The sequence below is a fragment of the Setaria viridis genome, chromosome 9, assembly GCF_005286985.2.
Source record: "Setaria viridis chromosome 9, Setaria_viridis_v4.0, whole genome shotgun sequence".
NCBI classification, from domain to species: Eukaryota; Viridiplantae; Streptophyta; class Magnoliopsida; order Poales; family Poaceae; genus Setaria; species Setaria viridis.
The window spans coordinates 37,291,497-37,431,941 of NC_048271.2; the positions used below are offsets into that span (position 1 = coordinate 37,291,497).

The 140,445-nt window shown below is 46.2% G+C and overlaps 17 protein-coding genes, 3 long non-coding RNA genes and 1 other non-coding gene across 23 annotated transcripts in view; 15 read left to right on the top strand and 6 right to left on the bottom strand.

The window, feature by feature from the left end:
• The window catches only part of LOC117838856 (uncharacterized), a 4,483-nt gene extending 4,004 nt beyond the window's left edge, over window positions 1–479 (bottom strand). Inside the window, exon 1 of one of the 2 annotated variants that reach the window (XM_034719038.2) lies at window positions 1–479. This exon is cut by the window's left edge and continues 765 nt beyond it. The gene's annotated coding sequence lies outside the window, so the exon portion shown is untranslated. The other variant, XM_034719039.2, reaches the window with a different exon arrangement.
• A 20,190-nt stretch (window positions 480–20,669) lies between these two features.
• On the top strand, window positions 20,670–21,746 carry LOC117838435 (uncharacterized). Its single transcript, XR_004636625.2, has 2 exons — window positions 20,670–21,310; window positions 21,395–21,746. It is a non-coding gene; the product is annotated as an uncharacterized lncRNA (long non-coding RNA).
• A 4,281-nt stretch (window positions 21,747–26,027) lies between these two features.
• Window positions 26,028–29,482, top strand: LOC117838436 (flavin-containing monooxygenase FMO GS-OX-like 3). The gene is made up of 7 exons (XM_034718466.2): window positions 26,028–26,628; window positions 27,966–28,036; window positions 28,116–28,268; window positions 28,373–28,455; window positions 28,570–28,705; window positions 28,815–28,988; window positions 29,129–29,482. Exons 1-7 carry the CDS (start codon window positions 26,103–26,105, stop codon window positions 29,306–29,308), a joined length of 1,323 nt encoding a protein of 440 aa, XP_034574357.1. The 5' UTR covers window positions 26,028–26,102; the 3' UTR covers window positions 29,309–29,482.
• Window positions 29,483–29,566: 84 nt separating this feature from the next.
• Window positions 29,567–29,637, bottom strand: TRNAG-GCC (transfer RNA glycine (anticodon GCC)). Its single transcript has one exon. It is a non-coding gene; the product is annotated as a tRNA-Gly (tRNA).
• A 322-nt stretch (window positions 29,638–29,959) lies between these two features.
• Window positions 29,960–31,626, bottom strand: LOC117838437 (probable xyloglucan galactosyltransferase GT19). The gene has a single exon (XM_034718467.2). It carries the CDS (start codon window positions 31,484–31,486, stop codon window positions 30,122–30,124), a length of 1,365 nt encoding a protein of 454 aa, XP_034574358.1. The 5' UTR covers window positions 31,487–31,626; the 3' UTR covers window positions 29,960–30,121.
• A 7,584-nt stretch (window positions 31,627–39,210) lies between these two features.
• On the top strand, window positions 39,211–43,537 carry LOC117838618 (probable trehalose-phosphate phosphatase 2). Of its 2 annotated transcripts, XM_034718715.2 has the most exons (12): window positions 39,211–39,371; window positions 40,625–40,728; window positions 40,806–41,301; window positions 41,384–41,524; window positions 41,627–41,698; window positions 41,804–41,929; window positions 42,018–42,074; window positions 42,151–42,252; window positions 42,355–42,432; window positions 42,528–42,668; window positions 42,759–42,851; window positions 42,987–43,537. In XM_034718715.2, the coding sequence occupies exons 3-12, from the start codon at window positions 41,017–41,019 to the stop codon at window positions 43,035–43,037; spliced, it is 1,146 nt and encodes a 381-aa protein (XP_034574606.1). In that variant the 5' UTR covers window positions 39,211–39,371; window positions 40,625–40,728; window positions 40,806–41,016; the 3' UTR covers window positions 43,038–43,537. The 2 variants fall into 2 exon arrangements, with proteins under 2 accessions (XP_034574606.1, XP_034574607.1); XM_034718716.2 differs by lacking the exon at window positions 40,625–40,728 and having other exon boundaries at window positions 39,218–39,371.
• A 489-nt stretch (window positions 43,538–44,026) lies between these two features.
• On the bottom strand, window positions 44,027–47,063 carry LOC117838621 (uncharacterized). Its single transcript, XR_011897085.1, has 4 exons — window positions 46,771–47,063; window positions 44,938–46,503; window positions 44,495–44,690; window positions 44,027–44,300 (listed from the first exon to the last, which is right to left on the bottom strand). It is a non-coding gene; the product is annotated as an uncharacterized lncRNA (long non-coding RNA).
• A 274-nt stretch (window positions 47,064–47,337) lies between these two features.
• LOC117838617 (small ribosomal subunit protein mS47) lies at window positions 47,338–51,911 on the top strand. The gene is made up of 14 exons (XM_034718713.2): window positions 47,338–47,523; window positions 47,619–47,699; window positions 48,314–48,382; window positions 48,455–48,518; window positions 48,862–48,941; window positions 49,038–49,121; window positions 49,275–49,359; window positions 49,478–49,563; window positions 49,657–49,778; window positions 50,151–50,211; window positions 50,548–50,646; window positions 50,722–50,823; window positions 51,394–51,435; window positions 51,543–51,911. The coding sequence occupies exons 1-14, from the start codon at window positions 47,401–47,403 to the stop codon at window positions 51,660–51,662; spliced, it is 1,218 nt and encodes a 405-aa protein (XP_034574604.1). The 5' UTR covers window positions 47,338–47,400; the 3' UTR covers window positions 51,663–51,911.
• Window positions 51,912–52,570: 659 nt separating this feature from the next.
• Window positions 52,571–54,512, top strand: LOC117840227 (14 kDa proline-rich protein DC2.15). The gene is made up of 2 exons (XM_072290912.1): window positions 52,571–52,796; window positions 53,831–54,512. Exons 1-2 carry the CDS (start codon window positions 52,591–52,593, stop codon window positions 54,018–54,020), a joined length of 396 nt encoding a protein of 131 aa, XP_072147013.1. The 5' UTR covers window positions 52,571–52,590; the 3' UTR covers window positions 54,021–54,512.
• Window positions 54,513–59,425: 4,913 nt separating this feature from the next.
• LOC117841090 (cortical cell-delineating protein) lies at window positions 59,426–60,195 on the top strand. The gene has a single exon (XM_034721664.2). It carries the CDS (start codon window positions 59,520–59,522, stop codon window positions 59,907–59,909), a length of 390 nt encoding a protein of 129 aa, XP_034577555.1. The 5' UTR covers window positions 59,426–59,519; the 3' UTR covers window positions 59,910–60,195.
• A 5,923-nt stretch (window positions 60,196–66,118) lies between these two features.
• LOC117841092 (cortical cell-delineating protein) lies at window positions 66,119–66,848 on the top strand. Its single transcript, XM_034721666.2, has one exon. The coding sequence runs from the start codon at window positions 66,214–66,216 to the stop codon at window positions 66,583–66,585; it is 372 nt and encodes a 123-aa protein (XP_034577557.1). The 5' UTR covers window positions 66,119–66,213; the 3' UTR covers window positions 66,586–66,848.
• Window positions 66,849–71,667: 4,819 nt separating this feature from the next.
• LOC117841091 (cortical cell-delineating protein) lies at window positions 71,668–72,350 on the top strand. Its single transcript, XM_034721665.2, has one exon. It carries the CDS (start codon window positions 71,747–71,749, stop codon window positions 72,116–72,118), a length of 372 nt encoding a protein of 123 aa, XP_034577556.1. The 5' UTR covers window positions 71,668–71,746; the 3' UTR covers window positions 72,119–72,350.
• A 10,753-nt stretch (window positions 72,351–83,103) lies between these two features.
• On the top strand, window positions 83,104–83,559 carry LOC117836919 (cortical cell-delineating protein). Its single transcript, XM_034716449.2, has one exon. It carries the CDS (start codon window positions 83,104–83,106, stop codon window positions 83,557–83,559), a length of 456 nt encoding a protein of 151 aa, XP_034572340.1.
• Window positions 83,560–87,939: 4,380 nt separating this feature from the next.
• On the top strand, window positions 87,940–88,484 carry LOC140221446 (uncharacterized). Its single transcript, XR_011897226.1, has 3 exons — window positions 87,940–88,102; window positions 88,185–88,358; window positions 88,411–88,484. It is a non-coding gene; the product is annotated as an uncharacterized lncRNA (long non-coding RNA).
• Window positions 88,485–90,005: 1,521 nt separating this feature from the next.
• LOC117836928 (cortical cell-delineating protein) lies at window positions 90,006–90,461 on the top strand. The gene has a single exon (XM_034716456.2). It carries the CDS (start codon window positions 90,006–90,008, stop codon window positions 90,459–90,461), a length of 456 nt encoding a protein of 151 aa, XP_034572347.1.
• A 2,984-nt stretch (window positions 90,462–93,445) lies between these two features.
• On the top strand, window positions 93,446–93,952 carry LOC117839735 (cortical cell-delineating protein). Its single transcript, XM_034720141.2, has one exon. It carries the CDS (start codon window positions 93,446–93,448, stop codon window positions 93,950–93,952), a length of 507 nt encoding a protein of 168 aa, XP_034576032.1.
• A 14,484-nt stretch (window positions 93,953–108,436) lies between these two features.
• On the top strand, window positions 108,437–109,190 carry LOC117836635 (cortical cell-delineating protein). The gene has a single exon (XM_034716104.2). The coding sequence runs from the start codon at window positions 108,473–108,475 to the stop codon at window positions 108,917–108,919; it is 447 nt and encodes a 148-aa protein (XP_034571995.1). The 5' UTR covers window positions 108,437–108,472; the 3' UTR covers window positions 108,920–109,190.
• A 2,647-nt stretch (window positions 109,191–111,837) lies between these two features.
• Window positions 111,838–112,897, top strand: LOC117836634 (putative lipid-binding protein AIR1). The gene has a single exon (XM_034716103.2). The coding sequence runs from the start codon at window positions 111,938–111,940 to the stop codon at window positions 112,430–112,432; it is 495 nt and encodes a 164-aa protein (XP_034571994.1). The 5' UTR covers window positions 111,838–111,937; the 3' UTR covers window positions 112,433–112,897.
• Window positions 112,898–129,119: 16,222 nt separating this feature from the next.
• Window positions 129,120–130,564, bottom strand: LOC140221452 (uncharacterized). Its single transcript, XM_072291077.1, has one exon. The coding sequence runs from the start codon at window positions 129,918–129,920 to the stop codon at window positions 129,246–129,248; it is 675 nt and encodes a 224-aa protein (XP_072147178.1). The 5' UTR covers window positions 129,921–130,564; the 3' UTR covers window positions 129,120–129,245.
• A 1,728-nt stretch (window positions 130,565–132,292) lies between these two features.
• On the bottom strand, window positions 132,293–134,993 carry LOC117835906 (NADH dehydrogenase [ubiquinone] 1 beta subcomplex subunit 8, mitochondrial). Its single transcript, XM_034715232.2, has 4 exons — window positions 134,809–134,993; window positions 134,604–134,690; window positions 134,396–134,491; window positions 132,293–132,530 (listed from the first exon to the last, which is right to left on the bottom strand). Exons 1-4 carry the CDS (start codon window positions 134,938–134,940, stop codon window positions 132,474–132,476), a joined length of 372 nt encoding a protein of 123 aa, XP_034571123.1. The 5' UTR covers window positions 134,941–134,993; the 3' UTR covers window positions 132,293–132,473.
• A 4,241-nt stretch (window positions 134,994–139,234) lies between these two features.
• Window positions 139,235–140,445, top strand: part of LOC117838421 (scarecrow-like protein 6) — a 2,743-nt gene continuing 1,532 nt past the window's right edge. The window contains exon 1 of the mRNA XM_034718445.2: window positions 139,235–140,445. This exon is cut by the window's right edge and continues 1,532 nt beyond it. Coding sequence (XP_034574336.1) covers window positions 139,704–140,445 — 742 coding nt within the window. The 5' untranslated portion in view covers window positions 139,235–139,703.

Genomic DNA, 140,445 nt, shown 5'->3' on the forward strand with positions numbered 1-140,445 from the left:
AGCTAGCTCACAAAGAGCCAACTCAGCGTTTTACCTACGTGGAGGAGAGGGAAGAAGCTATCTCTTTCCACCCTTAGCTCGGACGGAATACGAGGTGCTCGTTGGGCCCACTGACGCGTCCTCTCTCCCTCCTGTCTCTCGTTTCTTCTTTTCTATTCGGCTTCGCGGAAGAGCCCAGCGCCGGCAGCAGAAGCTCACCGGATGCGAGTGGCGGCGGCCCCTGCGACCACCGCGGTGACGAGTGGTCGAATGGCATCCCGCGTTCGCCGGAGACCTCAGCTCAACGGCGTCTGGCGGTGCAGCTCTGGCTCCAGCGGCCATGAGCGGCTTCCAGCATGGGGGAGGAGAAGCCGGCCGCCGACGCCGGCGGAAGAAGAAGCCTCCGGAGGTGAGGAGGCGGCGGGTCCTGCGCTCGCCATGGGCACGCGTGGCCGGACAGCCTTGCCAACACCGGCGGCTTCCGCTGTATGATGGAACTGGGCTGCGCAGCGCGTCGGTGCTTCAACGCCGGCGATGGCGACCGCCGCACGGAGCGGTCCCGAGGCGCGAGCGACAGAGCTGGACGAGACCGGCGCTTCCCGGGACGACAAGCGACGCGGCAGCGCGGGGGACGGCGGCCTGGAACGAGCGAAGCGGCAGCGGCGAGTTCGTCCCTATGGCTGCGGTGTCCGCGGGCCGCGGGAGAGGCCAAGACACGGCGGACACCCGCCGGCGGCGGCGAAGAGCAAGAAAACAACATTGCGGGATTGATTTTGGACTAAAGAAATGCTTTCACGTGGGCCCCACAGAAATCTCGAGGCGCTTGCAAGAGCTAGACTGATGGGTGGACGTGCTTTTTTTGATGGCTCGTGGTGACGTGGAAACGCCACGTCTTGCTATGAGCTAGCAAGCCGGCTTAACCTTCGAAGGAGGCCTATCTTAGTATTACGATACTACTATTCATCATTGTACGAGTTTTGATTGCATACAACTCATAATATTTTTTTTCTATGCATAAATTAAGAAAATAAGATTATTGTAGGACAACATAAAAAGACAACTCATTGCACATATTGTTTAACACTACATGTTGTTCGTTAAGTCATTTCAAAATTACGTATCAATGTATGAGACCGCCTATTAACAATACTAATGTACTTGCCCTAAATCTGTTGCCACGGATAAACCTTTGTCTAATCTGCCTTAAATCTGTTGCCACGAATAAACCTTTGTCTAATCTGCCTATGTTAGAGTAAGTATATCAGTGCTGTCTCATATGACACGTAATCTTGAGACGATTTATCGAACAACCACTACAATGATTTGTGTTTTTAGTTGTCTCGTAGTAATCTAAAATTCCTTAATTTGCGCACAACTCGTACAATAGTAGAGTAGTGGTTTCATAGACCTAAAATTTAGTCTCTCTCCCTACTCTATTTTCCACATCAGCAAAAATACTACATAGTACCGAATGAGACAACCTATAAGAGCTACCACTTACAAAGTCATCTTGAATACAGTTGAGAATCTTTGCCACGAACGAGCGCTCCGAAAAAATCACCGAGATTTTATTTTGCTTCCTTGGATTTGCATCTTCAACACTGATAGTGATGGGTGACGGTGTGGTCCACTGGCCACTGCAGCAAATACGTGGTACGTACAGAAGAAAAGGAGCGGAAATAATCAAGTGGTGCAGGACAGGAAAAGGCTGTCATGGGGGGATACCGGAATGGTACCATCAGAACAAGTGTATGGGGCCATGGGGCAGGATGCTTGCCCAAAAAGCCCCTCGTGTTTTGACTCGTTAGCCCCCTGTTGCTTGACAAATTAAACGATCCACGAATTTCCAGGTCCATCTCACTGTTTGTTCTTTTTTGGGTAAAGGGAAAAAGCTATGCCGTGTCACATGAAACGATTGCCCAAGTTTTCTATCTTTTGTCGATTCAGACGGACCGCTTGAATCGGATAGCTCACAATCCATGCTAGTACAAACTTTCACATTTTCCGTGGAGTATAATATCCCGATCTTCTCAGTTCTTCGCTGTGGTTCACGCCTTAGATGATCCATTTATATATTTATTTATTATATTATATATAGTATCAACTTGCTTAGCAGGTAACCGTTGTTTAATTGGCTCTCCCATCTACTAACAACACAGCTCAGCCGGAACGTTCATTCCAAAATGTGCCGTGGGCCCCACAACTAATCTCCTCGTCAGGACCAGGATCCACGCGACATGTGTTGTTATCTTCGTAGTGCCGAGTGCGTTCTCTTCCATCTCTGATGAAAGGTAGGTCAAGTGTTGTAGCACTGACAGCTACGAAAAGCATATGGGAAAAGGGAAAGGATTAAAAGCAACGAAGAAATATGGTGACTCAGGTTTCTTGGTTATGCAAGTACGCCAAACGAAAAGCATTTTTTTTAAACCGGTACGTTAATTTTGCTTAGTTTCAAGCTTGACAATTGTACAAAGCTCTTGGTCTTGGATCTCAATTTCAATTGTACAAAACTTGACTCTTCTAACAACTGACATTCTAGCTACTCGGGACCCACATGGAACAGAACATACGTGGAGAGCAATCATGCTCCACCTGGAACCCACCTGCCAGTGACCGGCCGACTGCGGCTACTGAAAAGGTTCAGGATATGGTAAAAAGGGCATATGCACGTGACAGCAACCAACAATCCGGTCATCGGAGTACAGATGAACCGGCCCGACCTAACCTGAGCACGGTTTGACCCGACCTCTATGGTGCGGCTCGGATAATGATCGTGCCGTGCTGGTCCGCGTGTTGAAAAAGCGACCCAGCCACGGCACGCTGGTCCGGCGGGCCTTAACAGCCTCGCCGTGCTCGTGCCAGCCCGTTTAATTGTAACAAGTCACGACTCCACCAGTGCTGCAGCAACCTTATCTCCTCCTCTCTTCTCTCCCCCCTCCTCTCTCTCCCTTATCTCCTTCTTCTCTCATCTCTCCTCTCTACCGGGTGGGCAGGCGCGTGGAGGCCGGGCCGTGGGCACTTGGGCACGCCACGGCGCGCAAAGGTCAGGGCACGGCCGCTAGGCGTGGCGTGGAGCTCGAGGCTCCGGCGGAGAAGGCCGGCGACCTCTTCCTCGATCGGCTGGCGAGCGGCGCAGCCATAGCTCGGGGCCCCGGCGGAGAAGGTCGGCGTGGAGCTCGGGGCTCCGGCGGAGTAGCCACCCCACCCGCAGGATTCGAGCAGCGCCGAGCACGTCGCGAGGTGCGGTGGCGGAGGCGTCAGGAGGAGCTCGGCCGGGGCCACTGCGCTAGGGGCGGGGGCCGCGGAGGCGGAGTGGGCAAAGCTGAGCGGGCAGCGGTCTTGCGGATCCGCATGGCAGGGAGCGGCAGGGATCTAGCGGCCCCAGGGTGCCAGCCGCTAGGGTTCTAGGATTTTTGGTGGAGGCGGTCTAGGACTGGTGAGGGCGGTCGGTGTACTATGTATATGCCGAGCGTGGCAGGCCAAACGGGCCTTAATAGGCTGGGCCACCCACTTAATTGTAACGGGCCAAATGGGTCGTGCCGTGCTAGGCCAGCACACGAGCTGAGGGAGCAGCCTAGGCACAACCCGCGGTATGGGCCGGGCCAGCACAGGCACGACGGCTGCCGTGCCTGGACCGGGCCAAAATCCCGTGCCGTGGGCCGACCCACGTGCCATGGGCCATATGGCCAACTATACATGGGGGGGGCTTCTAATTAATTAGTGCATGGAGGGTTTGAAAGCACTGGTTTGCATCTACTAGTACTTCTAGCAGCAGAAGTGTGACGATCCTGGTGAAATCAGCCGAGTTAATCCTAATCCGAGTCCCTAATCCCTCTGTCTCAGCTCTTCCCGAGCAGGAGTGCTCCACTCCGGTTCCCGGTCCTGACCCCTGAAGAACCCGACTAGAACCACCGGTTCCCTCTAAGTCTCAACAACAGCGTCCCTTTTCAATCTTGGAGCTGTGGAACAACAGAGACTGGCTGGTGGACCCGCAAATCTTTTGCCCGGACCTCCCGAGGTAGACGCACTCGAGCAGCATGCGCCGCTTCAGAGCTTCTCGGCCGCGTGGCTTGAGCTCTCCGACGCCCGCCGCTTCGCCCAGTCGCCGGCCGCGACAGGATGGATTCCCGCGCCCTCCTCCCCAATCGCAGCGGAAGCCCCTCTGCAACCCTTTCTGCAGCGCCTCGTCGGCCACGCCTCGGTGCCCGTCGCCGCCGTGGCAGAGCTTTGCTGCTTGCTGCGTCAAACCACCTCGCGGCTCGCGCCCATCATCACCTCGCCGGATCTCCGGCTGCAAGCCCCGAGGACCTCCGGCTTTTCCGCCTCTCCACAGTCGCGCCGCCCACGAACTCGCTACGCGAGGATTCCTCCATCGCCAACCCCGACTCCGGCCGCGACAGCTCTTTTTCGCCTTGCCAGAACTGTGCCCCGGCAAACCGCTGTTTCGCGCTCGCCCGCGCAGCCGCAGCTCGCCTGTCTTTTCACCTGTTGCAACCTCGTTTGTAGCGCCGTTCTCCCTGTCACACCAATCAAATCCGCCGCTCGACGACGCCCGCCTCTGCCAAATCTCAACCCCGGCAAAACCGCGCCTGCGCCGCCTTGTCTCCAGTGCCCAATGGCCGAAGACTCTATCTCCAAGGTTCTGTTCCGCCGCCCATCGCCGCTCAATCGCCGCCATGGCAGCACACTCCATCCTTTTCCTCCAGTCTTCGTGCTGCCCGAAATCTCTCTCTTCCGCGCCGCTATAAAAAGTGAATGCCAGAGTTCCACTGGAGTTCCTTCGCCTTTGCTGTGTCACCGCCCCTACTCTGAGCACACTTGAGCAATCCCACTGAAACTCTTGAGAAGTTCCCTTCTCTGCTCAAACCCGCTTCTCCCCAATCCACCCAGCCGCCTGCTCCTCCACGCTGTGCTAGAGCTTCCTTGTTTCCCACAAGAAGCTCCGCCGCCGCCGGAGCACCGCCGGACATCGCCGCCGCCCAAACCTTAGTGCTTAAGACCTTCCTCCCAGTTCTGCTCCTTCTCGACCCCAAAGTTTCACCTATAAACCGAAGGTAAGCTGCCGACCCCTTTCCGGTTCGCCCGACCCCTTTTCCGTCTCACCCGACCCTGTCTGTCCGCCGACCCTTTTTCCGCCTCGCTCTAGGACTTGGCTGTATCCTTTTCCTTGACCCGAGGGTATCTGTGTAAAAGATTGGGATTCTCTACGTTAAGTCTGAGGGCCTCCAGCACAGCTATTCCTCTAGTTCAAGGGTCAGATCATAAGTTTCTTCGCATCCGACCCGTTTATCTTGCTCTCCACCAACTAAAGCAAACTTCCCCACCTTTTCTGTAGCCTTGCTACAAGTGTCCGAGCTTAACGGCAAGTGTTGTGAAATAACCGTCTAAACACTAACTCCTGCATTGCATTCGTGTAGAGTTTCATCTTGCTGACGGCGTCTACGAGCTACACCCGGCGCTAGAAGACGGAGCTGTAGCTGAGCTACCAGTTCCAGAAGCCGAAGCCGCCCTAGCTGAAGACCAGCTTCCCTCCCCTCCACTTGAAGGCAAGCCCCAGAGCATGAACCCAGCTTTCTAAACTTACACATGCCTTCCTTCTCATGTTTGTGCATTTACGTGTAGGAGTTGTTTGCAACCTTAGATGCATGACATAGTTCCCTTGATCTGAACACTAGTCTTTTGGGTCGAGTAGTTGCACTGCTTAAGTAGGTATCAGTAAAAATCGAGTGATTTCCTGTCACTCGCGAGTTATAGGAATTGGTTTGTTTCCTTCTGTTACAACTATAAGGATGATGGGCGGGGCAGGGTTTTGGTTAACTCTTTTGGTGGTCGGTTGATCGCCCCATCTGTCTATGGAATCTGTTAAGGCCCGACAGTGTTGGTGTTCGTGATCAAGTGTTTGAAAGTACTAATCTTATACCTAGTATGGGATGGGGAAGGCTAGTACCTGATTGAACTAGGGCGTGGCTTATACCCCTGCTGTCCCTGGAACGAGGTTCCCATGGTGCATCATGTGGGTGCAAGTGCGGTCATAGTACGGTAGAGGCTGGGACTGTGGAGCATTGCATGCCAAGGGAAGTTTGGACCTGACACGTGCCTGGGAATTGATGGGGATGGCTGACACAGGAAGCGACCCTTGTGGTGCGCGGATGTCGTGAGATTAGGTTCGCCATGCATGGTTAAGAAACTCGAATCGATTCGTCTGCCTCTCACAGTTTGAGACTGCTTGATCGCTATGCTACACTGAGTAATGAAAGAGTCTGATGATGACATGGTCTTGATGATGAGCTTATATACATAAAGATGGATCTATGTTTGCTTAGAGTAAGTTGCAAATGTAGACTGGTTAATGAACTTAGAATTTGAGCTAAAACTTGAAAGTAAGGACCCAACTTAGTCGTTTTTGGCAAACAAACCCTCAGCCAAAGAGCCTTGCATGTCTAGACGTTGGTGGAGTAGTTCTCCACTAGTCGGTTAAGTCTTGTTGAGCTTAGAAGCTCAGCCTTGTTGTGGCTTCTCTTTTCAGGTGAAGTCGCAGCTTCTGAGTTTGCTCCTGTTGGCACTTGGCCGCCCCAGCTTCCTCCTGGGTGGACGGTCGAGTGGGATCCCTCCTCGGACGGCGAGGAAAGGGATCACTGATGTCCTGATTGGCCTCATCAAGTACGTCCGACCCCGACGAATAGCTCCCGCTTGTTTTATCTTCTGTTGTTTGCTTCAGAACTTGTAAAACTCTGACTTTCGAATTGATGTTGAACCAATTTGTCAAACTTGTTTAACTCGGTGGATCTGCTGTATTCTCTGGAACCACTCACCTTCGTGTGGGTCATGCTAACTCGGTCCTGTTAAGTGGTTAAATCGGATGAAATCCGACGGCACCTTGAGTTAACGCGATTAAGGCATGAGTGTCGCGTCTTAAGCGACTTAACTGTGCTTTAGTTGAGTTAATCCGAGGTGGTTGCCACAAGAAGAAGATTTGTTTTTCTTTTATTTATTTTTGAAATACTATTTTTATTTTATTGATATGGTTAAAACATGGGTATCTATCGTTCTGGGTACCATGCACCTGCATCTCAATTCTCAAGTCAAACATATTTTGCGAAATGTTCAAAAAGTTACATTGTGGAAGAAGAAAAGGTGAGAAAAAAAATAAGAGCATTACATTGGACCTGCTGACCAATCCCAGCCATGCTCCCAGCTCTCGCATAGGTAGTGATTGGTAGGGTGCATAGGTTGGAACCTGGCTAGGAGTAGCCCATGGCCAACCCGAGCCTAGCTAGGCCTACCATTTTGGCCCATGTTTGGTAGGGTGCACAAGGAGTTTTGACCTGTGCAAGCATGTGATTGGTCGGGTGCATAAGTTGTTGGGCTGCATAAAATTGGCCTATCTCGTGGTGTTTGGTAGGGTGCATATCTTAGATGGGCTTACCACTTGCACAGCCCGGGTAAGGATACCCCTTCATCTGAGGGCACCGTATATACCCAGCCATCCTAACCCTAACGGTCACTCGCCGTCATTTTCACCGCCCCCATTTTCTCTCACACTCTCCTCTGTCTCTCGTGATTCAGGCGCTCCGATGATTCATTGCCCGCGAAGGCCGGTGGAGAGGATGGCGGTCGGAGGTTGAAGGGGTGTGCCCGCGGTAGTCGTAGCCCTTCGCAGTCCGATGAGGTGAGCTCCCCGCCAGTGGCCACCCACTTCGTCTATGAGGCCGGCCGTCCCTGTGAGGCTTGCCTTCAGTACCATGTCCACAAGGAGAAGTTGAAGGAGCGGGAGGAGAAGAAGGCTGCGGTGGCCAGCGATGGAAGCGGCGGGCCAGGTGGAAGTGGCCGAAGCGGTGGATCTTCCTCCCCTAGGGATTCCAAGAAGTCATCATCTGAGCCCAACACCAACTCATTCGCCAGTGGCGGATCTCAGGTTTGTCCATCTCTGCAACATTATTAGCAACAGGGTTAGGTCGATTAGGGATCTAGGGTTTCACTAGGTGGATTGGGGATGTGTGTTGTGCAGTGGGGATTTAGAGGTAGATTGACTAAATTTTACGCATATGTCCTTTGTAGAGTGTTTCTGTTAGTGAATTCAATGAAGGAATGGAGACAAAGGAGAGGAGAGGTCTTGACACTGAAACTGAGTTGAGATGCCGCCATAGGAAGTGTCCTAGGTGCATGTTGTGCTGGGATGGAAAGAACACCGGGTGCCGTTACCTCGCTTGTCCACTAAGAGTAAGATTTGATGAGTCATTGTGATAGGTTGTTCCCTATAAGATGTTCTGATTGATTGTATGATAGATTGATCTCTTTGCTTGTGGTTGCAGGGGAAGGAGAACAAGTGTGACTTCGTTGAGTGGATAGATTACAAGTGGCTACCAATGTTTCAGAAAGTGGCTGCATCCATTTGGGAAGTCATTGGCAAGTTTAAGAAGCAAGCTGATGAGGCCCAGGTTGATCTGTTAGCAGCTATTCAACTTAGGAATGATGTTTATGAAGAGAAAGAAGCACTGTTGGTGGAGAAGGTTGAATGGACCAGGGAGAAGGAGAGCCTCATCAAGGAGAAGGAGAGCCTGGAGAGGGAAATGGCAATGAGGACTAGGCTTGCAAGGACAACATGCTCTACTCTGGAGAATAGGATCATGAGTGATGGTAACGACAAGAAGATGTTGTACGGTTTGATCCTATCTTTGTTTGGTGTGATCATTGCAGTTCTGCTAGCAGTTGTGTTCAAGAACAAGTGACTGATGACTAGGAGGCCACACTCTTGACAGTTTGGTTCTTTTAGGGTTCTGTTTGGTAGTGTGACTGATGAACTGTGTGGCTTGGGTCTACTGACCATTTATCAAAGTCTCCTAGGCTTTTGTTTTGTGAAAATGTAGTAATGATGAATCTTGGTACTTTGCCTTGGCTTGGGTTCTAGTTGGGTTGTGTCCAAGAACTGGTGACTGATGTTTAAGTATGATGCATGCCATATGAACTTGTTATTTGGTGAACTGCTTGTTTGGTGGATGATGAATGGCATATGACATGTGTGAATAATAACATGGCCTGAATCTCTTTACTGATACAATACATTCATGAATCTCATTACCAATACAATAAATCATGATCATTGGTAGTGTTGACAGCAGTTAGTACGTTAATTTATGAACCACAAGTGTACGGATCAGTTATAGCTCTTCCCTTAGAGTATCCCCCAAGGTTTATCAATCTGTGGAACAAGTGGATTTGCACGCTTAACTAAGCACTAATCTATGTAACCGAAGGTTCTTTATATATGATAAAATTGATCTAACGAAAAAACTACTGACTTAGATTAAACCGAACAGAGAGTATGGATGTAAATAAGATAAATAAAATGCTTGTCCTAGGGATGTAGGATCACTTGTAGATGTAATCGTCATGTATGAAAGAACTAGATCTAAGTGTTATCGTGAGTGGATGTGAACTATGCCTAACACTTTCCCTCTGGCACATTGTCACGATACGAGGGTACTCAAATATTGCATGATAAGAACACAGCTTGATGATCATTTTAGGTAAGAAAATAAGCAAGATCTAAGTGTTATCATTAGTGGATGTGAACTATGCCTAACACTTTCCCTCTCGCACGTTGTCATGACACGAGGGTACTCAAATATTGAATGATAAGAACACGGCTTGATGATCATTTTAGGTAAGCAAATAAGCAACCCAAAGTAGCATTGGCCAGTCATTACATGAAGGAGCACCATCAAGATATGATAAATAACAAACAGATCTTAAAAAAGAGGTTCAGCGATTACAAATCAATATCTCCATACAACCCCGAGGACAAACAAAGACTTTACCCTATGATCTTACACATGTTGATAGAATTTTGGGTAAAGATTGCCCTGTAGATCAACTGGACCGAAGGGGACGACGAACGGGGGCAGAAAAGCCCCAGGCCAATCGGCCTGGGAGGTTCCTTTCTCCTCACGTGCTTCGCTTTGCGTGACTTTTTGTAGATCCAATCTTCTCTCCGTTTTTTCTCCTTGTGGCGGCGGTGGATGGTGTTTGCATGGTGTTTTCTTCTCTCTATCCAACTCTTCCTCCTTGTAGTCCATGAGGGGGTATTTATAGTCTCCCATAGTCGGCGGCTCTGGGTCAATGTTGGTGAAAAAAATCCTTGAGATCATCGTAGACTTCACGCTGAAGAAATGGGAGGTCGACCGGGCCCTAGAATGGGCCAGGCCGATTGGCCCCAAGGGTCCCAGGCCGATCGGCCTGAGCCCTTCCTGGCCCTTATGGTCCTCTCCTTCCTCGTGCTGGCTTCCCTCGATGACTCATATCCAAATATCCATTAAGATTTTTATGCAACCCCCTTGATTATGTTGTATTTCCTGCCATAATGCAATATACTCAAAAATACAACATATATGCAATAACGGGGTTATTTCAGGTGTCACGTGGTGGGTTAGTATAAGATTAAGCATGAAAACACTAGTTAAATGGCACTAAAAAATGTGTCAATAACGAGCGTCAATAGGTAGCAGCAGGATCATGACAAATTACATGGAATACAACTTAACACAAATTGACAACAGTAGGATCATGATCATTGCTAGTAGAGCCGTATTGATGAAGGACATTAGGATCCTCTCTTGGTAACATGCGGCGCCGTATTGCTAGGCGCCTCTTCAACTCCCATTCTATTGCCATTGTATGCCATCATTGGCTCTTCCCTTGACTTGAAACTCTAGTAGCTAGCATGGCTAAACCTAGAAACTTGAGCTTGGCAAATGTTCCAATCATCGTATACACCGGGTTTCCTTTCCTTAAACATCATGTATCACTTCATCTCTACATGTTAACATTGCATTAGTTAGTGAGACAAGAGGACATTGAAAGTAAATAAAGGTGAAGCACATTAAATAATAAGAGCACAAAGCAACATCACAGCACAACAAATGCTTCAAATTTTAAACCACCACATCACAACATACCAATTGTTTGAGTTTGCAACCAGGAATGCTATCCTAGGCATACCATCTAGTATGCATTATTTACAACCAGATAATCCTAATTTATAGAAGATGCAACTGTTTCAGTGTTCAAGGCTATGGTGGAACCGCCCAAATTAAACCGGCTTAAGTGTGCTAACCATCATCTTAATGGTTAATCCGGTCATACACACTTAAAACGGTGTAAACCAACAGTCCGTTGGGTCAAGCCCGATTAAACCAATGAATATCTCGATCGAAACAACATGCAACAAGTCTCACACGAAGGTAAGTGCAGATGATACAACATGGTATTTCAGATTACAAACATAGAGTTCATAATTAATTTACAAATTGAGTTCGAATTCTTAAAAGATTACAAGCCGGAGTTCTTGAAATAAAATACAACGGAAGTCTAAACGATAAAGCGAGAATAAAGATACATGACGACATGAGTAACCCACCACATGTCATCCAACACAAGACCACCTCAAGGCGAGGCCGGAGACCACTCAACCAACCACCCTTCAGGTAAAGAATAGCCATCCCAAGGTTGACCGGCAACTAACTCTAACATTTCATCACTAGTACCTGAAAGTAACAACAAAGCAATGCTGAGAATACTGATACTCAGCAAAACTTACCTGACTATGGTATATACTTAGCCGACTCCTAGCATGAAATGTTTGTGGCTGAGGGGTTTGTTTTCCAAAAAGCAACTAAGAGTGGATCCTTATTTTCAAGTTTTAGCATCCAATTTAAGGTTGAGCTAACCATTCTAAGTGAGCAACATTTTCAAAACTTTTCAGTGTGGAAAAACAATTGTTAGATAATAACATCAACATTATTTCACATTTATTTTCATTCCACTTCTTACTACGATGTGACATGGTGATCAAGGTTATCTTAACTGAGAGTGGCAGCGAATCGATTCGATTTATAACTTTGCAAGGCGGACCTATACACACGACATATGCATGCCCCGTCTAGCCGACATGACAAACGGTCCCCTTAGAGAACAATGACAGTGCGAACTCCTACGACCCTCGAGTGCTAATCCCCACCAGTACCTCCCCGGGCCTATCGTGAGTTACTGACTAGCACACGAATAGGAAATAGGACCAACTCAATCTGCAATCGCGCCCTAAGGTACTAGGTTTTATTAGTTTCAACTACCTCTTACTTCCAGCATGTGTATAGTAATGTTCAAACTCGATCAGCAAAGCCACAACGAACGGACCTTAATCGACACAAGCGGAGCGCAAACACAATACTAACTTCAACTTTATTTTCTGTCTCCACCCGATCTCCAACTTTTCTTTCATCAGTGATTCATTCTCAAGTAACTTGCCATAAATATTGAAAGGTCCTATGTCTCGCGAGCAACCGGCCATCACTCGACTTCTACCGTTCTTAATTAAGCATGGCATTTCTATTAACCTACACATACTAGTATTTTAAACTTGGGAGTCCTAGGGATCATGCAACTAAGGTTTCATTCAACTCCTTGGAACTTAATGCATAAAAGTAAACACGTATTTAAAATAATTGCATAGTTTGAAATTATGGGTTATGCTCCGGGGCTTGCCTTCCAAACTAGCCTTGGGCTCTTCTAAACTTTGGTTAAGGTCTTGAGATGCTTCAACTAGAGAGGCTTCACGCTGCTCACTCTCGGACGTGGCGATCAATTCATAAAGACCGTCGACTAGCAGGTTATCTACATGAAAGTGCATATGTATGAGTTGATTGAAAGGTGATGACACATGCATGAAGTCAAGTTTAGAGAGTGCAGCAATTCAATCAAACAACATTTAAAGATCAAGAAGAGTATACAAGTATATCACTATCTACACAAGGAAACACTAGAGTTTTCATATAAGACATAACATTAGCCAATAATATTTCAGTAACTTTGGTTGCAACATGGCATGAATACCAGAGCCTAAATAAGTGATTTAGCATGTCATAATGGTAACAAGATCTAGGTAAAACATGCTTATGAGCAAACTATAGCATTAACATACTAGAGGTCAAATAAGTGACACATACAAGCAACCATATAGATTCTGTTAGCAAATTTTCCAGGGATGAACATGCTACTGATAAAGAGCGTACAAATAATTTATGAGCTCCCAATTTCAATAGCAATTATTTTCAATAATTTAAACTATCTTATAACAAGAATAATTATTTAGGCAGCATTCTATGTTATACGAACATAAATCATTTACAAGAGCTTACTAAACACGCAAAAACATTACTGTAAAAGTTCGGCATGATTGAACTTCCACAGAGTTTATTAAAAATCAAACATTGCAAAATTGCAGATATGAAGAATAATTTATATCTCAAGTTATATAAACAATTTGGTTCTACAAACTTCCCAGAACACTTTTCAACATAGGAACATATTAATGTGAATTTATCAGAATTTTATGAGCACGAGAACTATTTATTCCACAATGAGAAGATTAAACAACATGCATTATGGATAAGCAAAAAAAACACATATTCCACAAGAACAAGTATTTTTACTAGGTAGATATGAGCATCAAAAAGCTAACAAAATTTATTTGGTATTTTTACCATTTTCCTATGATTTTATACGGATTTCCCAATTTCAGCCATTTCAACTAAAGTTAAACCCGAAAAAGGAAAAATGCTTTTGCAAGAAAGCCCTCCGAAACAACTTCTCCCAACATATCCACCCTTCCTTTTACGAACCAGTACCTGACTCTTACACTTAATCCCCTTGACAAACTTCCACCTCACACTTAAACCTAGAACTTTTACTCATAATCCCCTAGACTTTCTATCTGTTCGCAACTCAGCCCCCGGCCTTGTTCTACGTCAGGACAGAACTCGGCTGGCAGCGGCGGCGCATTGGCGCCGGCGCGGTGGCGCAGTTTTCCACCCCCATGACTCCCCTGGAGCCTTGCCCAAGACCTGGTGCACGTTTCCCCCCTCTTTTCTCCCTGAAACTCTAACCCTACCCTAGACCTTGCCTAGCGTCGGCACATGGCTGGCGGCAGCTCGAAATCGAGCGCAGAAACTAGCCTATCCCCTCTAGAACGCGGGAGCATCACGACCATGAGCTCACCACAGGTCGATTTTGGTTGTTGGTTGGAAGAGAAGGGGCCAGGAAGGGGGCGTCGATGGTGGGGGTGGAGCTCGGGCAGGTGGCGGCAATGGCGGCACTGAAGCTTTAGTTCCCGGCGAGTTAGGCCATGGCGCAGGGCAACAAGTGGTGGAGGAGAGAGCTAGGAAGGTTGCTAGGTGGAGGAGGTGGCGGTGTGGAAAATGGTGGAGTGGAGTGGTCGAACTTGGCCGGCGCAGGCGGGCATGTTCCGTTTGTGCTTGCTCGGGTGGTTCTGGCACTTGGCCGCGGTGTGGGAGTGAAAGGGTGGGTGAGAGCAAGACCTGCAGCTTGAGGGGAAAGATAAGGCCGTGAGCGTCGTCAGTGGTCTTTGGTTCCCTGGCAAGCAGTGGCGCATCGCAGTTGAGCAGAAGGGAGCCAGGCGCGGCAGTGGCGACAGGCGAGCGCAGGCAACGGCGTGGCATGGCGTGGCGTCAGCTGCATGGTGCGGCAGAGTGGTTGGCAACGGGATGACGACGTACGGTGTGCGCACGAGTGCTAACGAGTGCACGTGTGTTGACCGAGGCTGGGTGATGGAACAAGCGGCGACATGGTGAGGTGGGGGCTCGTCCCTGCCATTTGTGGTAGAGAAATGGTATGGGAGGAGGGAGAAGAAGGTGACTAGTGGGCCCGGGCTATTTTTCTGGAAATAAATTTCCCCCTTCAAAAGAGCAAGGTACAACTGGCCAAAAGTTCCCCAAAAATATCCATTGGAAAGATAAAATCACCAAGAATGCAAAGGAGCTATAACCAACTGCAAAGCTAAAAAAGATTGCTCAAAATTTGAAAAGTAAAATAGTTAAAATTGAAACTTTATAGAATTATTAACACTAGCAAATATCATCCAAAAATTATGGAAAATTCTGTAAATTCATCATTTTGCATCTAGTATTTAATTAAAATAAAAGGAGCCACAATTATATTGCAGAAACTTATGTTACTTTATATTGTTGCATTTGAACAATAAACAATAATAGAACGGTTTTAAGCGATTGCAATGCCATGATGCTCACATTTATGGAGATGATTAAGTCTAACTACACCAACATCAGTTACAAAGCAGCCAAATGGCTCAAATAGTTAGGTTGTTAGATGTTATCCAAAAAGTTGTTAACTGTTGGAACTCTTAGATCAGGTTGGCATGCCGTGCTTGCTCAAGTGACAAGCTAGCCAGAGGTCCCTCTCTTCGTTGTCCATGTCGATGAAGCCTAGGGCAGACCACTTGTGCTCCATTAGGTGATCCAAACAGAACATTAGCTGCACCTTGCAGAAGTTAGAGCACCCCATGTTGGCCTTCATGATCCCAGGTGTTCCTTCTACATGAATGGAAGAGGTGACAGCTCCAGCAAAGCCCCAAATAGCATCAGTTAAGCCTTACATTGACACTCCTTCTTCTGCGGTGACCCTCTTCCTCTTGCCCAAAGTTTGTCCATCACTCTTGCCCTTACAGTCAGAACCTTCCGCGGTGGCTTTAGTAGGAACATGAGCATTTGCATCAACATCGATTGTCTCTACATCAGCAGGGTCCCCTGAAGGTTCATTGGACCCTATGGCAACCTCCGAGTAGCCACTCCACCACTAAAAATGGCCTGCATCTGAGGGTAGTTCACCAGAGGTATGTTCAGGAACTCATCATCTTTGGGGTGGTCCTGCTGTAATCAGCGCAGGTGTGTTCGTACCCCCTCGAGTGGTCGTCGAGCGAGCGTAGATTCAATATGTTGATTTTTTATGTTTACATTCTCAAAAGAAAGGTAAGCGACAAAGCTTTTTCAACTATTTGAAATTCACGATTTAATCATGAAATGTGCTACTTATAATGCCAGGATTGCTAAAAGGAAAATTTGGGAAATGGAACCCATTGTATGGGAAATACTTTAAGAAGTTATGCGGGGACATCCTGTATTGTTCAACAGAGCACCTACCCTGCATAGATTAGGCAGGTACATGATAATCAAGAATCAGAACTAGTAAACTATAAACATGATGACCATAGCAGAAGGCAGTAAACTGAGAAACAGTACATCAAGAAACAATACCTTAACATGGCCTGAGTAGTGTTCTGGTGCAAGGGTAATCATGAAAAGTTCTTCATCCTAGTTAGCACCACTCAGATCCTTAAGCCTGCAGATCTTGACCCATCTGGCATGCCACTTATAGAGGTGATTGTACACCTGAGAGCCACTGACCTCCATGCCCGCCCACTCCGACAGTTCCGGGCAACTCGGTTCATATGCAAATCCTTGAACCCCCTTATCAGTCTTAACCCCTTCCCCAACAAGTTTTGTGAACCGTCGTAGCACAAAACTAGACATGACACTTGTCCAGTTTAGTCTGACATGTGCACCATTGGCAGGAGCTTGATTAACCTAGTTAGGACCCTGAACCCCTTGCACTTCATCACCCATTTCAGCCATTGCCTACTAACACATTGCATAACATATTCAACAAAATGATAATAGAGCATTGCATTCATCAAACATCATTCTAGTAGTAAGTAGAATATCATTGCATTCAGTACCAAATAGAAATCATGAACACAAACATCATTCTAGTAGTAAGTAGAATATCATTGCATTCAGTACCAAATAGAAATCATGATAGGGTTCAGATTCATACAAGAAATAACAACATAAGAGTACTAATTATTCAACAGCACATAACAACACAATCTACATGAAATGAGAACACACAACAACACTCTAAATTCTAGTTCCTAGCACCTTGCCTATTTTGCCACATTTGTTCTGCCCAGGTGTCCCTCTTAGCTGCCCAGGTTCCATTATCCATGGCAACGTCATTGGGTACTGTCTCAGCAGATGGATTTGCATTCCATTGTTGTTCAGTTGGAACTAGGTAGTCATGTCCATGTCTAAGTATCCAGTTGTGGAGGATACAGTAGGTAAGAACAAGCTTCACTTGGATCCTGTATGGGTGGAAAGGCTTGTTGTACAGTATCCTGAATATATTTTTAAGTTCTCCAAAAGCTCTCTCCACTGTCACCCTTAGGGATGAATGCCTTAAGTTGAATAGCTCCCTTGCATTCTGTGGCCTTCTACTCCCATACTCCCTAAGGTGGTATCTTGTGCCTTTGTATGATGGAAGGAAGCCTGGTCTCACTGCATACCCAGCATCTACTAGGTAAAACTTGCCTAAGATGATACAATGGATAGAATCAGTATACATGAACAGGCTGCATGTCCTAAGGTTTTGTGGTTAGGCTATTACCTTGTGGAACTTTCAAACACATTTGGAGGGCATCAGATAGAATTAATGCATCATGAGCTGATCCCTCCCATCCAGCTAGGACATAGGTAAACTTGAGGTTAAAGTCCACAACTGCCACCACATTCTGGGTGGTGGTGTGCTTCCTTCCTAAGAATGCAGCTCTATCTTTGGTAGGCGCTCTAGCTAGCACATGGGTTCCATCAATTGCTCACACACAGTCCTACAACATCATCCAGAGGATATAGTTACTAGTCATTCTAAGATGTTAGGCTTGTGAATGATGGACACAAATTATTGCCAAACCTTGAAGTAGGGATTCCATCTGCAACTATTTTGGATTTTGGCTGGGACTACTGAAGATGGAGGAATGATCATCTCTCCTCTAGGCTCCCCCACTGACTATAGGACTTCTTGTAAATACCTACTGATGGTTTTAACAGACCTTAAGAATGGAACTTGGATGCACCTAAACCTTTGGTTGTGACCTACAACATGAAGGAACATTGCAACCTGCTCCTCAATGTTAATGTGGATGCTATCCTTGAGCAAACCCCTAGTGCAGAACAGATCACACAACTTGAAAAATGGGGCTCCTTTCATCCGAAGTTGGTTCACACATTGGGTATCAGTGGAGTTGTATATGTAGGCAAGATTCTTTTGTCTTTGTTCATCTCTCTCTAGCATAGGAACAAAGGGGATATCAAGCCTGGCAAGTGCACGGTGATGAAACCTAGTCATGAACCATACACTGATGATAGAAACTAGTGCTACACCCCTAACAATCAGCTGGCGGTGCCTAGTAGCAAGTTCATCATCCATGTCTATAACAAGAGGACAAGATTAATTAATACCAGTGCAAAACTAAACATTTTGATCGACCAACCTAATATCTTGTCGCAAACAACATCGACAACACAAGATACGAGAGCATAACATACAGATCTAGTTGCAAACATCAACACCAACAAAGATTATTCGATGAATCCGACTACATCCTATCGCAAACATCAATGTCTATTCAAGCTTTTTGCGAAATCAACCCGGATGTGGCCGCAAACAACTCATACAACAAGAAAACACCAGATCCTGGTCCTCTACTCTACCAAAAAGAATCCTAGAACCAAGAACATGCGAGACAATGAACAAAAGAGGGGGGACGGGAGCGGAGCATAGAGGTTTGGGGGCCAATCAACACGATTGGATACTTGCGGATGTCGAGAGGGAGCCGAAGGCCTCCTCTGATGGTCTTCCAACAACGATAATGGTGCGGAGCGAGAAAGAGAGCGGGAGCAGGAGGGCGAGCGAGGGAAAGAAGCAACAGGCGGCAACGCGAATGGGACTGTGCAGCGGTAACCCTAGCGGGGGCTCCTGGTTTTGTTCGTTGCGCAAGCTAGGTCGGCGGGTGGCCGAACCGGGCCCACGAAGGTGGCGCTGCAAGCCTGCATAGTTAGGAACGTGGGTGGACTTCGTGTCCTCAAATGCATGCCGCACCTAGCGTTTTGCACAGCCCAAACCTACATAAGACCCCTATGAACCCTACCAAACACTGGTGGGCTGCATTCCACAAGTCTGGGTAGGGGCTATGCCGCCTACCAATCACAGCCATACAATATGCCTCCTGTTGCTGTTGGATGGTTGGATGCTCAGAGCCTCGGAGGGACGCTACGGGCTGCGGCTGGGGATATGGTAGGGCCCACGTGTCTAGCGAGATAGCAAGACAGTCATCAGTGCGTGCACCCTTTTGGGGGGTACGACGGATTCGCTCGCCTTGCTACGCGGGCCCCTTCCACGTGGGCCAGCTACGCGGCGTTCCCTGCCGTGCACACAACGCGGCATCATGTGTGCTTCTTCTTTTGCTTCTGCATGCCGTATAGGTACTCCGGTGTTGTACAGCCGCACCATCGATCTGCGGATACCGAGGCCAGATACGAATACGAGGTGGAGTACCGAGGCAACGAGGCGGAGAGAAATGCGTCGAATTGACGAGGGGGAATCCGTAGAAATTCGCTGTGGCCGCAAGTATATCAAGCTTGTTGCGTGCCAGATCCAATTCCTAGATTATTTTCTATCATTTTCAACAAAAAAATGCGGGTTAGTAATAACGGGTGTGAAATTTTTGCATGGAGCATGTGTGCGGTCAAGGGTATGGAAATATACGATGAATAAAAAATTCCAGTCTCCAATCGTGTCTTTTATCTCCTCTTTTATTTTTAGTTTTTAAATGCATCCTCCTTTTCTTTTTTTTCTGCTCGCATAAAATTTTGTCCGTCCTCAAACTTTGCATGACCATACATCATTGCACTATCTATATTTTTGGTTGAATTTTTCGTGCACTGATTGATGTGTTTCTTGATGGTGGAGTACCGAGAGCACCTCAAGGTGCTGGAGCACACCTGAAACGTTCTCGCCAAGACCGCGGGAATAGGAGCGCTTAAGCCCACGCCGAGCCACCGATCGCACCCGTTCCGACCTGTAGCAGCAGTAGGAGAGCCCCGCGCCATCGCCAAGCCACCCACCACAGCTGAGCACCGAAATGCTTGCCTGCCGTTGTCCTTCCTCTCCCTCCCTTGCTAGATTGGAATCACGAAATTCACGATCCTCGACACAATTTGATCGATTCATGGATAAACTGATAAAGGATGCGAGGAGGCGGTTAAGAAGCTCAAGCCACTAGGAGCTCATGATGGAAGAGAAACTGCAGGTGTGGCCTTGTATTTAGGACTCGATGGATCGGACGAACAACGTTGTTACTCTCCTCTTTGGTACTCTCTACGTTCCAATCTGTAGGTCATTTTAGCTTTTCTAGGTTCATAAGTGTTTGTGTGCATTTAGATATACACTATGTCTAGATGCATACAAACACATATGAATCTAGTAACATGCTTGACAAAGGAACCAAGAGAGGTTTCAATTCACTTGTAGGAGCCTGGATAATATGGAAGGAAAGGAATGATATTGTGTTTAATGGTGCCTCGCCCAGGATGGAGTGGGTGCTTCTCCTTGCATAGGAAGAAGCCGTTCTCTGGAGGCTAGCAGGCACCAAAGGCACTAGTGATCTAGTCGCTGCTCGACCTGGGGGTTAGCAGTGTCCGTTGGTGAGGGGTGGTCGACCTTTAAATTTTTAGCGGACGCTTATGTAACCTAGCACCTATGATGTTTGTAGTGTTGGTGTGTGTGGTGTTGTATGGCTATATAAGCCTCTTATCTCCTTTCTTAATGCAATGATACGCAGCTCTCCTGCGTATTCCAGAAAAAAAACATATGAATCTAGAAAAGTCAAAACCACCTACAATTTGGGATGGAGGGAGTGGATGACAACTGATACTTGGGGAAATTAAATCAAAGAAAGAAAAATGAAAAAGTACAAGATACTCCTAGCGTGTCCCACTTATCATAGGAAAATACCACTTATCATAGAAAATTAGGGGCTTAGAATTGGAGATTATTGCTGGAGTTGGAAGTACTTAAAAAAAAGTAAGGTCCTTAGAAAACAGAGGCAATCCTCATTTAGCATTTGGAAGGTTATTGCTGAAGTTGCTTAGGTCCAATGGAGCCCAATTAACCAAGGAGTTTTGCTATTTATCTGTCAACATATTTTCAACAAAATCTGTCAAATTTTGGTGCATTGGATGTTCTTTAAGATCCGTGCAGTCACAGCCTGGTTTCATCTCCCTCCCGGCGGGTGCGTTAAGCCGTTTAGGGGTCTCAATCCGCACTCTGGCACCCGTGAGACGAACGAATTTTTCGGATGGCACGCCGTTTCCGCTTCTGGTCATTTCATCACCCCGTTAATCTTTCCTTTCGAATTGCACGTCATTTCTTCATTTTCTCTCCCCGTTTTTCTCCTTTTTATTTATGTCTCACAAAATATCCAGTTCAGTCCCCAATCAGCACAGGCATGTTCGAGTTTCTCGCCGGTCAATGGCGCTTGCGCTTTCGTGTTCCCCTCCGGCCGCGACATTTGTGTACCCCACCGGCCGTGGGCGCCGCTCCTCTCCCCGTCTCTGTCCAATGAGAGGTTAAATTGACAGTTGATTTGTACGATTTTCCCAGGATTTTTTGGTTTGTTTTGATCTTTTCTTCTTTATTTTGTTGTCTGCAGTTCGTTCTTGCGATTTGGGGTTAGTCCGGCTATGGAATCCGGCGAGGACGGCGACTGTAGCGGCGGGCAGTGACGCTTGATTTGTATCTAGGTACATCAGATGTCGATTTCACTTCACGACGTATTCGATCTGTCCGGGGCGGCCAGGGAACCTTGGAGCAAGGAGGCAATGGCTATGCGCCCACACACTTCTGCTGCTATCTTTCTGCCCAGTTTGTAGTCGCCGCGTCCTTCTCGTGCTCTTGGATGTGTTGTTTCCTGCAGGAGCCTCTTGCTTGGTGCATTGCGTTTATGTTGCACGAATTTTTGTGTCTGCTTAATAATATAAGTACTACTTCACAGTTGTTATGTAGCCTAGCTCTCTTGATCTACTTGCTTGAGATGATTTTTCCCCCTCGAAATGCATGCCATATCTTGTTCAGTTGCATTTAGGTGGTGGTCGCATGGTTGCTTAGTCTCTGTAGTTCTGTTTGTATCTTGCTGAAACGAAAATCCTAAAATGGATGATGCCTCGTTTTTTTAATCTAAATTTGCATGCCCTGTTTTTTTACAATTCCAACTAAACTTCTTTAAGGATAAACCATGCGAGCCTATCAATTTGCTCTACTACTATTGATAAATCCTGAGCTAGCTAGAACTCTTAATCTTTGGCATTAAGTAAATGTTGTTTCTCCCAAGATGCATGCCGGGCCTGTTCAATGTATGAGGTTGCAGTGAACATTTTATCCTAAACTATATGCTCTTTTTTAATCTAATTGCATGTCTGTTCATTCCATTCCAGTTAACAATATGAAAAGTTTGCCATGTGTTTTTTGGCATGTCAATCATACAAGCAAGTCTTGCATCTCTTCAACTAATCCTATGTTTGTCTCTCTACCTTTTGGTGCTTTGTTGCTTTATTTGGCGATTGGCGTGTCCTTCCTACTCTCATCAATGAATTGAGTTAAGCTGTTGAATGAACAAACATTCAATATGTGTGTCCTTCCACGGTCTGATTTAAATGTGAACTGTGGTGTGGATGCATGGTGATATTTGTTTTGAGCGCAGTTCTGTGTTGATTATGCAAACCCTCCTCTATTTGGTCGAGTTGGAGGTGGGGTGGGGTGGGGGGGGGGGGGTCAGTAACTGTGTGCTTCCACCGTCCTCGATATGCTAAATGAACCATTCATCATTATTCTTGATTTGTTTGCAACCAAAATGGAACCCCTAATTTTTTGTTTATTATCTTCCATTTAGCTATGTCAATTTTGATTTGTTGTCAATTAGTCTTCCATTTTTCTGATTTTTTTGTGTTCATTATGTCATCTGTCAGCATTTGACTCAGCTCTTTCTATGTGCTGAATGTTTGATCCATGCCTACCTGCTGTAGAGAATGTTTAGCCTATGTTGCGGCCGTGATTTATTTTTGATCTCTTCCATTCAGTTTCAACAGCAAGCCGACAGCTGCTGCAGCTCTTATCATCGTTCTTTTATTTGCAAGTCGACAGTAGTAGCAGCAGCTTTTGCGTCCTTCAAGTTGACTTATCAGGTTCTCGGTTTGCCAATTTCGTTTTTAATTTGTGTAGTGTACCTATCATGCTAGTGTACATAATCTTGTCATGTAATATGTTCATTATTTTTTTATTTGAATATCTGTGGAGAACTTTCAGACCATTCTCTTAATTTTCAGATTACAAGGTGGCTATAGTGATTGTTTACCTTCGATAAATGCCTAATACCATTTCTTCTATTTGTATATTTCAGAAAAATCTATTTTTTGTCACAATTCACTTTGCAAACTCCTACCATTGTCTTAAAGATATGCATTCGTATATGATTTGTTTGGTCTTTTTAAATACTTATATCTTATATAGTTGCATATATTTAGTGTTGATTCCGTGGTTATTTTAATCCTACCACAAGTCGCTTTACTGTTATTTGTGTCTATTTTGTGAATTTCATGACTGTATGATTAAGCATATTAGGTTGTTCTTTTTTGCTTGAACTTTTGTGGGTATTCTGAAATAATAAAAGTTTTGACCTACAATTTGTTTGTGCTATCCATTTGCTTGAATATATTCTTTCAGTTTTTATTATCATGAGTGCCATGGGAATTATATAATCAAAGTATCAGTTCTGAACTTCTGATAAGTGTTCCATTTGTGTGAAATTCTATAAATTCTTATTTGAAGGTTGTATTATAATATCCTTTGAAATTGTATTATGTTTGAGATGGTAGTTGACTTGTGTGCCTTTATTTTGAGCTATCCTTCTAGTTATATTTTAATTATGTTCTAGTTATATAACAATTTGAAAAATCATTCCTAGCTTTTTGGTGTGATCTATTTTATATGTAACTCAATCCCATTTGTCAAATCATTCTAGATGATCCTGCTATTGGATGTTTGTATCCCATTTTTTTATATTGTTTAGTTGCATCCGATCCTATTCTTGTTCCTTAGTTCTGAGTGCTAGGGTCATTAGATGTGATTATTCCTCCATTTGTCCTGAGACTTCTGTGTTGCAAACTCGAATTCCAAGTGGTTTTCCTACTATTTGTGTGTCCTGCTATTAGGAGGAAGTTGTGTTGCAAAGCAAAATGAAGTATTTTTTTAGAGCAAAATGAAGTAAATTTTGGTTGAGCTGTTTGCATGCATAATTGTTACTCTATTGTTGACTTGTTCATTTGTTGTTTAATTAGTACAGTTTGTGAAATTTCATATTAGTTCATTGGATCAACTAATAGAAAACACACGTATGTTTTGTGGCTGCCTTTTGGAATATTGTGTAGACTTGTTGTGGTTTTCTCCATCGGTTTTCATTGTATTTGAGTGACTATGGATGTACGTTGTTGGTGGTAGCTTTTTGTTAGGCAAAAGAGTTCAATATGTGATGTTACTAATTTACTATAACACCTAAATCACAATTTTCTTTCAGTGGTACCACAAATTTATCTAGTGTTGTTAGAAGGCTTGTGAAATTGTTGATTGGTGCTTGTGGCATGTATGTTGATAGTTGTGCATCGTTTGCATGCCATATGCTGTCTTGTCTCATCATTTTGCCAAAGCAATTGACTACAGCTCATTTGTGGAATGTTGAATGCTGTTTCTTGCATGTCTTCTGTTTTCATTTGAAATCTTGCATCTGTAGATAAGTACATGTTCACTGTATCCTCCAGTCGATCATGTCATGGCTGTTGTTGTTTTCCGGCTTATTTGGCCTAACTTGTATCTTTTATCTTGTCTTGTTGCAGCCGAATGATGTGATTTTCTCCTGCAATTATATTTGGAGTATAATTAAGATTTGTAATGCAGCTCAACTTTTGTATGCTTCATGGTTTATATAGGTCTAGTAGTCCAAGTTTGGCTCAGATTTTGTCTAAGCTTAAATCTGATGAGACTTCAGAAAGGAGAATTGGCATAATCGAAAGGCTATAGTTAGAGAACTGCACTGCAATTTGTGTTGGTGCCAAAACACTATTATCTGATTTGGGTTATTATTGGACCCGTTAAGTAATAATTAGCCTGTTAGTATAAACCTGACAGATTTGTGCTACCGAATCTGTCACTTTTTTATTTGCTGATGTGTCAAATTGTCGTTTGCCAAAAAGCTGACAGATTTGGATACAGCAAATCTGTCAACAGACAGCTAGATAGTTCCTTAACCAAGAGCTATCAGTTTAGCCGCGTCTTCTCTGTTTTGCTCCCCGCCATCAGTTTTTTCGATGCGATACCACTCCTAATTCCTAACCCATGGTGTGTGTGTTTTTCGAAACACATGGCGTTTTTTATCCGAGAAAACGTAGTGTCTAGTTTTTTTCAAGGCAAAGTTGGCGTTTTGTTCACAGGAGTAGCACATTGTTTTTCGGAATTCCTAAACATCACATTTTTATATATTTTTTGAGGGGGTATAACCCTTTATTCATCAACAGAGTTATTCCAGTCGATTTTTATATGTTAAATCCTTTTTCTCCTCCTAGGCATAGGCCCCATTTGTATCCGCTTATAAGCGGCTTATCGATGGAAATAAGCGAGAATCCCGCCAAACGTTTTACTTATTTCCACCGATTCTTATTTATGTGGTAAGCCGCTTCAACGATTTGAACTACGAGAAGCGAAAAGCGAGAAGCAAGAAAATCTTCGCTTAGATTAATCCAAGCGTGGCTAGGAAAAGTACATACAAATAGGGCTATAAGCCCATGCAACCTGACGGCCCAATGAGCTGAACACGAAAGAGAGGAGGGCTCTGGTGGAGGAGAGAGAGCATGCGACGACGCCATATTGACGCTATATTGGTTCCGTTTGTTTCCGCTTATAAGTGGCTTATCAGTGAAAATAAGTGAGAATCTCGTCAAACGTTTTGTTTATTTTCACCGATTCTCGCTTATGTAGTAAGCCGCTTCAGATACTTAACTTTAAGAAGCGAAAAGTGACGTAGAAGCGAAAAGTGAGAAGTGAGAAAAATTCACTTAGATTGGCTGGAAAAAGCCTATCCAAACAGCACCGTTGGTCTCGTGGCCGCCGCTCTGGTAGAGGAGAGAATGCAAGCAACATGGCGTGACCGCGTGAGGCGTGACGTCCACGAGCGTAGAACCAAACGCAGCACCTGTTTCACAAAAAAAAAAACGCAGCTCCTCCACCAAAAAAGGAGAAAGAAACAGAGAGCCCGAAATCGTTCGAACTCTCCCAGCTCCACACGCCTCCGCCCGCACTCCCCGTCGCCGCCTCCCATGCAGTCGGCTCCCCTCCGCCTCGCCGTCATCGGCGCTGGCGCGGCCGGACTAGCCGCCGCCCGCGAGCTCCGCCGCGAGGGCCACGCGCCCGTCGTCTTCGAGCGCGCAGCCGCCGTGGGGGGCACCTGGCTCTACGCGCCCCCGGCCACGTCCTCCGACCCGCTCGGCGCCGCCGCGACGCACTCCAGCCTCTACGCCTCGCTCCGCACCAACCTGCCCCGCGAGAGCATGGGCTTCCTCGACTTCCCCTTCTCCGCGGCGGCGCCCGGCTCCGCGGACCCCCGCAGGTTCCCCGGGCACGAGGAAGTGCTCCGGTACCTGGAGGCGTTCGCGCGGCGGTTCGATCTGCTCCGGCTCGTCCGGTTCGAGACGGAGGTGCTCAGGGTGCGGAGGGAGGGCCGCGGGAAGTGGGAGGTGACGTCGAGGAAGCTCGGGGACAAGGGGAGCGGCCAGGAGGAGGTGTACGACGCCGTCGTGGTCTGCAACGGGCACTACACGGAGCCGCGCATCGCCGTCATTCCAGGTAATTTCGTTGCTTCACAACTTGCGATCCTGTAACTAAAACTACTAATATGGGTTCTGGAATAAACTGCATTAGAAATATAGCGCACCTTTGGCGTGCCTTTAGGACCCATGACTTTTGGTCTGCGTTATGAATTTGGATTTGTATCTTGTTGTACAAAACAAAAAACTTCAGTGAAATTGTAATATTCAGCACAATGAAGATTTGAATATATTGTCATTCGGGTGAAGTCCCATATATTTTGTTCAGACAATTCAAATATCATTTATGAAGAATAGATTGTATGATATGAAAGATGCTTCAAAGCTTAAACACGTAAGGCGTACAACTCCACAACAGATTCAATAAGATGATTCTCATCTCTCGAACTGAAGTAAAAAATCATATACAATTACATCACCTTTCGTATTGGTAACTTATACAGTGTACATGATTTGAGGGAGCACATGCGGCAATAGCAGTAGCAAGACCTATGGTGAACACACACAGCATTTTGTGGTCAATTGGAGAGGCATTACACACGTTGGAGAAAAAAAAATCAGAAATGAGAGACAATTCAGAAGTTTAGATAGCAGGAACTAAATTGTGTTTGTTGGCTTTATCATGGAAAGGCTAATAGCCTAATAGGTCCAACTGTGGTTCAACTGTTCAACCGCGGAAGTGAATTAGATAGAACATAATTTAAAGTATGCTGAATTGTAGGTCTGAAGAAGACTGGGAAGGCAGTAACTGTCCCCCATATTTATTTTCATTATCTTATAAGCCTTACGTAGATTGACTGATCATAGCAAATTGACAATTTGCATTAGCCAACAGCACACCTGTAAATAGAAACTTTTTAACTGTAGTGCCTGTGCTGAGTTCAATGACTAGAAATCTCGATACATTAGAGAACACTTATCCCCATACCAATTGTGAGTTGTGACACCTGTCAAAAAATATTTTACATATAAATGCTTCAAAAGCAGACTACCTATTTTAACTTGATTTGCTAAGTTATCTCTGTTCCTCTACGACTGAGTGCAATTGATATAGCAAATTTGGTTCCGGATAATCACAGGAGATACATGCCAATTTACCAGCTAGTGCTGATTTGATAATTTTTGGTATCAAATCTCTAGTAACATCCACAAGGATTGAGATACCCTCTGAGCCCTAGCATCCTGAAAGCATTTCATATTTTTCATGTTTGATAACGTGAAGGCTGCCCTGCTGGACAATAAATTAACAGCTGGATCATCCATGTTGATAGAAATCTGTAACAATTTACAACCATTGCAAATTTCAGATGGTTATTGCCTTCAGTAACCAATTCATACAGTTTTGAACTTTGGCAGGTGTAGATGCTTGGCCAGGGAAGCAGATGCATAGCCACAATTACCGTGTGCCGGAGCCATTCCTCGATCAAGTGTGTGTTTTCCTCTTGGTGATATATACTCCTCGCATGCATTTCCATGTTTAACGAAGACTATATGTTGCAATGACAGGTAGTGATCATAATTGGGGCTGCAGCAAGTGCAGATGACATTTCAAGAGACATTGCAAGCACTGCAAAAGAGGTTCATATTGCCGATAGATCAGCACCAGTTTGCACCTGTGTGAAGCAGCCTGGCTACGATAATCTGTGGCTTCATTCCATGGTAAACAGCCTTTTCTCCTGGTGAGTCAAGCAAGATATGGTAGCTTTTATCTGTTGGAGGAGCTGCCACAGTTAGTATCGTTAAAACCAATGCTCGAACTGCAGATTGACCGTGCAGAGGAGGATGGTAGTGTGGTGTTCCAGGATGGCAGTTCAATCAAAGCTGATGTCATCATGCACTGCACCGGGTATAGAGACTTTCAAGGGCCCTTCAATCCATTTCTTATGTTACAAATGTAAGCCATCATGTGCTACTTTGCCTGAAGCTGATTATGTGCTTCCTTCATTTATATGCTGGCTAGCTACTTGTATGACTTCCCATTCCTTGGAGATGATAGCACTATCACTGTGGATGACAACTGTGTCGATCCTCTATACAAGCATGTTTTCCCACCAGAAGTGGCTCCTCAACTGTCCTTCATTGGATTACCCTGGAAGGTCAGCTTTGCTGCAAATTGCTACTCGTCAGTTCAGATGCACTTGTAAGTTGCAGCTTTGCCTTGCTATGCTCTAAGATCTGAAACCTTCCAACCTCTGTTCCATCCAGGTTATTCCTTTTCCGCTGTTTGAACTCCAAAGTAAGTGGGTCGCAGGAGTTCTATCAGGACGGATAGTGCTTCCATCTAAAGAAGAAATGATGGAAGATGTGAAAGCTTTCTACTCAAAACTAGAAGCACGTGGATGGCCTAAGAGATACACTCATAACTTTTCAAACTACCAGGTATCCTAGAGATGCATGTCAATAGAAAACTCTGGACAACTCCCCGGGGTATTCAAGAAAAAAAAATTGTGACTTGGCTGCTGTACTGCTCTTCTGTTGATACATTTGAATTTTCGTTGATATCTTTGCTTTGCATGCAGTTTGAGTATGATGATTGGCTTGCTGAGCAATGCAGCCATCCACCAATTGAAGAATGGAGGAAGCAGATGTACGCTATTAACGGGATAAACAAGGCAATTCGTCCTGAGAGTTATCGCGATGAGTGGGATGATGACCATCTAGTGGCCGAAGCAAATGAAGATTTCAAGAAATATTTGTAGAATCTTTTTCATTCGATGTGCTTGAGACCGATCTGCACTGCAATAAGCATGATCAATATTTACCTGGTGTGCATATATTGGCCACACATCCGGGTTAGCATTTCATTGATCATTCGATGTATATTTCATTGATTCTTCATTGCAATAAGAATAACAGAGAAAACGATTTTGCAAGTGGAAGTGTGGTGTGGACATATGTGATATTACTAGTATTGCATAGCTATGATGAGCAAAATAATATATACTAAAAAAAGTAGATGCACCAGCCGGGAATCGAACCCGGGTCTGTACCGTGGCAGGGTACTATTCTACCACTAGACCACTGGTGCTTTTGTGTTCTTACACTTTAATTAACAGAGTTCTAAAAATTATGGAAATAATCAAAATTGCAGCTACACAGCTTCCTTTGTCCTATGAACACGGGCAGTCGGGCATTATGTCAATGTCGTTTCCTGTCATCTACTCATCTCCGCTTATACGCACCACCAAAAGCTGCCTTCTTCATTCTGTAAAGGCCCTATGTTTTCCTTGGTGCTGCATGGTTTCATTTCGTGGCTCCTAACTGGGAGAATCGAGGTGCGAACTGTTGCAAGGACGGTGCTACGGACTTGAAAATGCCACTCATCAATCCAGCACAAAACTGCAATTACATTGAACACAAGATCAAATTTCTTGACTCCAATAGCACATATAGTCATATACAGTATACACACGCTCTTCAGCCCTCAAATGTTGAAACGTGAAATGAATCAGATGTTGCGCTTGGACCGACAAAAATGTCCTGACGCAACCAAAGAAGATGTTCCGCTGATCCTACATCTCGACGCTGTCGTCCTCCATCGCGTAAATCCTCTCCGGCCGTCCCTCATCCTGCGCGCACGTCCGCCTCCGAATCCTCCGCAGCACGCCGTCCACGGCGAGGTCGACGGCGTCCTTCCCGGCCCCCCTCAGCTCGGCCGTGCTCCCGTGCCGCCGGTACAGCACCCTCGGCGCCATCTCCAGCACGCGCTTCCGCATCCTCCGCACCTCGGCCTCCGGCACGGCCTCGAGCGTCTCGGCGATCCTGACGCCGCCGAACACCACGGTCTCCTTGGGAATGTGCACCGAGAACTCGTCGTACCGCGCGGGGGGCAGGTGCCAACCGTACTGCCTCCGCGCCGCGAGGTCCTCGAAGAAGACGGGCACGCAGCCGGCGAGGATGGCGTCGAACGTGGACCGCCGCGTCGGCGTGTCCCCCGGCGGCTCCAGGCAGAACTTGGCCCCCAGCATGGCGCGCATGTACCGGCCGGGGTCGTGCGAGCACTTGCCGCCGGAGCAATCCACGACGGCGCACGCGTCGGTGCGGTTCGCGCACTCGGCGAGGATGGAGCCCCGGATGTTGGGCCGGGACGGGCGCGAGACGCCGCCGGCGAAGAGCATCAGCGTGCCGCGGCGGGACCGGCGCGCACGGGCGAGCCAGGCGCGCAGATGCGGGAGCGTCGCCGGGTGGAAGGACGTCGGGTGCGGGATCGCGTGCTCCTGCCACGGCCACATGCGGGACTCCACCGTCAGGAACGTGAAGTTGGCGAGCTCCGGCCGCCGCAGAAGCGACGTCGTGCCCCACAGCCTCGGCCCCTCGCCGGGGGACTGCGCGTAGTCCCACGCGGACCCCGATACCACCAGGAAATGGTCGTGCCCCTGGCGGCGCGACAGGATCCGCGGCTGGTCCCGCGCGAGGAACCCGGCGAGCTCCTCGCCGTGCCGGGCCGAGGCGTCGAGGAGCGCCGGGTCGAGCACGTACGGCAGCGCGTCGAGCGCCGCGTAGTAGGGCACGAACACGGCGTCGGCGCGGGCCGGGTCGTCGGCGAGGCAGTCCCGCTCCAGGATGCGGCGGTGGAAGAAGGGCTCCAGGAGCCGCGCGTCGGTGCGGTACCAGGAGCGGCTGCGCGGGTGCGTGCGCGGGCCGAGGCCGTGGTTGGCGAGCGACTCGCAGGGCGGGGCCGAGGTGGCCGCCGCGGACGCGTCGGCGAGCGGGAAGGCGTCAGCGCCGCAGTGGCGGAGGAGGTCGGCGTTGAAGCGAGGGGGAAGGTGGCGGATGTAGATCCGGCGGCCCGCACAGGGGTCCGCCCCGTCGGCGCCGGCGCGGGGGGCGGCGGCGACGTTGAGGAAGAGGAGGAAGAGGAAGAGGGGATTGGCCATTTTGGGGAGTGGCCGACCGAGGGAGGGAGTGGGAAGGTGGTCGTGTAACTGAAACGACCGGTTTGTGGATGGGTGGTGCAGATTTCACCGCTGCTGTTAAAAGCAGTTAATTTTTGTACATGTGAAAAAAAGATCCTATAGCCCCCCTCAATCCAATCCAATCAGCCCACGGCCCACTTCGCACAAGCTCCGTTTTTGCGCCACCTTCTTCGACCTCGGGACGCCTGTTTCTTCCTCGCAAGTCAACATTTTACACCGCGATCTTTCTAGCCTATGAAATCGGCTTTGATGGCCAAGTGATCGACGGCGGCATCGGCTGTGGCGCTGGCTACGGTTATCGGACGGGGGAGACGGCGCAAAGGGAGCTTGGACGAGAGAGGCGAGGTAGAAGAAATCGCATCCATTCAGCCGGGGCTGGCTGTGCACGAATCTTAAGCCTTCGAGCCTTTCGCTGATGGGCCCGCACCCACGCACGAGTGAGTAGTTCAGTGATCTAGCCCAACTCACTCAATCCCACCCAAACGACGGACGATGAGCCCAGTAACTACTTTTAGGCCCAAATATAGATGTGGGCGGGCACTCAAATTATAGCCCGATAAATATGGCAGCCCATATTTAAGTCGTTTACCAGAGCAGTTCAGGGCTCAAGTTCAGGAAACAACAGGAAATGTTAACATTGAAAATTTGACCTGATTTTTTTATGTGCGATTTAAATAGACATACATTTTCACAAATAAATTGTCCAAGGTGAATTATTGCCGATGTCTCTTCCCACTAGTCGTGATGGAGAAAATGCCAATTCAAATGGAATAGCTCCAACATGATGTTACTGTCGAAAGTCGAAATTCCTTTATTTTCGTCTGTTAAAGAGTATTCTTCGGTCTTCCGGCATCCGTGCCAATAGCTTAGCCATCACAGCTGGTGCGGCGGGTAGGATGGTCTCGGCTTCGATTGCTGCTGGGACATGCTGGCCGCCTGGCTCCGGCCGTATCGTAGCTGCAGACTGCAGATTGCGCCATGGTCCAGTGATCATATGCGGAAGCGTGTAGCAGCGATGTAGCATGCGAGCCGTTGATCTGGCTACACGTCGGATTTTATGACTGGGATCTGGGAATAGGACTCGTCCAGTACTGAGCACATGATCGATACAAAGCTCTGCTACCGATCCAACGCTGCGCTGATGATCCTGTCCAATCCAACCTCCGCCGTTGCGCGGCGCAATTGGCTAATCAAACCACTACCGGAAGACATGAATTCCACGCAGCGGCCCGTTTGGCACGTTACTGAAGGCATTTTAAATGGACGCATATTTGGTGTTGAGTGGCGCCAATGTATAAGCTCAGCCTTTTGTAATTTTTATGTGTTCCTTATCACACACTTCCAACGGGAGCTAGAATTTCTTATTAAGAGCAGCTGATGCGTGTTTGTGGATATAGCGCAAACAATGGAAACTATAAAAACTTCACATGGAACTACCATGGCAATAACACCATGTGACGTGCATGCAGGAAAACTAGTCGTGCATACATGCATGAACAGATTTACATATGTAAATGTAGTTTTCATAATAATCAACTAATAATGGCTGTATTATCCATCCATATAGAACTAGATATTGTTGTGGTACAGTCAAGATTATAATTCTTGAGCTTATAACAGACCTGTATGATTTTTTTTCAGTTTATGACCGGAGGAAACAGATAGGATTATAGGAAGATGGGCCGTAAACTAGGCGGCCTACTAAACAACCATACACACATGCATGCATCCTCCTACCGTCGTGTGAGGCCCAACGTGCAAAATATGCTATGTAGTGGTCAAAAATTAAAGGTGCTGGATGGCAAGCTCAACATCAATTTTCTCCATATTCATGGAACTTCGATATTCACGTGCATCGTAGTTTTCTTTAAATTCAGACATACTCCCTGGCTAGCCTGTGGGGCCGTTTGGATTCAAGTGCTAATGGGAGAAAAAGTTAAAATTTAGCACCATCCAAATTGGAGGGCTAATTTTTAGCCCACCCTCAAAAAGTGTAAAAAGTATTAGATGGTGGGAAGTAGTTAATGGGTGCTAATGGCTTGTGAAAAGAACTAAAAGGGAGAGAGAAAAGGGGAGCTGAGAAGATAAAAGGGACAAAAATGATTTTTCATTTTTTATCCATTAGCCATATCTTCGAACGGAAGTACTAATGCATAGGAAATGTTAAACTTTAGATGGATTAAACTTTAGCAAAACTCTAACCATAGCAGATCCAAACAAGTCATACATCCACGGTATACATCCACGGTAGGTTGGTCTTGCGTTCGTATGCTGCGACTGCGACCGCTAGCAGCAACAACTGCGCTTGCAAAAGCTGCATCCCCCTTCTCGGCGCGCCGATACATGTTACGTACGCAACAGGACGAGGAGTCCAGTCACGTCCAGCTCGACATGCCTGCAACTCAAGCCTGCAATCATGCGGGGACGTGCAGCTAGCAGCACGCGAGCACGACGGCGATCTGGCGGCACGTCAGACCTGGCGGCTATGAACAGTACGTACCAGATGCTGCTGCTCGATCGATCGGTCGGGCACTGTGGCAGCTCCCGTGCACAGTGCACCGCCCGGCGCCCATGGCCAACTCTATACCCACGATCGGTGGACGGTGGCTGTACATACAGATACAGCTAGCCAAGCCGGAGCTTGCTTCGCAGTTTACAATCAGCTGACGCACCGTACCGTAGCAAGGATCCTTTCCAGCGCACGCGTGACGACGCAAGGCGACGACTGACCTTGATGGAACCATTAGCTTCGGACGGCACGAATTCCACGGGGATTTGTTTTTGGCGCGGAGGTGACGTCGGCTGTATCCCACATAATCTCCGTAAAATTCATGCGTTCCTTGTCCTTGCACGCCTCAAACGATCGAGCTCGTTTCTTTAAGAATACTCGCGGTGCGTGACGCCGGCGACCGATGCAACAACTACCGCCGCGGCATCGCGGCGCAACGTGCGGGAAATAAAAACCACCAGCTAGTCACACGTCCGTTGGCTCATTGCAGAGAGGGGGATGTCAAATCGGTGGCGCGGTGCGTGCCGCACGTTACTGGCAATTTTATGGCTCCCGCCCCGTCACCGCACCGTCGGACGGACGGTGGGTTCGTTCGGCCGCATCGCGGTACGCTTCGTTGCTTATAATAGGGGCAGCCAGCGCACGCATGCGTGTGAGGTGATGAGGTCGGAGGGCTGCAGTTGGTCGAGAAAGGTAAGGAAAGACCGGCCGCGCCGCGCGCCGGCCGGGACCGGCGGCCAATCATCGGGGAGTGGCGGCTGCTGCCGCGCCGGGAGTGGGAGGGCAGTCGGCATCACCGGCACCGCCCGGGGTGGACGGTCGACTGCAACACTTGCTACACGAACCGACGAAAACAAGTACCACTGGCTAGCGCTAGTGGTTGACCCCGCGAGGAAAATGGGTTGTGCGATCTACGCGACCACGTCCGCTCGTGTGCCCTAAACAAGCGGCGGTGAGCTGGAGCCTACACACAATGCAAGCAAGAATGTCCTCCGATGGTCGTGAGGCCTTTTGTCCAAGACATGCTAACCGATCGATGACACACACACACGGTGATAAAGTTAGGTGAAGGTCTCAACTCTCAAGGTTTGGCTAGTGCGGCGGATCGAGGTTCTGGACGGCATCATCAGTCGGCGATGCGTGCTACCGTGTCTGCGTGTGTGCCAGCGGCGTTCTGAATTGCTGCGGGCCGCGTGAGCCGCCGCCCACGAGGCTAGCTAGCTATATCAGGCGAGCGGCAGCGCGATCAGCGGCGTGCACGCATGTCAGCTCCTCCTAATTCGCCGGGAGAGGAAGACCGGTAGCTAGGTGCTTGATTAAGCTGATGGAGCGCGCCCCGGGCCACGCTTCGTGGCATGTGCGCCGGGCCCCTCTTTCCCTATTCTGAAACGATCTCCGCCCGGTGGCGGTCGGTACTGGCGACCGGCCGTCCGGCCAGTAGGCGCTGCGAGTGGCCTGGCCGGCACGCGCGCAAGTTGGAGCCGCAGCAGCACGGGCGCCGTGGCCAAGGCCAAGAAATGCCTTTTGGGGCACTAGTTGCGCGTTTAATAATAAAAGCTTCAACTTTGACGCCGTCGGTGAGATCGATCATTGGCCGTTGCGTGGTTCTTCAGTAGCTCAGGGTGTCAGAAGTTCTGCATGTGACGCCTGTTACTCCAGCTAGCTGGAGACTGCAAGAACAGTAGTTTCGGCAGACAGTTTTTTTTTTAAAAAAAAAGAGAGAGCTGTCCTGTCTTTCTTGGAGGTCAAGGCATGCAGCTAGCCGCCGCCGCCGCTTCCATGGGATCGATCTGTCAAGTACCGGACATGCATAAACAAACAAACAAACAAACAGGAAGTAGTTAATCAAAGCAGCAAGTGGTCAAACACGCCACCGGCAACCGGCATGGTACTCCAGCTACCTCCCGCCGTATGTATTCCCGCAAAGGCGACAAATAATTAAAACAAATCGACGGCGGGTTCTTATCAGTTGTCAGAGACTCCGAGTCATGCATGCTTCGTGTTCGTGACAGACGCCGTCGTACGATCCACGACGCCGGCTGGATTCGGCGGCTGAAACTTCCGCACAATTTCTCGATCGCGCATTGACTTGTTGATGATGCTTACTAGTTGCCTACGACAGAGAAGCCTTCCTTGATTTCGTCGTCCCCCTTGTCCGCACATGATTCACCTGGACCTGGCTCCGAATATTCTGGCGGGCTCCCACGTAGTTCATACGTGTCACGGTGCCGTAACCGCCAGCTGCCGCCGGTGACTTGACTTGGGCGCCGGCGCGGCCGCCGACCGCCGGATCCGTGGGTAGCTGAAGAAGCTTTCACCGTCAGCGCCACGTACGCGCGCTGGCCGTCCGGGGCGGTGCGTGCGTGTACGTGCGTACCGCCACCGACAAAACCGTACAGCTCGAGCGAAGACGGCGACGTGCCGGGCGCGTAGTGTTGACGTGCGATCTCATGAGCCTGCATGCCGAGAGCCCGGCCGTCAGCGACAGGCAGGCGAGTTCGCTGGCGTCGTGCGTGCACCTGGCGGTGGAGCGCGCTTGGGCTGCCAATATAATAAACTCATCCTACGCCGCAGGGATTTGCGGCGAAATCGTGCGGTATCTTCCGAACTTCTCGCCCTTGACCATTGCCAGTTTGCCATGGAACCACGAGGCATCACTGGGACAAGAGATCTTCAAAGCCACAGTTGAGCGGATCTGCAACTTCAGACCTCCTCCAATGTTACGAGTTAGTATCTAGTTCTGATCACTCTGAGAGACAACACTTCTAATAATTTAATTTTTAGCACATAGCTTATAATATGAATGATCCTGCGTGCATATTATCGTAATCTTGAAGCGTGTACGAGACTAGCTCCGTTCCTACTCTGTCGTCCCAACATGCCTCTGCACAGCACAGGAGTGCTCGAGTGGATGCTTTTCACAAGGATCGGAGCACACACTTGCGCTGGTTGCTGCTAATTGTAAATTGTTGGTGGTCCGGGGGTAATTGCTCTCTCTGCATTGCATGCGCGCGGCCGATTGGCTGGGTTTGTTGGGTTAATAAATACTCAAAACGGCAAAGAAACATGGGGACCCGTGTCCAACAGTTGGATCGCGACAGGATCCGAAGCACCCCCTACCGTTTTTGTCTGCAGCCGCAAAACACTGCGTTGCCGCCGATCGCCATGCCCTATATAGTTTTTGCTCTGCCCCTTGGCGGCCCTGTACGGCCGAGCAAAAATCAGCGTCAGAAAAACGGCAACCGCCGACCACCCGTTTATACAAACGGGGCTACCGGTTCTCGAGGTGGTAAGCGGAGCGGCCCGAGCCTGCTCCTGCTTGCGGTGAACTCAAACCGAGGAGCATCTCGATCAAACGGACGAAGCGAGACACTGACATGATGTGTCGCCTTTACGCCCGCGCAGCTGCCTGGCGCCTCGCTATGGGCCTAGTACTCCGTATGGTAGGATGGATCCACGTCAGTGCCAGCTCCGGCTAGGCCCCGCCCTTTCGTCCTGCTGAATTCTCAAACAACGACGCGGAGCTGTTTCACGTGCCGGCTAAACATCGCTTATTGTCACGATCGCACATCGCAGCATGTTATGCTGCAAAAAGGTTAGCATTTGATGTTGACCACCGATCATCGTTGTCGTCACACCTCACAACGCTGTTTTTTTGCGAGAAAAATTATCTACCATAGTAGAGATGTGAGGAGCCACCCACCGCATCAAATTCTGAACCCCACAGTTTACACAAACTCTAGCGATTTTAGTAGTTTTGTCGACAATATGGAATATGGCTGTATCCGAAGTAGTTTACCCGAGAGATACAGGGGCTGTTTGGTTTACACCCACGTCAAATCTAGAGCTAACCATTCTTTTTTTTGGCGAGAGATTCGCTCGCCTTGATTTCACCCTCGCGTTGGCAGCAAAATGAACTAACGCCGGCGCAGGCGTGCGGCCGCACCAATCGTTGGCTTCCGTCCAAACGCGCTCCAGCGATGCAGTCAGTGACCAATATTTTGATCGGGCGAGCTACGGTCAGAAACCAAACGGCCCGGCAAGTACATTGCTACACCTCAGCAGTCTTATAAGTCGTCTTATGCAATGCCACGTAGGATTTTTGCTGATGTGGAGGAGAGAGAGTGATGAGGGAGAAAGAGGTCGTTGTTTCGCGAAACAACCGCCTTATAGGCTAGATTTTAGGACTACGAGATGACTACTCTACCATTGTACGAGTTATGGTTGCATGCAACTCATAATATTTCCTTTTTTCTATGCAAAAATTAAGGGAGTAGAATTACTATGAGACAACTTAAAAAGACAACTTATTGTATAAGTTGTTTGTTAAGTTGTCTCATGATTACGTGTCAATGCATAAGACCGTCTATTAAACAACACCAATGTACTTGCCCTAAGCACTTAACATGAGCGAATTTGCGGGTTTATGAGGTGACGTGTGATTTATGCGTAACAGTTGCAACTAAAATAATTATGGCAAAACATTACAGTAAAAAAATGGCAACATGTCTGTCTTTTTTTTTTAACAAGCAACGTGCCTCTTTTGTTGATTGGAAAAAGCTTTGGACAAAACTAAAAAAAAGCAGAGACAGGAAGGCCCGTACTCCGGAGGAGACGAGCCCGCTGCACGCAGCCACGCCCCACGTACGCGGGACGAGGCCCGCGGATCCGGCGGTCGCCCACGTGGCGCCACCCGTCGTCAGCGTCCGCTCACGTGGAGATCCGGTGGACCCTCTCCCCCGCCCACGCGGCACCACGTGTCGGCGCGTCGGTGGGGACGGGCCCCCGCCCCGGCCGGGGGCGGTCAAGGATTCCGAAGCCGCTCGCTCCTGTCTCGTGGCTGGCTGCTTGCCTCTTCTCCGCCACAGATCCCGGGCCCACACCTCCCCTCCCCCCCCCCCCCACCGCAGTTACCCCGCGCACGTGTGGGGCCCGGACCGGCCGACCCCTCGCGATCGCCGTCGCTTCCCGCTACGTGGCGCGCCGTCGCCCGCCCGCGTCAGCAAAAGCTCGCGCCGGCGGGCCCGTCGCTGCGGTCGCTTTGGGGGGTTAATCCCGTGACCAGCGAAAACGAAGCGAAACGCCCATGACCGAGACAACCGGTAACTGCCTTTTGCGCCTCCGCTTCTGGTAGAGAGAGAGAGAGAAAACATAGAGAGAGAAGCCGCGGGTCGCCGCCTATTAATACGCGCCCTCCTCCACCTTCTCTCCTCTCCCTTCCCCTGTTCGGCTCCCAAAATCCCCTCCTCCGTCGCCGCCTCCCGTCCGGTCGTTTCCGAGCCTCGTTGGGTGGCACGCCGGCGCCGGCATTGGGGATAGCCTCGCCGCCTCTGTCCGGTAAGGTTCCTCCTCCCTGGATCGGGTCCTCATGTTTTCTTGGAAACTATGTCACGGGGTTCCTCCCTCAAGTATTCGTTCATAGATCTCGCGCCGAATTGCTTTTCGGGCTCGTGTAAAATTTTGTTTTCTGAGGGAGTAAACCTCGCCGTCTCCGTATTCCCGTGCGAAGGCGATGGCCGCCGTCCCCACCGGTAATCAGTTCCGTTCCATGTATGGAACTGTATCGGAAGCGCCCAAAGAAAACGCGATTTTTTTAATCAAACCACCCAAACACGGCCATGAATGAGCAGGTGGGATGCGGAGGGGAGAGGCGGAGGAGGGGTTGATAGCGCCGGTCGTTGGCGGTGTGGGATTCTTCCTCGCGGGGGTCCCTGCGGCCAGGGCGGGGTCCGTCCAACTGGCCGTACCTTTTTCTTGCCCTTTTCCCCGATTCTTTTTGGATGTATCGCGAGGTGGAGGGAAATAAAAATCCCGGCTTTGATGATTGCCGCAGTGCACCGGTCCGGGCCTTGTCTTCGGCCGCCCCCACGTATTTTGTTCTTGTTGGTTGGGGTTGATGGGAGCTGTGCCTTTCACTGCCGCCGTTGCGAGCGGCATGTTGCATCGCCGAGGCTTTCTTGCGAGCCTGGCCGCCAGGCGCCATCTGTTGTACATGCCTATTGATTGGCTGATTGATGCGCTGGTTGTCCAGTCGATTACTCCTGTCATGATACGTGATGATTACTGACCTAATCCACAATTATGTGTTTGCTTTTTTGTTTCTGAGCGCCACCGCTAAAAAATTCCATGTGCACTTGTCCTGAATTGCTCTTGGGACTTCCTTGTACTTTTCTGTATGCGTTTTCATGGGCACCTTAACCACGGTGGTGACTTGTACCGATGATGGCAACCACCACTTCGTGCATCTACCACTAGTACACATGGGTCACACCAAATCATCTATGCTGATGTCATTTGTTGTAATTTGGCCTTTTAAGTTGCTGATGATGGATGGATCAAACGTCGTTTTCCAACTATGCGGTGGTACATAGAAGGAATCATGGCTCACCAGCTGTTGTCTTTGTCATTTTCCCTTGTTACTCTTGAATTGTGGACAGAAAGGCATCCCAGTCTGTTTCCTTTTTTAACTTGCAAGACACAAACAGTAACTATGCTGTTCGGTGTGGTCAGCTGTTCTTGCATTAGGTGGTGTGGTGTTTCATTAGACCATTACATGACAAGGTTTTTTTTTGTCTTTTTAATTATTGCAGTGTTGGCTGTGATTGTGCGCAATTAATGTCCTTGGAGCTGATTGATCTCTTGGATGAATGAGCGTTTCTTTTAAATGATCTGTGTTGACCATGGCGATGAACCAGTATGCGTCTGAACAACCTGCAGTCTTTATTTTTCAGCGGTCGCTATTTCCCAGTCTAATTTTTTTTTCTAATGCAGAATGCAGGGTCTTCGCATTTAATGGGCTTGACGCGGTACATGCATGTTTGCAGTGACAAGAAGACATTGAAACGCTGGTTTTTCATTGACAAGAGGGTTGGTTAAGTGCTCAGTTCTGTGGAAAATTCTGCATTCTTGTGCACTGACTTTGTGTAGCTTCTAACTGCTCTTACAACGAGACTTGAGGGGGAGGGAGAGTTGTGTCTTGTTGATGGATTTGAAGACAGGCCTCAACTCACCTGTTCTTGCTGATCATCTCCCTACAGCCTTGCCTGCTGCTGTAATGACTTTCACAACTCCTACTAGCTTCCCCTCTCCGGGGCTTTGCTTGAATACTACCAAGAAGATACCTCTGCCTGGTAAGGTCGAAGAAGTTCGTGCCACTGGATGGCTCGACCTCATGATGGCCTCATCACCTACCCGCAAAAGACAGATCAAGGATGTCGTCAATGACACTCAAGCTGATGATCTCGATTTGCAATATCGTAACTGGATGGTATGTACTTGCAGCTTAGTGTTTGCGACTATTAAAGAAGTTTGACAACATGTCAGTGATTTGCTTTGTTTTATCATTGTAGGTGGACTATCCTTCTGCTTTGACCTCATTTGAGACAATTACTGATCTTGCTGGGAGTAAAAGACTGGCATTGTTTCTTGACTATGATGGAACTCTTTCGCCAATTGTGGACAATCCTGCAAATGCATTAATGTCAGATGAGGTATATCTTCCTTAACTCCTGCAATTCATGTAAGTTTGGAGCACAATTCCTATATTTTCAGGTTCAATTTTCTGTCCACTTTCTAAAGATTGTATTTCACAGATGCGTGCTGCTGTTAGGCATGTGGCATCACTTTTCCCAACTGCAATCATTAGTGGAAGGTCTCGTGATAAGGTATGCTAAGTTATTGATAATCACGACTAATACTCTTTGTATCAACAATTTTGCATTTTCCCTCACCTGTTGGTTCTTTTCTCTGATTTGACCTTTTCCTTTTAGGTTTTTGACTTTGTCAAGCTTAATGAACTGTACTACGCCGGAAGTCATGGGATGGACATAATGGGCCCTGTTAGGAAGGCTGCTGACTCCAATGGTGTGGAATGTATTCGGTCCACTGATTCGCAGGTGAAACAACTTCTAGATCCTGCATCCACTTTTTACATTTGTTATTACTCGCTTTAGTAATGTGAATTTCTTTTTTTTCCCCTCACAGGGTAAAGAGGTCAATCTGTTCCAACCTGCAAGTGAGTTTTTACCCATGATCACTGAGGTATGTATCTACTTCAGAAATTTAGGTTGCCATTATATGTCATATGGTTGGACTTGCTCAGTCTTGTACATGACAGGTGTATGAAAAACTTGATGAGAGTGTCAAGGACATTGTTGGTGCCAGGATGGAAGACAACAAGTTCTGTGTGTCTGTGCATTACCGTAATGTGGCAGAAGAAGTAATAATTCTATATCCAAGTGTTTATATTTCATACAGGAAATGTTTTATCGGAGCATTTGAGCTGAATATTGACCAATTTGAACTCATTTCTATTCTTCAGGACTATAAAAAGGTTTTCCAGCGTGTAACTGCTGTTTTGGAAGATTACCCTTGCCTAAGGCTAACCCATGGAAGGAAGGTGAGGATTATGCACAACTGGAAGGCTTTATCTAAATTATTTGCTAGTATACATTTTTAAATTTAATTAATATTCAATTGCACTCTTCAATGCAGGTTTTTGAGGTCCGTCCTGTGATCGATTGGAACAAAGGTAAAGCTGTGGAATTTTTACTTGAATCGCTTGGGCTCAATGAGAGTGAAGATGTTCTCCCTATCTATGTTGGAGATGACAGAACTGATGAAGATGCATTCAAGGTATGCCTTATTATGTCTAATTTGCTCACAGGAACTTGTAAAACATCTAGACTGTTTCTACAATACATAATTTTCTTTTGGTGCAAATAGGTGCTGAAGGCAAGCAACCGTGGCTTTGGAATATTGGTGTCGTCTATACCCAAGGAGAGCGATGCCTTCTACTCCTTGAGGGATCCAGCTGAGGTAAGCACCGCAATAACCACAACAAACTTTTGCATTTGAATGTTTAGTGTTGGTTCCAAAGGAAAAAAAAAAACCCTTTTGAATGTATCCGGTATTTCAAGTGTAGAGAAATGAAACACTCTTCTTGATGTCTAGGTGATGGATTTCCTGAGAAAGCTTGCAGCTTGGAAGGAGCAATCCACCTGAGAGTGGAAGAACATCGCTGGGGTTGGTCTGGAGAAGAACCAAGAGTATAAATATTAGCAAGATATATACCGCTAACCAAATAAGTCGGCTATTTGGAGGAGTCAGGCCAAAATGTTTTTGATTTGGCATTTTATAAGAGGCTATTGCATTTTGCTACTTTTCTGTCCCACTTTGTTCTCGTGTCAGGGTTTCTGAAGCAATTGAATTCTTTCATTATTTAGGTTCCTTTAGTATATACGGAGATATTCTTGAAAGAATTGTGGTTCCTGCTAGTGTTTCGCGGTCTCGGCAGTTTTGCTCTAGGTAATTGTCTATTCCACATTGTATTCGTGAAGATGTAAAGAACTGGTTCTTTGTTTAATCAGCGCTTAGCTGTCAATGTGCTCTAAAATGCAAGTTGTGAGCACGGACCCTACCTTGCAGCCACGTTGTGTATTTGGGCTATTCTATGTTTCTCGCAAGTATATATCTGGGTACATGTCTACCTGATGTTCCAAGTATCCGTTCCGTTTTGTGAGGTGGACCAGTTCTCCATTTTGTGCGCTGGACAAATTCTTGCAAGTTTGTTCTGTTACCTGGCGAGCAAAATGTTGAGCTCGCAGTGTGCAAACCTTTACCGATTTGAAGTTTTGAACTCGCAGTGTGCGATGTTGTTACGAACTTACGATGTGATGTGTTAGATCTATCATCTATGCGTAAAAGCATGTTTTCTCCACCAGTTTACTCTGTTAATTTTGCTTCACTGAAATGTGTAATGTGGCGGAGAAAATGTGTTAGGTCGAGTATTTGCAATGTGATAATTTTGCTTGAAAGCTTTTAAAATCGACCTATTCTTAGGCGAACATGATAAACTAGGACGGATGGCGCGCTAACGCCGCGCCTGTCTACCTCGATGGTTGTATTTGAGTATAGCATTTTATGGTCCAGGCACATCCATCAATAATGTGAACAGGTGCTAATCAAGATATTTCGATTGAGTAAAGAGTAGATTTGCAAAGAACAAATGATTTAGCATTACACAAACACAAAATATAATACAGAACATAAAACAGTATTGTGGTAGTACTTGATACTTGTTTCGCTTGGCATTGCCTATTATATTGCTGTCTAACAATGCTTAGACAGAACACATCAGATGTAGGTCCCTGATTTAACGTGCTTGCATAACCTAATAGAAGCATGGTTACTACTCCCTCCGTTCCTACAATTTAGTTACTACTCCCTCGGTTCCTCCAAATAATTTGGTTACTACTCCCTCCGTTCCTACAATTAGGTTCAAATTGTAGGTCATTTGGAATCCATTCAAAATTGTAGGTTGTTTCGACTTTTCTAAGTTCATAGATATTATTATGTACCTAGACATACGCTATATCTAGATGCATAATAATATATATGAACTTAATAATATATATGAACTTAATAATATCTATGAACCTAAGAAAGCTAAAACGACGTACAATTTAGAATAAACGATGGAACGGAGAGTATTAAACTTGCGAATACCAGTATGCACCATCCTTCAGAGTTCAGTTATTAGAAGAAATTGCACAGTCACTGAAACATTTGAATTAGAGCAGGAGATGTATTTTCTGCCTTGGACTTGTGGCCATAAAACCTTGTTATTTGTAGTAGGAACCTTAGCGTTCCAGTCACCTGAACAACAAAACAGAAGCAGTGGTGCTCTAATTAGCTCTTTGATGTCATCATGTAAGAACACACATGTAACTCCATTAATACACAGCCATGTAAACGAAATCATGTAGGAAAAGTTTATGTATTTATTATGAGTGGATAGGAGGCTGGTCACATTGTTGGGATACGAGGTAGGCTACACTAGCGCAAATCAAAATTTTCTACCGCGTAAATCAGGAAAACTGCTGTATAAGGATCACGGGATTACCACTCGACGCACTACTGGTGCGGAAGATGTAGATTCGCGTCGGTGCAGCGAAGTGGATCAGCGTAGTCGTACGTAGTCGATCAGATCGACGTCTAGCAGCTCCTCAGCAGCTCATCCACGTGCAGCAGGATCTCCCTCGTGCCGCGGCTCGTCGTCGGCTCGTTGGCGGCTCGTCGTGGCTCGTCGGCGGCTCGTCCAAGTGCTGCAGGCGCAACACCTCCAAGATATCCACACGTGCAGGGAGGAAGCATCGCAAGCCGGATTGCTAGATCCGCGAGTTGCAACAGGCGATGGCGTGGGAGGCGCGGCAGATGTGTTTCGCCAACAAGGTGTAAACCCTAGGGCGCCCCCACCCCTCTATTTATAGAGGTTCCTAACGGGCCTCTAGGTCCGAGGCCCATTAGTACTTCTAAACCTAATCCAACTCGGATCACATCCGAATTGGGCTTCCAGCCCCTTATGTGTGTGACCCTATGTGTGACCCTATGGGTTCGGATACGTATAGACATGGCCCGAGTACTCCTACTCGGCCCAATAGTCGGTAGCGGCCTCTAGCAAGACGTGCCAACTCCTATACGCACACGAAGATCATATCAGACGAACCATCACAACATAATATACGTGTTATTCCCTTTGCCTCATGATATTTGGTCTAGCTTCAAGCCGACCGCTCTTTCTCGATCCTGTGATTCGGAATCCCATTGTAGGTTAACTCTTAACCGTACGTAGCATGGCCATGCATTTTCGGATCCGATCACTCGAGGGGCCCAGAGATATCACTCTCAATCAAAGAGGGGCAAATCCCATCTTGATTGACCATGTCTCATAGCATGCTTCTTGACAAACCCGAAAGCTACCTTTATAACTACCCTGTTACGGCGTAGCGTTTGATAGCCCCTAAGTAGGTCGATCCACATCTTGAATACATGTGACAATCTCAGGTCTAAGGACAAAGCGTATATGTTGTTGAAAGAGAGAACTACTTCTCGTGTTGGGTCAGTCCTAGCACATGTCTCCACATGTGTCCATATTATTAGTTCAACATTTCCATGTCCATGACTTGTGAAACATAGTCATCAACTAATACATGTGCTAGTCTAATATTCATGTGTGTCCTCATATGAACTCCGACTAGGGACAACTTTAGAATAACCATACAAGTAATGTATGAGTTTCACATACAATTCACATAATTGCAAATCAATTCAAGTAGCCTTTAATGGATATTCATGAACACAATATACAAATCATGAATACAAATGGAATATTATCATCTTTATGATTGCCTCTAGGGCATACCTTCAACACACGTAGCAATGGATATATCTAAATGCAAAGGAAGCAAAGCAAAGCAACAACGGACGGCAGTCAGATCTCAGAAAGTACAGAACCTACAAAAGGACCACATGCTACACAATGAAATTGGAAAGTAACAACATGGTTTCCTTGGCGAAGGAAAATAATCGAAACCGCAGGTGAAGAATTTGACCTGGAAACAGCATGAGCAGACGGGCTGATAGCCCAGAGGCCGGCAGGCTACGGCGCAACCCGAATAGTAACAGGAACCTAGGAGGGAGGAGGACAAAGACAAAATGTTAGGCCATGGAAGCAGCACACAAACACAAAGAATCATCCACGCAAAAAGGAGCAGGGCAACCAGAAAGGAGAACGAACGCATGGAGGACAGCGAAGCCACAGCAGGAGCAACGAAAAATAGAACTGTTGGGGGGACCAACGGACCGACGAAGGAACATACACGAGGCCGTGCAAAACGAAGGAAGGATTCGAAACGAAGAGGAGGAGGAGGGATTTAGAGAAATCGGCAGAGCTTACCGACGAAGGAAGAAGCAGGCGAGGGAGCCGAGGAGGACCGACGAAGACGACGGACGACTCGGCTGCCACAAATACAGGCAGCAGGCGGCGTAGCAGGGTGCACAGGGAGGGACCCTTGCGTGAAGCTGACGCTGTTCCCGTCTGGGCCGCTGGCAGCAGGCCAGCCAAGGCAAGAACGAAGGAAAAATGAGGAGGAGCCCAAAGGAACGATTTGAGGCTGAAAAAATAGGGAGGCTCGCGGACGCCACGTACGCTACGGAGGAACGGAGACGATCCCATGAACACGTGGTACACAACAGGCTGAATGTGTAGGAGCTCCCGTCGAGCTGCAATCCTTTGAGCGATATTTCCAGTGAAATTCCAGTGCGGTCACTGTCGTCGTCGGGAGCTTCTGCATCCATTTCATTTTTTTTAGAGGATTGACTCCTTTTTCATTTGATAGTAAAATAATGGGCAGCTGGGCCATACGGTCCATGCGCCCTTTCCAGGCTGAGAGTTCGGCCCATGATCCCTACCTAATGAATTCATAATATGGACCAGTTTCTTCCCATCACGGCACTCCGACCGTCCGACGGGCCGCACGTTTTCCTTCCACTCCCCAGAGTCCAAAACCCTACGACCCGCGCTACCATGCCGCGCCTCGCCGCCGCCGCCGTCGCCCGCCGCGCCGGCGCGGCCCTGCGCCGCGGCGCGCTGGGGGGACTGCGGTCTCTCTCCTCCCTCCAACCGTCGCACGCCACCTCCAGCGAAGAGGTAACCGAGCGCCGGGCCGCCCTGCCCCCTTTCATGGCATCCTATTCCGGGATCGGAGGCGCGATGGTCAGTCGCTGACACCGTATTCTGCGCAGGTGCTCGTGGAAGGAAAGGCGAGTGCGCGCGCCGCCGTGCTCAACCGCCCCGGCTACCTCAACGCCCTCACCACGACCATGGTTCGTCCCCATTTCTCGTGTTATAGGTAGCGGTTGGTGCGCATTTTTGGTTTTGGTGATGATAGGGAGACTGTGTTCGACGAAATGCTTACATGATTGTGCGGTGGTGGGGCTCAGTGAACTCTGGACGTGATGTTTGATGATGAAGGGCTAGTTGGATTCATGCCATTACAATTATCAAGAATTGGAAATTTGCCATCGGTTGTGTCACTGACAGGTGGGGACCACCTCAGGCACTGACAATGGCATTTTTCAAATTACTGAAAATTGTAATTTGATGAATGCTTCCGTAATCACACTCCATAGTCGTTTGATGAATTGCATTTGGTTTGATGAAATGTCTAGCATGTGTTTGATGAAATGCCTGCATAGTCATTTATGTAAGCTGGACACCTTGGTGTAGGATGAACTACCCTTTTGATCAACCGATCTTAAGCTCCTGCTGCTTGATTTAGTCCCTTTGTTGAATTGTTTCTTTGCTTAGTTTATTTCTTGTGTTTTAAGGTGTTGACAATGTTCACCTTTTCTTTTCTGCGACGAGTGCATAGATTACAACTTACAGTTTTACAATGGAAACATCGATCTGATGTTTGGTGAAATGTCCATCTTGATAGGGAGGCAGGCTCAATAAATTTTATGAATCATGGGAGGACAACCCAGATATTGGCTTTGTCATGATGAAGGTATGGTGCTTCATCATTTCTTTCTACTGATGTTGCTGACCAAATATAAATCGAGGTGTTCATTGCATGAAGGGCAGCGGCCGAGCGTTCTGTGCTGGCGGGGATGTTGTTAGATTGCGCGAACTTGTCAGTGAAGGTGGGTGGTTAGGCCCTGCATAGCATATAATCCTTCCATTATAGTTATGTCACCTTCCTGTGCGGCTGTCATGTTTGCATTTAGAAATCAGCAGCAGGCTATTATGACAACACAATTTGGAAAAGAACAACTCTCCATTGCTTGCTTGCTCAACCTCCTTATTTATCTCTAGATCTAGAAAAGTTTGATTGCAAGACTGCAAGTATAAGTTTTTTCTTCCTCCAGTTCTGTCATACACAAAGTTCCTTAATTTTGGAGGGTCCATGGAAAACCTGTTCATTGTCAAAATGGCTTTGTTACATGTCCAAGGTTACCTTAAGTTTTTATTCTTTTTCTTTATCAGGCAAAATGGAGGAATGCCAGGATTTTTTCAAGACTTTGTACAAGTTCATTTATTTTCTAGGCACGTACTTGAAACCACATGTAAGTATATGAACTCAAAACTATTTTCTTATTGCGGTTCATCATAATTGTTTGGATTCGACATGTGAAGTTGCACTTTCTTTTGGCTAATAATAGGTTGCCATTCTTGATGGTGTTACTATGGGTGGTGGAGGAGGTGTTTCGATTCCTGGGACATTTCGCATTGCAACTGATAGAACAGTATGTCAATATGTGTTTCTTGATTTGCTTTTCTTTTCTATATATTTCTGTGGTGAGCTTATATTTGCTATTTTTCTCTTGGTGGTTGCTCTATTTCAAGAATAGTTTGAAGTCAGGTATTTGATGTATTTATTATGACACAACGATTTTCAGGTCTTTGCAACTCCAGAAGTTCATATTGGATTCCATCCTGATGCTGCAGCCTCCTTTTACTTGTCACACCTAACCGGTCATGTTGGTTAGTGTTCTTATTAGTAGTTTCATGCTGTTCCCTATGATTTTATTGGTGGTTTTGCTATAGTCCATTGCACAATAGAACATTCACTCTACTAGTTTTCACACTGGAAACTTTGCAGGGGAATACGTGGCCTTGACTGGTGAAAAACTCAAGGGAGCAGATATGATTGCCCTTGGCCTTGCCACACACTATTCCATGAGTGAGGTAAGCATCCATGTCTTTAGGTTCTGGTCTTTCCACCCTGGTATAATTAACTAAACTACCAACCATTTATCCTGTTCTTTTTTTTTGGGACAGCATCTGGATCTGGTTGATGATCGACTTGCAAATTTAGTAACTGATGACCCATCAGTTATTGATTCTTCCCTTGCACAATATGGAGACATGGTTTATCCAGACAAAGCAAGCATTGTTCATAGGTAAGCTATTTGCTGAACATGTTTCATCAAGCACCTTACCGTGCCATCACTATGGGTGTCAGCCGAGCTAGTTCAGCTAGGATTCAGTAAACCATTTTTTTTATTCCAACTCTTCTTTTTTTGTTCTGGATACATAATTACTAATCACGCACAGGTTATAAAAAAGTAGAACCGTTTAGGAACAAGAATTGAGAGCTAGAAGCACTGCTTTCACTATAATTGATCCTAGATTTTCCTTTGATGCAATTACCTCTAGCCATGTGCCTTATTTTTTTTTCCTGCCTACTTTTTTTATTTTAAAAATTGCCTTTTCTATATATTTCTGCGAATATCATCTTTATCGATGTTCACTGTTTCATTTCTGTTACCTAGGCTGGAGGTGATAGACAAATGCTTCAGTCATGAAACAGTTGAAGAGATTGTTGGTGCCTTGGTGAGTTATGATTTAGCTGCTTTTACTATTTTGACATCGAGTATTGTCTGATTGATCTGGTCATGAGTGAAACTGGAGATATTGTTGATTGATACATGTCATATGAGGCTTACTTTTTGTTAGTATCTCTCTATTTACTATGAAACTGTCATGAAATTTGTAGTTTAACTTTTGATGGAAACTTATTATACTGTCTTGACATGACTTCTGTTCATTATAACTGTACTGTCCTGGATGGTGCATAGTTTAGTTTGTTGAGTTCAATGCTTTAGTTCTGTAACTGGAAGTTTGTTCAATGCCCATATGGTTTAAAACTTAGTCTACCATTGTAACCAGGAAAGTGAAGAGGCTAGGTTGAACGAAGAATGGTGTACCTTGGCACTGAAACGATTGAAAGAGGCCTCTCCATTAGCTTTGAAGGTCTCACTGCGATCGGTGAGTAGAAAGTTGCATGACCTCAGTTGTTTGTCCTTGTGCTGTTGGCTGAGATTGTTTTTGGCCATCATGTAGATACGTGAGGGTAGATATCAGACACTTGATGAGTGCCTTGTCCGTGAATACCGCATGTCCATGAATGGGATATCAAAGCAATTTTCTCATGAATTTTCTGAGGTATGTTTTTTATGGCATGCTCTTTAAAGTTTATGAAATGTTGTATAAAGCATACGATGTGATCAAGTGATTATTTTTGTCACAAAATTTTAAAATGAGTACCAATGGACTTTAGACCTGAACATTTAGGCCCCGTTTGGTAGAGCTTCAGCTTCTCATAAAACGGCTTCGGCTTCGGCTTTTTCGGTGGAGTGGCTTTTTTAGTGAAGCTGAAGCCGTTTTGCAAAACATTTGGTAAAACGGCTTCTCAATAGCAATATATGTAATTTTATGATCACTTAATGCTTGGAGAGGGAGGAGAAGCCGGTGAAGCCACTTTTTTCGGCTTCTCCTCTCTAGTGTAAGCCGTTTTGCGGCTTCTCCCCGGCTTTGGTGGTGAAGCCGTTTTGAAATTGACCCTTTGGTAGGGCTTCACCAAAAGCCGGTGGAGAAGCACTTTGAGAAGCCCTACCAAACGGGGCCTTAATGACTTCCAGCCAGAATGCTGTAACTAGAATCATTGACTTCTCTGTTGGAAAAAATGCACCTTTTGTTATACTAGTTGCACTCATCTTTTTTGTTGCTGTGCAGGGTGTGAGAGCGCGCCTAGTTGACAAGGACTTGGCTCCTAAGGTAATTGTTTTGCTCTGCTCCATGCCTCCGTTGGTTCTTTAATAAACTGCTAATAAAAGAAAAAAAAAGGTTCTTTGTGACCTTTACATTGGTAATCTCTTTTGCAGTGGGATCCTCCTGCCCTGGAGTATGTTACGCAGGACATGGTGGACGCCTACTTCGCACCACTTGGTGAGTCTGAGTCTGAGTTGAAGCTACCTACAGAAACGCGAGAGGCATTCGTATGATCACACGGATCATCCAAGGGCCTTGACCTGATAAACGTGCTATATTTTGTGAAGCCATTATTGCCGGCAGGGCAAACAGTCGGGGATGTGGACAAACTATTCGTGTAACCATATACACCTTGGCGTCCTGAATTTTGAGCGTCAAGGGAAACTTGTGTTACTTTCTCATTACTTGTCAATTGTCATAAGCTAGCGCTTCTTCACCATACAATAATTCAATGAGCCAGGAGCACTTTGTGCTGTGCCTAAGTGTGGTGAGTCAGCATGCGGCTTCACTGCCATTCGCAAGTGCAGCCCAGGCAAACTATGGTTTGTCACGGATCCAGCTGCTCGGCCCTGTCGTCGGTACTCGGCCGTTCTCCTCTCACTTTGGGCCACTGCGCATCTCAGGTGTGCGCAGGCCCGGCTGTGTGTGGGTTGCCTGAGAAACCGAGCCTGGGCCAGGCGAGGTGGCTGTATAAGAGCAGAGAAAGCAACAAGTAATCTCAACGTCCAACCGTGTAAAATCACTCATGTAAGACCAGAGAAAGCAAGAAGTAATCTCAACATGCAACCGTATCGTGTGCTGAAGAAGTTCATCCTACTCCTACCTGGATCTGAGGACCTGAGGCCCTGAACAGTACGAGTAACAACTGCAGGGCTCACTCACATGCCAAATCCAGCAAGCAAACAGCAGAGAATATATGTGATCTGGCCAGAACATGCAAAAGAATATTAAGAGTACGAACCCTACACGGTTCAACCAGTTAATCACGGGTTCACGGGCGTGTTCGCGTCCAAAAATCCAACGAGATTTCAAGACGGAATGATGGCAACGCGCCAGCTCGAGCACCACATGCGCGACCCCATCTCGCGTCACCACGACCCACTATAAGCACCACTCGCCATGCACAGCTGCAGCAGCAGCAGCACGAGCAGCTCGATCGCAATGGCAGCTAGAGCGGCGCTCCTCCTGGCCATGAGCCTGATCCTGGCGGCCGTGGCGAGCGCTACCTACTGCCCACCGCCGCCGGCCCCGAAGCCGGGCGGCGGCCACCACGGGTCGTGCCCCCGGGACGCGCTGAAGCTGGGCGTGTGCGCCGACGTGCTGGGCCTCGTGAAGGCCAAGGTGGGCTCGCCGCCGTACCAGGGCCGGTACTGAGATTTAGGAGGTCCGGTGAAAGTAAAACTCGAGATCCTTTAATATAAATATTATAATAAATATATATATGAAATGGTATCAATAAATACTTTAAATGTATCTAAAAGCAATATTCATATCAAATTATTTATACATATTACTTTAAAAGTTTCTTCTAACATTCCTCGAAACAAAGTCACTTATGATACAGTTGATGTCAATCTCATCCAACAATTTCTTCTCAATGCATAATATTGACAAACCATTTAACCTCTCCTGAGTCATTGTTGACCTCAAATAGTTTCTCAATAACTTCAACTTTAAAAAGCTTCTTTCAGCTGATGCAATAGTCACAGGCACAGTAAATAAGAGTCGGTACAATAATATGCTCGAAAATCTCCATAACAGACATTACGCCATTTGGCAAAGTGAATTTCATAAACTTTAATTCAGAAATAAGATCATATACCTCAACATCAGATGAACCATCAAAAGAAAAAGTTTTCGCAAATTTAGTGCAATATTCTAAAATTCATTATTATTTAATGACTTCTAAGTGCTTGAGCTCAATAAAAAATCGAATATATCTTTAAACACCATGAGTTCTTCAAATTTGTTGAGATTAAATAACTTGTGATAGTGAATTAATAATTAACGGTATGGAGAATTGGAAAATTAGCAATCAAATCACATTATCACAGAAGCGAATTGACGATCTCCTACCTGATCTCCGCCTGTCCGCCATTCCGCCGAGGGGCGGCGGGCGTGCAATGCGAGCGGCAAGATGAGGCGATAGGGATAAGGGGGTGCGGTAGATGAATTCGGTCCTTTTTTAATCACGAAGTGGGCCCACCTTAACGTCACCTTTTACTGTGAACTATTGTGGGCGGGGCAGTAACAAAGGCTACCTTTTTGTGGGCCCCCACCTTAATACTATTCGGAACATAAGCATTACCCTTACCCTAAGAATTGTGTTATCGTTACTATACCTCTGGATTTGGAAGCCCGGGGCGGCCGCACACCCTGCCCCCTCCCCCCCTCCCCCTAGGGCCGGCCCTGCACCGTACCTGCCCTGCTGTTCGCTGCTGGACGGGCTCGTGGACCTGGAGGCCGCCGTGTGCCTCTGCACCGCCATCAAGGCCAACATCCTCGGCATCAACCTCAACCTTCCCATCGACCTCAGCCTCATCCTCAACAACTGCGGCAAGAGCTGCCCCAACGACTTCCACTGCGCATAGATCCGTCGATCGTGTCCGTCGCCGGCCGCGCGCGCGGTTCAGTACTCCGTGGCGTGCGTGAGATGCATGCATGATGCTTTGCTCTGTGGTTTATCTTGCTGCCGGTTCGAGCTTGTTTACTATGAATCGTTTCGTGATGCACGAGTGGTTTGCACGTATACTGGGGTGATCAGTTAACTACGTCCTGGTCATGTGATTCTTGATTTGTTCTCATGAGTCATTATCTGTTTGTATATATGGCTCGTCCCATGAATGAAGTTGAAATTTCGTTCTGGTAAAATTTAGTGTGGAATACTGGAATTCATTTGGACGTGTATACTGCCGCTACACCGTGTCTTAATAATTAAGACGGTCTAAGTCAGGAAATTGGAGGAAATAAAAGTTCACAATGTGTTCGTATACTTGCATGTGTCTTGCCTGGGGTGATCAGTTAACTTAAGATCATGTGTGGTATTTGTATTTCTTGATTTGTTCTCATGATCTATTTGTATGGTTTGTCCAACAAATAAAGCTGTAGTTTATTTCTGATAAAATTGAGTGTGGAATTCATTTGGACATGTAAGCTTACGCTACACTGCATGTAAAGATTAAATCCGAAAATTGGAGGATCGAATGAAATAATGCTCATTATGTTATGTGTTCACGTTGGGGTAGCAATCTGGATATACGCGTACATGTATCTCGAGGTGAAGTATTTAAACAAATAATTGAATGCGATGCCATTGCTTACATGCATACTTCTACTTTCGTTGCCCTTGAGTTAAAATAGTTTTCATTCCATTTCCAACATATATTATGAATGTGGTTCCATATACAGTAAGAAAAAAAGATAGTACTCCCTCCGTCCCAAATTACTATTCATTTTGTCTTTTCTAAATACATAGTTTTTGCTATGTATCTAGATATATGTTATATCTAGATACATAGCAAAAGATATGTATCAAAAAAGCCAAAACGAATAGGAATTTGGGATGGAGGGAGTACTAGTGTACTACAACAATGAGCAAGCCAAGCATATGGTCCAGACAACAGTGATAATCGTTTAGAGTTCATGAATTGCAAAAACATGCACATCTAAGAAGCTATAATTTTTACAACGGTTAAGTTGTGAAGAAGAGAAAAAGTACCATCTCGATATACAGCCAACGGGATCGTGTAGCTCTAGAAAGGGAACTCTCAATCCAGCTATATATAACTGTGAAGTTTAATCAAGTTATTGAGTGAGAAAAATCAGTGAGACAGTGACTCATAGCTCTACGCACTCCACAAAATCAATCACTCAACCTTGAACGCTCTAGTGTTCTCCACTTGGGGATTAGTGATAATGGTTCGATACAGACCACCGGGCCCAGGCGTTCTCGCTCCATTTGCTTCAGAGAATATTTCAGGTACAGACCAAACAAGCAGCGCATACTGATGTGATCTGAAGACACGCCCATGACCACGCACGCTTACGATGCTGATGAGCGATCGTTATCTGACAGGGGATGGAGGCGAGGAACCGACGCCACCCGTGAACCGGATAGCGGGCGCAGGTTCGTCGCGCCTCTCGTCCCACTTGGCCCTGCCAACCCCCCTTGTGCGCGAACATCCAAGCCAAACAACAATATAACGAAGAGTAAGGCCGTGTGCTGGGCTGCTGGCTCGCAGATCACAGGAATACCAAGCTAAACAAGTGGGATAAAAATGAAGAGGAAGATGCAATCGTCCAATACGATGGTACATACTCCAGTTATTCGGCCAGATGGATGCCGAACAGTTTTTTTTTCAATATAATGGCCATGTCTCTTGGTGCGTGGGTGGGTGCAATGGACATGAGATTTGGGATGGTTGGGTACCTGGGCTCACAATATGGCTTGTAATAAGCTCTCAGGATTTTGACATTCGTGGAAGAAAATAAGTCATAGTTTACCTATCTTAACTACCCCTCCATCCCAAATTATAAATCGTTTTGGCTCTTTTAGATTCATAGATTTTGCTATACACCTTGATATATATTATGTCTAGACGCGATGAGTCTGTTTTCTTCGGCAATCTGAAAACCATATATTCGACCTCCTCAACTATCTAAATTTGGACAGTCGAACTACGTCTTGTAAACATGAATGAATGGAGTAATTTTTATGATGATAAACTGTCTGGTAAGATTACTCCGTTCATCGTGGTTCTTTGACCAAAGCATAGTACGAAGATGTGCATACACAAAGTACATGAGATTTTTTTATGATCACTCCGTGAATTGTGCAAACTAATTATTATTATACTGTATACGATCACTCTCTCAAACAGATAGTACGTACAGATGAACACATGCCTGAACTTTTGTCTGCTCTGTGCCTCCAGCTAGCTGGTTCTGAATTCAGAGTTAGCTACACACCTTGTTCATCATATCGTGGACGGAGATAATGTGATCCTGTAATTTTTAAAGCGAGTCTGATAGACGTGAGGTGAAGCCCCCAGATCAGTTTGCAGCGGCGCCCATGTTTCCCAGCTCGCCCGCCGCGTTAGCGCTACACATGTCCAAGTGCTCACACCAAGTTTTAAGATTTTTAAGACGAGTGGCCGAGTACCGACGGAGATCAAGCCTGGAGGTGTGCACGCTGTACTCACGTCACGACGTTGTAAAACACTGATTAATTGTACTTTGCTAGGAACTCTGCTTTGTTCATTAGCGAATAGCTGGCGGTGCCAAAGCATGAATTGTTCTTATCGTTCTCACACGCACCACGACGTGTTAACCACCGAATAATTGTACTTCGTCGCGAACTCTCTCTCCTTCGTTCGTTAGCAAATATACAGAGAGCTGCGCCCCCCCCCCCCCCCCCCCCCCCCCCTCCCGCCCAAAAAAAAATCAAGCATGGATTATGCAAAAGTTGCTTTAGGATCAACGGGACGTCACGGGTGATAACACGTCGTCACATGGAAACCAGCTGGAGTGGGACTGCCGACTGCTCCATACATGATACACGTATGATGATTCAGTGAATTCAGAAATCGCATTTTTCAGAGTTTCCCAACTCAATGTATATAAGAAAACTTCCAGCCGATCACGTCTTTGTTCTTTTCACGAAATGAGAAAGACTAATAACACCAATTACTATCACTAGTCAGATCATTTGTATGCAACGATTCTACTCTACTAATACATGTCTTATTATGCAAGTATGCCTGCATTAGTGCTTGCGCAACATTTTTTGAGCATTTTTGTTAAATGGCCGAGGTTTTGTCCTTAACAATTTTTTTCCTCTGAGGTTTTTTAGTCTCATTCGGACAATCCAAGATTGAGCAAGAAAATGGATGCGCTAACGCGCAACGTGATATACACATTATGGATCAAGGGTATGAAATTGATTGACCAGTGTCAGTTTAAGAAAAAAAACAAAGTCCACTTAGTAAATAACTCCAATAAAATATCTTAATTAGACTAAAAACCCTAACCTGTTTGATAAAATTACAAACAAAAATCAATAACAGTCAGTTATTCACAAGAAATACTCAGAAATGTTGCAAATCTAGCAGTGTTAATTTGATCATGCATTATTCAAGGCACACTGAAAAATGTGAATGAACAAAGTCTACCCTTAGTTATAGATCACTGAACATGCACCAAAATTAGAACTTGGGAGTTACCAAAATTAACTTACTTAGTGACTGAGATATTAGTTTTTTATACTCCTTCCGGTGTAGGTCATCTTAGTTTTATCCTATGTCAAATTTCTCTAACTTTGATCAAATTTATAGAAAAATGTACTATCATCCACAGCACCAAATTAGTTTATTAATTCACCATAAATATGTCTTTGTGTCTTTTGTAATGAATTTATTTGGTATTTTTAATAATTTTTCTATTAAACTCAGTCAAAGTTTAATTCGGGACAAAACTGAAACAAGCTACATTTCAAAAAAAAAGAGGGAGTACATCCTAATAAGCTATATTTAGTTTGATACTAGTCTTATCTCTAGGGCTGTAGAAAAGGTTCTATTCTTAGACTATTTCTAATGCATATATAGCTAGTATCATGATATTATATCAAGACTGTAACGCCACATAAATGCCATTAAATTAATGTGTATGAATAACACCTCCTATGCATAGTATCTTCTTGTTGTTTTAGGAAGTTTTAATTGTCGTGGTACTGTGTCTATATGAGTGGACCCAAAACTTTAGATTTTGTACTAAAACATAAGATATCATACCAATACTATACAAGATACAATTTTTTGTCACTTTCCTATTTAACTGTTTTGCACATAAGAAAAAAAATCCTACCGGTACCTAAGTGACGTGCATGATACTAATGCTTAATATTGTAGTGAATTGTGACATTCTGGACTCAAATGGTAGATGTAGATATGCTGATAGCTTGCTCATGCAAACTTGATAGCTTTTGGTCACAAATGATATATGTAGAAATGTTGATATATTGCTCATAGATGCAAACTAATTGCTGTGAGACATATTAGTTTGTAGTGTTCTAATGTGCAACGTGACATTACATTGGACTAGCTACTAGCAGCTTGCTAGTTTGTATGGATGACTGGATGTTAATGCTATATGTATTATTGTGATAAATCGATGTCAATTTTTCCAACTGTTTGATGTATTGTTGTGATGACTGCATATGCCCTGGTGATACAATAATTTTGAGGCAATTACATCTGAATAGCATTGTATATATTGTGTTCCTTTGAATAATTCTCGTTGGATCGTTGGTCGGTATTTGTGTACCGTGCATCTGGTCCTTAGGCGATACAAACATGTTAGTTGGTATAGGTTTATACCGACGCCACTTATGCATCACATAGGAATAGTCGGCATAACTCTATACCGACCAACAATCAGTCGCTACAATGACTTGTACCGACCACAATGTAGTCGGCCATGTGAGGCTATAGTATAGTGGAAGTAGGGAAAATGCAGCTCCACATGTACATGTGGTTATATAAGTTATCTTAGCCCTTCATTCCTCTCACATGATATCCATCCGACCGTTAAATTTTTCACCTATCCATGATTCATCCTACCGTTGATCTTAAAATGAATGATTTAGATAGCTCATGTGGTTACATGCACATGTGAAAAATCCATGTGTTGGAAGTAGCCTTTGTTATGATGGACACTAGTACTGCAGTAAGCAGAATATGTAGCAGTAACCTAGCAGATGATGATAAGAGTCCTGACCCATCACTAGCTAGCTCTTGTCGAGTGAATTTGGCATGGTTGCTCAAGTTGCTTCTGTACTTCCACATGGGAAAGAATTGTCGTATCCCCCCAAAACAACTGGCGCGTCCAGGGACAACCAAGCAACGATCAAATCGTTCGAAGGATACACATCATGCTTTGCTGCCGCCAAGATCAAAAGCATCTCCCTCCACTCCATCGACCTGCTATAAAAACCCTGCCAAACACCCTGAGAAAACCATCCCAAAACACAGAACACGCAGTGCACAGTACTAGAACACCACCTCCTGCTCAAACCGTAGAGCAATCAATCACCAATGGCCCCCAAGCCTGCCCTCTTCCTTGCCCTCGGCCTCCTCTTCGCTGTTGCCGCCCATGGCTGCACACCCTACTGCCCCGGTCCAGTCGTCCCTACGCCGCCGGTCGTGCCGACGCCGTCCCACGGCCACGGCGGGCGCTGCCCGATCGACGCGCTGAAGCTGAGGGTGTGCGCTAACGTTCTGGGCCTCGTCAAGGTCGGCCTACCCCAATACGACCAGTGCTGCCCCCTGCTGCAGGGGCTCGTCGACCTCGACGCCGCCGTCTGCCTCTGCACCGCGATTAAGGCCGATGTCCTCGGCATCCACCTCAACTTGCCCGTCAGCCTCAACCTCATCCTCAACAAGTGCGGCAAGATTTGCCCGGCCGACTTCACCTGCCCTCAGTAAGATGGAGAGCTGATGTAGCAGAAGTACCCATCCACGGAACATACTCTCGTACTCACGCGATTCCAACTTTTACTTCATTGCTTTGCAATGGCGAGATGTTGCATGTGATCGAACAAGTTTGTTGTAATTCTTTTGCTGTATGTTTGCATGGTTCGTATACCGTTTTAAATTGCCAATAAGAAATGTTCATCTTTTTAGAGAAAGAGGAAAGAATTGTTCATGATCAGTCAGTATGTAAGAACTACATATGATCCGAACTTCTGTGACAGTGATTTTCGGAGGTTTATGTTTGATTTTGTTCTGGATTTTTTTTTTGCAAACTGAGTGGGACGCACCAGATTCAAGTACATGTCGTCTACGACATGATATGTGCTCCCACCCTACCGGAAAAAAATCTACGTAACCCCCCAAGGTAGATGGTGGCTCACTTCACCCCTAACCTGCAAAACCAGGTTTTTTACACCATAAATTAGCGAAAACCATTTATATAACCTCCTAAGGTGGTTTTGTAGCCCGGTTTTGCTGATTTGGCATACCACGTTGGATGGAAGTGACACCTTATCATTTGGGTCCACTTATCAGTTTTTTTTATTCATCCACACCTCTCTAGCTCTCTTCCCCATTCTACATATCCGTTCGCAACGCGAGAAAGCCTGGCCATGGCCGACGGAGGCCTGCCGCGCTGCACAGGGATGGGGGATGGGATGGCGTGGCGCTTCCATTTGTAGGCTCGTCGGTGCTTATTGAGCCAGCGGCGGAGGGAAGGGCAGCAGCAGGAGGAGCGCTCGCGTCATCATACCTCGATTTGCCATGGATTATCTCTACTCTTTAGCTTTCAGGCTGTGCTTCGATGAATTTTGCTGGCCCTAGCCACCGGCTACCATGGTTGGTATCTGATTTGAGCTAAGAAAGAAGAAACCACCATGGCATTAGTCACGTTGATGACCCACTCTAGTCTCCTCCCATGAAACGCTAATCCTAGCAACTAGCAAGCGGCATGCGCAGGTAGTTGGCGTGATGCTCGTTGCTCGAACTTGCAGCGCGGAGGTGGATGCACGCCAAGGAGCCAAGGAGCAAGAGAGGAGGCGACGGGCGCCGCGCGGCAGCCGAGCAGCTGTGCAGGTCCAGTGGCGGGCAGAGCAAACGGTGCTCATCGCACCACTCAGCATGGCAAGGAGGAGCCGTGCCGCAAGCCAGCTATATGGATGGCGGCGGTGCACTGCATGGGGGCGGCGCTGGGTGCCTCGGACCGGCCGGTGCGGTACCAGATGATCGGTGCGAGACTCCGTGGAGGCGCATAAATGGAGTGGTACAGTATGTCGTCGCTGGCGATAATGAGGTGGTCACAGCTCGTTGGGGACGACGCAAGCGACCAGGGTGATGAGCTTGTGGAAGCGGAGGAACACGAGGGACCAGCGGGACAGCGGCCGATCAAGCGGGACCCACGTCTCCGGGTCCATGTCAGCAATTTGGTCCACTTAGCATGCCAACATGGCTAAACCACTCTACAAAACCACTATAGGGGGTAATTTAAATGGTTTTGTAAAGGTGAGGGGTTAAAAACCCGGTTTCATACCTTAGCATGCCAACATGGCTAAACCACTCTACAAAACCACTATAGGGGGTAATTTAAATGGTTTTGTAAAGGTGAGGGGGTTAAAAACCCGGTTTCATAGTTGAGGGGGTGATGTAGTCGACCATTGATATGTAGACTTTTTCTAAAAAAACAATAAGATTGGACGGTGCCTACCGCTGTGGTTAAGACTTAGGTCCTGTTTGGCACGGCTCCACTCCTAAACTCCAGCAACTCCATCAAAAAATTCAGCCAAACACCCCAACTCCAAAACTCCATGGAGTTGCCAACTCCATGGAGCTGTAGTGCAAATGGAGGTGGAGTTCTGGAGCACCTCTTTTGCTACTCCAGAAACCTCTCTTTGAACCTCCTCGTGGAGTTGGTGGGTAATTACCCACCAATACCACTGGTTACACAAAAAAACGTTTCATTCTATTCTCCTGAGCCCCACTCACCGCCAGAGCCCCGCCCGTCGCCGCCCCCGTGGCCGGCCGGCCCCGCCGCCCGTCGCCACCCCGCCGCCCGGCGACACCCGTCGCCACCCCCGTGGCCGGCCGACCCCGCCGCCCGTCGTTGCCCGTCGCCGCTCGCCGTGCCCGTCGCCCGTCGCCGCCCGCCGCCCGTCTATTCTCCTGAGCCCCACTCGCCGCCAGAGCCCCGCCCGTCGCCGCCCCTTGCCGCCCCGTTGCCCGTCACCGCCCGTCGCCGCCCACCGCGCCCGTCGCCGCCCCAGTCGCCGCCCACCCCGCCGCCCGTGGAGGGTCTCCCGTGTGCGGCACAGTGCAGTGAAAAAAGGGGAAGAAGAAGATAGGATAGAGAGGATGACAAGTGGAGCCTTAATTGGGGGGCAACAATGGCAATCCACACTGAAATCGATATTTTTTGGAGCTGAGAGCACCCATCTAGCCAAACATCCCATTTTTGTTTTGAAGTTTTGGAGCGGAGCTGGCTCCATGTGGAGTTCTGGAGTGGAGCAGCTCCACCTGGAGTTGGAACCATGCCAAACAGGGTCTTAATAGGGCGAACATGCATGCATATATGACGACAAGCTGATTGTTTGTCTAGTCTTGAGCTTCCCTTGCTGGCTTGCTCTAATTTCACGTTTGAGTAAAATGCACCACATGTACCTTAACTTGTTCCGCTGTGATGCATTTCGGGTCCCTAAAGGGGTCCATCTAGGTCCAAAACGCGCCACGTGAGCTTCGGACGCGGATGTGGCATGACATCGTGGCGCCACGCTGACAAATATATGAAAAGAACTCCTAATTCCTGCATCTCCTCTGCTCTCGGTTCTTCCATGGCGCTCGGCGTCTGCAGCCGCGCGGCGGCCGGCAGGCCGACATGGCTCGGGGCGCCTCTTGACTCATGAGTGACAGGAAAGGTGGCTTCCGCAGTTGTGTACCTCTCTGCTGAGGCCCGCGCCGGCGAGCAAACGGGCGGACAGCGTGGGTAGGCGGCGACGTCGGCGAGCTGCGGCAGCGGGCGAGCAACACTGCTGGGATGCGTGGCTGACGAGCCATGTGGGCGGGCGAGCGATGACGGCAGGTGAGTGGACGGCGCCGGCGGGCGAGCAACACGGCCGGGATGCGTGGAAGTGGCGCGGGCGGGCAAGCAGCGCAGGAGGCGAGCTACAATGGCGGGCGAGCAAGTGAACAAGGCCGGGATGTGCGGCAGCAGCGTGGGCGGGAGAGCGCCGCGGCCGGGATGAGCGGCCAGTGAGCCGTGCAGACGGGCGAGCGGCGCGGGCGAGCCGCGAGATGCGACACGGGCGAGCGACAGGACCGGGGGGGCGCGGGTGCGCGAGCGGCGCAGGCGACGAGATGCGACGACTGTCGAGCGATGCGACCGGGAGGCGCGGTCGGCGAGCCGCACGGATGGGCGAGCGGTGCAGGGGGCGAGATGGGACGACGGGCGAGCGACGTGACCGGGAGGCGCGGTCGGTGAGCCGCGCGGGTTGGCGAATGGCGCAGACGGCAAAACCGACGACGGGCGAGCGGACGGAATTGCCGTCGAACTGCGAGGGGGCAAATGAGGCGGCGGGCGAGCTACGATGACGCGGCTGACGAGCGGAGTGGACGGGATGTGCGGAAGACGATACTGCTGTGCTCAAGGTCGTCGCCGGCCTTGTCCAAGTCGCAAACATCAATTATTCCATGGGATTGAAGCTTTCTTGCATCCACCGAGCTCGTCGTCATGCCTGTTCCTGAGGAGATGGTTTACAGAGCGGCGAGGATGTCTTCTTTAATGAGAGGGCAGAGGAGGATAACGAGAGGACCTGGACTGAACGATGATAGGAATTAGGGATTGTTTTGCATATATTTGTCAGCATGGTGCCATGGTGGCATGCCACATCCGCGTCCGAAGCGCATTTGGATTTGGATGGACCTCTTTATAGAGTTTAGGGACTTAAAAATGTATTTTAAAAATATATTTTAGAAGTTTAGGAACCTGGTTGGCACAGCAGGACAGCATGACAAGTTGAGGTACCTGTGATGCAGCATTTTACTCTTGTTCAAATCATGAGTTTCTTATATTGTTCGTCTGACCGTGGAGACTCTAATCCAAGTGCTAACTTTCATAATTCCATTCCAAACATGTTACACAAGTCAAAGCACTAACACCAAGATGTACTACAATTTAAAAGTGAGTGCCAAGTCGGAGCTCACCCCCGCCTCTTCACTGACCAACCAGGGGTCTACCGTCACCCTTGCCGCCCCCGCCTTCTCGATCGCTACCCATTGCTCGCTACCTTTCCGTCCGGAACTTCCTCTAGGTCCGTCAACACAGGTACCTCCAAGCCCGAACCCTAAAGAGTTCAATGGTGAACTCGTCAGATTTGAAGAAGGGGAAAGTTGGGAGAGAGAAAGATTCAGGTATGGGGAGATGGAAAATGCTTGGGTGTGATATAGATTTTCTCTTCAGGAATATTTTTTTTGCATTGTGTTGTGTTGTATTTTTTATTTGTTTAAAAGTGTATGAATGGGCAGCATTCCATAATCTACAACTCATAAGTCAGGTTAGACTTGGAGTAGGCCTTGGGTATTCATAATTCATACTCAAATTCACACCCACCTCAAATTTGAAGGGTATGGGTAGAAAATTATATACCATTAGAAATGGGGAGAGTAGGGTATGGGAATGGTACAATTTATTCAGAATATATATAGTATCTAGTACAAAATTAATTATCCATTGGATATGGGTGAGAACGGGGAGGGTGAAAATTGGATAATATATATTTGGATTTGGGTACGAATTGTCCATACCCTCCCAATGGTAGGCCTAACTTGGAGGGATGGGTGGTAGCTGTGCTGTGCGCAATAGTGGCTTCCAGAAAAAGAGTTGCGGTCTAGCACCTTTGATTAGCAAGGTGGTAGTGGGCAGTCGCGGATCTAGCGTTGAAGGATTGTTGTTTGGTCATGGAGGAGGTGGTGGGAGGGGGCCTCTACAAAAACGATTTCACATACGTCACGTCCTTTTTATAGCAGTAGTCGATCAGTAACGGTGATGATAGCCATGGAGCTAGTACGCTAGGGCACCTAACCTGTGGACTGCGCAGTGAGAACAAGGGAGATGATACATAATGTTGCTCGAGGTCGGAGACCATTAATTTTTGAGTCGTTGATGATGTCTATCTAGCTAGGGGTGGCTGATCAGCTAGATAGATCAGCTAGTTAAGGTTTGGCTCGTTATGGCTCATTTTCATTTGATAATGAGCCAGCTCGGCTTGGCTTGTTACAATTGACAAGCTAAAAATCGAGTTTGCCTCGGTTCGTTCGAAAGGTTCAAGCTGGTTTGTTTGGCTTTAGCTCACGAGCCAAGCATCATTCAACATTAAAGTCAAGATAAATATACTATTAACCAAAATAAAAATTTAAATGTGTCAATAATATTTTATTCTAAAAGTTTAGCTTAGGATATATTTTAAAAATAAATAACATTAATCAATAAATTGGGATAATATAGGTGTTTGGAAACTCAAAGTAAACTTAATTAGCACTATATTTGACTTACATGTTGAATAACAAATTTATTTTAACCAAATAATAGTAATACAATTGTATTCATAAAGAAAAAGTTTGGTGTTATCATCTTTGTCGAGCTTAATATAAGCCAATTGAACACCACACGAGAGGTTTAGAACCGGGAGAGGTTTAGAACCGGCTCATTAAGAAAACGAGTTGAAACTGAGCCTTAGCTCGACTTGTTTAAAGGTCAAGCCGACCTATGAACGAGTCGAGTCGGCTCCCGAACCTCGAACTTTTCAGCTAGTCTTATGTCCATCCTGGCTAGTTGTTTACGCGAGCACAATGATTATCTCTCGGAGCAAAATCGACCCAACTGTACTATCATATTTCTACATAAACATATCTATCGATGATATAGGAGCTAAGACCCATCAATAACTAGCTCACTGCGTAAAACTAGCATGATTGCTGATCAACTTGCTTCTGCATTTTCACATGCCAAAATGTTGTCCTGTCTCGCCCTCATAACTGGCGCATCAATGGACAACCAAGCAACGTTCAACCCCATCGAATCACACACATGCATTGCTGCATTCATGCACGCATAACGCCAAGCACGATGGCATCTTTCTCCCGTGATCGATCAGCTATAAAAAGCCATGCCAAACTCCTTGAGAAAACCATCCCAAAAACACATACGAGCACGCAGTAGCACAAGGTCACCACTATCTTACTCACGATCAGACGACTGCACTGATCACCAATGGCTGCCAAGCTCGCCCTCTTCCTGGCCCTGAGCCTCCTCTTCGCCGCCGCCGCGCACGGCTGCGCACCCTACTGCCCCGGCCCAGTCGTCCCGACGCCGTCCCACGGCCACGGCGGGCGCTGCCCGATCGACGCGCTGAAGCTAAGGGTGTGCGCCAACGTGCTGGGCCTCGTCAAGGTCGGCCTGCCCCAGTACGACCAGTGCTGCCCCCTGCTGCAGGGGCTCGTCGACCTCGACGCCGCCGTCTGCCTCTGCACTGCGATCAAGGCCGATGTCCTCGGCATCCACCTCAACGTGCCCGTCAGCCTCAACCTCATCCTCAACAAGTGCGGCAAGATCTGCCCGGCCGACTTCACTTGCCCTCCGTAAGATGGGAGCTGATGAAATGAGCTAAACCCCATCATCCAAGGAACTAGGCTTGGGTCCTATTTCGCGATTCCGATACTTCATTTCTTCCAACGGCGACATGTCTGCTGGGCTATTGCACAATCAATAAGTTTGTTATAAATTCTTTCACTGTACCTTCGATTTGTACACTTGTATGGAGTTGTACCATTTTTAATTGTCGATAAGAAATGCTCACTTTTTCTTGGGAGAAAGAGGAAAGAAATATTCATGGTCAATTACACGTATATGCTGCACGTCGGTTATATTTATGTCTACCCAAATATTCTACATGGTGAGGAACCAAAATTTGGTATAAGCACCAGATTTTGGTATCTCATCTATTTGCAAAAAAGTTAAAAACGCATACGCCCCTATAATACACATGCTGACATGCACACCTATCACTTTGAGCACCTTCAAAGAGATTGGACCACGAAGTCACGCCAGCTCTCTACGAGGAGTCACTACTATAGAAATGACCTTTCGTCCAGCACCTTAGTACTGGTTGGAATTAGACCCGGTACTAATGTGAGCATTAGTACTGGGTCTAACGTATAGTTCCCCGTGACCCCTTTTAGTACCGGGTGTTACCCCGTGGGTGGAGGGCGGCGGGCGACGGGGCGAAGGTGGGAGGGCGGGGCGGCGACGGGGTGAAGGCGGGAGGGCGGGGCGGCGACGGGGCTGGCCGGGGGCGGGCGGATGCCGGTGGGAGGAGGCGGGTGGGAGGGCGGTAGGGCCGGGCGGGATTTTATTATTTTTATTTTTTAATACCCCTTTAGCACCGGTTATTTCAACCAGTACTAAAGGCCCCCCTTTAGTACCGAACTAGTAGTACCGGTGGCACAACCGGTACTAAAGGGGGTTTATAACCGGTAGAAAAGGCTATTTCCTTAGTAGTGACGTCACCTACCATTGAAAGAATAATGTTGTTTACTCCTAAAATAAATCCATGCTATGTTGAGGACTCTAAATTTATGCATAGTTTGCCCATCTTACTATTACTAATTGGAGGCTCCTTTTGAATCCTCCACATGAAGGCACCTAGGAATCCTAGATGGACACTGTAGAAAAAGAGATAACTACTACAAATTCTCTCAAAAAAGCAAAACATCTTGCCTTCAATTTGGTAGCTCAAATCATCATAGCCATTGGATCTATTATAATTTTTTAAAAAATTACCCACCTATGCTATTATGAAAATAGCCTAAAGGAACCCCTAAATCTATATCTAAATTACCCACCATTGCTATTATATAAAATAAACTAAAATAATCCCCTTATATTCATGCAAATTATCCACTTATGCCATTATAAAAAAACTTAAAATAACCCCCTAAATTTTCATTTAAATTGCGCACCATAACATTATATGAAATAATTTAAAGTGGCTCCTTAAATTTGCATCAAAATTACCCACATTTGTCATTATTAAAAATTTGAATCCAAATTACTTTCATTAAAAAATATAACCAGAGGTATGCAAATGTACGATTTTAAATTGTCTATTTCTTACACTGCTGGTGTAGAACATAATAATCAAGGTATACACACATGATGTGTCACCATTTATAAATATATAGAGAAAGTGATTAGAATACAGATTTTCATGTTAAAATATACCTCAAACATAGAGTTCATTAAATAAATTAAAGCGCATACCTGCAATGCAAAATGAAAAAAAAATAAAGATTACAAATGTGGATGAAAATATTATATATAGAGTAATTACTAACTAAAGTCTATCACAATTGGTTGAAGATAATAGAATTATATCTATATAAGTATTGTATCAGAATATTTAACAAATGAGAGAGCTCAAGGCAACCATTTTGATTTCTAGCTATGTGTCCATTTTTTTAATTGGAAACTCCACATTAATTTTCAGAAGATGCACTAGGGAAAAAGATAAATACTAGAAATTCTCACAAAAATAAAAACATATGGGCATCAAACCTGTAGACTCTAATAATCATAGCCATTGATCTATTAGATTTTCTTAAAGACAATTAGGCTTTCATTCTAAAGTAAACTTCTAAACCGATATCTAAATTACCCACCTTTTCATTATGAAAAACAATTAAAGTAACCACATAATCTTCATCTAAATTATCTATACATATCAATATAAAAATAACTTAAAATGCCCTTCTAAATTTGTATCAAAATTACCCACCTATGTCATTATTAAAAATAACCTAAAGTAAACATCTTAATCTTAATCTAATTATCTATATGTTCGTTATACAGAAATGTTCAAAAGTAAACAAATATATGATTCTAAAATTACCTATTTCTATCGTTATTAATATAGAAATACTAAGTTAAGGTATATACGCATGATGTATGTCACTGCGTAAACCAATTATATGGGAGAAAGCAATGAAAAATACTGATCTTCGTGTTAAAGACAATGTATGGATGTGCATTGTAAAGTGAAAAAAATATGAATGTGAATGAAAAAGTATATAGAGTATTTACTAATTAAAAGTCAATCACAACTGAAGTATTGTGTTAGAATATTAAACAAGTGAGAGAGTCGTAGATAAATATTTTTGATTAGTAGTTAGGGATCTAATTTTTAAATAACTTTCTAATACAATAATTTTTAAATTTATTAGCCCATGAAGGAACATGGGTTGATGAACTAGTGGTAATAATTGTTATAATGGATGGTTAAAAGAAGCAACTACTTTTGTGGACGGATTTCAATAATTGTTATAATTGAATTATGTGAAATTTTGTCGACGGATACTTATGAATTTAAGAAATGCAAGCCTGCCAAGGTATTCAAAGTACCATTTATTTCTATTTGTTACATGGACAAAAGCAGGAATATCTATATTAATCATCTCGGAGTGGTGAGGACTCCCACCGATTTAAAATCTACGGAATGGTAATTATCCCTCAAGAACTTTTTGCTCTCACCGGCACTTGATTTTGTGAGCTACAAGTAAATATGAAGTTGACACTTCATGAGGTAAGAAAACATCAACATTTGCTCCGCAAAAAAGGAAAAAAGAATCAACATTCATTTTTTTACAATTCAAGAACAATAAGTTTGTGTTAGAGTTCGGATGACCTTTTTGTGTAATTTCAAGTACTTTTGGGGTGAGTTTAGTCCAGACAAGGCCAGTTTTTCGTGCAATGCTACATTAATTTTGAGTCGTGCATATCGAATTGGAGATAAAAAATCATAGGTATTATATAGAGACACTGCCAAAAATATATGATGCTTAGGACTACTGTAAAAGATATTATGTTTCAAAAGAGTAAATATTATAAAAGTACTTTAACGATGGATTTATGGACATCTACATTATGTTGTTAATCTACACAATCTTTATGCCTCGATTATATATCTATGCTGAAAAGGTGGAACCGGATGAGTAGCTGCGAGCAAATCATAGCTACTCCGTCCAAATGTAGTGGTAAGGTGAACATGCAGCGCTAGGCTGCATACATTTGTCTGGTGCGGACGCGCGTGTTTGGATACCTCCTGCTAAACTTTAGCACCTGTTACATCAGATGTTTGATACTAATTAGAAGTATTAAACATAATCTAATTACAAAACTAATTGCACAGATGGAATCTAATTCACGAGACGAATCTATTAAGCTTAATTAGTCCATGATTTGATAATGTGGTGCTATAGTAACCATTTGCTAATGATGGATTAATTATTCTTAATAGATTCATCTCACGAATTAGACTCCATCTGTACAATTAGCTTTGTAATTAGCTCATATTTAGCCCTTCTAATTAGTATCCGAATATCCGATGTGATTCTACTAAAGTTTAGCACCTCGTACCCAAACAGCCCCTGCTCAGATGACTTTTAGACCACTGAGTTGCGTGCATTATTCATCTATATATCCTAGATTAGAGACATGGGCAGAGCCACTGCTATTTGTATAATATTTGAGCTCAGTTTCCGATGGAGCGCGTCGCGCCCATGTTATTTCACCAGCGAGTTAACACGAGTCTGGTAAGTACGGACGCTATGAAAGATCAAAACTGGAATCATGCTTATTGTGTTCAAACGATATGTCCTCATGGAAGGGGGTGTTTGGGAGACAGTAGCCCTGCTACATCGGATATTCGGATGCTAATTAGGATGACTAAATATAAGCTAATTACAAAACTAATAGCAAAACCCCTAAGCTAAATCGTGAGACGAATCTATTAAGCCTAAGTAATCCATCATTAGCGAATGGTTACTGTAGCATCACATTGTCAAGTCATGGACTAATTAGGCTTAATAGATTCGTCTCGCCATTTAGCCTAGGGGTTGTGTAATTAGTTTTATAATTAGTATATATTTAATACTCCTAATTAGTATCCAAACATCCGATGTTTAACCCCTGTCTCCCGAACACCCCTTAATTGTCCTGCAGTGAATTTGGATTTGTTCCTTAGCGAGCAAGGTTCAAAAAATATCGAGCGAATCATGCAGAGTTGCTTGCAATCAACGATTTATCACATGCAGATGCAAGATGCAACCAGCTGAAAGCATGGAGCCATGGACTGGGTGTCTGGGACTACTACTCGTGATCGCGGAGTTCATCACCGGAGACTAGTGGATTCTTTGTCTCCAGACGAGTTAGTCAATTCAGGAGTTGGCATTTTTATCGTGAGTCCTGTGAGAAAAATCCACGAGCATGCTTTGGAATAATGTCTGGGTAACTGCAGATTACCAATATGTGATCAGTTTCAATAGAATTAATGGGAACTTTTGAATAGAAATGATTCCAGCTAGCACAAATATATTTCTGCGTTTATCTGTTACAACATATGAGTCCGCCTGATGCATCAGTATAGCTAGCTCGTTGAGTGAATTTTTGACATGATTTCTCAACTTGCTTCTGTATCTCCACATGCCAAAATGTTGTCCGATCTCTCCTTTACACCTAGCGCATCCCAGGACAACCAAGCAACGGTTCAACTTGATCGAATCACACATGTATTGCTACAGTCATGCACGCATGACGCCAAGCACGAAAGCATCTCCTCCCGTGATCGATCAGCTATAAAAACCATGCCAAACACCTTGAGAAAACCATCCCAGAAGCACACGAGCAAGCAGTAGCACAGTGTCTCTCTACTCCTTGCTCGCGGCACGATCACACACTCCACACATCACCAATGGCTGCAAAGCTCGCCCTCTTCCTGGCCCTGAGCCTCCTCTTCGCCGCCGCCGCGCACGGATGCGCACCCTACTGCCCCGGCCCAGTCGTCCCGACGCCGTCCCACGGCCACGGCGGGCGCTGCCCGATCGACGCGCTGAAGCTGAGGGTGTGCGCTAACGTTCTGGGCCTCGTCAAGGTCGGCCTGCCCCAATACGACCAGTGCTGCCCCCTGCTGCAGGGGCTCGTCGACCTCGACGCCGCCGTCTGCCTCTGCACCGCGATTAAGGCCGATGTCCTCGGCATCCACCTCAACGTGCCCGTCAGCCTCAACCTCATCCTCAACAAGTGCGGCAAGATTTGCCCGGCCGACTTCACCTGCCCTCAGTAAGTTGACCCAGGAGACAGGAGCTAATCTTGCTAAAGCACGCTCCGAATGTGCGCTTGTACTCTTCCTCGCGTTTCCACATGGTGAATTGCTTGCAGCAACGACCCCGTTGTTGCACGATCGAAAGTTTGTTACCAATTCTTTCATTGTATCTTGTGATTTGATTTACTTATGTGAAATTGTATTATCATTTTTAATTGTCAAATAAGAAAAGTTCATTTTTAAAGTGATAAAAGGAGGAAAGTGTTCATTGGTTGATGGTAGATGCACAGAGTTGTGGGCAGTGGCAGCTGGTATCAGAAGTTAACTAGCACTAACTTATATCTTTTTCCGAAACACAATACATGTGCAAACATTTACATATTCACACACGTATACTTATCTCTATAAATACACGTATGCAATCCAACTCCTACGAGCACTTCCAAAACTGAGCTAGCAGATCTCTAGATTGACGAAATCACCAATATTATCTCACTGCTGATTGCCCATCAGCGTACTGTTGGAAGAATAGTGCCAGTTAATTTATCATATAAGTAAACGATGATCAAGTGATGATCCTAAAATTCCGACTGCATATAAAGTGCTAAACAAAATGTTAACATACATTTGACCTGTTGTTGAATCAATAAATGCAAAGCACGTCTGAGGTGGAATGGTTGGTGGGCTGCACTATTGAGCTAAATGGGCATGTTGGGCTGATAGTTAGCTAACTATCTTCCACAAGACAGACATATAGGAGCTAAATGGACGAGACCCACATAAACGAAAGTAGCATTATGGTCCCTTCCTAGATTTTTAGGAGGGGATGGCCTAGTTACATATAGATCGTGCGACGTGACCATCTATCGTTCTATATTTGGTTTAGAGAGACCTAATGGTGGGACCAGGCATATGCTACTCGCCACTCGGCTGCCAATGCCAACCTCGTCCGTGACCTTCCGCTCGACCTCGACTGGCCACATCGCCTCTGCCTGTCCGTCCACACACCAGGCTCCACTTCCCCAGCGCAGCGTCTTATAAACGTTATTAACAAGTGCTGTGTGATTCGTAGGATATGCACCAGTAATTTTGAAATCTAAGATCCATTGCATGGGGCGAATTTATTATGAGCTTGGAAGGTGTGTTATTTAGACATGATTTCACAACTATCGTTGAGCAAGCTACGCCCAGCTGGCAAGGCTTCTTGTGGTGGAACTTGCCTATTAGAATTGGAGTTCTCGACTCAACACTGGTACTCACATTTTTTTCTGGATTTATTTCATGTTTTAACCGGCGCTATTGGTTCAGTGGTAGGTGATGTGCCTGTCGATAATGAGGCGTAATTTTGTCAACCTCGAGTATTTGCCGGTTCAATGTTTCGGAGGTGCTCATAGGATATGTTGTACGCATGTGTACGTAGGGACGAGTGTAAGTGCGTGTATATGAGCGTCTGCGTATGTACTATGTGATAGAAAAAAATAAAACTATCGTTAAGAAGGAGAGAAATTGGAAATGTGTTCGTTATCACTTAACAAATGTAAGGCAATCAAACGGTGGCAAATAAACCCCACTAACACACGCGTTCTTTTATCCGCGGGCATGCAGCTGGTTGAAAAATTACAGAGTTGATGAGACAACATGTCAAGCCCAAGTCGAAGAAGTCCCATAAGAAGAAGACTAGAAGAGTTGTGGGTTCATTTATGCTATTCGGCCCATGGGCTTGTAACGATTCGAGGCTGCATCCTCTGTGTCTGTCTGGCTATGAACTGCTCCAATGTAGTATATTAGCAGTAGAGAAGACACTGAACAATGATCATCTTTCTCCTGCCTCTCGCCGGCGACGGTTTTATCCATCCAAACCCCTCCGTTGTGCTGCCACTGAGGAAGAGGATGGCTACAGATGCCCTCAAAAAAATAAAAGATAAAAAGAGGATGGCTACAGAACAGTAGTTGCGGTGCCGCTCGCCGGCGGGTGCATGTCCAGGTTGTATGCATATTTTTAAAGTGAATACCGTGAGTACACGATGTGGTATCGCTTATATTAACTAATTCTGCTTCGTTGACAAAACCGTACTATGTTCGTTAGCGAACAGAGCTGCAAAGTATCAAGCATGGGTTACGCGGATTTGCTTGCAATCAAACGATCTGTCAGTTCTTCGATCGTCATGTGCTATGCGGACCATACATATATTCCCTGTCTGCTGACGCTTCAGTGAATTCGCATTTCACGTGGTGTCCTCTGTGAGAATATGATTCAGTATATGTTGGTAGTTTGTTTCATCTGGCGGTCACATTGTGTATGCTGACATAAATTAAAGGCAACAACTAGAATGAAAAAGGAATTGGTATAGACCAACTTATTGAGGCGGCCGATCTGTTTCATTGCTACTCTCCATGAGTGCAGCAAATAGAGCTTCTTCATAACCAATCTACGGAAGATTAGAGTCATGAGCCATCACCACCTTGTAACATGACTGTTGGTTGATCAAGGGTGCTTCCATTGTCCCCATATGCCAAAATGTTGACCAATCTCTCGTAACAACTGGCGTATATCCAGGACAACCAAGCAAACGATGTGATCAAACCGATCATTGTACTTACATTGGTCTAAAATACATTAGACATGCATCACGCATGCCATGGCATGCCTGATGGTAGGCGCTTCCAGCTGTTGTAATACGAGGTAGGCTACGCTAGCGCAAATCAAAATTTCTACCGCGTATAACCAGGAAGAACTGCCGTATAAGGATCACGGGATTACCACTCGACGCACTACTGGTGCGGAAGATGTAGATATGCGTCGGTGCAGTGAAGACGATCACGTAGTCGTACGTAGTCGATCAACGTAGTCGTACGTAGTCGATCACGTCCAGCAGCTCCTCAGCAGCTCGTCCACGTGCACAGCAAGATCGCCTCCGGTGCCGCGGCTCGTCGTCGGCTCGTCGTGGCTCGTCGGCGGCTCGTCGATGGCTCGTCCAAGTGCTGCAGGTGCAACACCTCCAAGGTATCCACACGTGCAGGGAGGAAGCGTCGCAAGCCGGATTGCTAGATCCGCGAGTTGCAACAGGCGAGGGCGTGGGAGGCGCGGCAAGAGTGTTCAGCCAAAAAGGTGTAAAACCCTAGGGCGCCCCCACCCCTCTATTTATAGGGGTTCCTGATGGGCCTCTGGATCCGAGGCCCATTAGTACTCCTAAACCTAATCCAACTCGGATCAAATCCGCATTGGGCTTCCAGCCCCTTAAGTGTGTGACCCTATGGGTTCGGATACGTATAGACATGGCCCGAGTACTCCTACTCGGCCCAATAGTCGGTAGCGGCCTCTAGCAAGACGTGCCAACTCCTATACGCACACGAAGATCATATCAGACGAACCTTCACAAAATAATATACATGCTATTCCCTTTGCCTCACGATATTTGGTCTAGCTTCAAGCCGACCGCTCTTTCTCGATCCTGTGATTCGGAATCCCTTTGTAGGTTAACTCTTAACCGTACGTAGCATGGCCATGCATTTTCGGATCCAATCACTCGAGGGGCCCAGAGATATCACTCTCAATCAGAGAGGGCAAATCCCATCTTGATTGACCATGTCTCATAGCATGCTTCTTGACAAACCCGAAAGCTACCTTTATAACTACCCTGTTACGGTGTAGCGTTTGATAGCCCCTAAGTAGGTCAATCCACATCTAGAATACATGCGACAATCTCAGGTCTGAGGACAAAGCGTATATGTTGTTTAAAGAGAGAACTACTTCTCGTGTTGGGTCAGTCCTAACACATGTCTCCACATGTGTCCACATTATTAGTTCAACATCTCCATGTCCATGACTTGTGAAACATAGTCATCAACTAATACATGTGCTAGTCTAATATTCATGTGTGTCCTCACATGAACTCCGACCAGGGACAACTTTAGAATAACCATACAAGTAAAGAGTTTCACATACAATTCACATAATTGCAAATCAATTCAAGTAGCCTTTAATGGATATTCAATGAACACAATATACAAATCATGGATACAAATGGAATATCATCATCTCTATGATTGCCTCTAGGGCATACCTCCAACAGTCTCCCACTTGCACTAGAGTCAATCTAGAAGGTACCTAATACCCATAGCTCTTACATGCGCATCATGCTTAGCTTGCGGGAGTGGTTTTGTCAACGGATCAGAAATGTTCAGATCCGTGTGTATTTTGCATATCTTGATCTCACCCCGGTTAACGAAGTCTCGAATGAGATGAAATCGCCGCATTACGTGTTTGTTCTTCTGATGGTTCCTTGGCTCCTTTGCTTGCGCAATTGCCCCATTGTTATCACAGTAGAGATTCAATGGGCTGGACGCATTCGGGAACACACCAAGCTCAATGAGGAAATTCCTTATCCAAACACCTTCCTTCGCGGCTTCCGAAGCCGCGATGTACTCGGCTTCTGTCGTAGAATCGGCCACCGTCTCCTGCTTGGAACTCTTCCAACTAACAGCACCACCATTCAGCGTGAACACAAATCCTGATTGTGACTTTGAATCATCTCTGTCGGTTTGGAAACTAGCATCGGTGTAACCTGTTACAACGAGCTCCTCCTGACCTCCATAAACGAGGAACATATCTTTAGTCCTTCTCAAGTACTTAAGAATGTTTTTCATCGCTGTCCAGTGACTCTCACCTGGATCAGATTGGTGTCTGCTTGTCATACTTAGCGCATATGAAACATCTGGGCGAGTACTTATCATTGCATACATGATAGATCCAATAGCCGAGGCATATGGCACTCTACTCATGCGATCCCGCTCATCAGCAGTCGAAGGACACTGAGTCTTGCTGAGATGTATGCCATGTGACATAGGCAAGAACCCTTTCTTTGCCTCTTCCATGCTGAACCGCTTCAACACTTTGTCAATGTAAGTATCTTGGCTTAAACCTATAAGCCTTCTCGATCTATCTCTATAGATCTTAATACCCAGAATATATGCCGCTTCCCCTAAGTCCTTCATCGAAAAACTATTTTTCAGTGAAGTCTTTACGGACTCAAGCATAGGAATGTTATTTCCAATCAGTAATATGTCATCCACATATAAGATTAGAAATACTACAGAGCTCCCACTAACCTTCTTGTAAACACAAGACTCTTCTTCGTTCTTGGTGAAGTCAAACCCTTTGACCACTTCATCAAAACGAATGTTCCAACTCCTAGATGCTTGCTTCAATCCATAAATGGATCTCTGAAGCTTGCATACCTTTCCAGCATTTTTCGGATCGACAAAACCCTCGGGCTGTATCATATACACGTCCTCAGCTAGGTTTCCATTCAGGAAAGCTGTCTTGACATCCATCTGCCATCTCTCATAATCGAAATATGCAGCTATAGCTAGAATAATCCGAATGGACTTAAGCATCACTACGGGCGAGAAGGTCTCGTCGTAGTCAACTCCTTGAACTTGTCGAAAACCTTTTGCGACAAGTCGTGCTTTATAGATGTGAACATTTCCATCCATGTCCTTTTTCTTCTTATAGATCCACTTGCACTCTATGGCTTTAACACCATCAGGCGGGTCAACCAAGTTCCAAACTTGATTGTCTCCCATGGACTCTATTTCGGATTGCATGGCACTCTGCCATTTTTCGGAGTCTGGGTCCATCATTGCTTCTGCATATGTCGCAGGCTCATCATTGTCCAACAATAATATTTCTCGCATTTCGCGGAGCCTTGCCGACCTTCGTGGTTGTGGCGGTGCTTCTCTTGCCATGGGTATCTCAACTTGTTCTGCTACGTTAGCATCACTCATTGATTCTTGCCCGATTGGCTCATCTTGAACTTCTTCAAGATGCACTGTCTTTCCACTCTTTTCTCCTTTGAGAAACTCTTTCTCTAGGAAAACCCCGTTCCGAGCGACAAACACTTTGCCTTCTGATCGGTTGTAGAAATAATATCCCAAAGTTTCCTTTGGATATCCCACGAAAATGCACTTATCCGATTTGGGTGTGATCTTGTCCGACTGAAGTCGCTTGACAAACACTTCACATCCCCAAATCTTTAGAAAAGACAGACTAGGAACCTTTCCAGTCCATATCTCATATGGTGTCTTAACTACGGATTTAGATGGTACCCTATTTAGTGTGAAAGCTGCTGTTTCTAGAGCGTATCCCCAAAATGACAACGGTAGGTCCGACTGGCTCATTATTGATCGAACCATGTCTAACAAAGTTCGATTACGTCGCTCGGACACACCGTTTCTCTGAGGTGTTCCAGGCGGCGTAAGTTGTGGAACAATTCCGCAACTCTTTAGATGATTGCTAAACTCGTGGCTCAAATACTCGCCTCCACGATCAGATCGCAAGGCCTTAATTTTCTTGCCACGCTGATTTTCAACTTCATTCTGAAATTCCTTGAACTTTTCAAAGGTTTCAGACTTGTGCCTCATTAAGTAGACATAGCCATATCTACTAAAATCATCAGTAAAAGTTATGAAGTATTGGAATCCTCCTCTAGCCGTCGTGCTCATTGGTCCGCATACATCACTATGTACGAGTTCCAACAAGTCTACTGCTCTCTCAGGAAATCCTGTGAAAGGCGTCTTGGTCATCTTGCCTAGCAAGCAAGCCTCACATGTCTCGTATGATTCAAAATCAAACGAAGTTAGAAGTCCATCAGAATGGAGCTTCTTCATGCGCTTTTCACTTATATGACCCAAACGACAATGCCACAAATAGGTAGGACTCAAATCATTAGGCCGAGGCCTTTTAGCACTTACATTACAGACAAGTGAACCATCAAGATTTAAAACAAACAATCGATTCACAATGGGTGCAAAAGCCATAAACATATTATCTTTAGAGATCACACAACCATTGTTTTCACTCGCAAATGAATAACCATCCTTCATCAAACATGAAGGAGATAAAATGTTTCGACTTAAACTAGGAACAAAATAACAATTATTCAACTCCATAATAAATCCTGACGGGAGGTGGAGTTGCATCGTCCCGACGGTCAAAGCAGCAACTCTTGCATTATTGCCCACGCGGAAATCAACTTCTCCTCTTTCCACGCTTCTACTTCTTATCATTCCCTGCATCGAATTGCAAATATGAGCAACCGATCCGGTATCAAATACCCAAGAATTAATAACTGTATCAGCGAGAAATATGTTGTCTATAACATTAACAACAAGCGTACCTGAGGTAGAAGTACTCTTACTTCCGCCGTTCTTCAACGAAGCTAGGTACTGCTTGCAGTTTCTCTTCCAGTGACCAAGTTCATGACAGTAAAAGCACTCTTTATCTGGAGCAGGTCCAGCTTTAGCCTTGGGCGCTGGGTTTGGCTTGGACACTCCAGCCTTACCCTTCTTCTTCCAAGAATTGCCCTTCTTCTTGAAGGTAGGCTTGTTCTGTACAGCCATCACATGGCTGGTACTAGCGCTTTTCTTAATGTCTACCTCTGCTGTCTTGAGCATACCACACAGCTCATTCAGACCCTTCTCCGTCCCATGCATATGGTAGTTCGAGATGAAGTTCCCATAGCTAGGCGGAAGAGACGAGAGAATGAAGTCAGTGGCCAACTCTTTGCCCATTGGGAAGCCCAGCTTCTCCAATCGCTGAGTGTAACCAACCATTTTGATTACATGTGGTCCTACTGCTGCGCCTTCTGCTAACTTGCACTCCAGAAAGGCTTTGGACACATTGAACCTTTCGGTCCTAGCCTGTGTCTGGAACATGTCCTTGAGCGCCACGATCATATCGTAAGCCTCATGATTTGTTTCGAACTGCATCTGCAGCTCGGGTTCCATGCAAGCAAGCATAAGGCAGCTTACCTCAAGATTAGCATCAAATGCCTTCTTGTAAGCAGCCTTAACGGCAGCAGATGCATCATCAGCAGGTACTGGTGGTAGTGGGGTGTCTAGAACATCTTCCTTTTTCTCAGCCCTGAGAACAATTCTCAGGTTACGGATCCAATCCGAGTAGTTTGTTCCATTCAACTTGTCCTTCTCAAGGACCGAACGCAAAGCAAACGATGCGGTGGTGTTGCTAGGTGCCATTTAATCTACAACAAAAGTAATGCAAAATACACTAAGACAAACGTATCCATGATAGAGCAAATTACATTAAACTATTTTAACAGAATCTACTCCCACTAAAATCAATATCCCTCTATTGAAACTTAGTGATTCAGGATCCACAACTAACAAGTCTACTAGTGAGCTTTAGCATCACCGCTAGCAAACGAGGTAGATCGGTAAGCAACTTTTGCTAATCATATCACATATGACTCCTGTTGTTGGGTGACATCTCTATGTCTCGGCGCCCAACCTTTATGCCCCAAGGTCTTTAACCGTTAAGATAACCTTGTGAAGCAAACCAACCCTTATGCGTGTAAGTGTCCGACACAAACCCGTCTAGTCAAGGAAAACTAGTGGCACCCTAATTTCATAGACCCACCACTAATTGTACAAGACATGGGACGGTGCAAGTTTCAGTTGGGAGAGCATACTAACTTAAACTTTGTGAGGGATCGTTCTACTTCTAACATCACAGCATGCAGAAAGTAAAACATAAACAGAATAGCATTCACACAGCTTGTGACACAGTATGGCCCGTTTTCATATGGTGATCTCCATCTCCATAGAACCTGTTCACCATGGTGATCTCCATCTCCATGTTCCATGTGTGCCATCCTCCTGGTGATGAGTCCTCCAAGAACTATGCTATTACGCCTAATAGCTAGTAAAGAATCTAGTAATGAAGATTACATAGTTGCTTGGATCATCACAGATTGGTACGCAGACCATTAAATACAATAAGGTGACAACACATATGGCTCCTGCCGTGTTGCCGTACGCGTGACACGCAGGTCACGAATGGGTTACACACATGCATCACATACACAAGGGGGCCATACTGATCACAAGATACAAACATACATCCTGCAAAACAGAGTTAGGCGTCCTAACGTTCCAAACTTGGGAGGCCCGAAACTCCATCTTCCAAGCCGAATTTGGCAAATCTAATATCGCCGAAAACGGCGAAGCCGTTGAAATTCACGTGTAACTTTTTCTGTAGATCAATTTTCGTATAGAAATCGCCCCGATCCGAGATCATACCGAAAAGTTACGGCTGATTTACCGAAGCATGCGCATACGGCAAAGTCCCGACCCCGGCAGTAGATCACATCTACTATTGCACATCTAATGCGCCTGGCGTATGACCCTGGATCTCGATTTGACCAATCATATTGATCTTCCCTCACTGCAACTGGATTTACGTGTATCACTTAACTCCGATGGCGGAAACCGACCGGTAGGAGTATGTCGTTACACTACCATTGCAGCAAGGGCACGAAATCAGGACATAGATCAAACAGAGAACTCGCATATCTCCATATGCACACATCCCGAATCCAAAACTAAGCAGCTAAGGCTCTGATACCACTGTTGTAATACGAGGTAGGCTACGCTAGCGCAAATCAAAATTTCTACCGCGTATAACCAGGAAGAACTGCCGTATAAGGATCACGGGATTACCACTCGACGCACTACTGGTGCGGAAGATGTAGATATGCGTCGGTGCAGTGAAGACGATCACGTAGTCGTACGTAGTCGATCAACGTAGTCGTACGTAGTCGATCACGTCCAGCAGCTCCTCAGCAGCTCGTCCACGTGCATAGCAAGATCGCCTCCGGTGCCGCGGCTCGTCGTCGGCTCGTCGTGGCTCGTCGGCGGCTCGTCGATGGCTCGTCCAAGTGCTGCAGGTGCAACACCTCCAAGGTATCCACACGTGCAGGGAGGAAGCGTCGCAAGCCGGATTGCTAGATCCGCGAGTTGCAACAGGCGAGGGCGTGGGAGGCGCGGCAAGAGTGTTCAGCCAAAAAGGTGTAAAACCCTAGGGCGCCCCCACCCCTCTATTTATAGGGGTTCCTGATGGGCCTCTGGATCCGAGGCCCATTAGTACTCCTAAACCTAATCCAACTCGGATCAAATCCGAATTGGGCTTCCAGCCCCTTAAGTGTGTGACCCTATGGGTTCGGATACGTATAGACATGGCCCGAGTACTCCTACTCGGCCCAATAGTTGGTAGCGGCCTCTAGCAAGACGTGCCAACTCCTATACGCACACGAAGATCATATCAGACGAACCTTCACAACATAATATACATGCTATTCCCTTTGCCTCACGATATTTGGTCTAGCTTCAAGCCGACCGCTCTTTCTCGATCCTGTGATTCGGAATCCCTTTGTAGGTTAACTCTTAACCGTACGTAGCATGGCCATGCATTTTCGGATCCAATCACTCGAGGGGCCCAGAGATATCACTCTCAATCAGAGAGGGGCAAATCCCATCTTGATTGACCATGTCTCATAGCATGCTTCTTGACAAACCCGAAAGCTACCTTTATAACTACCCTGTTACGGTGTAGCGTTTGATAGCCCCTAAGTAGGTCAATCCACATCTAGAATACATGCGACAATCTCAGGTCTGAGGACAAAGCGTATATGTTGTTTAAAGAGAGAACTACTTCTCGTGTTGGGTCAGTCCTAACACATGTCTCCACATGTGTCCACATTATTAGTTCAACATCTCCATGTCCATGACTTGTGAAACATAGTCATCAACTAATACATGTGCTAGTCTAATATTCATGTGTGTCCTCACATGAACTCCGACCAGGGACAACTTTAGAATAACCATACAAGTAAAGAGTTTCACATACAATTCACATAATTGCAAATCAATTCAAGTAGCCTTTAATGGATATTCAATGAACACAATATACAAATCATGGATACAAATGGAATATCATCATCTCTATGATTGCCTCTAGGGCATACCTCCAACACCAGCTTCCTCCATGCCTGGATCGGTCAGCTATAAATACACGCGCAAACACCCGAGGAAAACCACCCCCAAAGAACCAGAGACCCGAGCTAGCACTAGATCAGATCACCATTCCTAGCTCTCTTACGATCTTGCGTTCTTGCTCTTGCTGTGGTGGGAAATCAATCAATCGCCAAATGGCTGCCAAGCACGGTCTCTTTGTTGCTCTCAACCTACTCCTCTTCGCCGCCGCTGTGTACGGCTGTGCAGATAACTGTGAGCCATCCTATCCCACTCCACCCGTCGAGCCACCATCATCGACCTACGTTCCCGAGCCACCAGCTCCGATAGCGCCGGCGACCGACGGCCACAGCCATCGCCCGGCCGGTCGGTGCCCACTGGATGCGCTCAAGCTCCAGGTGTGCGCAAGTGTCCTGGACGGCCTTGTCAAGATCAGCCTGCCGGAGGAGCGTGAGAAGTGTTGCCGGCTGCTGGACGGGCTCGTCGACATCGATGCCGCCGCCTGCCTCTGCACCGTGCTCAAGACCAACGTCCTCGGCATTTCCCTCCACGTGCCCATCGACATCAGCCTCAGTCTAAACCGGTGCGGCCGCAAGGATTGCCCGCCCGGCTTGACCTGCCCTCGCTATTAATTAATCTCGATTGTTAATCAAGGTCCAGCCACGTTATTTATGTCCATGCGCACAAGGAGCACACACTTCTGGTCTAGTATCTCACTTGATTCAAAAGTTTATTGCTTGCAGCGGCGACCTATCTGAGCCGTTGCAAGGTGGAATAATTTTCTTCTATATTTATTTGTCGCACCTTCAGTTCGTTACAAATCCCTATTGCATTTTGGTATTTGTTTTAAGGCATTTATCAAGTTAGTTATGGAGTTTGTACTTGTACTAATATCTTTAATTAATTTCTTGATCAATGCCGAAACGGATCTTATTATCAACATGAGTGTGCATCGTTGAGAAAAAGAGCTGGCTCCCTTGGGAGCTCCGATCCCATGGAAATGATAGAACTTCATGAACAAATTAAACCTAATGGAGTATCCAGTATGTATATGATGATTTTGCTAAAAGTTTTCATCAGAAAACGCCTATTTACTCTCACCCTCAAGGTGACATCACGATCCTTTCTAACTTTTACTACTAAAACAAAAACCAAATATAGTGGTTTGTTTAGTGTTGACAACGTTGTTTAGTATTCATTAGTAAAGGTGCGTTCTACCTTCCAAAGCCATCAACACTAAAGAACATCGCCTCAACATCCAGGGGTCCATTTATACTCCAGGGAGGCACAAACATAAAACCCTAGGTGATTCGGAGCCGAAACAACAAAACTGAGCCTTGGACGGACCTTCCAAAAGCTATATCTCCAAGACAATTCTGATGTTCCTCTAAAAGTGGAAACATGGAAGAAAAATATAAATGCCAACAAGTAACTCCTGCAAAGGTGAAAATAACTTCATCCACTCATTGAACTCCGACCATCAAGCCACCTGCTTCAACAACCTCATTGTCCACCATAAGGTGAAATGAATCCGTAAGACACTGACCAGTGTTGGAGGTTCCATGCATGTCCTGGAACATGGCAACAACGCCAAGCCCCGGTGTGCAAGGCAACAACTATTCCAGCACCTTAGGGGATTCTCCTAAAGTGACGTCTGCAAAAAGAAAAGGACATCCATGGATGCTGCCATCACACTACCGACTGAACCGAGCCTAGGTTTTCGTCTAGAGACATCACTAGCAAGAGGTGAGCATGGCACAACGATGCCTCCAGCGAGGAAATCAAGTGGCGCCTGCGTCGAGATTGGGCAGCAAGAAGTTGACACCGCAATTCCCAACAACCAGCACCCGCCGACCAATGCAATGGAATCGTTTTGCCAAAAGCAACTATCGTAGAGGCTTCGAAGAATGAGGCCTAACGGCGGATCCGGACAAATCAGACCTAGCTGGAGACCAATCGGCCAATTGCTGATTGCCAGTGCGCAACCAGCCAACAGCCTATGGTTATCGTACGCTAAGGGCCCATCAGGCACACCGGCCACCAGGAGCCTGAGCTGATCTTAGAGGGAAATGGGAAGGGAGGAAAGGGAAGTGATGCTTAAGGCCACCATTGCCGCCGCTCAGACTGCTGCTGCGGCAGCGGCCGGGGAGGAGCATCGAAGTAGGTCTTGGGCACGAGATTCGATCGCCTCCCGTGTTGCCCTATTGACCACCATTGATCTACGAACTGAAACCTAAACCCTGTCTCTTAATCTACCTCTGGATCTCTTTCTCAAGTGGGTTTTTTTTTTGGTTTGAGTGACTTGTATTTTTCCTCTTTTTATTTTGTTATCTTCTTATAAAAATTTGGCAAAACTCTGTTTGTTCTAAGAAATATCTCCGTCTTTGCTGTGTTGAGGACGAGAGCAGCTGGAGCTCAGAGAAGAGAACGAGTGGAGAAGACAACGAGTGGATAAGAATTCATGGAGGTGGTGGCTGGGTCCCGCGTCTGATATTTTTATCCAGCGTCGGACGTGCAGCATTACCATTGTTCAAAGAAATATCTCCGTCTACATCCTCTTTCTCCTACCTATTGCTGGCAACGGCTTTATCCATCAAAATCCCTCCGGTGTGCCGCTGGTGAGGAAGGAAGAGGATCGTAACTGAACATAGGTTGCATGTCTTGGTTGCATTGTACGTATAGTTTTAATAAAATGAATAGCGAGAGGCCTGGAATTATGATTATTCCACTCACACCATGAGTCCACGTCTCCACCATATGGTATCACTTATTAAATAATTCTACTTCATTGAGAAAATTGTACTATGTTCGTTAGCGGTAATTATGCGGATTTGCTTCCAACAATCGAACGAGATCTGCCACATGCAACTAGCGGGCGCAATACTGCTGGTGGAGTTCATCGATAGCCATGTACTACATGCGAATCATATGATTCGGTGCATATATTCTACAAAGAAATATACCTAAGTAATAGGGAATTAAATGGGGTTATAATTATTTCTGAACTAATGAAGCGTTCGACGCATACATTCTGGTCTGGTCATCTGGACATGCAGCGCACACACTACGGGAAAGACTAAATTCGCCGAGTATAATTTTTTCGCCGAGTGCAATAATGCGGGCACTCGGCGAAGGCCCCGTTTGTTGAGTGTATTACTCATAACACTCGGCAAACACAATGCACTCGGCGATAAAGAGATTTGCCGAGTGCCAAATAAGAAAACACTCGGCAAAACCCCGTCGACACTCGGCAAATATAATACACTCGACGAACTATTGAGCACATGACCTGCACGTGCGCCGTCCGGTCGAAACCGTGACGGACGTTAGTTGTTTGCCGAGTGTCGACGGTGGACACTCGGCAAAGCTACTAGTATGCCGAGTGCTAAGGGGGACACTCGGCAAACTTTAGTGTTTGCCGAGTGTTGTGATTGGACACTCGGCAAAGCTGCGAATATGCCGAGTGCTAGGGGGAACACTCGGCATACTTTAGGGTTTGCCGAGTGTTTTTTGACACACTCGGCAAAATTAATTTTTTTCCCTCCTCCACCCTCCAAACTTTTTATACTCCACATGTATGGCATTTGGCACTGCATGGTAGAAGGTGGACTATTTATTGACCTGTTTGCTATATTTAATCAATTAATTTCATTTAGAGTAATTTGTTGATTTAAGTCAAATTTGAACTGCAGGTGATTGGAATAATGGAATAATATGAGTGGAAAAATCATATTCATGTTAGTGAGTCCAAATTGAGGTCTCACCCGGAAAATGAAAAGAAATTTCGAACATTTTGTTAAGGAAACACGACTACGAACGTGTGGCCAAATGATTTTTTAGTTCTCAAAAATACAAACGAAGTTTGAAAATCACTAGATTTTCCAAGATGCTATGATTTCATATGCAGAGGCTGTGGTAAAAAATTGAGAAGGTTTCGCACAAATTTTCACATATGATGCTTAGAATTCGAAGCATCTCCGGAGAGGATTCGTAGAAGCTGGAAGGATCCGGTAAAATTTTGAGTCGAATCGATACTTAAATTTGTGATTGAGTTCAAAATTTTTTTTATAGACCATAGAGAACATAGATTGGTTCATGTCAAATTTTGGGAATTTTTCGGATCCGTTTGGTAATTTTTATTTATTAATTGCAAGTATATGAATTTAATAGATATAAATTTAATATGAGCTATAAATCCATGAAATAATGGAATAATATTACTTAAAAAATGAAATACGCAATGTTTAGTGAATTTGACTAGGTTTTTACAAACTTTACATACTTTTAATTACTAAAACTACTTTGGACATGAAATATCACTACCTGTTTGCCGAGTGTCATCCCTTGGACACTCGGCAAAGCTCGCTGCGGGTCCATGTGCCAGCCTCAGTCCACCTCAGTCCAAGCCTCAGTTTGAAATCCGAAAAAAAAATTTGCCGAGTGCTCCTGATCTAGCACTCGGCAAAGGCTTTGCCGAGTGCTAGATCACGGGACACTCGGCAAAGCCTGCCACTTAACCCGGACTTAGTCCCTCACGCGGACAGCAAACACGCACAACAGGCACACGCACGCGCCGCCCACCCGCGCCGCTCGCCCCGCGCCGCCGCCCCGTGTTGCCTGCCCCGCGCCGCTGCCCCGCGCCGCTCGTGCCCCCGCGCCGGCCCCCGGGCCCCGGCTGCCGAACCGCCGGCCCCCTGGCCGCCCCCGCGCCGCCGCCGGCTGGCCCCCGCGCCGGCTTTTGTGCAGGGTTCACTTCCCTAGCTTGGTGGTGTACGCCGGACAGCAGCAGCCGGCCTACACGTGGGACCACTACGTCGCCGCCCCCGACGTCCCTGATCGTGAACAGAGGAGATTCCCCAACATAGCGGAGCGGGTCAAGGTCGAGCTGTGGGTAAGTACTTCTCGTACTAAATTGCTCAATACATCTCCTACTTTCGACATTCTTGAAATAATAACTGTATATGCGTCTATATGCAGGATTTCTATAGATGCCAGGAGGGATTCGAGGCCAAGACGAAGGCCGTCTGTGATGTAGCCGCCAAGAAGCTCGTGAAGGACATGCATTACGAGGCGCGCATCCAGGCCATCATCGAATTCCACGCTCAATACAGACAGATGAAGGTTAGAAAAGAGGAGGCAAGAACAATGAACCTGACTAAGGACCAATTCATGAGGGTAAGTAAAGAACATTGATACTTACTATTTAAGATTAATTAGGCTCATTTTCTTTTCATATGTCACACGCTTGATGATGTAGGTGCCTCCGTGGTGGTGTCGTGCGCATATGCCGTGCTGGGAGAGGATGGTCGACGTGTGGTTGGAGCCCGGGTGGTTGGAGAACCACCTTGCTTGCCGGCAGCGGCGTTTGCAGATGCCGACTGCACCACACCATCAAGGCAGCCTAAGCCTTGATGAATATAGAGAAAAATGGGTACGCATTCAGTTCTACATAATTCCTAATCATTTTGTATTTTTTGCCGCAGTCGGCGTCACATGATGGCCGACCTTGCTCCCAGCTCAAGGCATGGGTCCTCTCCAAAAAGGGCAAGGCGACGACTGATATCGATTTCAACCTAGATGACCCGTCCGAGGCGTACAGCCACCCTAGCATACACAGCCGTGTCAGCGAGTATACAAAGATGGCTAGGGAGGTTCACGGGCCAGACTTCGATCCGAGCTCCAAGGACATTGATGGAGAAATCGTGATGAGGGTGGAAGGAGGCAAGAAGCATGGCCGATATTGGATTGGCGACGGCGTAGTCGACACGGCCTCTACTCCCACTCTCTCCCAGATCTGAGCTAGGAGCACGGACTCGAGCCCGGTGATACGGCCACGACCCACCACTGCACAGTTCCAGATGGAGGCTCTCCAGGTTCTTTCTCTTCCATTCATCATTCGTTTGTTGTTATACTTTAGCTTTGCATTATAACATTGCAATGAAATATTGTAGGCCCAGGTGGAAGAAGCAAGGAAGAAACAAGAGGAGATGGCGGCACAGATGGAGGACATGCGGCGGAGGATGGAGGAAGAAAACCGGATTAGGATGGAGTAGATGTTCCAGTACATGCAGAGTTTTGCTTCGAGCATGGGACAGTCTTTGCCTCCGCCACCGCTGATGATGTTCCCTCCGCCTCAGCCATCCACGACTACTCCTGTGAGTCACTTGACACATTGTGCTTAAGATTCAATACTTTAATTTTGACAACTTTAGATGTTAGTTCAGAATGTCCTATCCTATGTGCAGAATCAATCGGCGGCTTCGAATAATGAAGATCAAGATTTGTCGCAGTGGTCTCCTTGGCCTCCACGGAACTAGACTTGGTTGTGAACTTGGTTGAAACTAAATTGTGACTTGAACTTGGATTTATGGATTGTTTTGTGCTTATGTTGAATTATGCCTGTGATGTTTATGAATAATGTTTCTAATGGTGGTTGTGAATTATGCATGTGATTGTTTATTACAAATGCATGTGATGATGTGTATTGTGAATTGAGAGGGGTCCGTTATACGTGACAAAATGGGGAAAAAGGGGGGTTCTGGGCACTTTGCCGAGTGTAACACTCGGCAAAGGGGGCACTTCCGGGTCCAGTGGCCACGAGTTTGCCTAGTGTTAAAGCCAAAACACTCTGTCATGAGTGCAGCAAATAGAGCTTCTTCATAACCAATCTACGGAAGATTAGAGTCATGAGCCATCACCACCTTGTAACATGACTGTTGGTTGATCAAGGGTGCTTCCATTGTCCCCATATGCCAAAATGTTGACCAATCTCTCGTAACAACTGGCGTATATCCAGGACAACCAAGCAAACGATGTGATCAAACCGATCATTGTACTTACATTGGTCTAAAATACATTAGACATGCATCACGCATGCCATGGCATGCCTGATGGTAGGCGCTTCCAGCTTCCTCCATGCCTGGATCGGTCAGCTATAAATACACGCGCAAACACCCGAGGAAAACCACCCCCAAAGAACCAGAGACCCGAGCTAGCACTAGATCAGATCACCATTCCTAGCTCTCTTACGATCTTGCGTTCTTGCTCTTGCTGTGGTGGGAAATCAATCAATCGCCAAATGGCTGCCAAGCACGGTCTCTTTGTTGCTCTCAACCTACTCCTCTTCGCCGCCGCTGTGTACGGCTGTGCAGATAACTGTGAGCCATCCTATCCCACTCCACCCGTCGAGCCACCATCATCGACCTACGTTCCCGAGCCACCAGCTCCGATAGCGCCGGCGACCGACGGCCACAGCCATCGCCCGGCCGGTCGGTGCCCACTGGATGCGCTCAAGCTCCAGGTGTGCGCAAGTGTCCTGGACGGCCTTGTCAAGATCAGCCTGCCGGAGGAGCGTGAGAAGTGTTGCCGGCTGCTGGACGGGCTCGTCGACATCGATGCCGCCGCCTGCCTCTGCACCGTGCTCAAGACCAACGTCCTCGGCATTTCCCTCCACGTGCCCATCGACATCAGCCTCAGTCTAAACCGGTGCGGCCGCAAGGATTGCCCGCCCGGCTTGACCTGCCCTCGCTATTAATTAATCTCGATTGTTAATCAAGGTCCAGCCACGTTATTTATGTCCATGCGCACAAGGAGCACACACTTCTGGTCTAGTATCTCACTTGATTCAAAAGTTTATTGCTTGCAGCGGCGACCTATCTGAGCCGTTGCAAGGTGGAATAATTTTCTTCTATATTTATTTGTCGCACCTTCAGTTCGTTACAAATCCCTATTGCATTTTGGTATTTGTTTTAAGGCATTTATCAAGTTAGTTATGGAGTTTGTACTTGTACTAATATCTTTAATTAATTTCTTGATCAATGCCGAAACGGATCTTATTATCAACATGAGTGTGCATCGTTGAGAAAAAGAGCTGGCTCCCTTGGGAGCTCCGATCCCATGGAAATGATAGAACTTCATGAACAAATTAAACCTAATGGAGTATCCAGTATGTATATGATGATTTTGCTAAAAGTTTTCATCAGAAAACGCCTATTTACTCTCACCCTCAAGGTGACATCACGATCCTTTCTAACTTTTACTACTAAAACAAAAACCAAATATAGTGGTTTGTTTAGTGTTGACAACGTTGTTTAGTATTCATTAGTAAAGGTGCGTTCTACCTTCCAAAGCCATCAACACTAAAGAACATCGCCTCAACATCCAGGGGTCCATTTATACTCCAGGGAGGCACAAACATAAAACCCTAGGTGATTCGGAGCCGAAACAACAAAACTGAGCCTTGGACGGACCTTCCAAAAGCTATATATCCAAGACAATTCTGATGTTCCTCTAAAAGTGGAAACATGGAAGAAAAATATAAATGCCAACAAGTAACTCCTGCAAAGGTGAAAATAACTTCATCCACTCATTGAACTCCGACCATCAAGCCACCTGCTTCAACAACCTCATTGTCCACCATAAGGTGAAATGAATCCGTAAGACACTGACCAGTGTTGGAGGTTCCATGCATGTCCTGGAACATGGCAACAACGCCAAGCCCCGGTGTGCAAGGCAACAACTATTCCAGCACCTTAGGGGATTCTCCTAAAGTGACGTCTGCAAAAAGAAAAGGACATCCATGGATGCTGCCATCACACTACCGACTGAACCGAGCCTAGGTTTTCGTCTAGAGACATCACTAGCAAGAGGTGAGCATGGCACAACGATGCCTCCAGCGAGGAAATCAAGTGGCGCCTGCGTCGAGATTGGGCAGCAAGAAGTTGACACCGCAATTCCCAACAACCAGCACCCGCCGACCAATGCAATGGAATCGTTTTGCCAAAAGCAACTATCGTAGAGGCTTCGAAGAATGAGGCCTAACGGCGGATCCGGACAAATCAGACCTAGCTGGAGACCAATCGGCCAATTGCTGATTGCCAGTGCGCAACCAGCCAACAGCCTATGGTTATCGTACGCTAAGGGCCCATCAGGCACACCGGCCACCAGGAGCCTGAGCTGATCTTAGAGGGAAATGGGAAGGGAGGAAAGGGAAGTGATGCTTAAGGCCACCATTGCCGCCGCTCAGACTGCTGCTGCGGCAGCGGCCGGGGAGGAGCATCGAAGTAGGTCTTGGGCACGAGATTCGATCGCCTCCCGTGTTGCCCTATTGACCACCATTGATCTACGAACTGAAACCTAAACCCGGTCTCTTAATCTACCTCTGGATCTCTTTCTCAAGTGGGGTTTTTTTTTTGGTTTGAGTGACTTGTATTTTTCCTCTTTTTATTTTGTTATCTTCATATAAAAATTTGGCAAAACTCTGTTGGTTCTAAGAAATACCTCCGTCTACATCCTCTTTCTCCTACCTATCGCTGGCTTTATCCATCAAAATCCCTCCGGTGTGCCGCTGGTGATGAAGGAAGAGGATCGCCACAGAAAATAGGTTGCATGTCTTGGTTGCATTGTACATATAGTTTTAATAAAATGAATAGCGAGAGGCCTGGAATTATGATTATTCCACTCACACCATGAGTCCACGTCTCCACCATATGGTATCACTTATTAAATAATTCTACTTCATTGAGAAAATTGTACTATGTTCGTTAGCGGTAATTATGCGGATTTGCTTCCAGCAATCGAACGAGATCTGCCACATGCAACTAGCGGGCGCAATACTGCTGGTGGAGTTCATCGATAGCCATGTACTACATGCGAATCATATGATTCGGTGCATATATTCTACAAAGAAATATACCTAAGTAATAGGGAATTAAATGGGGTTATAATTATTTCTGAACTAATGAAGCGTTCGACGCATACATTCTGGTCTGGTCATCTGGACATGCAGCGCACAGGCACCGCTTGCACACGCGTCGTTGTTCATCTGATAGATCAGTGTCTGGTGACCCCCGCCGGGTGCGTATCTAGGTTGACCGAATAATTGTGATTATACTCACACCACCATGAGGCCACGATATGGTATCTCGCTTATTAACTAACTCTACTTCGTTGAGAAAACTGTACTTTGTTCGTTAGGAAACTGAGCTGCAAAATGTCAAGCATGAATTATGCGGATTTGCTTGCGATAAAAACCATTCGTCTCACATGCGTACCCTATCAGAAAGAGAAGCACAACTGATGGACAAGAACAAGTAGTATTAATTAATATCGCATCGCATAGTCTCGATCAACATGTGATGAACAAGAGCTTTATTGATTTATAGCCTAATCTAAAAGATGATTAGAGTCCGGAGCGATCACCACCTTGCAACGTGATTGATCAAGGCATTCTGTTTATTTCGCTGGTGCCAAAATGCTGACCAATCTCTCCTAGCAACACGGGTGTATCCAAGACAACAAAGCAAATCAAACCGACGATTATGCATGCATTATCGATCTCATAGTATATTACACATGCGCGGCATGCATGCATGGGCATGTTAGTCACTGGCAACTTCGATGAGCTATAAATACCACCCACAAACGACCCCTGCAAACCACCCCGAATTAAAGAACCAGAGAACCCAGCAGTAGCCCTAGACCACCATTCCCGGCTTTGTTACGATCACTTGATCGCCAATGGCTGCAAAGCTCGGTGTCCTCGTTGCCCTCAGCCTGCTCCTCTTCGCCGGCGACGCGCACGGCTGCATACCCTACTGTGGACCAGCTGATTCCACTCCGCCCGAGCCGGCACCATCGACCTACGCACCCGAGCCAGCAGCTCCTACGACGCCGGTCGCACCAACGCCATCAAGCTATGCTCCCCAGCCACCCGCTCCGACAGTGCCGACGACCGATGGCCACGGCCATCGCCCGGCCAGGCGGTGCCCAGTGGATGCGCTCCAGCTCCAGGTGTGCGCAAGCATTCTAGATGGCCTTGTCAAGGTTAGTTTACCGGAGGAGCGGGAGAGGTGCTGCCGGCTGCTGGACGGGCTCGTTGACATCGATGCCGCTGCGTGCCTCTGCACCGTGCTTAAGGCCAACGTCCTCGGCATTCCCCTCCGCGTGCCCATCAACATCAGTCTGAGTCTAAACCGGTGCGGCCGCAGGGATTGCCCACCCGGCTTGACTTGCCCTCGCTATTAAGCTCGATCGGGAATGATCAGGATCGAGCCGTCATATTTCCCGTCTCGCTTCAAAGGTTTGCTTGCGGTGGCGGCGACTTGTCTCATAGCCGTTGCATGCTGGGATAAATTTGTTTAAATTTTATATATTGCATTTTAATTTTCTTATAGTTCATTGTACTTTGGTATCTGTTCTGAGTCATGTATCCAGTGACTTATGGAGTTCTTACTGTTATATACCATATTTAATTTGTTAGTCAATGCCGCACAAAGCTTATTATCAACAAGAGTGTTCATCGTTTTTGTTTCAATTCTTTGGAGACTAGAGGAGCGAGTTTTCATGGGATGTCCTATCAGGATTGCGAAAGCCAGATAGTTACAGCGTTTAGGCCCGCTAGGAGGTCATCAAACCTAGCATCTTCTTCTTCCCCGCATCTTCCAGATGCGCCTCCCATTCCAGCTACCGCAACCTCCACTGCCTCGGCCAGCGGCGAGCGCGTTGCCGCATCATCCGCCCACCAAATGCCACCACACTCTTCGGCCCGCCCTTCCTAATATGGCGATGCTTCTCATCCCCACCACCAAGCACCGCCCGCTGGATGTATGACCCTGCCCGACCGGCAACGCTCCTGTGCCGCCTCGCCTCTACCACCAGCCAAACCACTAGCTCCGTCAAGCGTGCCGCTGCCGCAGAACTTCTCCCCTAAGACCGGCCACCATTGGAGCCCCCAGCAACTCCAAACCCTACTCCTAACCTCCGTCGCTCCCGCTACCGCCACCGGCCTCAACCACCACCAGCAGCCGGTGGCGACGTCACAGCCGAGCCGCTCCTGCCCACCTCCCATCCCTTCACTCGCCTCCCACCCCTCCTAAAATTAGGCATCGGAAGTCGTGATTTGTTGCACGAATTTTAGGTATCGGAAGCTACATAAGAAAAACAAATTCCGGAAGCCAGATAGGATCTCCGTGGATTCAGGCCATGCGGCCCATACTAGACGTGTTGACCCATTACCGATTTCCTTCCAGATCCAACCGGCTTGGCCCACGAGACAAGCTACCAAGCCCGTTAACTTTTACTGGACGGCGTCACTAGGTTCGTCCGAAGTTCTTCCAAACATGCTCGAAGCATCATCGTCGTCATGATCGCGGAAAACCTATATGGCTTCCGGGCTACTTAGACTTCCAATATTTGAGATTCGTGCGGGCAAACCTCATTCGTTGGATGCTCATCCATCTCAACCCTAACCTCAGCCCACGAACCGCCGCCACCCCAGCCTCGGACGCCGCGTGCTCCCTGCTATATCGCCTCACGCAGCCCCTAGCGCTGCAATTCCCTAATGCGCGCGCCGCCCCACCGCTCGGCGCTGCCGCATCATCCGCCCACCAAATGCCACCACCTCTTTGGCCCGCCCTTCCTAATACGACGATGCTTCTCATCTCCACCACCAAGCACCGCCCGCTGGATGTATGACCATGCCCGACCGGCAATGCTCCTGTGCCACCTCGCCTCTACCACCAGCCAAACCACTAGCTCCGTCAGGCGTGCCGCTGCCGCAGAACTTCTCCTCTAAGACCGGCCACCATTGGAGCCCCCACACTAGTAGAGAATTGACTTTCGATGCGCCCCCTTTTGTCCTGGTTTAAAGTAGGTTCGGGAGAAAAGGGGGTGCGCCACGGTAGGCAAAAATGGAGGGAAGATTTACTCCCGGTTGGTATTTGCAACCGGGACTAAAGGCCCCCCATTAGTCCCGGTTGTAACGGCTAGTTCTGGGGCGTCGGTGGGTTTACCCTTTTGTCCCGGTTGGAGGCTCAAACTGGGACAAAAGGGAACTTTCAACTGGGACAAAAGGTGTTCCTTTTTGTCTCGGTTGGAGGTTTTAACCGGGATAAAAACTCATCCCCATTATATACCAAGACAGAGGCCTTTATTACTCCTCCAGCCCGAGCCAGTCCACCACAAAGATAAAGAGCTGAGCTTCACCTACTCTTCGGTGGTGCCGAAGCAAGGGAGGTGCTGCCCGAATTTTTTTCCCTCATTTTTGTGAAGGTTTGCTACTTCATCCTCGTGTTGTGCTTTGATTTATGCTTTGGAGATGGAAAGTTTATTTGCTAGAATGTGATGAAGTAGAAAATGGAGAGGTATTTTGAGCTAGAATGTGAGGGAGATTGATGTGTCATATATAGTATGTATTCTTGCAGTGGTTTAAGAATGATGCTACCTTGTCTACACGGTTTATATTATCAAATTCAATATGGTTTTTCAAATTCATACTTGTTGAACTTGCATATCGTGTTCATCTCAGTGAGAATGTTCTCCGCCGAGCAGCAATGTATGTCAAGAAGGAGGTTCGATTCTACAAGAAAGAGTGGATACAGACATCGTGACCATGTCCCCTTTTTCGTAGAATCGAACCTCTTTCATGACGAAGTGCGGTGCCGCCCAGTTGAGAACATGCTCGCCAGATGATCACGGTCTTCAAGTTCAACAAGTTCTGCAGGCATACCGTGGTCATCTCGGTAAGCATGTTCTCCGTGGAGCAGCAACGGACATCAAGGAGGAGGTTCGATTTTACGAGAAAGAGCGGCAACAGACATCATGGAAGACTGTGTCCCCTTTCTCGTAAAATCAAACCTCTTCCACGACGAAGTACTGTGCCGCCCATTTGAGAACATGCTCACCGAGATGATCATGGTCTTCAAGTTCAACAAGTTCTGCAGTGCTAAGGTAAGAATTTTTGTACATAGATGGCTTCTGCTACTGGAGGAAGTGGCGATGGTGGGGGCGATCGTCATTCCTCTTTGGGCAAGGGGAAAATCATAGTTGACCCTCAGGATAAGCTGAAGAAAATGAGCGTGTTGGAGAAAGCAATGCTTTGTTATTTGCAGAAACGTCATGAAGAAGATGTTGCCGCGGGTCAGGAACCTCCTTTTGGTGGTCGTTATGCTCCACCCTCAGTCCCGTGTGTTTCACGTCCACTTAGTACTACCGTTTCAAGCGGCACAAATAAACCACAGGATGAGGCTGGGTCAGCGGAACCTTCACCTTCACCGCCTAAGGATGCTTAAAGTCCTCCTAGATAATAACCAGTGGATGGCTTGTTGTACTGTATCATGTTGTTTGGTTCTTTAATTTAAATATGTGTATTTGTATCTATATCTAAACTTTCAGCATTATTTGCACTACAACATTTGACATGCTTTCAATCGTGAATCTATTTTCAAGTGTATCAATTTTCACACGTAATCAATTTTCACGCGTAATTCATTTTCAAGTGTAATCAATTTTCACGCATAATCCATTTTCAAGTGTAATCAATTTTCACGCGTAATCCATTTTCAAGTGTAATCAATTTTCACGCGTAATCCATTTTCAAGTGTAATCAATTTTCACGCGTAATCTATTTTCAAGTGTAATCCATTTTCATGCGTAATACGATGCAGATGGACCGGCAATGGATGTATAATGCAGACAGACGGAGCAAGGTGTTTATTGATGGCTTGCATTATTTTCTCGAAGTGGCCAAAGCAAACAAGTCAGAGAATGGGTTTGTATGTTGTCCATGCTTCCAATGCAGTAACAAGAAGGACTATTCAAAGGATTCCTGGGGGACTATTCACAGCCACTTGTTTAGATACAGTTTCATGCCTAAGTATTTGGTTTGGACCAAGCACGGTGAAAGAGGGGTTGTAATGGAAGACGAGGAGGAGGATGGCAACATTCGGGACTAGGTTGCAGGCCAAGCTTTTGCAGATACTACAATGGGCGAGGTTGATGAAGATGAGTTTGCAGAAAATGGCCCTACTAATGACCTTGGTCAGGTGCTACGAGATGCACACAGAGATTGTGAAACTGAGAAGGAAGCAGCAAAGTTGTAGCGTATGATAGATGATCACCAAAAATTATTGTACCCAGATTGCCAGCAGGGCCATAAAAAACTAGGTACGACACTAGAATTTGTGCAATGGAAGGCAAAAAATGGTGTGTCCGATAAGGCATTTTAGGGGATGTTGAACATTGTCAAGAAGATTCTTCCCGAGAATAATGAATTACCGTCCACAACATATAAAGCTAAACAGATTATTTGCCCTCTCGGATTGGATGTTCAGAAGATACACGCATGCCCTAATGACTGTATCTTCTATCGTGGTGATGAATACGAGAAAATGGATGCTTGTCCCGTCTGCGAAGTGCTGCGGTATAAGATCAGGCGAGATGATCCTGGTGATGTCGAGGGGTAGTCTCCCAAGAAGAGAGTTCTTGTGAAGGTGATGTGGTATTTCCCTATAATACCACACTTGAAGCGTTTGTTCAGGAACAAGGCGAATGCTAAGTTGATGTGATGCCACAAAGAAGAACGTATGGAAGATGAGATGTTAAGACACCCCGCAGATGGGGCCTAGTGGAGATCAATTGGTAGAGCATTCCCGAACTTTGAAAGTGAAGCAAGGAACATAAGATTTGATTTAAGTACTGATGGATTCAATCCATTCGATGAGTTGAGTAGTGGTCATAGTACTTGGCCTGTGACCCTATGTATGGTCAACCTTCCTCCTTGGCTGTGCATGAAGCAGAAGTTCATTATGATGCCGGCGCTTATCCAAGGCCCAAAACAACCTGGCAACGACATTGACGTGTACCTAAGACCGTTGGTTGATGACCTTTTATAGCTCTAGAAGGAAGAAGGTGTACGTGTGTGGGATGAGGATAGACAAGAGATCTTTAATCTACGAGCATTGTTGTTCGTAACCATAAATGATTGGCCTGCACTGAGTAACTTTTCGGGATAGATAAATAAGGGATATCGGGCCTGCATCAACTGTTTAGATGACACAGACAGCATGTATTTGAAGCACTGTAAGAAGGTCGTCTATATGGGTCTTCGTCGATTTCTCCCTACTCACCACTAGTTGAGAAAGAGCGGGATGCATTTCAAAGAGGCGCCAGACCATCGTAAAAAACATGCACATCGTAATGGAAAGCGTGTCTTCGAGATGATAAATGATGTAAATGTAGTCTTTGAAAAGGGTCATGGTAGCCAACCTATTCCGAACGACGATAACGGACGTGCACCCATGTGGAAGAAAAAGTCAATATTTTGGGAGCTACCTTATTGGGAAATCCTAGAGGTTCGCAACGCAATAGACGTGATGCACCTGACGAAGAGTCTTTGCGTGAACGTGCTAGGCTTCATGGGTGTTTATGGGACCTCGAAAGATACATTGGAAGCACGACAGGACCTGAAAGCCATCGGTTAACGAGATGACCTACATCCCGGAAAAGAGAGATAATGGACAACACTACTTACGTCTTGCCAGTTACACTCTCAACAAGGAAGAGAAGGACACCATGTTTGAATGCTTGAATAGTATGAAGGTCCTGTCTGGGTACTCCTCAAATATAAAGGGAATAATAAATATGAAATAAAAGATGTTTACAAATCTCAAGGCCTATGACTTCCACATGTTGATGACCCAGTTGCTTCCGGTTGCACTGAGGGGTGTTCTACCAGAAAATGTCCGGTTGCCGCTCGTAAAGCTATGCGTGTTTCTCAATGCGATTTCGCGGAAGGCAATCGATCCATCCAAGCTATCAAAGCTACAGAACGATGTGGTGCAATGTCTTGTCAGTTTTGAGTTGGTATTTCCACCATCCTTCTTCAATATTATGACGCACATACTGGTTCACCTAGTAAAAGAGATTGGTATTCTCGAACCTGTATACCTGCACAATATGTGGCCTTTCAAGAGGTTAATGGCAGTCCTAAAAAAACTATGTTCTTAATCGTGCCCGTCCAAAAGGAAGCATCGCCAAGGAATATGGAACAAAGGAGGTGATCGAGTTTTGTGTTGATTTTATTGACTCAATTGACTCGATTGGGGTTCCAACTTCACGTCACGAGGGGAGGCTCCAGGGAATGGCCACCCTTGGAAGGAAATGAAGTTTGAGCAATGATACTGATTTGTTCGACAAGGCACACTACACTATTCTGTAACAATGATCCTTTGTGTCTTCGTATATCGAGTAGCACAGGCAGATGGTAGTTTCCAAAAACATGGCGAAATCCGATGCTTGGCTTACACGTCATCACATGGAAACTTTTTCCTCCTGGTTGCGCCAACAACTCATGGGTAACTTTGAAATTCACCCACAGCTCGCTTGGTTAGCCAGGGGACCTGCTAGCACAATCGTGAAAATCCAAGGCTATGAGATAAATGGTTATACATTTTACACGAGAGCCCAGGACTAGAAAAGCACGAACCAGAATAGTGGTGTCCGCATAGATGTCATAGATAGAAATAATAGCAAGGAGTCGTATTATGATTTCATACAGGAGATATGGGAACTCGAATATGTACCGCTGTACATCCCTATATTTCTTTGCAATTGGGTGAAGCTAACTGCTGTAATCAAAGATCAGTATGGAATGACAATAGTAGATCTGAGCAAGACTGGATACAGTGATGACCCATTCGTACTTGCCAATGATGTGCATCAGGTTTTCTATGTGAAGGACATGTCTAGCAAACCCAAGAGAAATCCAGAAGAGACATGGGAGCCAAAGTGCCACATAGTTCTTCCAGGTAAAAGAAAAATCGTGGGAGTCGAGGATAAAACAGACCAATCAGATGATTATGATCAGTTTGATGGCATGCCTCCATTCGCAGTTGAAGTTGACCCAAGCATCCTACTATCCAAAGAAGAGGCTCCGTACTTACGCCGCGATCATGATCAAGGAACTTTCGTGAAGAAGAAATTTTACAACGTTGTATTGTAATGTGCTAAATTTACTTGACCCTTGTGAAGTACTTGATACAATTTTTAATTTAACCTATGTATAATTTCATATGTTCTTAAATTTGTTGAGGTGAAGATTTATTAGATAAACATGAATAATGTTAATCACATACATACATGGATTTTTTTTGCGCGTTGAAATTATTTAATTGAATAATTTCTCGATCATAACGATGCTGTAAAATAATTATTTTAGAGGCTTAACAAACGGTATAGAATTAATGACTAATTCACACTTATTGTCAATATACTTTCTAATTAAATATATTTTTGCATGTTCAAAATATGTGAAGTTTTTTGTTTTTGCATCCTAAAATGCAGTGAAAACATAAATAAAATCCTTTTCCAAAAAACAGGCGGGAGATGAAAGTGTGGGAAAAGGCCCTTTTGTCCCGGGTGCCAATAGAAACCGGGCAAAAGGACCTTTTATCCCTGTTGCCAAAAGCAACCGGGATCAAAGGCCGTCCCTTTTGTCTCGGGTGCCAACACCAACCGGGATAAAAGGCACCCTCTTTATCCCGGTTGACAACTGCAACTGGGATAAAAGGGTAGTTTCCATTTCCCACCGGGGACGTACCCTTTTATCCCAGTTACAGTTAGCAACCGGGATAAAAGGGGAGCCCTTTTGTCCCGGTTCGTGTTGGCACTCGAGACAAAAGGTCCTTTAGTCCCGGGTTAAATTACGAACCAGGATAAAAGGAGGGGGGATAAAACGCACTGTAGCCTCTTCTAGCCCCACCCCACGCCAGTTACGACACTTAGCCAAATTTTCACCGCCGCCAAGATCCCGCGCCCTTCCGCCTGCTCCGTCGCCACCCATCCACCTCCCTCACCGGTCGCCGTCGTCCTCGTCGCCCATCGCCCCGGCCATTGTCGTCCCGCCGCCCGACTGCCTCGTTCGCGCCCGGACCGCCTCCTCCTCCATCGCCCCGACTCGCCTCCGATCCTCCTCCGTCACACCCCCTCAACCTCATCGCCACCGGCCGCCTCCATCACGGGGCCTCGTCACCGCCTCCGTCAACGCCACATTCTCTGTCGCCATTGCGCCCTCATCCGTTGCAGCGCCTCATCGCCACCTCTGTCGTGCGTGCCGCCTCCGTCCCTCGTCGCCAGCCGCCTCCGCCCGACCGTTGTTGCTGCGGCCACCTCGCTCCGTCCCCGCCTCCGCCGTCCCGGCCGCCACCATCCCGCTGCCCCGGCCACTTCGTCGCCTAGCTAGGCATCGCGCGAGGTCCGCCGGCACTAGGGCTGGGAACGAACGGCTCTTGCTGACACAAGCCGGACAAGGGCCTTTTTTATTTTTTAGTTAGAAAATGAATAGATATTAGTAGATTAGTTAGAAAATCAATAGATATTTGTAGATTAGTTAGAAAATCAGTTGATAAATTTTGTAGAAATTCATTCAAATTAGTAGGAATTAGTAGTAATTTGCTAGAAATTTCAATAAATATGTAGAAATTAGTAGAAATTTGGTAGAAATTCTTACAAAGTACTACTAATTTGTTGAAATTTGTATAAACATTCCGAACTTTGTGGGATTCATGTTACTGTAAAATTATTAGGCATTAGTAGAAATTTTGTAGAAATTCCAATAAATATGTAGAAATTAGTAGAAATTTGGTAGAAATTCTTACAAAGTACTACTAATTTGTTGAAATTTGTATAAACATTCCGGACTTTGTGGGATTCATGTTATTGTAAAATTATTAGGCATTAGTAGAAATTTTGTAGAAATTCCAATAAATATGTAGAAATTAGTAGAAATTTGGTAGAAATTCTTACAAAGTACTAATAATTTGTTGAAATTTATATAAACATCTCGAACTTTGTGGGATTCATGTTATTGTATGATTTCATGTATATACCCTTACGTACATGTAACTAAGGCGATTTCATGTACGTTTCATTTCGTGTGAGGTTCCTATTTCATGATCCAGTTCTATGATTCATGACTGTCATGTATGATTCCATGTATGTTTCAATCAGTAGTTGAAATGGCAGACGACGAGACCGCAAGGTATCTCATGGAGTAGATTATTGCTGGTGATGGTAGTGGCGACAACCTTCCAATATCGTACACCGATGAAGAGGGCACCCAGGCGGACATGTTCCTAAACATGTCCAGCCATGGGAATGAAGAGCCTGAGCCCCAGCAACACCTTGCCGTGGCGGAAGGTTCCGGCGAGGTATATATAATTTCTATAGTTTGATGCCACCATTTATACTACGTACTAATTAATGAATCTTGAAATGTTAGCCCTCTGGATTGACGAAAGGGCAGAAGACCCGAGGTCATACAAAGGTGATGGAAGCGAGGCTTGTCATCACCGAAGTGACAGAAGAGGGCAGGCTGGTTGCTCCCGAAAAAGTAGCAAAGAAGTACGTGAGTCAGATCGGAGCAATCGTAAGGGACAACGTGCCTATCAGCATTAGAGAATGGAAGAGCAAAAGCACTAATCCATACACACTCCCAGAGATACAAAAGAATATGCTGTGGGAAGATGTCAAGAGACATTTCACATCTCCTGAAGGATATATTGAAAAGGATGTGAAAGCGTGGACGCTGAAGAAGATGGCTACACAATTCCAGACATTCAAGAAGATGCTGGGTGACAACTACATTAAGAAGGGCCAAACTCTAGATTTCAATGTGTGGCCAAAGTTGACGGACCACTGGGAGGCATTTGTTGAATATAAGAGGAGTGAAGACGATGTGAAAAAGATCCACACCAACACTACAAATTCTAGTCAAAAGGGGTACCATCATCATCTAGGGTGAGGTGGTTATGGCACAGCAATTCCCAAATGGAAGAAGATGGAACAAGATCTGATCGAACGGGGAATCATACCTGCAACTACTGAATGGTCCGAATGATCAAAAAATTGATATTACGCTCATGGAGGCTCCCTGAGCCAAGAGGATGGGACGTTGATATTCAATGAGACAATATGTGAGAAGGCCAAAAGTCTTATGAAGAACATTGAAGATTCTAAGGCTGGGAGGTTGAAGGTGGACCGAGAGAATGATGAGCTCACATTGGCCCTCGGTAATCCCGAGCACCCAGGACGTGGCCGAGGGTTTGGGGTCATTTCGTGGAAGTTTGCTTTCCGAGGTGATAGTGCATCGTACAGAAGCCGCAAGCGAAGAAAGGAACAGATCGAGGAGAGCTGGCGGTAGATGCTAGAATCCAAAGTGTAGGCACAAGAAGAAAGAATGTTGGAGGAAATCAATCGTAAAGTGGCCCACGCAGTTGCGGAGTTGGCCCAATCCAAACTACGCTAGCCCTTCTCAACGCCTCTTGAGCAGTTGTGCTTCTATAGGGGTCCCTGATGCGCAGACGCCCAGGTTATCGGTGGAGGAGCAACGGTTCCCCGTGGATACCATCACGCAATGCACCTCATGTGAGCTGCATGCACCGGTCGGGAACCTCACTATTTCCCCTCCGCGTGCCCATCAACATCAGTCTGAGTCTAAACCGGTGCGGCCGCAGGGATTGCCCACCCGGCTTGACTTGCCCTCGCTATTAAGCTCGATCGGGAATGATCAGGATCGAGCCGTCATATTTCCCGTCTCGCTTCAAAGGTTTGCTTGCGGTGGCGGCGACCTGTCTCATAGTCGTTGCATGCTAGGATAAATTTGTTTAAATTTTATATATTGCATTTTAATTTTCTTATAGTTCATTGTACTTTGGTATCTGTTCTGAGTCATGTATCCAGTGACTTATGGAGTTCTTACTGTTATATACCATATTTAATTTGTTAGTCAATGCCGCACAAAGCTTATTATCAACAAGAGTGTTCATCGTTTTTTTTTCAATTCTTTGGAGACTAGAGGAGCGATTTTTCATGGGACGTCCTATCGGGATTGCGAAAGCCAGATAGTTACAGCGTTTAGGCCCGCTAGGAGGCCATCAAACCTAGCATCTTCTTCTTCCCCGCATCTTCTTGTTCCAGATGCGCCTCCCATTCCCGCTGCCGCAACCTCCACTGCCTCGGCCAGCGGCGAGCGCGCTGCCGCATCATCCGCCCACCAAATGCCACCACACTCTTTGGCCCGCCCTTCCTAATACGGCGATGCTTCTCGTCCCCACCACCAAGCACCGCCCGCTGGATGTATGACCCTGCCCGACCGACAACGCTCCTGTGCCGCCTCGCCTCTACCACCGGCCAAACCACTAGCTCCATCAGGCGTGCCGCTGCCGCAGAACTTCTCCCCTAAGACCGGCCACCATTGGAGCCCCCAGCAACTCCAAACCCTACTCCTAACCTCCATCGGTCCCGCTACCGCCACCGGCCTCAACCACCACAAGCAGCCGGTGGCGACGTCGCAGCCGAGCCGCTCCTGCCCACCTCCCATCCCTTCGCTCGCCTCCCACCCCTCCTAATATTAGGCATCGGAAGTCGTGATTTGTTGCATGAATTTTAGGTATCGGAAGCTACATAAGAAAAAGAAATTCCGGAAGCCAGATAGGATCTCCGTGGATTCAGGCCATGCGGCCCATACTAGACGTGTTGACCCATTACCGATTTCCTTCCAGATCCAACCGGCTTGGCCCAGGAGACAAGCTACCAAGCCCGTTAACTTTTACCGGATGGCGTCACTAGGTTCGTCCGAAGTTCTTCCAAACATGCTCGAAGCATCATCCTCGTCATGATCGCGGAAAACCTATATGGCTTCCGGGCTACTTAGACTTCCAATATTTGAGATTCATGCGGGCAAACCTCATTCGTTGGATGCTCATCCATCTCAACCCTAACCTCAGCCCACGAACCGCCGCCACCCCAGCCTCGTGCGCCGCGTGATCCCTGCTATATTGCCTCACGTAGCCCCTAGCGCTGCAGTTCCCTGATGTGCGCGCCGCCCCCCGCTCGGCGTTGCAGCTCCCTGCAGCGCGTGCCGCCCCGCGCTGCCGCTTCTTGTTGCGCGGCCGTCCGCGGCCCCTGCACGCTGCTTCATGCGGCACCGACGTCCTCAGGCTCGTGTGCGCTTCCCCCTTGCTGCCGGCCATCGCAGTCATCACACGCTACTGTTGTGTGTACACCGTCATCGAAGAAGAAAGAGAACCAAAAACTATAATTTTAAAAATTGTTGATCTCTGTTTGTAAAAATGTTGAATCCATTTTTTTTAAAATGTTGAAATAGACTATGAAAACATTTGAATGTAGTATCTTTTTATAAAATGTTGATCTATGTTTAACAAAATGTTGAATCTACTGTTTTCAAATGTTGATCTAATTTCCCAAAACTATTGAATGTGATCTATTAAAATGTTGATTTTAGGTCTCTATTTGGGTCTAATGGACTTTAAAGCAATCTTACTGTTACTAATTGGAAGTTCCTTTTAAAGCCTGCAGGTGAAGCCACCTAAGATCCTAGGTGGACACTCTAAAAAAGAGAAAAATCATAAAAATTCTCACAAAAAAGCAAAACATCTTGCCATCAATCGGTAGACTCAAATCATCATAGCCATTGGATATATTATATTTTCTAAAATATACCCACCTATACCATTATGAAAATAGCATAAAGTAACCCCCCTAAATCTATATCTAAATTGCCCACCTCTGCCATTATATAAAATAAACTAAAGTAACCCCTAATCATCATCAAATTACCCACTTATGCCATTATAAAAAATATTTAAAATAACCCTCTAAATTTGCAACTAAATTGCCCACCACTAATACTTAAAAAATAACTTAAAGTAAACCCTTAAATTTGCATCTATATTACCCACATGCCATTATTAAAAATAATATGAGGTAACTCTACATTTGAATGTAAATCACCTTAATTAAAAATATACACCAATTTATTATTCTAAATCCTCTATTTCTTACAATGTTGGTATGTGATATAATAATTAAGATATATACGCACTATTTATAACGATATAGAGGTAGCGATGAGAATATATATTTCTATGTTAAAATTCTAGCTCAAATGTAGCATCTATTAAACAAATTCAAGCGCATACTTACGATGCAAAATTAAAAGTTAAAAATTATAAATGTGAATGGAAACGCTATAGAGTAACTACTAATTAAAATCTATCACAATTGGATGAAGATCATAATATTATATATCTATATAAGTATTGTTTTCGAATATTTAACAAATGAGAGGTAGCTCAAGGTGATAGTTTTGTAGCAATGTGCCCTCATTTTTTTCATTGTAGACTCCGCATAACCTCTAAATTTGCAACTAAATTACTCACCATTAATACTTAAAAACAACTTAAATAACCCCTTAAATTTGCATCTATATTACCATACATGCCATTATTAAAAATAACATGAGGTAACCCTACATTTGAATTCCAATAACTTTAATTAAAAATATACACTAATATAAGATTCTAATCATCTATTTCTTACACTATTGGTATATGATATAATAATGAAGGTATATATGAATGATGTGTGTCACCATTTATACAGATACAGATGAAGTGATGAGAATATATGTTTCTATGTTAAAATTATAGCTCAAACTTAGGATCCATTAAACAATTTTAAATGCATACTTGAGATGGAAAGTGAAAAGTTAAATATTATAAATGTTAATGGAAACGCTATAGTGTAATTACTAACTTAAATATATCATAATCAAATGAAGATAATAAGTATATATCTATATAATTGTTGTGTTAGGATATTTAACAAATGAGAGGTATTAGCTCAAGATAATAAATTTGTAACAATTTTATCTCTTTTTTTCATTGGAGACTCCACATTAGTTCTCACGAGGTAGGATAGAAAATTAGACAAATCATAGAAATTCCAAAAAAACAGAAACATCAAACATCAATCATGGAAACTCTAATAACCATAGACATTGGTCTATCCTATTTTGTAAAAAGTTACCCACACACTATCATTATGAAAAAAATTTAAAATAAACTCTAAACCTATATCTAAATTACCGTGCTATACCATTATAAAAAATAATTTTTAAGACAACCCTATAATCTTCATCCAATTTACTCATGCATATCATTACAAAGCACAACTTAAAATGTCATTCTAAATTCAGATCTAAGTTACCCACGTATATCGTTATTAAAAGTAACCTAAGTAAACACCTAAATCTTAATATAATTATCTTCATGTGCATCATACAGAAATGTCCAAAATTAAACTACTATATGATTCTAAATTACCTATTTATGTCACTGTTAATATAGAAATACTAAGTTAAGGTATATACGCATGATAAGTTTCATCATGTAGACCATTATACATGTATATGAGGAAGTGATGAAAATATTGATTTTTATGCTAAACACAATGTATGGAGGTGTGATAGAAAATAAAAAAGTGTGAATGTGGATGAAAAAATGTATAGAGTAATTACTAATTAAAAATTAATAACAACCGGATAAAGATAAGTACACATGGTATTACGAGTTGGAGTATTGAAAAAAATAGAGAGTAGTAGGTAAAAAATTAATTATTAGCTAGAAATTTAATTTCTTTATTTTTTAAGTATAATAATTTTAAAAATATTAGCTCGCGGGAGCACGGGTGATGGACGGGGCATACAGGAGCACCCGTCATGATCGTCCATCATCACGCTTGTACATGATTGCTCACGCTGGCCTCGCGATGTGCACTCACATGCATGCATCGCGACACACAGTCCCGTTGAACCGGCGGCTATAAGTAGCCACGCTCCAGCCTCCCTGAGATAAAGCCACACACCTGGCTCTGACCCTACTCACTGCTTGCAGAGCTCGCATCGCAATGGCGCCGAGGCTCGCGCTCCTCCTGGCCGTGACCCTCCTCTCCGCTGCTTCGACCTCGAGCGGGTGCGGATCCGCCTGCCCGTCGCCGGGGACCCCCTACCCGCAGCCGCCGTCCGGAGGTGGTGGTGGTGGCGGTGGCGGCGGCGGCGGTGGTGGTGGCGGTGGCGGCGGCAACTCCAGCAGCAGCTGCCCGATCGACACGCTGAAGCTGGAGGTGTGCGCGGACGTGCTGCAGCTGCTGAGGCTCAATATCGGCGTGCCGGACGACGAGCAGTGCTGCCCGCTGCTGCAGGGGCTCGCCGACCTCGACGCCGCCGTCTGCCTCTGCCTCGCCGTCCGGGCCAACGTCCTTGGTATCGTGCTCGATATCCCCGTCGACCTCACCCTCCTCCTCAACTACTGCCACAAGGACCGCGTCGCCGGCTTCATCTGCCCGGCCAATTGAAGTTGAACGTATATGGAGTACGTGCGCCGTGCGCGTGCATCCATGCATGCCACGTACTACGTGATATCTATGTATACTAGCTCCCGTCCGGGCCCAACAAGTTCCTGCACGCATGCAAAGTCTACGTGTGGCAACTGCCAAACTGTTCTTGTGCAGCAACTTGTAAGCCGTAACGTCCCGTAGTATAGATATAGAGATTGGGTACGGTTGTACACGCGTGTCTATCTCTACGCGCTATATATGATGTCAAATAAAAATGTTTGTGTCGCTTGTGCGCTTGTCTCCGATGAAAAAGTCTATTGCTTTTTTTAGAGGGTACAAATTGGATGCACACGGCATGACTCACACACCACACGTGTATGTGTCACTATACACACGCTTGGAAGAGGATTGGAGAGCCTGTAGCTCTCATTGCGCGAGAAATGCACACGCGCGTGTGTACTCTATTCTAGCTCGGGACACATCCCCAGAGAAATCCGTTTCGAGACACGAGCCCAAACAGGAAGGTATAGAAAATCCTGGGTCTCGCTCAAAACTCCAACCCATCGAACCCGTGAAAACAATAATCGATGCGGCCGTGAGTCGTCAGATCCTACTACAGAGGCCCTCTCTCCTGTATTCTTGTTGCAGCCGTGAGTCGTGGATTGCACCAGCGAACCCTGATGAGTACCTGACGGTGTTCTCGCCCCTGGATCCATAATCGTTCATATGGGACGAGAAGAAGGGCCTCTATAACCTGACGCCTCTACCAGTCTCCGGCCTTTATTTCACCCAAGAAGCGTTCTCGTCAATCTCAGTAGTTGACTCGAGGACGGAACCGCGAATAAATTAAGATAATCCCTTTGACGCCTAATGGCAAATGTGGATAGGAGTTTGCCCTCTATGTAAAAAAATAAAAAAGAAGTGATCAGCACCATTGGCTCGCTCGCTATATGTTGGCCATGTGTGACAGAGCCAATACTGCGCCATGCACAGATGCAGTAGCAACCAGCCAGCCAGGTAGCTAGCTAGCTTAGCCTCAACGCCCTTGACCAGCAGGCTGTTGCCACACGGCAAGTGAAGGGACTCCCACCGCTAGCTCACACCCACCCAACAAGCGCCAAAGTAAGCACCACAGGTCGTATCGCATCGATCCATCCCTTCCAACGACAAGTTTCCTTCTCAGTGCCGTCTCACTGTCAGTCTGCAGCACGATCTACTATACACATGCTGCTCTGCGTGCGTGCCTAGCGAGCGATCTGCGACGGGAGGCATTCCGCATCCATCGATTATATTCTTTGCCTGAGAGCGACTTCCTAATGCCGAGTGGCGTGGCGTGTACGTGCATGTACCCACCGATACACTCTCTCTGCAGGTTGTTCGATTCGTGCGTGCATCTACGTTGTTCCCGATCGGGGTACACAGTTTCCCGATCGCGACCGGTCACGATCGAGCTCACGTACGTCTAGGCTAATCACGCGCGCGCCATCATGATCCCTGGGCCTCTCCATCCATGCAGCCCGTGATCGAAATCACAACCTTATCGTGAGCTCATCACAATACATATACGTGATACGTCTCTCTCTCCGACCTTCAATTCGTGCAGGCTAGGTAGCGATCGAGTGGCCTGGTTCACGGCCGAGCGGCCGGGCCGGGTGTGAGATCGAGGGTTGCATGCCACTGCCGCCGCTGGGCGCTCTCGGGGACTACCACCGGCCGGCCGTAACCTCACGGCCTTCGATCCTAGGCTGCCCGAGCCTAGCCGTACGTCCGAGTCATGTTCGCATTGGCAAACAAAACCCTCGGCAATTCTGGATGCAAGTTTCACATGAATTTTATTTTCATTAAATCATACCATGTAGGTAGCGGCACTGGATTTCATGGGATGAAACTAGATGTACACAGTCCAAGAGCTATGAAACTGAATGAAACTCTATTGAGAGGATTTGAGTTTCATCTCCACACATACATCAACTTCCATTGGTCACTTAGATGAAAGATTTAAATGATATGCTAACATATAAAATCGTGAAATGAAACTTCGCATTGAGGGATCTAGTTTCATTCATCACCTCAATAATTTTTAGATGATATGGCACTCCTAGAAATCAAACAACGAAACCTTTTCACTGAGAGTGGCCTTAACATATGTTAAGTTCAGAAACCATGCTTATGTAGGATTGATCTTGATTGGCTAAGCTGCTGCGTTAATTAATTTCAGGGCTAATCTGTGCCATCCATGCATGATGAGCCACCAGAGCTACAAAAAATTCTAATCTCGTGGGCCTCAGGATTCGTCTCATGGGCCTGAAATGACCATAATAAAACTGGCTCTTTTGTTTAAGGAAGAAGTCAGAAATGGGCCGCAGCCCGCAGAAGACTGCGCACTATTCCAAAAAGATCGTCAGATAGAGAGGCATCGGAACGGAACAGCACTACAGCAGTGTGGCCTTTCAATGCAGTACCGAATGTACAGCTGGAGTACGAGGACACCGATAGTATAGTACGGCATTAAAGCTGCAGTGCCCGCACCGATAAGCCAGCCGGACAGGTGGCACCGATCGAGCTGCTGTGCTGCCGAACCAATTACTCGTTTGTGCCCTCGCTAAGCCGTAATCGGATCACGTCACCCGTTAGCGCCGCGCAATTTAAGGCTCGAGAGTGGCAGGCCAGCACACAACCTTTTCCCAAACCGTGAGTCACCGTCGCACCGCTAGGGAATTACAAGGCTCCAAAAGACCGAAACCGCCTCCCCCTGTGACCCTTGTCCCCATCTTCGATTCCTAAAGATCACAAAGCATTTTTGCCACCAGCAATGCTGATCGATGACAACGTAGCGAGATCAGACAAACCGGTTGTTGCTTGCAGCGATCAGACGGTACGGTACGCGCTCGCGAAATGACGGTTCAGTCCCCCTCGTACCCTATAAATACCACCAGTGTACGCCGTAGCAGCCAGAGCACGAACTCGTGTGTACTTGGCATGTAACATCGAGAACACAGAGGGACACGTAGCGAAGCCCCTAGTGCAAACTTGACCATGGCAGTGGCACGCAGAAACGGTAGTGGCGCCGCCGTTCTGGCGCTGAGCCAGCTCCTCCTCCTGGCCACCCACTCGGCCGCCGCCTGCGGCGGCGGCTACTCACCGTGCACCAAGCCGCCGCCCGTGCCGGCGCCGTGCCCGCCGATCCCGAGGGCGCCGAGCGGCGGCGGCGGCGGCATGGGCAGCCAGAGCAGGTGCCCGGTGAACGCGCTGAAGCTGGGCGCGTGCGCGAGCGTGCTGGGCGGGCTGCTGAGCCTGGAGCTGGGCCAGCAGGCGGGCTCGGCGCCGTCGTTGTCCAGTCCCGCGCAGCAGCAGCAGCCGTGCTGCCAGCTCCTGGGCGGGCTGGCCGACCTGGACGCGGCCGTGTGCCTGTGCACGGCTCTGCGAGCCAACGTGCTGGGCCTCGTCCAGCTGAGCATCCCCGTCCAGCTCAGCGTCGTCGTCAACTCCTGCGGCAAGAACGTCCCGCAGGGCTTCCAGTGCCCGACCTGATCGACCACTCGTCGTCCATGCGCGGATGCGGGCGGGCGTGAACAAGCGCATGAGAAGCCCTTGTCAAAAAAAAAAGCGCATGCAATGCAACTATTGGACCTTTATTCGCTAGTAGGTGAAAGCCCAGAACGCTGTTTTAAGTTGGGCCTGATCGGTGGCCCGCTGTTTGTTGAGTCGTGTGTACTTGCTGCGTCGTGTGACTCGTCAGATCCTGTGCTGCTATGTTGTTGTTGCGTTCGTTGTGGGCTAGTATTGGGTAGTAGGAAATCGCGTTGACTGTTGCTTAGTTGACTCGTTGTAAGAGTGTGATCATTAATTGGGTTTATGTGACTCGTTTATGGATTCTAAGCTTGTTCAGAGTTCCAGTGCAGAACTATTCTGTACTGGTGACATCAAAACAGTGTAACACGCACAATAAGCGGCTAATTTGTTGGCCGCACCAAGACTCGGGTCCGTTTGGTTCAACTTCCGCAACCTGCTTATTGCTGCCAAAAAGTTCAACGCTAACCAAAAGGGTAGACTCTGCAGCAGCTTTCACGAGCCCACGCCCTCACGAGCCCACGCCCTGCTTCCACTGGTTACGACGTCCATTTTTTCAAGAAAGTTACCCACGCTACCACTGGTTCATGTACCCCTTCGTTTCTTTTCTTTTCCAACCTTTGGTTGTTTCCCAACATCCAACCACTCCATCATGGATTCATGAAACAGGCCGGGACGGCGCAGCCGCGCAATGCGAGTCGGCAGGTGCAGCGATGATGGGTAGCATGGACCTGCGGTGTAACAACCCAAAATAGTTAATCATGTTATGAAGCATACATGGACATCATCTCTAGCACCTTTGCATGTATTTGAGCTAAATTGGTTTATCATTAGACTTGAGATTAAATTAAAAACTTGACTTTTAGCATGTACCTTATGAAGAAATTTAGATTTCTACTGTAGAACCTATAGTATATGATTAGGATTGCTTGATAAATTAGTACTTCTCCAAACTTGAATTTAAGTAGTTTTTTCCGGATTTTTAAAGATCATCTTGAGTCCAAACAGCTTACCCGAAGACTCAAAAGGGTAAAAGTACCCTTCAGGGAAGAATTTTCATTTCAAACCTGCAATAGCTATGATGCCAGTTCCAAACAAAATGGGCCACCCTTGATTTATACTACTTCCTTGAAAAGTTTTACAATTTTTTGGAGAGCTCTAGATTCCTTTTTCGAATTATCCAAAACAACCTATTAACTGTTGAAACTTCCGATGTAAGGTCGGAACTTCCGATAAAAATTCACGAAAAAACCTGAGCACCCCGAATCAGTACTTTCTTAAGATTTTCGATAATTACCGAAACTTCCGATGGTGGGTCCGAACTTCCGATGATTATCGAAAACAGCCCCCAATCCGTTTTTAACGCCGTTACTCGCTGTTGCCAAGCTGTCCGTCGTGCGGGGCCTCACATGCCACGTGCTTACTGCCCCCTCCCCGCCGTGTGGGACGGCGTCCCCATGCCGTTTCCCCCTTCCTACCCCTTTTCCCTAAGACCCCTCCCCTCCCGTTCTTTCTCTCCCTTACTCTCGTTCTTCCCTCGAGCTCCTGCCGCTCCTCCACCTGCTCGCCTGCGTCGTCGCCAGCAGGAGGAGCTAGGCAAGCCAAGGATGAGCTCCCCCTCCTCCACGTCGACCTCCCCCATGCAAGGATCAGGCTGCAGCAAGTTGTTCTTCGTGTTCTTCTCCCCAACCCCGGTGAATCAAGTTCAAGCCCGATTTCCTTCATCGCCACTCTACTCCAATTTGTGGCCCTCTGAATCGTATTTTCCCATCCTTGGTAAGGTTTTCCTATAGTTTCCCCCTCCTCTCTCCTCCATTGGAAGCTTCTCCATTAACCTCCCATGAAAGCTCAAATTCATTGATGTTGCATGTCTTTCAAACCTTTGTGCATGTCATTGCTATGACCCAAAACTGGATCCCCATCATCTAAGGAAGCTCTAAGATCAAATCCCACTGCAATCGATCACCGGAATCACCGGCAATGCCATTTTCGGGAACTTGACGAGTTATTTACAGTTCTGCCATTGAAGTAAAATGTGAATAAAATTATGTTTTGTGTAGGAATTAAGTGTTCTATTTTGTATTATATGCTTTGAATTGATGTACTAGTATGGTAAAAATAGTTTACATTCTTCTATGCACTCATAATATCCTAAGATTTGCATTGCTATGTATGAGGTGTTAAAAACATGATTAATTCTCTAATATAAGAAACAAATTCTATTAGTTTCATCACGAATGTTTAGTACCGGTTAAAAATATGTTTTCTCCAAAGATCATCACCTTAATATCTAGTTTAATTAAATACATGCTTATCTTGTGGTTTGCATAGTTAATTCTCTATTAGTCTAAAAATTATGAAATCAACTTTGTTAGTTTCCTTATGACATGTATCATCTAGTAGAAGTGTTTATTTGTATGAATCATGTGTAGATTGGTACAGTTGTAGCTATATTTGCTTAAACCTAGTCAATTAGTAAAATGCACAATAAGTACATATGTGTTCCAAAATGAAGAAATCTAGTTTTGTTAGCCTTGGTGGACTTTTATATATTGTATAACATTGGTAACACTCATGAAGTAGTCATGTATTCATATAGTTTCAATTTCCTAAATAAATTCTTGCTAGCTTGTTGCATGATCAATTACTTCATAGTGCTCCTAAAATCATGAATCCAATCTTTTTAGTTACCTATGCCATGATATGTTGTCTTTAATTATTAGCTACCATGAGATGACAATACAATGACACAACTTTGGATATCCTTGTTCTAGGACTAGTTTTCGTGCAAATGCTTAGTAAATCTTTTGTGCTCATGTAAGCTACAAGATCCTCCTTGTTAGTTAAAATAAATGTGCTATGCTTTTATGATTAGAAACCTCCATGTTATAAACTATTAGAATAATGATGCTTGCCTTAATAAGTGTAACATGATTAAATAGCTTCTCATTTTGAAAGTTATGTTTTTACTCCTATTTCATATGTGATGCTACAGCTTGTCATTAATTCTTGAATTGTCTAATGTTGGTTAACTAGTGTTACTAGCTAGCTAGCTTACTTGAGCATTATCAATTATTTAATATTGATAACAATCCAGAAATACTCCAATTGATACTTTATGGTGTGACAATTCAATTATATGATAGTTCATATGTCAACTAAAATACCTTCTTATACTACAACTTGTCTTAGAATGTTATATGCACGTGTATGGCTTATTATTTTAGTGCCTTCTCTCTATGTTGTGCTTGTGTGCACTACTTCTAACCTTTGATTGCTTGCTTCATAACCTCAAACCATATTAGCCTTTACCCCTCATGAGTCATTGCATCTCACATGCATATACATTCATGTCATCCTTTCTAATTCATGCATTCATCTAATTTCGTAGAGGATGACGTTCCGGAGTGTTGCATTCTTGGAGCACCAATCTCAGGCAGGCACCTATGTATCTCAACTCTATTTTTTGAATGTGAAATGCTACTATTTATTAATGGTTGTGCATGGGTTTAGCTCTATCTAGATATATGCAACGTGTAGAACCTACCAAATATGTCAACTCTTGGTATTAGCCCCAAATTATTTAGTAAAAGTATGAATGCTATAAATCTCGATATAATTGCTTAGCCACGCTTAGTTCTCGGTAGAAGTCGAGGGGTGGCAAGTTCACCACCACTCGCGAGAAATTGGATGATTATTTAATTATACTTAGTAGATGAGAAAGTATAAAAGATGAGCACCCTTTAATGATGATTCAAGACTTAGGCAAGTGTGTAGGACCATGTTGGGAGTGGAATCCAAATGGTTAGGCTTGCTTGAGTCGATTAAGGCCTGTCTCTTTGGTCGCCGGTCTCTTGAGCACTATTCTGTACAAACCACGTACTTAATATGGGAATGGTAAGCCAAGTAGCATAAGTCGCACCTTGCCTTGACTGGATTCGGCGCGGGATGGGATGAGGTGTGATCGGCCGTGTCCGGTGCATCTATACATTTCTGGTTGTTCGTTCATAGCCGGATGTGGGTATGTGAACGGTTGGGTGCATGAATCAACACTTATCCTAGGCCAAGGGTATGGTCATTGGTCTTGCGCCTCGTGGGGGAAAAGTTGTACACCCCTGCAGGATTTTAATCTATTGCAATAGCCGCGCTCTCGGTCATTGAGCATGCTCTCTGAGGTTCGCTCCAATGTAGACTTCCGTTATAGAGTTCATGGAAGATTGAGCTCATAATTACATGATTACTTTACTTATGCAATTGTATTGATGCTTGATATAGAAATGTAGATGCCATGTCTTTTGCTTATTTACTTGATAAATTATGCTTGCATTTTCATGGTTTAATGTTAAAATTTGACAAGCCTCATGCATCCACCAAATGTATAGTATTATGGATAAGTCCTGCAAGTACACAATGTACTTACGGTGCTGCCGTTAAGTTGTTTTGCAGGTATGCTTCTTATGAGTGATTGCCATGTTCATCCCACTGGAGCCGGCAATGCGGATGGATGGTGGAAATTGCTCTAAGCTTGTGCAGGTGCTGTCTTATGGGCAAGGACATCATTGTTGCACCTTATTACTTTATATCTTCCCACTGCAATTTAACTCTCAATCCAAGAAAAACATGATAGGATAGCACTAGACCTAGGCTGCATCTAAGTTGAATAAGAACCTCCCTTTTAATTGATGAAAACTCTTATGTTCTAGTTGTTATATGTTGTAATTATAATTTTTGAAATTTTTGTAAGATGATCAAGACTTGTAAACCAAAGTTTAAATTTTCTCTCATATGTTTCCTTGTGATGGTTGCCATGATGTAAAAACAGTATGCGAGTTGTTCCTGGGCGATGCTCGAGGCGCTGAAGCGTCCCCACATAAGTAGAGACTAAATGTGATACAAATATCAGTCCCAGGAGGCTGATAACACATTTATTCGACAGATAATTCAGTTACCGTACAACTCCCGAGGAAGTGGGCGTGAGAGCCACGCAACGATAAGAAGTAAATAAACAACAGCGGCTAACCAAGCGACTGCCAAAAGACAGCACTCGGGACTACACGGCAGCAGCAGCATCTTGGAAAGGCCAACACCACAGGCAGCGTTGGGTGCAGACACAACCTCTACTCAAGGTCTTCGGCGATGAAGTTGGGGTCTTCCTCTGTGGTAACGAAGCAAGGGTGAGTACGAACGTACTCAACAAGTCCAACCCCATCCACGGAGGGGGATACAAGCAAAGATATGCACAGGATATAACAAGGATAGGCTAGAGTTTATTTGCAATAAAGCTAGATTTTTCAACACATGCATAGGCTCGTTTTCAAGCAAATTTTTGTAAAGCTTTTCTTTAGTAACCGAACAAAGAGTGGGGTTGATCCTACACAAAGGATCCAAGTTTTTATCGCTATCGGACTCCCCGTCTGCCATAGCGCACGGCACGACTGCCGAACTCTTCCAAAATGCAACCCCCCCCCCCCCCACACACACACCATCCATGCCCAAGTGCTAGTTATGTGACCAAGCCGTAACTCGTCCAATGCCGTGGACACGGCTACCCGGATAGGTTTTAACTCTGCAGAGGTTGTACACTTTTCCCACCGCAGCACGATCACCTTAGTGCCGGTGCGGATCCTAACAAAGCCATTACCCACCTTAACAAAACTGGCTAGCCCTCACGGAAGCACCCAAGGGGTTCACGGCTCGCTCACGAGACCGTAACCGGGACCTAAGTCACCAAGATCTTATTCCTTTTCCATGGGCTCCCGTTGCTCACCAGCACCCCTGAAGACTAACAGTTCAGCTAGTGGGATTTATGCTAAGCCGTTGCCCATACAACGGTCGAGTGGTTGCACGATGGTGGAATTAGGCAAGATGACACATCAACTCGGTCCTTAACCATGACAAGATGGATATCTCCCGACATTGCTCAACCACCAAGGTACGAGCACAACACCTTGGCATCCCACACAAGGAATACCCATCCATCCTGTCTACACATCCTTTTTCCTTTGAACCCAGAAAGTCATTTTCCTTATTTGCACACACACACACACACACGTTTATTTTTCGAAAACATAATTGTAGTGGTGATTGTATTTGAGTAGTAATTTCCTAAGCATTCTAGCGGTGGCTATCGACCAAATAGAGCGAATCATATTCAGAGACAACCATAGGATAACAAGGAATGTTCATAACAATCAAGGGGTGGCTATCCAATCATGTCTTGCGATGAAATAATATGCATTTTGTAAAACAGGCCAATAGGTTGTGTTTGAAAAACTAGGTATTAAGTATGCATCAAAGGGTGAGATTGGACTTGCCGTCTTCAAAGCCTTCCGGGAGTTCCGGCTCGTGTTGCTGATCGTCGGGCTTGGGCTCGCGGTCAAACTCCTCCTCGGGATCCTCCTCGGGCAATCCACGATCTACGGCACACACAAACGGACACACAAATAAATAAAAGAAAGATCGGTTTTTAACCGTGAGCTCCGAACAGAAAATGTGAACAGAGAATAGGTAGAAAGGTTATTTTTGGGAAATTTGGATATGGATCGGCGAAAGTGTTCTGGAGGATGAAGTGGTGAAATTTGGAATTAATTGGAGGAAGTTTGGCGCATGAAATGACGGGTTAAACATGAATTAGGGGCTTAAACGGAGGTTTAGGACTGATTTATAATAAACCAGGGACCTATTTGTAAATACTTTTGGAGGTGGAGGGGCTTATCCGCGAATAGGTTTATGAGAGTGGTGGAAGGACTGTTTCACGAATAACAGATTCCTTGGGGTTAGATCGGAAAAGAGGGGTTTCTTCTTCCTTTCTCTCTGTACCGGAACAGAGGAGATGGGAGGGAGGGGCGGCCGGCCTGGGGCGGCGGCCCAGGCTCACCGGCGGCGAGGGGAGGCGGCGGGAGAGGCTAGAGGAGGCCGTGGGGGCTCCATTCTGCCCGATACCTTGGAGCTTCGGATAGGGAAGGGGCGGCCGGCGGTGGTTCGGTGGAGGCGGCGGCGGTTGGCGCTCGGGCGGCGGAGGTACTGGTGGCGGCGGCGCTTGGCGAGTGGTGTAGGTTGGGGTGGCGAGCTGGACGATGGTGGAGTGGCAAGGGAGGCCGGGCGAGCGGCCCTTTTTATAGGCCGGCGAGGGGCGGCCGGCGGTGGGGGACCGGGCGGCCGGCGGTGTGCGGCGTGGGGGTGGGAGCCGGGCAGGCCGGGCCAGCGGTAGGGGCTCGGGCGCCGGAGGAGGGCGTCGCGGGGAGGGCGGCACGGCAACGGTGGCGTGCGGCGGGCAGCACCGGAGGAGAGGTAGGGGCCGGCGGCGGGCGGTGTGGAGCAGGGCCGGAGGCGGGGTCGGCGGGGTCGGGCGACGCGGAGCGGGGCCGGAGGCGGGGTCGGCGGGGTCGGCCGGCGCGGAGCGGGGCCGGAGGTGGGGTTGGTGGGGTCGGCCGGGCGGCGGGGCGCGGCCCGAGGCGGCCGGGCGGCGTGGCGCCAGGGAGACGTGGGCGCCGGGAAGAGTAAATGCGCCGGTGGGGGGGTTCAAAGGAAATGGCGCAAGGAACCGGGAGGAGTGGCGCCAGGAAGAAGAAGAGAGGAGGAGAGAGAAGGAGGAGGAGGAAGAAGAAAAAGAAATGAGAAGGAAGAGGAAAAAGAAAGAAAGAGGGGGAACCGGCGGCGATTGCGGCACGCGGTCGGAGCACGCGCGCGGCAGTCTGACGACGGCACGAGGCGAGATTTACGGGCACGGGTAAAGATGATGGCTGTCGGCTTAGGTGCTGGAATGGCGAAATCACCGGGAAAGTTTTCGATATCCGGGAGCTCAGCGGTAAAAAGATTTTGAAAGCGATTTTTAACGGGTGATTTTAGTTGGTGATTTTCGCGGATGTTACAAACCTACCCCACTTAAATTGAATCTCGTCCTCGAGAGTCGACTGAGTCCTGAAAAGGTGGGGAAATTCCTTCTTTAACGCGTCCTCACGTTCCCACGTGGTTTCTTCTTCACCATGTCTACTCCATTGTACTCTGCAAATCCAGATTGCTGTATTTCTTGTCCTTCTAGTGACGGTGTCCAAAATCTTGACGGGCACTTCTTGATACCGAAGGTCCTCTTGTAGGTCTATTGTCTCCACCGGTACTTGTTCCTCCGGTACTCTCAAGCATTTTCTCAGCTGGGAGACATGAAATACCGGGTGTATATCCGACATTTCTTCGGGCAGTTGGATACGGTAAGCTACGGCTCCAACTCTTTTTAACACCTGGTAAGGTCCAATATACCGAGGTGCCAATTTTCCTTGTACTTGAAACCTTCGAGTACCCCGAATCGGGGAAACCTTGAGGTAGACAAAATCTCCCTCATTGAAGCATAATTCCCGTCTCCTCTTGTCCGAGTAGCTCTTCTGTCTGGACTGTGCGGCCTTCAGTTTCTCTCGGATTTCTACCACACGATCTTCTGCTTCCTTGATGAAAGCTGGTCCGACTAGGGAGCGTTCTCCTACTTCTGACCACATCAAAGGGGTCCGACACTTTCTACCATAAAGGGCCTCAAACGGTGACATGCCTAGGCTGGCTTGGTAGCTATTGTTGTATGACAACTCTGCATAGGGTAAACTTTGTTCCCAATCCTTACCATAGGTTAGGACACACGCTCTCAACATATCTTCCATAATTTGATTTACCCTCTCTGTTTGGCCATCGGTCTGGGGGTGATAAGCTGAACTAAAATCCAATTTGGTGCCCATGGCTTTATGCAAACTCCTCCAAAACCTAGAGGTGAACTGAGTTCCTCTATCCGAGACGATCCGGCTGGGCACACCATGCAGCTTCACTATGTTGTCGACGTAGAGTCGAGCTAATCTTTCTCCCCCGTATGTGGTCCGTACGGGTAGGTAGTGAGCGACTTTAGTGAGTCGGTCCACTATCACCCATATGGAGTCATTTCCCTTCTGAGTCCTGGGCAAGCCTACCACAAAATCCATGCCAATCTCATCCCACTTCCAAACCGGGATAGGCAATGGTTGCAGCAAGCCGGCTGGCTTCTGGTGCTCGGCCTTGACCCTTTGGCAAGTATCACAACGGGTGACAAACTGAGCTATGTCCGCCTTCATTCCATTCCACCAGTATCTCTGCTTTAAGTCCATATACATTTTGGTGGATCCGGGGTGAATGGAGTATGCCGAGTTATGAGCTTCCTCCATGATGGTCTACCTGAACTCTCCGTCCTTGGGGACACAAATTCTATCCTTGTACCACAGGGTCCCTTTGTCGTCCACCCTGAAATCCAGGGCTTTATTTTCTCCGGTCTGCTTGCGGATCTTTACTAAGTCCTGATCCGAACTCTGGGTTCTCGGATTTTATCCTCCAAGGTGGGCTGAACACTTAGCTTGTGGCTAGTATTCTTGGGAACTATGTGCACATTTAACCAGGCAATTTCCTCTTGTAGGCGGGCATTCTCAGGTCCGGGCAGTACATAGGACTTCCGGCTTAAGGCATCAGCCACAACATTAGCCTTGCCGGGGTGGTAGTGGATTTCTAGGTTGTAGTCTTTTACCAGCTCTAACCACCTCCTTTGCCTTAAATTCAGATCGGGCTGCGTGAAAATGTATTTTAGGCTCTTATGGTCGGTGTAGATTTCACACTTATTCCCAATGAGATAATGTCTCCAGATCTTGAGGGCGTGCACTATGGCTGCAAACTCTAAGTCATGGGTTGGGTAGTTCTGTTCATGAGGCTTAAGTTGTCAGGAAGCATATGCCACAACCTTCCCATCCTGCATGAGGACGCACCCTAATCCTTGTCGGGATGCATCGCAGTAGATGACGAAGTCTCGCTGGATATCAGGCAAGGTTAATACTGGGGCTGTCGTCAACCTCTTCTTCAGCTCTTGGAAACTCCGTTCACATGACTCGGTCCAGGTGAACTTCTTATCCTTCCTGAGCAGCTCTGTCATGGGCCGGGCTATCTTGGAAAATCCCTCAATAAATCTCCGGTAATACCCAGCTAAACCCAGAAAACTCCTGATTTCACTAACATTGGTGGGTTGCTGCCAGTTGGAGATGGCTTCCACTTTCTCCGGGTCAACTGCGACTCCTTCCGCGGTCAAGATATGACCAAGGAATGCCACTTTATCAAGCCAAAATTCACACTTGCTGAATTTAGCATAGAGTCGGTGGGCTCTCAATTTTTCTAACACCACCCGTATATGTTGTACATGTTCCTGAACACTCTTGGAGTAAATAAGTATGTCGTCGATAAAGACTACAACAAACTTATCTAACTCGTCCATAAACACCTTGTTCATGAGATTCATGAAATAAGCTGTTGCATTGGTCAATCCAAAGGACATCACCGTAAACTCAAATTGACCATAACGGGTGACGAAGGCCGTCTTCGGGATGTCGCTCTCCTTGATCTTGAGCTGATGGTACCCGGACCTTAAATCTATCTTGGAGAAATACTTGGCTCCTTTTAGTTGGTCGAATAGGTCATCTATCCTGGGGAGGGGGTACTTGTTCTTAATGGTGACTTCATTTAGTGCACGATAGTCTACGCACATCCTCATTTAGCGGTTGGCGCTCGGGCGGCGGAGGTACTGGTGGCGGCGGCGCTTGGCGAGTGGTGTAGGTTGGGGTGGCGAGCTGGGCGGTGGTGGAGTGGCAAGGGAGGCCGGGCGAGCGGCCCTTTTTATAGGCCGGCGAGGGGCGGCCGGCGGTGTGCGGCGTGGGGGTGGGGGCCGGGCAGGCTGGGCCAGCGGTAGGGGCTCGGGCACCGGAGGAGGGCGTCGCGGGGAGGGCGGCACGGCAACGGTGGCGTGCGGCGGGCGGCACCGGAGGAGAGGTAGGGGCCGGCGGCGGGCGGCGTGGAGCGGGGCCGGAGGCGGGGTCGGGCGGCGCGGAGCGGGGCCAGAGGCGGGGTCGCTGGGTCGGCCGGCGCGGAGCGGGGCCAGAGGCGGGGTCGCCGGGTCGGCCGGCGCGGAGCGGGGCCGGAGGTGGGGTCGGCGGGGTCGGCCGGGCGGCGGGGCGCGGCCCGAGGCGGCCGGGCGGCGTGGCGCCAGGGAGACGTGGGCGCCGGGAGGAGTAAATGCGCCGGTGGGAGGGTTCAAAGGAAATGGCGCCAGGAACCGGGAGGAGTGGCACCAGGAAGAAGAAGAGAGGAGGAGAGGGAAGAAGGAGGAGGAAGAAGAAAAAGAAAGGAGAAGGAAGAGGAAAAAGAAAGAAAGAGGGAGGAAACAGAGAAAGAAAGAGGGGGAACCGGCGGCGATTGCGGCACGCGGTCGGAGCACGCACGCGGCGGCTTGACGACGGCACGCGGTGAGATTTACGGGCACGGGTAAAGATGATGGCTGTCGGCTTAGGTGCTGGAACGGCGAAATCGCCGGGAAAGTTTTCGATATCCGGGAGCTCAGTGGTAAAAAGATTTTGAAAGCGATTTTTCACGGGTGATTTTAGTTGGTGATTTTCGCGGATGTTACAGGCGCATACCAGGCACTACCGGCATTATTTTGATTAAGTCAGGTTGATCAATAGATGATAACTCAATTTAGTCAAGATAATTTGGGCAGTTCCTTACAGAATGGCATCAGAGCTAGGTTATGGAGAGAACCCTAGTTAGCTTAGTTAGATAGGTAATTAAGAGAGATAAATCTACACCTAATGTCCTACTTGTACCACTTAAAAGTGTTTAGTTTCTAAGTGTATCATTCTATTTTATTTCTTACCTATCCTAGAGTTATTCTCTCCTCATGCTTAACCAATTGAATGTGTCAATTTATTCTTAACTTTTCTTATCTATCATATATGGTACGTAGGGAATGTCCCTCCATCTCAATGCTACTCCGAGTTCTTGTTTCTTATCCAACCCTTGTTTGCAAAATCACTTTATATCTCATCTTACTTTGGTCCGCTCTCCCTTAAAATTTCTACATACTATCTCAAGATGCTATGATTATAGTTTTTCATATAAGGATATTGGCCTATAGGTGGTAATGAAGCGTGGCCAACCTAGATAGCCTATATATGATTTAGGTTTGCGGGTAATGAACGTTAAGGTTGAGTTCTTAACAATGTTTTAAGGTTTTTAAGGTAAGAAAGTGACTAGACGTGAGTGAGAATGAGTGTTCGCTGTTGTATAAAAATTTAGATTCTTTTCGTATAACTCGTGGATTGCATATGGAAGGTTGTGGTTTGGGAATTTCAGCAAGCATAATTTCTTTATGTTATATGTTGTTCAAGACTTATTTTCTAATTTTGCAATATATCATATCTAGTTAAGAAGAAGATAGAGTAGTCACCTCTCATGTGTTGGATTCTGCGTGCTTGCTGAATTTTCTAACAAGCAATGGCCATATGTATTGTTGTTTACCTCGAGTTACACCATGTACCTTTTGGATCAGCATGCTGAATTTGTTGGTGAATGATGAATGTGAGAACAACGTGTAGTTAGAATTGTGGTAATTTAGTCATCTTCATGTTGCATCCATATTTATGTGTGTTAGTGATAATAATTTTCTTGAGCATACGTGCATGTTTATGTGTTTGTCACCTTGCTGTCCAAAACCAATAGAAATTCTCCAAACTTGTTGTCCAATTTTCTCCTCATGAGCTATTCCAACTTCTCATGTTACCAACAAGTATGTACCTACCTCATCATCAAGTTTTTCACTTGCTAAATATATCACTTCCTAGCTGTCCAAAATCTTGAAACAATAATCCATTCTTTAGTAACTTGTGACATTTAGTTGTCATTGGTGGTTTGTTTGTGGTGGTGTCATGCCATGTGACCCATAGTACCACGACGGAACCTAGGGCCCCATGTGTGCTGCAGCCATATGGTTGTGCTGCTAGGTGCGCGCTGGTGCTCGGGTGTATGGTTGTTACATGCTACAAAAACTCACCGGTGCAACATCTTGATCTTAAATATTTACAGTGCTCTTATTCTCAAATTACTAGCATATCCTGAAATTCTACGTAGTTCTTTGATAAACATTTCTAATGATGCTAGTGGCTACCAATTTTAGTTTCATATATTCCTTCCATCCATGTGTGACATAGTGACCTTTAAAAAAAATTATCCTCATTCTTGAACCAAGAAGTCTATACATCATCTTAAATTTTTTTTACCCTATAACCATGACTCTACCTAACTAGACCGTGTAGTGTGCCTTAAGTAATATAACTTGGTTTATGGCTAACTACCCTTGTACTAGGTGTGCAAATAGAAAACCATCATAATAGCCCGCCTAGCAAGTTGTAGGTATGCCACAAATATCCTAGGCTATGCCTTGCTCCAATTCTTGCTCACACTAATAAAAATGTTATCATAGAATAATTATGTGCACTATAAGAACATCCATGAGCATGTGCATCCTTGCAACATTTTGCATTGCACCATTTACACTAAACATCACTCTCATTTTTTTATGTCATTGCATATACATTGAGAGATTGGCATGTGCATCACGTGTATGAGTAATACCATGAGCACCATTCCACATGCACCATGACATTTTCATCATACCATCTGTGTCATCATGTGTGTATCATGGTGTATGCACCATCATCTTGAACCATGTCAAATGCACCATGACATTATGCAATTTGCATTATTGCACCGGCACCATCTCATAAATGCATTGCACCATTGCACAATGCATTGAACTTTAATATTGAAATGTGTCATGACATGCATATATTACTTAATGGCATGTGCACCAAGGGTGTGTGTGTGTATGTCATACAAAGATCATCATCCCATACACAACATGACATGTGCACCATATCATCTATGACATCATATGTGTGCACCATATGCATCAAACCATAAGCACTTGTTAATAATTGTTAAGAGAGTTATTACATTATTCTCAAATACTTGCATCACTTGTCAAATTGTCATCTGCACTCATGTAATTAAAAATGAGCAATAACCATGAGCAAGAATTTGGAAAAGCCAAAATGCTACCGTAGAGCCAAGATGTTAAAGTGAGTTGTGGAGTAACCTTGTCAAGACTAGGGACCATGGCTGCACATAAGAAAATAGTTTGCTCCCATGAAATCAATTTTTATAGAACCAATTCCTTCCCGTTATGGATAACATCTTACTCTCTTGCCAAAGTGTGCTCATCATCTAACCTACCAAACTTCTTTTATGTGGAACGATCAAGAACATGCCTTTTTTATCTTCTTATGGTGTTTCTTTGATCTTTAGATAGCTGCCAATAAAAATGTTTATATCCTAAATTCTATGACTATGATGACTATTTCTTTCTTTCTCCCTTCAAATTAAAAAGATCTACAAGCTCATTAGGACCAACTCCCTATCGATATCTACTTGTGCTATCTTTCGTGTTATGACTTTATCAAACTACAAAGTTCTTAATCTACCATGTTCTTAAACACATGTTGTTATCGACAAAATTTGTGTCTCTATGTTGCTCATCGACATTTCTATCATCTCTTCGTCTCCTTTCCACTCTTGTTTTGAACCTCGGGATGAGATTCTTTTAAGGGGGTAGAATTATGTAACGACCCAGGCCCGACACATGGCTCATACCCACTTTACATGTTGAATGGGCCCCGCCTACGCGTAACTCTCTTGTGCTTTCATCCTCGCTTCACCAAAAGGTTGCAACCGGAGTTACTACATGTTCTTGACCTGGCTATTTAAGTTGGCTCAGTCAACCACCAGCAAGCGGTATGGGACTAACTCCCTAGTACTCCCGGTTGCTATAGGGTTTTTCGCGCATACTGTAGCCTAGATACAGTACCACGAAAGTGGCCCACAGCCCACTGAGCCCACCGGTTGATTATCTGAAATGGGTTGTGACATGCGGTGACCAGCAGCTGGACCGGGGCGCACAGTAGTCACGGCCGGTGGTGGGGCATTGCATCGGGGGTGAAGAACAAGAGAGTTAGAAAGATGAGAGAGAGAACAGGAGAGAAGAAGAAAGCTAGTGGCGGGACCTCGCATCTGGAGCGGAAGCGGCTCCTCTCATCCCCGGTGCAAGCTGCAGGAGCGAAAGCGGCGCCTCTCCTGCCTGCTCTACCCCCCGAGCTGCTACTAAGTTAGAGGGTGAGGCGCAAGATCAAGAGAAGGTGGTGAGAAGTCGATTTGATCTTCGATGGCGCCAATTACATCAAACAATTGTTGCTTGTGTTGCTGTAGACAGAGAATTGGGAGGGATTCCGCTCGCATCAAGCCGATGAGTGGAATGAGCAGAGAGAGACGGAGATGACGATGGGATAAGATAAAGGATTTTACTGTAGCGTGGGTCCCGCACTTGGTGTAGTTTAGCAAATAAACATTGTGTCATGTGCGAGAACTATTGCTAATTCTTCTAGGACCCACCAAAGCCTTGCCAATAATTGTTGATTAAAAATTAAGTTTTCCTTTGTAAAATAGTCATTTACATGCCAGTAAGTAAACAATATAGTGTTTTACAATCAATTTTCATATCAGCAGTCCCTCGGACCTTTGTGGGCATTACAGACATTTGTTATCAAATCTACAATTTCACAGCTATTTCAACCAAACTGCTTTTAGCTTTCTCAAAGCTCACAACCCATTGCAGCTCAGCCGGGCCAAAAGCCACCACCGAGCCAGGCTTACTACAAACGCATATAGGGTCCATTTCCTGGGGCTTGGCTCGCTGGATGCAGGTGGCCACGGGCTAATGAGTGTATCAAGTATATGATTAGTATATATTAAGTGATATTCGCTCTGCTCGGAACAGCCGTGCTAGTTGCAGCTGCGGCTGCAAGTCAGTAGCAACAACAACTGGTGAGTTGCAACTCATTTCAAGCAGCAGCCACAGCCGCAGCCGAAGCTGCACATTTTTAGCCATTGAACTTTAGCCTCAGTTTGGTTTTGACCATCAAACTCCAAAACTAGGAATCTTTGACCAATCAACTGTATAAACCATGTTTAATTAGCCACCGACCCCAATTTTGACTGGTTTGAAGCAGTTTTGACTGCCACGTTGGATTCATTGGTCATGTCACCTTGCTGACTCGGATGGGGCCCACACGTTAGGCCTTATCTCTTCCTTATCTCTCCCCGACGACAGCTCGTCCCCCAAATTGAATCCATTGCACTAGGGTTTGGAGAGGAGAGGGGCGGAGGGGTGGAGAGCCATGGCCAGGTCGTGGAGCTCGAGCAGCTCGATGGATGCGCAAGGAACTTTGGGGAGGGGTCTCCAATCCCTTACAGGCAGGGTACCCTGTTTTACTCGCCTTCGACGATGTGCTATTGCGGGAAGAAGGCGGCGCTAACCTAGGGCGACGCTAATTCACCTGCTACCGTTGACGTGTGAGTACATTTGTCCAAATTTGTGCCGGAGTTGTTGATTTGTCTTTGAATTTGAATCTTGTTTTGATTTGAGGCACCCACAGGCTGGCGGCTGCTCCTATTGGTTTTGGGCAGAAGATCCCTATCCCGAGTTCATCTAGGACATGCTTCGTGATCTGAAAATTTTGGTTTGGGGTCTAACAAAGCAGAACAGAGAGTTGAGAGATCGCCTTGGTGATGCAACTCTCATGGTTAAGGAGCACAAAGGGGAAGTCAGAGCATTGAAGGTAGAGATGGAAGCAAATGCATCACGAAAGGAAGAAGAGAGTGATGCTATGAGGGATAGAGTTTGTAGGATGGAGAAGGAATTAGTGGTGTACAAGTTCCTGATTAAGTGTTGTGTTGTGCTTGTGCTAGTTGTAGTCTGGAACAAATGGTTCAGCTAAAAATGTTCTTTATGTTTTGGCCAGCATGCCTGATGAATGAAATGTGAACCATGTTTATCTCTGAACTATGTGGCATGATGTTGTTTATCTCTAAAGGAAATGTATTGACAAACATAGCTTTTGTCACAAATAGACCTATTATGGCCAATCTGCTTGCATTTCCTACATCTGATGACTGTGCCAACTCTAGAAATTTTTCCTACTTTTGGTTTCTCATTTGACTCCCTTTTCCTCTCCTTCTCTCCTGGCATCCTAACATAACCAGGAGCTTGTAAGGGTGGCCTATCTGATTGAGGCCAACTCTGCATACCTTCTACTGGGATCAAACAATAGTTGTAAATTTTGTTGAATTCCTCCACTGTGTAGCATTTAGAAATGTAGTCATCCAGTGTATTTGTCTTGAAGAATATACAGGAAATGGCATGTGGACAGGGCAAACCAGACAATTGCCAGTACCTACAACTACACTCTTTCTTCTGAAGGTCCATAGTGAACCTGTTATTCCAGTGTTTCACTTCATACTGATCTTGGCCATTACATATTGCATGGCAAACACCAGATAGGCTAATGTAGGAATTTATTTTCTTCAAGATGTTAGGGCATATGACTGTGTTCCAACTCAGTGACTTGGATCTGTTGCTCTGAATCCTAACCATGACTTTTCTTCTAATTATCTCCAGCATGGTTATTATAGGAAAGAATCTTGCTTTAACTATCCACTTATTGAAAGACTCACACATATTATTGTCTACTGAGTCACAATTAGAACCTAACCTGAACCAGGCTCTACTCCAATGATGAGGATCTGTATTAATAATTACCTTAGCTCCTGCAGGTGTATACTGTGCCAATCTAGCCTTAGCAAGGTTGAATAAAGTAACACAAGGAGCCTTGGCATAGGCCCAAAATTTCTTTTGCCATTCCTTCTTCTTGTGTTTCTTCCTCCAATTAGCATATATGTGCCTAGCACAATTCCTATGCTCAACATTAGGTGCCCACTTCTAAACTGCTGTTAAAATGCCCTTCTGCTAGTCAGATATGAACACCCAGTCATCTCCTTCACCAACACCAAGGTCTCTAAATAATAAATCACAAAACCAATCCCAACTATCATTAGTCATGCTTGGTGATAACCTTCTTAAACTTCCTCTTCCCACTGAACTTCATCCCTATCTCAAATTTTGGACTTGGATCCTTCTTGTTGTATCTAGGATACTTACTTCTCTTGGTGACAACCTCACCTTCACTTAGCACTTCTACTAAATCTTCTTCACCAATACTGTCCTCATATGAAGTAGCATTACCATCATCTTCTATCTCATACATGGTTGACACTTCTTTGGGTATCTCAGTACTACATCATCCAGATTTGCTGCTTCACCAGCCTTCAACTTTGTCTTGAATTGTTTGAACTTCGTAACTATTTCTATTGCTTCCTCATCCTCCCCAGATGATGCTTCATCACCCGGTAAGTAGTCACTATCATTTTCACTGTCACTTGAATCTTCATGTGGAAGCCCTTAAGATTGATTGCCATCACCTATTCCTTGAGTACCTACAAGTTGTGCCACTGAAGGTTGAGATGATGCCTTAGGTACTACATTTTGCTTCACCACCTTGCTTGGATTGTACTATGCTCTGATAAACTGAATATCTCTTTCTCTGTTCTCTTTGCTTTGAGTCAATGCAGTGACCTTGCTAGGTGATTCATATCCAAGATCATCATCAGCTTCAGGTTCTGGGGTCTCAACATAAATTTCTGCCACTCCCCCTCCACAATGCTATCTGCCATCTGAATGCATGATGTATCATCTACTAGTACACAAAGCCCATTAATCAGATCTTTGCCAGGATATAGCCAATGCAATAGAGATCCATCTTGGACATTGCAATGATCCTTCAGGTGACCCCAAATCTCAGGCAGAGACACTTTGTCTCTATCTATGTATGAGATCTCTTCCTTTCCACCACAGTAGAAAAGACTCTTCTGAGAGAGGTTATGAACTCTCCATTGAAATGGAACCGCACTGGTAATGTGCCCAACACATCCATCTTTGTCTTCCTACTTTATATCACATGCATCTACAAACAAAAGCATGAAAAACATCACTGTCAGATCCTTCCATTAAACAACTCACATTGTCAAATCCTAGTTTATACTGCCGAACAAACCGTACCAAAGAACAATTAAACAACCACTATCAAGACCACATGCACCAGATCCAAGCAATAAACAATCTAATTGTACACATAAAAAATCTGTCACCAACTAACCCAATCGAATAAACAATCCAAATCGCCGTGCAGAGGGTAACGAAAGCAAACGGACCAGAGAACAACTAACCCGTGCTTCATGCAAGGTGGTTGCGTCCTCCGCTTGCGCCGAAGATGCTCGCCGCCGACGGATTCAAGTCGCGCCGCCGCGCCGCCCTCTGCTTATGTTCTAGGGTTCCAGTGGATTCGATTTGGGGGACGAGCTGTCGTCGGGGAGAGATAAGAAAGAGATAAGGCCTGACATGTGAGCCACATCCAAGTCAACAAGGTGACATGGCCAAAGAATCCAACGTGTCAGTCAAAACCGCTTCAAACCAGTCAAAATAAGGGTAGGTGGCTAATTAAACGCGGTTTGCACAGTTGAGTGGTCAAAGATATCTGATTTTGAAGTTTGATGGTTAAAACCAAACCGAGGTTAAAGTTCAATGGCCAAAAATGGACTTTTTCCTTAATAATATAATCTAAGGACTATTAAATTATAGCAATATAAAATAAATATCGATACTTGTTTATAATACGTACTCATGCGACCAATCAAACAACTTCTAATGTGATTAATGTGACCTGGCTGGATGAATGTGCACAACCAATCACACTGATATTGCATCCGCTGAACCTGACCAGCAAGAGCCTGACTCCAGTATTAGAGCCAGGCTAGGCCCAGCACGAAACCGGACCCTAAAGTGACGGTTGCACGCCGGAATCAAAATGCACGGAAATGACGTCGGCAGACTGGATGAATAAAGATTCTGAGCATTGTATAAAGTTTCAAGATACCACATGCGAACAAAGAAAATGAGACACCAAATCGTTACAGTTGATTCCCTAGCCCGTGAAATAGTTGCTCAAAGACACTGGTTCCATTATTGTAGGGCAAAGCCATGCTTGACAAGATTCAGCAGATCATATATGGTGGCAGTTTACAACATGGTGATCCCAACAAAAACAAACATGATAAACAACAAAGTTTCCCTGTGCTCAATTCATCACAGTGCTTGTTCCAACAGGCAACTAGTCTTTTAAGGCCGGTCACCAAGTTCAACTCTCAAATTGTCGTACGGGTAGACTTTGGGAGTCTGCAGGAAAAAATATGAGAAGTTTCAGTCAGCTCGTTCAGCAAAATGCATCAATCTCATGCATCCACATTTACCAATTCACAAGTGAGAAAAAACTTGATTTGGCCTATATTCACAAATCTAAAGAACCCTTTCTTCAGAGATATATTAAAAAGGGTTCAACAGGCATGCCACTATACTGAAATTTACTTCATGTTAAATAATACTGTAATAATTCAGCGGGTAAGCAAGATAATTATCCATTACAATGGTTTTGCACCGAAAGGATACTTGTGATTTTTCAATGTGGTTATATACTTATATTATTGGAACACTAAAGCAGTGCACAGGTTAAGTCAAGTTAGCATCTATACTTTCTGTTGTCACTGTCTGATGGCAGATTAAAGAGCAAATCAAGTTATCAGTTCTAAGAGGGACTTATTCATGGAACAGAGGCTGTTTAGGATAAACCTAAAAACAGCTCTGTGCACTTGTGCAGCATCAAACATCATTCCTCATGTGGATAGCATGTCAATAAGGTCCTTATAATATGTTTCAAATATTATAACAGATTACTCAATCAAGCCATGACATTCCTGCAGAGTCAGCGGAATCATATGTCAATATGGGCATTGCTGAGGACATGATATAGGCCAGGGATCAAAGGGTTCACTTAAGAACAAGTGTATGGATCTAACTTCAAAAGCTACCAAAATATACAGATAAAAGCATATGGAGGAAATAATTGAAGTCAAGGTGAAGGCGAGCTACGAGCATCAGACAATGGAGTCTTTGCAGGCTGGAATTGGATGATTTTGTTAACTGGCAGTCATTCTTCTAGTCTAGAACTGTGTTCTAGTTTGCTTTTGCTTTTGTTAAGTTTGCCGTAATTGTTAACTGTTGCTGGCTCTGGGAACAAACTGTTGCTTACATAATCGAGTCCTGCTGTTGGGTTAGAGTTAGTTTTTGCTAGGCATTGTGCCAGACATTATGTTCACCTGTCGTGCGGTCAATTAAGCTGGAAACCCCAGCCAACTTTATTTTGCTTGATGCTTTTTATAAAAGGGCAGGGTCATGCCTTTGTCCCTTAATAATCTGTTAGTCATTGAGTAATTGAGTTCAACCGGCACATTGACAAAAATATAGATCAAGTTGTGCTGGACTCACAAACAGACTCAACAAATATCCAGGACCTGTACCAGAGGTAAATTGAATGGTTCGACATAGCCATACTTTGAACAGTAATTAAGATAGCGATAGAGCTGAACACTAATTAAGATTTTTTTTAACTATAGTATGCTACCACAGGCAATGTCCTCCCATTTAAGAACATTTGAAGTTGAAACTCAACAGTCCCTAAAATAAGCTGCTAGATGGTAAGTTAAGACTAAACCTTAAGAGCTATAACTATTTGATATTTGATCAAATATTGAACAAAATATCAACAACATTCAAACAAATGCCATCATCGATTCTACTGAAATAAGAAGGGATAGTTGATATATCAAACAAGATCCTCTATGACTATTGGTCACATAAATGTCCAACTCGGACATAACATTTACCTCAATGCATTAACTTGTTTCCTTGTTGTAGCGTTTACTTTTGATTCTACATATTGACAAACAAGCATAATACAAATTACAAAATCACAAACAACATCTGCATTGCTGATATTTGCAGAGGTTGTCCGTGATTTTGTAATTTGTAACCTATCTGAGCTAGTCATCTAGCTATATTAGTATCTTTAGAACAATCAAGTAAGTCAAATTTCCATATCACAGTCGAACAACACTAGGGTACCATGACTGGTCTCTGCACCACATCCAAACACTAGAAAATCAAAATGCCATTACACGAAACCAAAGGTTGCGTTGAGCACTCACATATGGGATCTTGGAGGCCTTGTCGTTCACAGCGGCGGCCACACCGAGAGTAGCAAAGAACCCCAGTCCTCCGCACAGCCACGCCAATGCCTCATACTATCCACCACCAAGCATACAACCAATCAACCGACCAAATCAAGTCAAATCAAACCAATCCAGAGACCTAGGATGCAGCGCGGCGCAACGAATTGGATCAGGCCTATACTACCTTTCCGATGTGCGGAGCGAGGCGGTCGATGCAGGGCTCCGGGAAGGGCGTGCCGTTGTCCCACAGCAGCTCGTCGTTCGTAGGGAGCTGCGACCGAAAAAAATTCCCCAAACAGAGTCGATTAGCGACGGAATGTCCACAAGCGGGGAGAAGAGAGCATTAGCTAGGGTTGGATTTGGATTTGGCGGGGGCGCGGGGGACTTACGGGCTTGTCGGGGACGATGTGGCGGCCTACGGGGAGGCCCATGCCGGCGCGGTGCCGGAGCGCTGCGGCCGCAGCGCGTGCGCCGCCGCCGCCTAGGATGCGGGACCCCGCTGCGGTTAGCCTCCCAGCCATCTCTCTCTCTCTCTCTTTCTCCGATCTGTGCGAGTGCGAGTCGTCGTGTGGTGTGGTTGCGCGGCGGAGGAAAAGAGAAGGAAGTAGAGTGGGCTTTGTTCGGGCTTCGAGTTCTGGGCCGACTGCAGAAGACTACAATACAAGTGGGCTTCTATTTCGGCCTTATGGACTCTACTGACTACTGGGGGGTTAGCGGATGTTTTTGCTGGGCCATTTATTAACAGGGCTTACTTTTTTATTTTTTTGTTTTTGTAGAACACCCTTACCATTTTTGTTTTGGGACATTATTGTGGGAGGGAAATGATGTTCATGCCAAAACCGCACGAGAACAAATCGCTAAAAAGTTGCATACAAAAAAAATACTCTAATGCATTTCTTTAGAGGAATCATTCACTCTAAAGAAATCGTGGGGAAAAAAAATGTTGCTCGGAAGTCTGAACCATTGCTTGCTCTAGCACTATTGCCGTGCGCTTGTATACTAGTGGTATCTTGTAATGGAGCTTAACTCCATAAGCATAATCAAGCAGGCAAGTTGCAGTCGTCTAATTTTCTCCAAGACAGTTGCAGTTTGTTTATGCGCCTCCCTTGCACCCGGCGCGACCCGTCAGCGCAGCAGCAGCAATCACGCGTTGTTGAACTCGCGGGCAGGTGACAGATTAAACATAGTACCGACATCTGATGCAGATGTTTCCACGAGTATCCACATCAAAATGATTTTGCCCCTGCGTGCCGTCAGCACAAATCAGACCGCCAAATCAACCTGTCGCCTGCTTAGGGTCGCCCTACTGATGTCCAGCTGCTCCATCAGATCCAATCACTCCCCTCCCAGCTGCTAATCATCGGCCTAGGGACCAGCAGCTCCTGGTTGCTGTGCAATGTATCAATGTATGCTGTTTCCATTTTCTTTTTCTGTTAATATAGCAAACATGGAGAAGAAGACGAGAAAGTCCCAAACTCCCACTACTTACGCTGCAACTAAATTAAAGTTCAGCACATTTTTGTTTAATACTTTAGACTTTTAATTTGTATTGCGTCATGACAATAATATGCTTTGTTATAAACAAGTATATACAGGCTGGTGATCAGGAAAAAACTGCTAGACAAACACCAAACACATTTGAAAACCAAATTACGCCGACGTCATGCTTGTACTACACTTGAATTTAACCGGATTTCAAATTCGAGCATAGAGCTAGACTATCTGCAGACCACGACCCCAGCTGCACCGACCTGGGTACATTCAATTAATCTTGCAGTTAGCTAACTGCCACCGGGGAGCCGGATTAATCACTCGATCATAAACAATTGACCTGTGAGATCGACGGGGCGGAATAAACTATGCGGGAGCTCACATGGCATTCAATGTTTGATGTGTCATGTCTCCTCACCTCGCACTAAAGAAAACTCAAGGCTAATGCTGGATTCTTGCTTATTCCTTTATCTTTACTTGGCAAGCTATGTTACTTAGCGTTTGGTACCGTAATCTAGCCGTAGATATGCCCAACATGCTGCGTCTATCAACTGTGGTGCAACATGGTATAGCCATGTTCAGAACATGAGGATTCCAGCTATAGCTGTAAAAGTACCTGAAAAATGGACTTTTCTCAAAAATTTACCCATCATACTTTTTATTGCGCACTATGACAATGACATGGTTTGAATTGAGGTACTCCGTACCTTTTATTGCACACTGTGAAACGAAACAGTGCTATTGTTTATAGCTTATTAATCTTGATGTGAACGTATGAGCCTGTATCTTTCTTCTTTATTTAAGCGAGTTCAGTTGTTGGGGCTTCCAAACTAAGAATAGCTCGGTTTGTCTCCATCAGTAGCTATAGTTAAACAAAACTGCCGATGGGTCGCTTGGTCCATCACTTTATGATCGATCATCAACTAGATATCTGCGTTTGATTATTGGTGCAGCGGCGACGCCCGGCGCGATGTGATTTTGACCTCCTCCCCTACGGATGCGCAGGGCACGAACGCTTTTTTACATGCAATCCTGGCTTAGAAGTCTCTCAAGTTAAGACGTCTCGTCTGAAGAAAAATGGACGGGAACCAGATGCCATTTGGATTTTCGGACTGGCAACATCGGTTGCCGTTTCTTGTTGGCTGCACCAATCTTGAAAAAGAACTAAGACTGATCAATTATTATCGCAGAGTTCGTACAAGTACTTTGTATTTTTGAAAGAAAGGATAGTGTTAGGTCATGTTTAGTTCCCTCCAAACTCCCAACTTTGACACTATGCAAAAAGAAGATTCTCCATCACATCAAACTTGCGGTACATGCATGGAGTACTAAATGTAGACGAAATCAAAAACTAATTGTACAGTTTTGTTGTACTTTGCGAGACAAATCTTTTGAGCCTAATTAGTCAATATTTGGATAATAATTCACAAATACAAACGAAACGCTACAGTTGCGCATTTATGGCAAAATGCCAATTTTGCCACTCCCAAATTGGGAACTAAACAAGGCATTAGTTTTCTTCCAGGTACCAATAACATGGACGTGTTAGTCAGTTGAGTTGTTTATTTTTGATTGAAAGAATAATCTTGATTGGACGAACAAAGACTTGCGATGAATCGAAATGGTTTTTGAGTCAACAACTGATAGCAGCAATAAACCATGGACCATAGGATAATGATGTGCGAGCAGCTGGTCACATTAACTCCTGTGATGGTGATCAACCGATGTTCTGCTCACGGGACCTTGAACCACGTTTCGATTGGCCAGACATTTACCACAATCTGCAGTCATTCAGTAAAAGTTGAAGGTTGGAACATTCGGTTGCAACTGAATATCTGAAAGTTTCCAGGTGATTTGTTTTTTTTAACAAAAAAACTTTCATCAGTTGCAAATGTAAGGATATATTTGCGCTCAGTGCAATGCTACTGAAACAACTCAACATAAGTATATTGGCAAGTACGGTAGTAGCTAAGATGCAATGCAGGATAATCCATACAAACGTGAAAAACCAGTCATATACTTATTATTTCTTTCCTCTTCTCTTTCGTCCCTGAAGTCAGATTAAGCAGGGCTCATGAAAAAGCAAGGTTCCCCCCCCCCCCCCCCCCCCTTTTTGAAGATTACACTCTTCTCCGAGGATTAAATACAGCTATGGAGGATGCCACCTTTTGTCAGATAAAAGCAATGGTGCTTTGACATGCTCCCAAGCAAAGAAATTTAGGGTTGAAATGAGATTTGAAACGTCGCCAACCGGGCGCCAAACACCACAGAGTGAACCACACTTTGAGACGCACACACACAGAGACTCTCTCCCTCACACAGAGGAGAGAGGAGCGCGCACGTGGTGACTAGGAGCATGACTGCATGAGCATGGAACGGCACGCCGCAGGATCTCCATTCACCTTTTCACTTTCAAGTGTTAAAACTGGTGTTGGGCGTCAAAAAAGGTCGCTAAAATGAGAGATGAAAGTGTGGCCTGCAATGATGGTGAATTTTGGAGCTTTCGACCGCTTTGCTCCGTCCTTTTTTGGTGTCGTTGATTATTCATTCACTCGCCTTTGGGACTTGGGAGTTGGGAGCCTTGAACATACCGAGAGCTGCAGGAGTGTTGGTGCAGTGCAGCGACCGCGTGATGCTGCTGATGAGCGGCGACAGCACAGCCTGCACAGGGAGGTGAGCTTTCGTGCAGTGCAGGGCGCAGCCATGATGCACAGCACTGCCTTGCTCTGCGCCGACAGATGGAGCATCGGCTCCACCGGGAGAGCCATGCGCTGCACTGCACGCTGGGTTTTCGGCATGGCCAAGGTGCAAGGCACACTGAATTCTTTGAGTGGTTGTTTCATCAAAAAATTCTTTGAGTGGTTCTGATTTCTGGAACGCTCCAGCCAGCCCCTGAATGAGTGAATGCTGGCAGTTGCCCACTGTGTGTGCTAAATGTGGTTTACATTGTAAATAAGATCATTCACAGGAGCGTAAGTGAGCTTGCAGTGCAGGCAGGGTAGCTACAGAAGCTCCTGGCACAAAATAGAAGCTGGTGCAAAGCTCCTACTACAAACAGTATTATGTCTGCAGCAGAAATGTCTCTTTTCCCCAGCACCAGTGCATCAGGAATTTTTGCACAGCGCAGCCTTTTGCTGTTGCCACTAAAACGAGAGCTACAGTACAAAGCATCCCTCCCTTTTAAGCCGATTTTTTATTCGTCTCTATGAAAAAAAATGAAAATCTCCCTCTTCCTCCTGTATGGAGAGGGGGGAGAGAGAAAAAGTGAAAGTGATGTCTAGAGAGAGAGAGAGAGAGGAGGGGGGGGGAAATGAAAGAGAGAGGAGCAGGAGGCTGGCTAGTAGGACAGTAGGAGAGGAGAGGAAGAGGAGAGGAGGAAGGCAAGTCCTCGGCGAGAAGGCCACCCCACTTTATTGCCTTTTTCATGTTGCACGCTATCATTTCGAGATCAAGACGCTGCCAGGGGAATAAAATACTCTCCCCTCCCCCACACAAACCTCCTCAACCCGCTCTTCACAAACTGCACAAGGGGAAGAGAGAGAGAGAAACCACCACGACACAAGAAGAGGAGGTAGAGAGACAGAGAGAGAAGGGCGTGTAGCTAGCTGCTGGTAGTACGAGAGCGTACTGATGAGTCCTTGGACTCTACACCGAAGCGCTGTCTGAAGCGAGAGGAGAAGCAACAGCCATAGGACAAGACGTGTCGGGAGGAGGAGGAGGAAGAAGAGAGGCCAAAGGAGCAGCACCATCGCCATTTCCGTGGTTTGGTTGCTGTTATGAGGTGTTGGATTAGATGAGAGGAATGCCCTTTGCTGGTAGCGCACGAGAGGGGCACGCGGGGACACTGCTTCTGCTGCAACAACAACAACAACAACAACAACAGGGGCTCGCCGCCGGCAAGTTCTCCGTCGCCGCCGGCCTCTGGGAGCCCACCTCGGTGCTCGACCACCGCCACAGCCCCAGCCCGAGCCCGCCCAACTCGGCTTCCACGCTGTCGTCGCCCCTGGGCGCCGCGACCGCCGGCGTGGCGGCCCTCGCCGGTGCGAACGCCAAGAACGTCTCCCCGCCGCCACAGGCGGCGGCATGGCCGGGTGGAGCGCCCGGGGAGGACGCTGCGGCGGGGGGCAGGGAGGAGTGGCAGCTCACGCCGCTTGACATGGGCCTTGGCGCCGGCGAGGGGTGGGACGCGGCCGGCGCCGTTCTGTCCGACGGCGCGGCGCCGCCAGGGCTCGCCCCCGACCACACCTTCCTCAGGTGGATCATTGGCGGCGAAGACGCGTCGGCGGCCATGGGGGCCGTCATGGACCCGCCGGTCCTTGAGCTCGACCACGCCCCGTCCATGATGTCACCGGCGTTCGGCCCCAACATGCCGTTCGGGCCGGGCATGGAGGATACGAAGGCCGCGCCGTTCGGCCACGCGTCGAACCTCCTGATCCACCACCACCAGCACCACCCCCAGCCACACGCGGCGTTCTTCGGCTCCCACCCGTCCTTCGACGCGGCGGCGCCGCCGCCGAAGCGGCACCACCCGATGT

Coding starts and splice junctions, on each gene's coding strand:
- LOC117838436 (XM_034718466.2), top strand. CDS start 26,103: ATGCAGTCGGCTCCCCTCCGCCTCGCCGTCATCGGCGCTGGCGCGGCC. Junction 26,629..27,965: donor GCGCATCGCCGTCATTCCAG/GTAATTTCGTTG, acceptor GAACTTTGGCAG/GTGTAGATGCTTGGCCAGGG. Junction 28,037..28,115: donor CGGAGCCATTCCTCGATCAA/GTGTGTGTTTTC, acceptor TTGCAATGACAG/GTAGTGATCATAATTGGGGC.
- LOC117838437 (XM_034718467.2), bottom strand. CDS start 31,486: ATGGCCAATCCCCTCTTCCTCTTCCTCCTCTTCCTCAACGTCGCCGCC.
- LOC117838618 (XM_034718715.2), top strand. CDS start 41,017: ATGGATTTGAAGACAGGCCTCAACTCACCTGTTCTTGCTGATCATCTC. Junction 41,930..42,017: donor TTCGGTCCACTGATTCGCAG/GTGAAACAACTT, acceptor TTCCCCTCACAG/GGTAAAGAGGTCAATCTGTT. Junction 42,075..42,150: donor TTTTACCCATGATCACTGAG/GTATGTATCTAC, acceptor TGTACATGACAG/GTGTATGAAAAACTTGATGA.
- LOC117838617 (XM_034718713.2), top strand. CDS start 47,401: ATGCCGCGCCTCGCCGCCGCCGCCGTCGCCCGCCGCGCCGGCGCGGCC. Junction 47,524..47,618: donor ACGCCACCTCCAGCGAAGAG/GTAACCGAGCGC, acceptor TATTCTGCGCAG/GTGCTCGTGGAAGGAAAGGC. Junction 51,436..51,542: donor ACAAGGACTTGGCTCCTAAG/GTAATTGTTTTG, acceptor TCTCTTTTGCAG/TGGGATCCTCCTGCCCTGGA.
- LOC117840227 (XM_072290912.1), top strand. CDS start 52,591: ATGGCAGCTAGAGCGGCGCTCCTCCTGGCCATGAGCCTGATCCTGGCG. Junction 52,797..53,830: donor TCGCCGCCGTACCAGGGCCG/GTACTGAGATTT, acceptor CCCTCCCCCTAG/GGCCGGCCCTGCACCGTACC.
- LOC117841090 (XM_034721664.2), top strand. CDS start 59,520: ATGGCCCCCAAGCCTGCCCTCTTCCTTGCCCTCGGCCTCCTCTTCGCT.
- LOC117841092 (XM_034721666.2), top strand. CDS start 66,214: ATGGCTGCCAAGCTCGCCCTCTTCCTGGCCCTGAGCCTCCTCTTCGCC.
- LOC117841091 (XM_034721665.2), top strand. CDS start 71,747: ATGGCTGCAAAGCTCGCCCTCTTCCTGGCCCTGAGCCTCCTCTTCGCC.
- LOC117836919 (XM_034716449.2), top strand. CDS start 83,104: ATGGCTGCCAAGCACGGTCTCTTTGTTGCTCTCAACCTACTCCTCTTC.
- LOC117836928 (XM_034716456.2), top strand. CDS start 90,006: ATGGCTGCCAAGCACGGTCTCTTTGTTGCTCTCAACCTACTCCTCTTC.
- LOC117839735 (XM_034720141.2), top strand. CDS start 93,446: ATGGCTGCAAAGCTCGGTGTCCTCGTTGCCCTCAGCCTGCTCCTCTTC.
- LOC117836635 (XM_034716104.2), top strand. CDS start 108,473: ATGGCGCCGAGGCTCGCGCTCCTCCTGGCCGTGACCCTCCTCTCCGCT.
- LOC117836634 (XM_034716103.2), top strand. CDS start 111,938: ATGGCAGTGGCACGCAGAAACGGTAGTGGCGCCGCCGTTCTGGCGCTG.
- LOC140221452 (XM_072291077.1), bottom strand. CDS start 129,920: ATGTGTGAGTCTTTCAATAAGTGGATAGTTAAAGCAAGATTCTTTCCT.
- LOC117835906 (XM_034715232.2), bottom strand. CDS start 134,940: ATGGCTGGGAGGCTAACCGCAGCGGGGTCCCGCATCCTAGGCGGCGGC. Junction 134,691..134,808: donor ACATCGTCCCCGACAAGCCC/GTAAGTCCCCCG, acceptor TTTCGGTCGCAG/CTCCCTACGAACGACGAGCT. Junction 132,531..134,395: donor AGGCCTCCAAGATCCCATAT/GTGAGTGCTCAA, acceptor TTTTTCCTGCAG/ACTCCCAAAGTCTACCCGTA.